Source organism: Plasmodium malariae (genome assembly GCF_900090045.1).
Source record: "Plasmodium malariae genome assembly, contig: PmUG01_00_21, whole genome shotgun sequence".
NCBI lineage: Eukaryota > Apicomplexa > Aconoidasida > Haemosporida > Plasmodiidae > Plasmodium > Plasmodium malariae.
In genome coordinates, this window is record NW_021638293.1 from 1 (window position 1) to 134,984 (window position 134,984).

General features: G+C 18.6%; 18 protein-coding genes and 5 pseudogenes across 23 annotated transcripts; 4 read left to right on the forward strand and 19 right to left on the reverse strand.

The window, feature by feature from the left end:
• Positions 1-1,913: 1,913 nt before the first annotated feature.
• On the reverse strand, positions 1,914-2,807 carry PmUG01_00040100 (fam-m protein; the record flags this gene model as incomplete). The annotated part of the gene is made up of 3 exons (XM_029003178.1): positions 1,914-2,158; positions 2,269-2,593; positions 2,721-2,807. 3 exons carry the CDS (start codon positions 2,805-2,807, stop codon positions 1,914-1,916), a joined length of 657 nt encoding a protein of 218 aa, XP_028858954.1.
• A 3,494-nt stretch (positions 2,808-6,301) lies between these two features.
• PmUG01_00040200 (fam-l protein) lies at positions 6,302-7,289 on the reverse strand (the record flags this gene model as incomplete). The annotated part of the gene is made up of 2 exons (XM_029003189.1): positions 6,302-7,075; positions 7,203-7,289. 2 exons carry the CDS (start codon positions 7,287-7,289, stop codon positions 6,302-6,304), a joined length of 861 nt encoding a protein of 286 aa, XP_028858955.1.
• A 10,379-nt stretch (positions 7,290-17,668) lies between these two features.
• PmUG01_00040300 (fam-l protein) lies at positions 17,669-18,695 on the reverse strand (the record flags this gene model as incomplete). Its single annotated transcript, XM_029003200.1, has 2 exons — positions 17,669-18,484; positions 18,609-18,695. The coding sequence occupies 2 exons, from the start codon at positions 18,693-18,695 to the stop codon at positions 17,669-17,671; spliced, it is 903 nt and encodes a 300-aa protein (XP_028858956.1).
• A 2,527-nt stretch (positions 18,696-21,222) lies between these two features.
• PmUG01_00040400 (fam-m protein) lies at positions 21,223-22,122 on the reverse strand (the record flags this gene model as incomplete). Its single annotated transcript, XM_029003211.1, has 2 exons — positions 21,223-21,906; positions 22,039-22,122. 2 exons carry the CDS (start codon positions 22,120-22,122, stop codon positions 21,223-21,225), a joined length of 768 nt encoding a protein of 255 aa, XP_028858957.1.
• Positions 22,123-29,004: 6,882 nt separating this feature from the next.
• PmUG01_00040500 lies at positions 29,005-29,685 on the reverse strand (annotated as a pseudogene). The gene has a single exon. A coding segment is annotated over exon 1 (681 nt).
• A 7,985-nt stretch (positions 29,686-37,670) lies between these two features.
• On the forward strand, positions 37,671-38,833 carry PmUG01_00040600 (PIR protein; the record flags this gene model as incomplete). The annotated part of the gene is made up of 3 exons (XM_029003222.1): positions 37,671-37,697; positions 37,855-38,538; positions 38,669-38,833. The coding sequence occupies 3 exons, from the start codon at positions 37,671-37,673 to the stop codon at positions 38,831-38,833; spliced, it is 876 nt and encodes a 291-aa protein (XP_028858958.1).
• A 2,723-nt stretch (positions 38,834-41,556) lies between these two features.
• On the reverse strand, positions 41,557-42,437 carry PmUG01_00040700 (Plasmodium exported protein, unknown function; the record flags this gene model as incomplete). The annotated part of the gene is made up of 2 exons (XM_029003233.1): positions 41,557-42,228; positions 42,351-42,437. 2 exons carry the CDS (start codon positions 42,435-42,437, stop codon positions 41,557-41,559), a joined length of 759 nt encoding a protein of 252 aa, XP_028858959.1.
• Positions 42,438-45,989: 3,552 nt separating this feature from the next.
• PmUG01_00040800 (PIR protein) lies at positions 45,990-47,938 on the reverse strand (the record flags this gene model as incomplete). Its single annotated transcript, XM_029003245.1, has 3 exons — positions 45,990-46,154; positions 46,286-47,776; positions 47,921-47,938. The coding sequence occupies 3 exons, from the start codon at positions 47,936-47,938 to the stop codon at positions 45,990-45,992; spliced, it is 1,674 nt and encodes a 557-aa protein (XP_028858960.1).
• A 7,262-nt stretch (positions 47,939-55,200) lies between these two features.
• PmUG01_00040900 lies at positions 55,201-56,207 on the forward strand (annotated as a pseudogene). The gene is given in 3 exon segments: positions 55,201-55,701; positions 55,716-55,910; positions 56,034-56,207. Coding segments are annotated over 3 exon segments (870 nt in total).
• A 2,718-nt stretch (positions 56,208-58,925) lies between these two features.
• PmUG01_00041000 (fam-m protein) lies at positions 58,926-59,816 on the reverse strand (the record flags this gene model as incomplete). Its single annotated transcript, XM_029003256.1, has 2 exons — positions 58,926-59,603; positions 59,730-59,816. 2 exons carry the CDS (start codon positions 59,814-59,816, stop codon positions 58,926-58,928), a joined length of 765 nt encoding a protein of 254 aa, XP_028858961.1.
• A 2,669-nt stretch (positions 59,817-62,485) lies between these two features.
• On the reverse strand, positions 62,486-63,440 carry PmUG01_00041100 (fam-l protein; the record flags this gene model as incomplete). The annotated part of the gene is made up of 2 exons (XM_029003267.1): positions 62,486-63,229; positions 63,354-63,440. The coding sequence occupies 2 exons, from the start codon at positions 63,438-63,440 to the stop codon at positions 62,486-62,488; spliced, it is 831 nt and encodes a 276-aa protein (XP_028858962.1).
• A 9,665-nt stretch (positions 63,441-73,105) lies between these two features.
• Positions 73,106-73,903, reverse strand: PmUG01_00041200 (fam-l protein; the record flags this gene model as incomplete). The annotated part of the gene is made up of 2 exons (XM_029003278.1): positions 73,106-73,690; positions 73,817-73,903. 2 exons carry the CDS (start codon positions 73,901-73,903, stop codon positions 73,106-73,108), a joined length of 672 nt encoding a protein of 223 aa, XP_028858963.1.
• A 2,680-nt stretch (positions 73,904-76,583) lies between these two features.
• PmUG01_00041300 (fam-m protein) lies at positions 76,584-77,339 on the reverse strand (the record flags this gene model as incomplete). Its single annotated transcript, XM_029003289.1, has 2 exons — positions 76,584-77,120; positions 77,253-77,339. 2 exons carry the CDS (start codon positions 77,337-77,339, stop codon positions 76,584-76,586), a joined length of 624 nt encoding a protein of 207 aa, XP_028858964.1.
• Positions 77,340-81,902: 4,563 nt separating this feature from the next.
• On the forward strand, positions 81,903-82,749 carry PmUG01_00041400 (Plasmodium exported protein, unknown function; the record flags this gene model as incomplete). The annotated part of the gene is made up of 2 exons (XM_029003300.1): positions 81,903-81,968; positions 82,102-82,749. 2 exons carry the CDS (start codon positions 81,903-81,905, stop codon positions 82,747-82,749), a joined length of 714 nt encoding a protein of 237 aa, XP_028858965.1.
• A 1,969-nt stretch (positions 82,750-84,718) lies between these two features.
• Positions 84,719-85,372, reverse strand: PmUG01_00041500 (annotated as a pseudogene). Its single transcript is given in 4 exon segments — positions 84,719-84,985; positions 85,000-85,035; positions 85,050-85,190; positions 85,205-85,372. Coding segments are annotated over 4 exon segments (612 nt in total).
• A 2,254-nt stretch (positions 85,373-87,626) lies between these two features.
• On the reverse strand, positions 87,627-88,606 carry PmUG01_00041600 (fam-l protein; the record flags this gene model as incomplete). Its single annotated transcript, XM_029003311.1, has 2 exons — positions 87,627-88,412; positions 88,532-88,606. 2 exons carry the CDS (start codon positions 88,604-88,606, stop codon positions 87,627-87,629), a joined length of 861 nt encoding a protein of 286 aa, XP_028858966.1.
• Positions 88,607-90,511: 1,905 nt separating this feature from the next.
• Positions 90,512-91,071, reverse strand: PmUG01_00041700 (annotated as a pseudogene). The gene is given in 2 exon segments: positions 90,512-90,760; positions 90,775-91,071. Coding segments are annotated over 2 exon segments (546 nt in total).
• Positions 91,072-94,080: 3,009 nt separating this feature from the next.
• On the reverse strand, positions 94,081-95,041 carry PmUG01_00041800 (fam-l protein; the record flags this gene model as incomplete). Its single annotated transcript, XM_029003322.1, has 2 exons — positions 94,081-94,833; positions 94,955-95,041. The coding sequence occupies 2 exons, from the start codon at positions 95,039-95,041 to the stop codon at positions 94,081-94,083; spliced, it is 840 nt and encodes a 279-aa protein (XP_028858967.1).
• Positions 95,042-102,546: 7,505 nt separating this feature from the next.
• Positions 102,547-103,028, reverse strand: PmUG01_00041900 (annotated as a pseudogene). Its single transcript is given in 2 exon segments — positions 102,547-102,793; positions 102,808-103,028. Coding segments are annotated over 2 exon segments (468 nt in total).
• A 4,053-nt stretch (positions 103,029-107,081) lies between these two features.
• Positions 107,082-107,883, reverse strand: PmUG01_00042000 (Plasmodium exported protein, unknown function; the record flags this gene model as incomplete). The annotated part of the gene is made up of 2 exons (XM_029003333.1): positions 107,082-107,762; positions 107,857-107,883. The coding sequence occupies 2 exons, from the start codon at positions 107,881-107,883 to the stop codon at positions 107,082-107,084; spliced, it is 708 nt and encodes a 235-aa protein (XP_028858968.1).
• A 6,314-nt stretch (positions 107,884-114,197) lies between these two features.
• PmUG01_00042100 (STP1 protein) lies at positions 114,198-116,773 on the forward strand (the record flags this gene model as incomplete). The annotated part of the gene is made up of 3 exons (XM_029003344.1): positions 114,198-114,218; positions 114,346-115,420; positions 115,797-116,773. The coding sequence occupies 3 exons, from the start codon at positions 114,198-114,200 to the stop codon at positions 116,771-116,773; spliced, it is 2,073 nt and encodes a 690-aa protein (XP_028858969.1).
• Positions 116,774-124,503: 7,730 nt separating this feature from the next.
• PmUG01_00042200 (fam-m protein) lies at positions 124,504-125,100 on the reverse strand (the record flags this gene model as incomplete). Its single annotated transcript, XM_029003356.1, has 1 exon — positions 124,504-125,100. The coding sequence occupies one exon, from the start codon at positions 125,098-125,100 to the stop codon at positions 124,504-124,506; it is 597 nt and encodes a 198-aa protein (XP_028858970.1).
• A 2,708-nt stretch (positions 125,101-127,808) lies between these two features.
• On the reverse strand, positions 127,809-128,822 carry PmUG01_00042300 (fam-l protein; the record flags this gene model as incomplete). Its single annotated transcript, XM_029003367.1, has 2 exons — positions 127,809-128,612; positions 128,736-128,822. 2 exons carry the CDS (start codon positions 128,820-128,822, stop codon positions 127,809-127,811), a joined length of 891 nt encoding a protein of 296 aa, XP_028858971.1.
• Positions 128,823-134,984: the final 6,162 nt, after the last annotated feature.

Sequence of the window (134,984 nt, forward strand, 5' to 3'; positions counted from 1 at the left end):
CACATAGTAATATTCATTGTTGTAAACATATTTATGAGACTTTTTCTTAAAAAATAATTATTTATATGTATGAATTATTTATGTTATTCTTAAATTAAAAAAATAGTACACAAATACTCTAACTTCCTAGTAATACCTTAAATTTTCTTATTAATCATACATTCTAATAGACAATTGTACTCTTATATATATATATATATGCATAATATAAGTCAATAAATTACACATATATTTACCATTATAACTTCTTTATATTTAATAAAAAATTTTATTGCATAATATAAAACAAGTTTAATATAAAGCAATAATAAATTTCAATTTTAAAAATATTATTTTCATTTTTATACTAGATATACCCTATTAAAGATAAAAAATATTAATTTAAATATTAAATTTTTATTTAATGTAATATATTTTATATTTTCAATATAATTCATATTGTGAAACATAAGCTTTTTTCTTCTACAATAAAACAAAAAATACTTAAAATGACCTCCTGTTATATAATTTGTCATATATAGTATATGCTTCACAATTTCGAAAAAGTTGCATTAATACATTTTATACATAATATCTTCTAATCTATGATGAAACATGCTATTGTTTATAAAATAATCATATATATATATGTATAGTCCAAAATGGCAATAATTTTTTTATTCAAATACAAAATATTAAAATTGAATATGTTACTTATAAAATACTTATGACTAAGTGCAAAAGTATATCATATTAACAATTTTTTAATGATGAACATGAGGCTCTTAAATCAAAATAAATCCAAGTTCCTGTTAGAAATTCGTTAGTAATCACAATCATGAGAAAAAGAACTACTCATGTTAAAAGACATGAAATTATTTATAAATTTTCAATAATTATATTAACAACTATTACAGCATTTTTCTTATTTTTTGTTTTGCTAACATTATAAATTATTCCAATTAAAATAATAATCGAACTTTCATAATCTCTCTAATTTATTAGGACATAAAACTGTTATTTCAGTAGTTTTGCATTTACGAATATGTAATTTTGTTTAAGCTACTTTACCTCATCTGAACACTTATATTGTATTCATTACGAAGAATAGTAAATTCATGGGAATGCTTAGATGAACAAAATGAACATATAACGTCAAGTAGTTTAGAAGAAGGTTAGATATATTACTAAGGCAGAAGGTATTATATAACATATCATACGCAGAATTTTATACAGAAAAACTATTATTTTATTATATATTTATAATTCCTCACTTATACCGTAAAAAAAAAAGAGACATTTGTTAAAAAGTCTTAAGTAATAAATATATTTTATAATATTTTTCTAATAAACATTATTCTATATAAAAAAAATTATCTTTTTTCTTCTGAGTAAAATATATATAATGTAACATAATACATTCACTTCGATTAAATAAAGATAAGAATATTTTTATTTTTAAAATATAACCAAACATGTACTAGTCTTAATACTTCTACCAATAGGCACTTTATAATTGAAGAACGTAAAAAATAGAACACAGTTATTTTTAATCTAATATATATATTATAATATAAAATTAACAAAATTATATTAATTTTAATATTATATGTTCCTTTTGATTAAATACATACATTTTCAATAGAAATAAAATTTAACGCACAAATATATATATTAAGCAATAATATTTAATTATACTGCAACAATAATTTATAATACAAAATGAAAATCATTAAAACATTCAAATCTTCAAAAAGCGAAAAAACATAATTTATTAACTTTCGTATAAAAATAAAAACTTATACTCATGTATATTTACAAAATTATATCAATAATAGGTATGACTATAAAGTATATAACAATAAACATATTACATATAATAATTCTTATTAATCATTAATTTATCTGAAAATACAAATTCCTTGTTGTTCATGTTACTCTCTCATCAACTTAAGTTTTTGATATTTTTCATTATTTCTTAAGATCTTATAAGTAGCTATTATAATTAAAACTACTAATATAATGAAAGCTACTGTATATAATAATATAAAAACATGTAATTCATTTTTTGTACCTAGTAAATCACTGATATATTTTATTATCTGTAGATCTATGCTATTACTTCTAGTATCTGTTGTACCTGCTCTTACCATCTCACACTTGCATGACATGGGTAATCCTATGCCCAAAAAGAAAAAAAAAAAAACATACCAACTATATAACCGTAATTTTTAAATTTTATTTTTTTTAAAGCTACGTCACATATTCTCCTTTTTTTCTCAAGAAAACTATCATAATCTTTTTTTTTTATCCATTTCTTTTGAAAATGAAAATTTTTTCCATAAAACATTCCATTATTATAATCTATAACGTCTACATAGTATTGGGCCTTATTTAATAAATTTCTGCTTGATTGTTTATTTTTTTCTTTTATCCTCCTTTCATTATTAGACAAATCTCTTTGTTTATTTGCTTCATTATCCTCAAGTTTTTTTTTTAAACATACATTATATGAATGATTATTCAGTTTATATTTTGCCAGTAATCGATAATTTCTTGTATCTAATTTTTTACTAAGGTTATAGTTTTTATCGATAATTTTGTTAAAAGTACTCTAAAATAACAAATTACACATATTTGTTGTTTAAACGATACATAGTTCGCTTTAGAAATAATTATTAATAAAAATAAAACATTAAAAATATAAATAGTGCAAATATCTTTAAATTATATTATCATACCTGCTCACTGTAAAAATCGTATATCCATGTTAAAAGTATAAATGTAGAAATCTTTATAAAAAGGAACAACATAATTTTTTGATTCATTATATAGATATTTAATATTTAAATATATTATAAAAGAAGCAAATTGATAATAATGGAACATGCATCTGAAAAAAAAAATTCTATATTTAAGGAAAAATTTATATTTGATATTCTTTCATAAATACATTACAAACTCTATATAGCTATAATTAATTTTATCACGCATACAAAGTAAAATGACTTTAAAAACAAATTATATAATTTTTATCCTAATATTATTTAAATAAAAAAATAAATTTCATTAAAAAAAAATGACATAAATTTATCCACAAATGTTTAAAATATATAATTTACTTATTGTAGAGTACTAACTAAATAATAATTTTATTAATAAATTTATGAATAAACTAAGAAATAAATATGTTATGCCTTCTTTATTCAAATATCGAGTTTATCCACTATCCACAATGTAGAGAATATATATATAATATATCCCTCTGTATACTAAAATAATTATTGCAAATTTTAAGGATGTAATCCTATGAATTATTTTAATTTTGGAAACAATAATTTTTAGAAAAAAATGTTTTTTTAAATAAAATATTATAATATAATAATAATAATATTATATGAAAGAAACAATATATCGTATTACCATGATTATAACATATGCTTTAGTTCCATATTAATCTCAATATTCTACTGGATATAAGGTTTTTAAAATGAAGAACATATTATATACTGCCTAATATTTTAAGAAATACGTCTCTAAAAGCAAATACGAACTAATTTTTTATTTTTGTACCATAACTTTATAAAATTACAATATTTAATTAAGATTAATATGTATAATTATTTCTAAATTTAAAAAATATATGTTAATCTACTAAATTTTATAATTTTGTTTTAATTATACATATAATTAGAGGAAATAGTAATACAGTAAAAAAAAAAAAAAAATTCTTAAATATAAAATTGTTACAACAATGTTATTTGCATAAACATTAGTTTAGTGATACTTATATTGAAATAAATTTATAAATATATGTAATTTATATAACGTATAACATTTACATGTCAAATGAGAATGAATAACATTATATATTACTTAAATGCATGAATTAGTAGTTTTTATATTGTTATTTTTTTAAGGATAGTGCTTTTTTTTTTTTATTACTTTGGAAATACATAAAGTCAAGAACAAATTTTAAATTTTTAGTATAATAAATTGACATATGTGTATTAACAATATATAGTGCACTAAAAATATATTTAGAAGTAAAATTATATTATAACTAAATATTTATATTCCTTATGAATTGTAACCTGAACAATGATAATTATGAAAACCAGGCAAACGCGGAGAATTATTTTAATCACCTGAAATATAACATTTTGTTATTGTTCACTTCAATAAGTATTATTTATCTAAGTAAATAATTAAATAATAAAAAAAATTGAAAGCATTACATATAATATTAGTATGATATTTTTATAGTTTTTCATTATTTATGCACTTGTCACTACATTTATTAAAACTCCTGTTTATGTACCAACATCTACTATGATGATTCCTCGTTTAACGTTTATTCTTATAGCTAATACTTATATATTAAATATAAGGCATCAATGTTTTAAAATGTAAAATAATACATATATATAATATAAAATTAATTAGTAAAAACTAGAAAGCTTCAACATATACACTCTCATAACAATTAATTATAAATAGCTATTCTTTGTTTTAATTAAATTTATGATTTAAAAATATTTTTTTAACCTTTTTTTTTAAATATTCCAGTTTTTTATAAATTAAGAAATAGTATAGAAAAATATATAAATTTTCTTAAAAAGTATTTATTTTTCTACTTCTTTAATATGTAAAACAAAGGTGAATTGTTATCTTATATACATATTCTTATTAACGTCGTAACATTATTACATTTATCTATAGATACAGAATTATTTTCTGCACGCCTATATTATAAATATGTTATTTATACTTATATATTGTATTTTTACTTGATAATGTTTTCTATTATATAGGAATTTAGAATATTTCAATTTTTTTCCTTCATTATTATAGTATAAAATTAATTAGCATACTTTTACATTTATAACTAAATTTTACTGTATTTTTTTATTTATTAACACTTAAAAATTCCTCCATATACTTAACATAAAATTATTACACAAAAAATTTATACAAAAAAATGCAGAAATATTTTTAATAGATATAATTAAAACCCAAGTCATCAAAAAGAACAAAGTAATATATTTATGAATTGTTTATAGATAAATAATTTTTTTTTTTTAATTTCATTTAAAAAAGAAATATTATTGATATAAATTAATTAGCAATTTTCAATATAAACTACATACATTTTTATACATCTTCAAAATAATATTAATTTTTTACATAACATATTAATATACATATAAAATTGGGAAGTATACAAAATAAAAATAATTTCACGTTACTATATAAATGTAGAAAAATTATATATTTTTTTATTATTTTTAAAGATAATTTATATTTTTACTTATATAAAAATATATTTAATATTTTACCATTATGAATGAAATAGTATTTTTGTGCATATTATACATTAAGAATTCATTGCTTTTAACTAATTAATTTAATTTTTTAGTAATATAAAAAATTAAAAATATATATAATATATTTATTTATATGTATTCTATATAGCGTATATATAATTAATTTTTCCCATACTGAATTAACACCACAGTTCAAAAAAATACTAAAATTATAAAACAGAGTAACTATCCATTTAATTGTAAATATTTAGAATTGCTAAAATATTGAACTATTATAAATACCATAAATTTAATAAAGATATTTTATTATATATTTTTATTTTATTTTTTATATTATGAAAAAAAAAATTATAAATACTTTGAAAAGCGCTTTACAATAAAATTGCTTTATAATATATATCTCAAAAAACGTATTTTATATAATAAATTTTATGTTTTCTTTTACGTAATATATATATTTACATCAATACAACAAAATAAATTTGTTCCATGTCACTTAAAATAAATCAAGATACATATTTTTTTTAATTTAATTATTATCAAACGTTTTCCAAAATAAGTAAACAAATATTCATTTTAGACCAGTAAAAGATAGAATAATATGAAAAATTATTATTTATAGTTAAAATATAAATTTACACAAGACATATAACATAATAAATAAATTGTCCTAATATTAATTAATTACAACAAAGAAGCACATATCTTCCATAGGAATATATGGAAATACACAAGCGTATATATTAAGTCAAAAATAATCAATTAAGCTTAAGCAATAAATACAAATTAAAAAAATTAAAACATTAAAATTAACAAAAAAATAAGAAAAATTCTTTTTATTAATGTGTATTAATGAGACCATTTAGATGTACAACCTTTTATAAGATATATGCAATTATGAACATACATATCACATGTGTCATTCAAGATAATGCACATATTAGCTCATATTGAAGTTTTCATTGCAAAAAGATAAATATTTTTTATAATTCATTTTATCTTTTCGTAAACTTAATTTTTTCATATTTTTTAACTTTCTTATGGTAATAAACAACCCTTAAAATAAGTATGATACCTAATATAATAAAAGGTACAAAATATATAAAAAATCCACAAAAACTCTCTGCAACCATATTTCCATTTATATAGAGTGTACTTCGCGTACCACTTGATTTACTAAGCGCATTTGGACCTACAAATAACCATCTAAAATGGGAATTCCACAACTTTGAAGTAAATCCTCTCATCCACTCAGGTCCTGAGTATGTTATTATTAATCTAAACAAACCATCAAACATCCCATATCCCCAAAAATTGTCTAACACGAATGATATTGATAAGACCAATAATAGAAATATAGGTAAAGCAAATCGCAATCCGTATTTTTTATATATTATTTTTTTATAAGTATTATTACTTATTGTTCTGTTGTTTTTAAGAAAATCTATATAATCTAGTTCTTTGAATATTTTTTTTTCCATATGAGAATATTGTTTAGTTTCAAATATCCAAGATTTATTTTTAATATTTTTTTTATGGCCTCTTACATTTATTGGGAAACTTCCATTTGACTGTTTCTTTTCTCCTGAGACCAATTTTTCACTATTAGATATATTTTTTTTATCGTTTACTCTATTTGGTATTTCTTCCTCTAAACATACAATAATTGAATCATTATCCTGCTTATATTTCGCCAGTAAACGATAGTTTCTTGCATATATTTTTCTATGATGATTGTAGCACTCAACCAAATATTTGTTTTGCTTACTCTGAAAAAGCAAAAAAAAATTTATTATTTAATCAAATAAATAAATTCACTCTAAGATAAAATCTTGAAAAAAATAAAACTCGAAAAATATAAATAATATATACACATTTAAATAAAACTATCATAACCATATAAATGTAAAAATGACATATCCAACTTAAAAACACAAAAGCATAAATTTTAAAAAATAACAGTGTCTTAATTTTTCGTTCCATAATGTAAATCGTTAATACGGTAATATACTGATCAAGTATATAATTAAACATAATATAATATTCCTTTAATTATAAAAAACGCTATTATCATTTATTTAATTAGTTTTTTATTATTTCTTCTTAAAATTAAATTAAAAATATGTAACTACAATTTCTTTTTCTACAGAGATAGAAAAAATTAATTTCAAACATAAACTCTAAAGATTTTATCACAATAATATTTATAAAAAAATAGATTTAATTAAAATATATAAACTGAGTTCATTAATAAATATTCAACATACAAAATTTATTTAATATAGTAAATAATTTTTGTATTAATTCTTTTCAAAATAAAATAAAAAAGCAGATATATGATTTCATAATGTTTTGAATATGGTGTATATATAGAATATAGATAGTAGAGAATATAGATAATACATTGTTCTAACTCCTAGTAAAAGTATTACCGATTTCAGTGATGTTTTCCTATTAATAATTCTAAATTTTTTAAAATTATATTCTAGAAAATATAATTATTTTTAAAAAAATTTTTAATTATTATAACAATAAAATAAAGATAATTATAAAGAAAACTACACTTTTATAACTTTCCATTTTATTTATAAATTTTAAACTGATAACTAGATAAACATATGAGTAATATTTTGGTCTTTAGTACAAGTAAGAAATCAAATTAACAGCGAATCCCCTAATAAGCCGTAAAAGTATAAATTTCGAAGATATATAGAGACTGATTTTTCATACTCCCCAAATTATTTTTGGTGGATATAGCTCTTAATTGGATAAAAATAAAATTATTATTTGTTAAATGAAACATTCGTAGTTTTATGTACGTATTTGTTCGTTTTAAGTTAATATATTTATTTAGAAAAAGTATAATAAACATATAATGTATGAATATATCATCTGCACGAACACATAAATAATCGTATTAGAAGAAAGTAGTTTTTTAATTATGCGAATTGTAAAAATGAATATAATTTTTTGTTATCATTATATTTATAGTATATATTTAAGCAATTTTTATAAAAAAGAATTAATTCTAACAATTACATAAGATAAAATATAAATTTCGAAATGTTATATAAGCTACTAATATAATTTTAAAGATTTAAGAATTCTAATATTGCTAATACTCTATTAATAATTCAATTTTTAAAGGAGAATATCATTATATTTTACTTATAATTTCATATTTGAACTATAAAAAATAAATCTAAAAATCTATCAAAGTATTCTTCAAATAATCTATTAAATACTCATGTTTCATAATAATTTTTTTAAAAACTAAAATTGTTATGATTACTTTTAAATAAAAAATATATGTAACAGCAAAAAAACAAACAGTTTTGTTTTTATTAAATGGAAAATAACGTAAATATTAGAAGTAATATATAATTAACTTTTAAAAAAAGTCATTTATATGATCACATGTAACCATTAAAAAAAATAATAATTGTTAAAAATATAAATTATCTCATTAGATTAGTAAAGTTACATTAATTGTGATTTTATATATTAAATTAAACAATCATTGTTTATAGTAAAAATCTATGAGGAACATTTTCGAGTATAATATATAAGTAGAAAGCACATATTTTTTAGTGAATATATAGCAATGCTAATATCACATTTATTTGAATCATGAAGAATATATTATATATATATGTAATATCAAAAAACTAAATTATTTTAAAATAAATTACAATATTAAATCAAATATAGAACATAGTAACTGTTAAAAATATTTAGTACATGATGTTTCCTTTAAAATATCAACATATCTTTGTATAATACATATTCTGTATAAGGAAAAATTTTTAATAGAGAACAATATTTTTTAAGCATAGCTTCATTAAGTATATTGCAAATGTTTCTTAAATAAATGAAAAAATTGTATATGATTACAAAATATTAATTATAACTGGATTTTGATATTATTTTCTTCTATTTCTTTGGCTTATTTTGAGATTTTTTTAACTATATAAATAAAAAATAAAATACATAATTAAATAACTTACCATAATGAAGTTGCATCTCCCACTTCAGAATTTAATAACAGTCTTAGTATTCATTACATATATTATAGTAAATTTCGTAATGTAATAAGAAGTAAAAAGAGTAATGTAATTACTCTTAAAGGAAGTATTCCTACGGATTAATTGCTGAAGTAGCACTCGTAAATATGTAATACGTTAGAATTTTTTTTAGGAAGTATCAGTACATTAATTTTACGCATCCATATAATTGAGATTCATATAGAACAGTTTTTTTAAAAAGAACAAAATATATTTATCACATAAAATGTTTTATATATCAGATATGTCCATTTTCTAATCAATTTTTTGATTACAGTTTTTGAATTATATTTATCTTTAGACTTAAAATTCCCATCGTATATTCAATATTGTAATCCTCACTGTCTTAAGTATCATGTCCATTTTCAAATAATATATCATTAATCCTATATTATATGTTTCCTTATTATTTCTGACAACAGTATAACAAATCTTGCGTCTAATATCCCATGCGCACAATATTAACTAACTATAGATTCATTAAAGGTCCATTACAATGAAAAAAAAATGTTTTTATTATTTAAATATATATTAAGTATACTTACTCATTAGAAATTTCCATATAAGTATATTCACATATTTATATGGCATGAAGCAGCAAGAAATATAAGGCAAATTTTCTACTATTTTATTTCAACGTATCAGTGAATTATGTGCATATCTATATAAAAGAACAAATATACTTTAACAAAAATAAAAGAATTAATTTTTTCATTTGTACTAGAATTAGTGAATTTTATAATTTATATAAATGTAACTAAAAAAGTTATTGTTTATTCACAACGTAGTAACATAAGGGTATTATTATTTTCAGTGCTATTTTATTCTTCAAAAAAGTATTAATTAGGATAAATAAAATAAAAATATAAATTATAAAAAATAAAAGATACTTTTAATAGTAATTTTGTAAATAATTTTAATAAAGTTATATATCAAAAACGCAAAATCAAAAGAATTTATTTTAATACAAATTATTTCAGTAAACCCTCAATATATATATATATATATATAGTAGTATATAAAAGAACAATTCTAAATTTTAGTTATGAATGCTTTTAAGAAAAATAATAAAACAAAATACATTTTTCTTTTTTATAAAAATTTTATTTGACAATCAGAACAAAAACAATATATATGTGATGAGAACAGGTACATAAACATATATGACTAATATAGTTATTGATATTTTTGTCATTTTCCTAATAATAAGCTTAGTTATTTGTACATTCTAAACTTTTAAATACTATTTTATAATAGAAAAACATATATAATTGTATAGCATATTATATTATTAACATGATAAAAAAAAAAAGAAAAACTAAAAAAGACATTTTTTTTTATAACACAAAATATAACGTTACATGTTCCGTATACCTACGACATGTATAACTTCTATTTAAGAATAATTTGAAAATTACATTCCAGGAATTATTTTATGTACAGAATATTTATATTTCAAAATGTACTATCGAATTTAACACTTTTTTATATTTCCATTACATTTTTAAGTATGCAATACTTCATATATGTTAATATAATTCATTACGTGTAATATGAATAAAAAAAAAATATTTTAATTTAAGTATTGAGCAATTTATATCTTATATATTTTTTTCTTTTGATTGTTTAAAATATAAATTTGCAAGTTTTAAAGAAATTATGATATTAAAAAAAGGAAAAAAATCTAAAAGTATATGAAATAGTAAAAATACTTTTAATAATTATTTAATTAAAAATAAAATTACAGCAAAAATATAATATCTTTAGGAAATACAGTATGATTATATATAACGTAACACGCAAAAGAAATTAGAAAATTCATTAATGCATTATTTTTCTTTTTAACGTTTCTATTTAGGATATAACTGTGTATATTTGTTATTGATTTATAAGTAAATAATACCAAAATCATGTTTTAATTCACAGCATTTATACAACTTAATAAAATGATTAAATATATTATTTATACACCAAAAAAAAAAAAATAGAAATATTTATATTACAACTTTCTGTTGAACATAGTGAATAAAAATGAATATGGAAATATAATATATTAACCATATGATAATGAATTAATAGTAATATATGTAAGAAAAATACTTATCTACGAAATAATTAATTAAAAAAATATATATATAGCCTTTAAAATTTTAATGTGTTATATGATGCATATTACCTTACAAATTACTACAAAAATAAGATAATCACTTTTTTATATTATTTTTTCATGTGTATATATATTTATATAATTATATATATACATATATATAAGCGCGTTTAAAATATTCTTTGTTATGGATACTTAAATGATTCTTTCATTTGGATATGCTTAATTCTTCTAAAAATTATAAATTCTTCTTTATATAAAAAAGAACAGGAGCACAACTTAATTAATATTTATATCTACTATGAATAATCTATAATGATAAAAATTACATAAATTTATAAGCTTCATTTTTATAATTATTTTCTAAATGTTAATGTAACTATTACAGTTGATAATTTTTAGAGTATTAAAATTTTGTTATATTATTTTATGTATGTCGTATTTATTAAATGCATTAACACAAATCTAAATTAATTAATAATGCATATGAAGCAAAATGAAAATACGTTCTATAGGTAATTTTCATTTTTTTTGAATCATTTTAGTTCTTAATAAACTCATATGACATGCAAGATAAGAATTATTAAATATGTATATACTAATGCATATATATTCACATTAATCCCCTAATATTTTTTAAATTATTGTAAATATAATGTCAATTTCAATAATCATTTCACATAAATATAACTTTTGCTATAATAGATTAGGTTTCTTTTAATTTGAAACATCCTTAATGTTATAATAATAAGGTCCATGACATTTTTTATTTTAATATATTTTTTAAAAATTAATTAGTGCACGCTACACATATGTTCAGTGAAATTATTATTTTCATAGTGTTTCATTAAGTAATATTTTTATGGTCATCCTTATTAAACAACTACTAAATCCTTTTACAATACTATTACTACAATTATATCTATTGAAGTATATCCACACAAACGCATTCATTTTAAATATATAGCTAAATTTTGTATCATTATGAAATTTAATTTCATGCCTTTCATTCTACTCTACAGCCTTGCTGGTATTTGTTTTTTCTTAACATTTTTAACACTTTTATATTGCATATAAGTTTACATGGTTATATCTAATCTAATTATTTAAAAAAAAAAAAAAAATTCAGGCATAATGTTTTTCTTTTTCTATGTTCCAAATGAATTAATTTATCACAAGAAAACTTGCAAATGTAATTTACTTGTGCATATTATTTTTTGTTATACGTGTATATTTACTTAGATACTATCTTAACTTTCGTGGAAATTATGAACATATGCATCAACATATAATATCAGTTCATGTGTACGTACGCTCATTTACTTATATAAAATATTTTCTTTTATTCTTCAACGAATTAATAACTATTGATTTTTCGCTTATATTTTTACTCCTTATGTTTTTGTATTTTTTATATCCTTTTATTTTTTCTTTCTGCATTTATATGATGAATGTATCAGTTAAACTCCAAATAATGATCATTAATCGAGGTAATCAAAAGTACATTATCAATTTTTACTTAAAATAAAATTGACTTCTGTTAAACAAATTTCTTATCTAACTAATTTATTTGAACAGCTCACTATTCAGGTTACATATATATTTATATTTATCCCATATTTTTATTAACATCCATAAGAATAGTAAATGTTTCAACGGACTTCATGCATTATTGTTATTCTCCTTTGTCATTTATCTGAATTTTATTATACGTTCCATTTTCTTTTATGCACATGAACTTATTCTAAATTGTTCAAATCTATAGCGGATGAACATAAGTTTGTAATGACAGTAATACCATGTAAATAAATTTTCAATACGCAAAAATTTGTATACATATATATATATTCGCATGTTTTCTCCTTTGTGACTTTCCAATATAAATGATCTAACGAATACAAAGAAATATGGTACAGAAAACATATATATATGTGTGTGTGTAGTATTCATAGATAAGTATCTAAACATTAATAATGCTATCCTATTAACGTCAATAGGTATGAACTCAATTTTGCCCTCAAATTTTTTCAGTTATTGACATAAAATTCTACTCCTATGATAAATTTCATATTCTATTTATTTTGATTTAAATGGATTAGATGAGCATTAGTGTCTTTATAAAAGTATTCTTCATATGCGTTCCTTTATTCGTTTCACATATAATGGGTACAGTAACATAAAAAAAATTTACATATATTGAACCTCAGTCATAATATGAAATTTCTGTAATGATTTCATAAAGTGAAATAGATAAATCAAGCTGTAAAAAATGTATCTTATTTGTTTCATTAATTATTATTATTTTTATGTATCCCGTGTTTATGCAGTAAAACATGCTTGTACAAATTCTGTTAAAAATATACGTAAATAACTCAATGTAATTCTTCAAGTTAAAAAATAAATATTCGTTTTTTGGAATATATGAAGATATATGTACTGAAAGATGTAAATGGATACATTACATTATGTAAGTATACACATGTGCACATACACACGAGCCTATACGCATTTACATACATACATTTCATATGAACATGTACATATACACATATGTATGCACACATATATGTGCACAGTATATTAGCATTGTTCACACATATAAATTCTTTGAAAACAATTGTATTCAACTCTTATATCTCTAATTTCCAAGAAATTATATAATTAGAGGTTTAATTTTTCGATTTTTCAAGCATGCACAGGAAAGAAAAAATAAATTAAAAAAATGTTGTAAACAGATACATAACCATATATTTCAATCACTTTTCATTAAAACATTTATATGAATATTCATCTTCCTTTATAGAAAAACATCTTTGTAATTGCAATCTTAATATAAAAAAAGGTGAAAAAAAAATTTATGTTAAAATTTCTAATTGTACATAAGCATTTGCATCAATATTAATCACATATTATGTTAATTTACGTTTTTTTATTTTTTTGGAATCACATTTTCATAGTCATATAAGATAATGTTTATCTTCTCCATTTTCTCCTTTTTCAGCATATCATTCTTTCTACAAGAATAGGACGTCTTCAAAAAGATACAAGTAACCTAACAAAAGAAACAGCATTGTTCGTGAACATAATACTGAGAATTTTTACATATACTTATTCTTAATGCACGTAGTTCTCTTATTTTATATTTATTAAAGTTTCTGCATATATACTACTTTAAAACTCATGTACACAATGAAGATTGATAATCTAAGTAACGAAAATAAAATAATTTTTGCACTTTTAATTAAGCATATCACAACAATAATTGTCGTTCTAGTGTTGTGTGCTGAATTCAGTGTCTTGTTCACAACTGTCAAATTCAAATTTTGCTTTTTGTTATTTCTAAAAGCATGTATACTAATACCTTTAAAGTTTAATAAGTTCCTTTTTTTTCATTTTAATTGTACAAAAACTAATTATAAAAAAGTAAAGAAGAAAAATGAGGTAAAATGGAGAATTAAAAAAGTTAGATAAATAAGAGATGTACATAGGAGAACTAAAAAACTTTTAGAAAATATATGTAAACATGTAATGCATGATTTTCCCACATATATGCATGCAAGTAATTAAAAACAATTAAAAATAATGTTACACAAGAATTAAAAATATGCAAAAAATTCAAAAAAAAAATTTTTTTTTTTATTTTTTTGGTGAATAATTTAACTTTTTCACGGTTTTAATGTTATGCCTGCTCAATATATTTAATTTACTTTTTCGTTGGTAGCTACTAGTAAAGAATAATTGTTTTTACATGTATTTATCTTCATGCATACTATAAAAACACAAATAAATGTAAAGCTAATACTATTAAATGATAAGAATAAATCCTTGAAAACAAGTTTTTTTAATTGCATTAAAATTTTATTATCATAATTTTTCCTTTTATTTATATAGTTTTTTTTTTAAATTAAGTTTTTATGCACTATACAAAGAATATTTTCGTAATATTTTCTATGTTATATCCTATAGGAATGTTTTTACATCAATTTAACTCTATCTTGTAATTCTATATACAATATGCATTATATATATTAAAATATTTAAATATTTACATATAAATGAAAAATATATAAGACTAAGTAATTTCCATATAATTTCATTCATAAACATAATATAATTATCTATAAATTCTAAAAAAAAGATAAAAAGAGTTAAAATATGTTTACTTTTTGAACATTTAAATTCCAACAAATATGTAATGATTAATATAAAGCTATTGATATATAGTATCTAATAATATACTTTAAATTATAAATTAAATTTTACTTAATTAATTTTTTCATATACCAAATATATAATAATATGACCTAAGGAAATTTACCATTTTTTAATTTTTATGACCATGTTCTCTTCTATTTCTTAATTATTTAACTAAATGTAAATATAAGTTTATTTCTCCCCATCACAAAAAAAAAAAATTATCGTAATATTATTTTTTAAATACATATATATATTATATATATAGAAGAAAATGTTTTAGTAAAATACACAAATAGTTAATATTAACAAAAAAACAAATATGTACATTCTATTAAAATTCTAATTATCATTGTTTCCATTCTCTTCATTCAAAAAATTTCACATTTACTAGATTCATTTTCACCAGTTCCTAAGTGTATTTTTACAAGGAATAAAGTATTCATGTGTTCTTTGAGTAAATGATACGTTTTAGAGTTTATTTAAAAGAGATAATTAAAAAATTTATTAATATGAAATTATGATTTTCATGTAAATATATAAAAAATCAAAATTAATAAAAGGATATTATTTGCAAGAGCTTGAATGAAGAAACTTAACTATTAAACTTATTTAATAGCTCATCGTAAAAAAATAAATATAGTAACATTTCAGTGCATCTTCTTATAAATTATAGGACAAAAAAAATGATAAATATTTACAAAACTATTTTTAAAAATACAATATATTTTCTTTTAGCTTCATTTTATATTAAATATTATCAATATTAATTTGAAGAAATTACAAATTTTTAATTTAAACTATTGTATTATTATATATGAACAAAATAATACTAGCTTATTCTTTAACAAAATTACAAATACAAAAATAGGGAATACCAAAAAAAAAATACATATACATTATCATATGATAATAGAAATTATTTATTTTCTTTATATCTTTTGTTAATTATTCTTCTTGTTATTATATTCACGTTTTTATAAATTAAAATATTGTAAAAAAAACATAAAAATAGAATTTATATATATCATTCATTATTATATGTTTACTTTTAATTAGTCAATTCAATTTTTTAGTAATATAGAAAATAAAAAAAAATATGTAGTTCATTTATTTATAAACTGTTAATATAATATATATATATGTATAATACCGTTATTGCAAAAATGAATAAATATTTCAAATAAACGAAATATTAAATTAATTAATGTTTTTAACACTTCATTCGGTTGTAAGTACATACAATATATATGAGTTTTTGAACTAATATAAATAATCAAAATTTAATAAAATTTTATTTTAATTATATGCATATAACTTCAAAGATATCATGAAAAATAAAATAAAGGTACATTAAGAAGTTTTTTACAACAATTTTTTTCTATTAAATACTTCTCATAAATCTATTTTATATAATAAATATTAAATTATTTCCAAGGTATAAAAAATATATATATACACATAAATAAGACGAAATACATTCACTTCCTTTTATGTGTACAAAACAAAACCAATTTATTCCTAATATAAAGGTCATGATAAATTTTCTTAATAACTTGAAAAAAAATAGTTTTAGATCAGAACAAGATAAAAAACACAGATGACAATTTTTAGGTAAAATATAAATTAAATTTATTGATAGAATTACATAAATTGCACTATTATATATTCAATTTAATCCATATATATACATATATTTATTTATTTTTAACGAAAATATTTTTAAAAACATAAATGCAAAAATGAATCCATAAAAATTAGTCAATCTCAAACAATACTTTATACTACGTTTTCATAAATATTAGAAATAAAAAATAGAAAAAAGTATGTTCATTTATTGTGCAGTTGTATATCAAAAAGTACTTTTATATATAACGGCATTTAAAAAATAAAAGAAATTATGTATATTCTTGATTAAAATTGAACTAAACAAATTACCCTTAATACCTAATATTAAATAGATCTTCATAGAATGAAACATATAACTTACTCATCCTTTACTTTTTTCTGAACTTAATTTTTTCGTATTTTTTTACTTTTTTATGGTAATAAAAAATCGCAGATATAAAAGTGCTACATAATATAATGAATGGTACGAAATATATTATATATCCAAATAATTGTCCTAATATACATTTTATAGAAAGGTCATATTGTCCCGCTGCACTGCACAACGAACATACGTAGGACGAATCGAAAATTGTGTTGTGCTTCCATAACCCTGGTGTATTACTCTTCAACCAGTTTAATAATTTTGATAACCATTCCCCATCACTAATTTGCAACTCTTTTAAATAGTGAGAAAACCCTAGTAAACCCCATTTCCATGAATTACCAAGTGCCAAACCTGCTGAGAAATCTACTACGAGTGGTATCAATAACAGCAATAATAATAATATAGGTAAAATTATTCTTAAACCATATTTTTTGCATATTACTTTTTTGTAAGTCTCATTGCTGATTGTTTTGTTGCTTTTAAGATAATCCATATAATCAAGCTCTTTGAATATTTTTTTCTCTAAATGAGAATATTTTTTCGTTTCAAATATACAAGATCTACTTTTCTTAGCTTCCCTATTTTGACTAGCATGATTTATTAAATTTCTATTTGACTGATTGTTTTTTTTTGTGGCTCCTTTTTTATTGTTAGATATATCTTTTTTTTCGTACGATCCGTTATATGGTAGATCTTCTATTAAATCTCTAATATTTGAATCATTATATTGCTTGCATTTTGCTAATAATCTACAACTTCTTATACCTAATTTTCTAATAAGGATGTATTTCGCACCTAGATATTTATAATACTTGCTCTAAAAAAACGAAGATAATATATGTTATTTAAAGATAAATAATATCGTTCTCAAAAATATATTAATAAAAATAAAACGACAAATACAGGAATATGTTAAATATGATTATATAGTATTATCACACCGTATCGTTGTTAAAATTGTATATCCGCGGCGAAAGGATAAAAACAGCAATTTTAATAAATAAAAGTAACTTAATATTTTGTTTCATTTTGTATAATATTAATAGTGTAATATATTCACCATAGAATCAATTAGCAATAATATAATACACATTTAATGATAAAGAACAATATAATTATTTAATTAATTTTCATCTATTGTAATTAAAACGCAATAATATATGTATAACTATTATTTTTTTACAACGGAGTGAATGAAAATTAACTTTAGATATATAACGTAAAATTTTTATCTTAACGCAATATATAAAAAAATAAAATTTACTAGTATAATATAAATCGAATTATTAATAAATGTTCAAAATATATAAATTATTTATTTAATATGGTAATTTAATTTAATATTTTTTTTATTAATTGCTGTCAAAATAAAATAAAAAAAAATATATAAGCCATTTTTTAATTTTTCAAAATATTCACCTTTTATAGAATATAGAATATAGAGAATATAGGTAATACATCGTTTTATTTATTAGGGAAATAATAACTAATTTAAAAGATGTGTTCCTACGAATATTTATAATATTTTATGCATTATGTTTGGAATATATTTTATAGTTAATAAAATATTGATTATTATTACAGTATGTTAATAGTAATAATAAATATAGATAATAATATTATTCATGATATTCAATGTAATAATTTTTATAGCACTTACATTAGTTACTACATGTATATATTCAATCTTATACGGCATATAATATATTTAAAGAAGTACATTAGTAATGTATTACATATCATACTTAAAAATATACATTATTTATCTATAGAAACAGTTATTTTTTATTTTTCTATAATTATTCTTGATATTTATAATTTTTGAGAAAGTTTAGTTTATAGAATTATTTATAAATTAATTGATTCTAAATGAATTGATATAATTATAACTCTTTTTAATTAAACATAAATATATATATATATAACCATTATAAAAAAAAAAAACATTAATAAAGAAAAATTTGTATAAAATATAAAAATATAATAATCTAAATTAGAAAAAAGATTTACATAATTTTATCATAAATAAAAATAAAAAAAATTTATGTTTCATTCTTTTATTTCAGTATATATATTTTAGTAATATTTATAAAAACCGATTAAATCAAAATTATGCATGTAAAAAAGTAAATTAATTAATAAATTTATCCATTTATTTATTACAACAACAGAATAATAGGAAAAATTAATGACAGTCTACTCACATTTACTAATAAATCAGAAATTACATTGATGCGTCTTAGCTATTTCTTATAAATTAGCTACACCTGTAACCTAATATCTAAAACTTTAGTTATGAATTATATATAAAAAAATTCGTATTTTATTAGTTTTATTTAAAAAATTAGCGTTATAAATACGAAAAAATTATTAATAGTCGATATATACACTACATATTTGTATATATTCCTAAAATAAGATGAAAACATTACTTAGCATATTTATAGACAACAATTAAATATATCTCATATACAAAAATAAATACCTATGCAAGATGACATTATTATAAAAAATATATATTTACTTTAATTATTACTGAGTTCAATTTAAGTTTTTAGAGTGATATATCACATTTTTAGAAATTCATTATTATACGTAGGTAAGAAAAAAGTTTACATATTATCTATAAATATGTGATTAAAACAAATGCATTATATTTATTTTCCGTTGAAAAAAAAAATAAAAATAATGTATTTATTTATTTATTATCTATTTAACATATATTTAATTTTTTCGAAATTGAATTAAAAATATTTTTAAGTACAATAATAAAATGATAAATGTTTTTAATTATTCATTTAATTGTAATACCTTACAAAGTCAATGTTATTATATAATTATAAATAATAGATATTTAAAAAAATAATTTTCAACTGTATATTTATAATATCACATTTATGCGAAGCAAACGAAACCAATATTCTGTTTTTTGCAGTTAATACATTCTATAAAATATTCTACATAAAATACATTATATAAAATGAATATAACATTTTTTCTTAAATTAAAAATATTAATATATACATGTCAATAAAACTAAATATATACAATTCCTTTCATAAAATATCAAAAGAGACACATTAATTCTTAACGTAAAAATAATAATTGATTTTCTTAATAAGTACAACATATAAAAATTTTAGACGTGTAGAATGAATAAGATAGAAAGAAACAGTTATTAGTTAAAATATAACTTATTACAACATTTCAATAAAATATACATATTCTGATATAACGTATTCATTTAATAAAACAAATATATATTTTTCACGAAAATATATATAAATCCACAAATAAGTATTTTATTTCAAATATAAGTAATAAAGACTAATTAACACTTCAATATGACTATCATAAAACATTAAAATATTGTATTTCACACAAAATTGAAAATCATACATTTTTACTTTGGTTCATCGAAAATTCCAAGTAGACACATTTGTGTTTATAAAATTATGTTAATTATAGTTATTTGTATTAATAATTTATCACTAAAAATATTGCATATATAACATCATATTAATAACATGATTAAAGAAAAATACATACTTAATATTATTCATATCCCTTATTCATTAAATTAATTTTGTGATATTTTTCATTATTCTTTAAGATCTTAGGTATCGCTATTATAAGTATTATGGAAAATATAACGATAAATATGCAAAATAATATAAGATAAATATGTCCATCTTGTAATTCTATTAGACTATTTATACCTGTTTTAATTTTCGTATATAGGTCATCTATTATTGTTTTGAAAGAAACTCCTGGCAGCTCAAATCCACATAATATGGGTAATCCTATTCCCAAAAGGAAAAAAAGAAAAAGCATAGGAAATCCATATCTGTATTTTCTAAATTTTATTTTTTTTAAACTTATATCACGAATTCTTCTGTTTTTTTCAAGAAAATTATCATAATCTTTTTTTTTTATCCATTTTTTTTCAAAATGAAAATGTTTTCCATCAAACATTCCATTATTGTAATCTATAAATTCTGTGTAGTATTGTGCCTTATTTAATAAACTTCTATTAGACTCTTTGTTCTTTCCCTTCCCCCATTTCTTATTATTATATATATTTTTTTCTTGGTGCTCCCGCTTATTTTGTATATTATTTTTTAAACCTACATCGTTGTAATTCTTATCCTGTTTATATTTTGCTAGCAATCGACAATTTATTGTATGTAATTTTTTATTAAGATCGATGTTATCATTCAAATTTTTGTTAAATATTCTCTAAAAAATAAAAGAAATGTAAATATACCTTATATAATAGAATACAAAATATAATGGTAAAAAAAAAAATATATATATACAAAAAACTTAGAATATAAAAAATAGAAATATCCTTAAATAATAATGTCATACATCTTTGTTTAAATAATATATCCACGTTAAAAGGATAAACACAATAATTTTAACTGGCAATATTAGCTTAATATTTTGTTCCATGATAGTGATCATTCATATTCATTAAAGAAAAAACTAATATATTATAATTCACTTATAATAATAAATGAAGCTATGTTTATTTAAAAAATATATTTTTTTATTATTCCTTTGTAAATATTTAATAATATGTATATAAATATAAAAAAAATTATATCTACAAAAAAATATTATACAAAAATATAAAATTTTATCTTAAAATTATTACAAAAAAATGAAACTTCAACTAAAAAAAATAATTTGAATACATTCCTAAATATACAAAATAAATAATTTTTATATTTAATGTTATGCACCTATTAAATAATTTTCTTTATTATGCTTATTTAGAATAAAGCAAAAATAAAAATATATGTTTTTTAAATATTCAGAAATATTCAGCTCATATAGAATGTATAGAATGTATACATTATACATTTCCCCACATGTTACAATAATAACTGTTAATTTTAGTATGATACCCTATTAATAATTATAATTTTTCTAACATATTTTATAAGAACATGTTATTATTCTTAAATATATTAGTTATAATGAAAATAGTAACAATTAGTCATAAAAACAATATTATATATTACGTTCATTATAACAGGTAATTATGGTGCTGTTTAATCCTATACAATATTTTACAGAATATAATGTATTTAGAAAGTGAAACTAATTATATACAAACTAACCTATAAAAAAATATATTTTCTATAGGAAAATAACAAATGATTTTTTATTTTCGTATAATAGTATTTTAAAATTACTGTTTTTACTTAAGTTCAGTTTATAACATAAATTTTAAATGAAGGATTTTTAAATTCATTGGCATCATTATTTTTTCACTTTATATAAATATATTTATTTAGAAGAAATGTAATAAAAAAAAAAAAGGATTAATACTTGTATAGAATATATCAATATCTGAGTAATCTCGATTCAATAATGTATTTGTTTAACACTATAATGAATAAAAATAAATAACTTTTTTATTGTCAATTTATTTTATCATGGATATTTAAATAATAATTATAAAATAAAATAAAATTAAATTAAATTAACAATAATGTAATTAAACTAATGTTATCATAACTTCTAATATCATTTAATTCATTTCTGATATATTTTATTATTGAAAATTAATAATACTATATGCAGTATTAATAAAAATAAAAATTATGCTACTATATCTATTATTATCCTAACATTAATATAAACTAAAACGGGATACAGTTAAATATAAATTCATAAATTATATAGATTGAAATATAATATTATAAAGTATTATAATATTTAATATTAAAACGGAATAAAAAACATTAAAAATTATACTAAAATACTTTTTAACACAATGGTTAATATTTTTATTTTTCGTATTAATAATATTAATCTCATATCTAGCTCGAACTATATTTTTTCAAAGAATATATAATACTTAATATATTTCATCGGATATAAAACATAAGTCAAGTAAATATATTGTGGGGATAATAAATTAAAAATTAATTTAAATTTCGGTGTTCAAATTGGATTTTTAGGAAGTAATTATAAAAATAGTTGGTACTTAATAATGCTAAAACCTCATAAATAAATCTCAAGAAAAATCATGTAATTTATCCTTATATAATTAAAAACTGTTACATAAAATATAGCTCATTAATTTAGTTTAAATATTTTAGAGTTTAAATCATTGATAAAATCTGAATAATAATTTCATGAAATTATATATATAACATATATTTTCCTTTATTTGTATCTATTATATTAAGAGGCTTATTACAATAAGAAAAATATTTGTAGTCCTTACTAAAAATTATTTATATTTATTATACTTAATATATTATTACTATTCCCGTAAATAAATGTGTAAAATAAAAATATAGAAGGACACAAAGGTATAAAAAATTATCACTATATAGTGATGTTATTAAAGAATATATATTTATTTTAAAAATTTACTTATATATCATTCAGTAGTTAATTTAATTCGATAGTAAGTATATTATTAACTTTCGTTAATCTATGATTTTTTTTGACAAACTTAAATGATTAAATGTTGTACTATACGATATAATGTTAGACTAAATCTGCATGAAATAATGTATTCTCAGAATTCCTACCAAAATATTTATAAATTTTCTTTTATTTATATACTTAAGTAATATATATATAATAAATTTATATCAAAAAATATTCTAAATTAAAGGATATAATTAACAATGTATTATTAATGATACTTCATTAAAATTAAACATATTATATATTTATTGTCTCATAATTAAACTATACCCAAAAATATGAAAAAATATATTCTTATATAACATATGTAATGAAACATATATTTCTGAAAAAATATTTTTTTCAAATATTACTTTAACTATACATTTAAGTAAAAAATACTTGCAGATAACAATTAACAGCTGTATATAGTATTATTAAGAGAATAACAATTATATATATGGAAATAATAGTATAAAATATAATGTTTTTATGATTTATTCAAGTAAACACATCCATAAAAAAGTAAAAAATCCAAAAAAAATTATTGTTGATATGTATAAAAAATGTCTAATTACTTGATTGAAACTACAATATATGTAACATTTTATATATTAAATTTAAATATCACACATTTATTATTGTACGAATATACTTAAACGTTTACATATATGATTTTTTCATTGTAAAACACATTTTATTGGGTATTTTGAAAAATATAAATTCCAAATTTTTATTTATAAGAAATTATATATAAATATAGTAAATGACCTCAATGTAATTTATTATAATACTAAAACAAATAAACAAAACAAGCATAATCTTATATTTATATATTACATTTTCGTTTTTACTTTGGCTATTTAGTATATATTTGTATATTACACATTTTAAATAATAAATTTACCAATATAAAACAAAAAAAAATTTTATCAAAGCGTCTCATTAAGCTAAATGAAGATATTCATTAGTATCGAGAAACATTTTCTTCTGAAAAAACTATAATCATTAGAACTAAGATTTAACTTCATTTTCTCCTTTATGATTTACGTAACTTATAAAAACTATCATTATATAAATATCTAGAGAAATATATAAAAAAGTTAACTATAGCAACATTACCTTTCCATCATAATATATAAACATGGTAAAATAATACAACTTATCTATGTAATGTTCATTAAGTTAATCAGAATTATAATTTCCTGAAATAAATAAAGAAAAACCTATTAAGAAAGTATTACTTGTAAAGAAAATATCAATGATATTCTTATAATTCTTAGCGTTCTTAACCTTTTTTTTCGATATAATCTGTATATTTTCAGTATTTATATATATGACTAAATCTCATATATATAATTTTTTCAAATAAATTGTATGTTGGGGCAGTTGGTTAACATATAATCGATGTGCATTTCCTAGCTAATTTTATTGCTACAGATCATGAATTATCTTATTATTAGATTCATATTATCCATTATATTCTAATTTACGAGTGCCTTCATTTTCGAAAATAATAGCATATATTTGTAGGTAATTTATCTTTTAATCCTATAATTCTGTATCCCATCAAATCTCCTGAAAATAAACAATTATTATTTTAATACAGTATGTTATTTATATTATTATTGTTAAACATTTATCAAAAATGCACTAAGAAGGAAAAAAAATGCTTTAATAACTTCTAATGCAATAAATTTATATAGTCATAAACAAATTAGTACAATTATATAAATATATGGATAACAAGGAATGGAAAAATTCATTAGGAAAATTTTCTGGAATGTTATAATTTTAATACTGTATTGGTAAATATCATGCCCAAATAAAGAGAACAAATATAATAGTTTTAATTGAAATAAAATACATTTTATTTTCATTTATTTTACAAATATTTTTTGTTATAATAATATTGATTAGATGAAAAGTTCACTTAATATTTATGAAGTTCCAGTAAAAGAGTACTGTTACATATATTATTATTTTTTTGTTTGCTTCTTTAAAACAAAAATTGAATTCCTTATATAAAATACTAATATAAATTATATTATATAATAGATAATTATAAAAGCTTTCTAGTTAATATATCTTATATTATTTTATTTATAAAAAAATTAGAAATATGATAATATTTGCCAGAACTTTTTTTGTTAAATAAATGTTCAGAACGTATGTATATTTTAATTTTTCTCACAAAAGAATTTAAAATATTTGTTAATATTTTTGAGGATGAAAAAATCATAAAATTACTTCTTCCTATTTTATGCTTTTTTATTCATACTTAAAAAAAAATATATATCTTGTATAGGAATATAAACATATTTTAGGAATAAAAGCACTGGTTTATTTTCTATGTTTCCTATAAATAAACACAATTTTTTACACATATTATAATTTTTAAACATTAAGTTATAATTAAAAAACATAAAATATTATACTGCGTATAATATAACTGATAAGCAAAAAAGAAAAAAAACATGAAAAAAAATATATTGAACATATTTTACGATAACATGAGAAATATAACCACCATATATGGAATATTTATACACTTTTATTTCAAAAGGTCCATTCTTGGATTAAATACTCCTAATAATTTGTTTTAACTTAAAAATTAAAATTCGAAATTACAGATCTATTAATTAGTAGCAAAATATCATCAATACGACATTATAATTATTATATAATTTAAATATATATATGTTTTTTCTTATAACTAAAAGCAAAATTTTTAATTTTATGAATTCACTTATTTTCCCTTTTTTTTTTTTTTCCTAAAAATAAAAACAATTTATATATTCTTCAAAAATATAAATAATACAAAAAATATATAAAAATAAAAAGGTAAATTTAGTAGAAAATCATTTTTTGCAGTTATGAGAACTTAAAAAAAAATAAGATCAAATAAATTTTTAAGGTTATATGGAAGAATAAATTAAGATTGTAGATAGAATTTTATATTAAATACTTTTTGAAATTATTATAAAGGAGAGAACATGATATAAATTTTCTATATATATAAGAATATATATAACTGGAGATCATATAATAAAAAATAAATTATATTCAGCTAATGCAAAAGAAATAATTTAGATGTTCTATTAATTTATAATTATAAAATGAAAAATATTTATATATCAATATTTTTATTAATATTTGTTTCTTTTACATAGGGACTGGAGATATTTATAAACATATTATTTATTAAATAGATTATATTTCGTATGTAAATAATAAATACTTTCTCTTTTAACTAAACTTTTTACATTTTTTAAAAATATTTAATTAAAGGAAATTGAAAAAAAAAAAAAAAAAAATTAGTAATTCTAAAAAACATATTAATAACAAAATAATCTTAATCCGATAATGAATATGTTTCATTCTTTCGAGAGTTAAAATACATATCCTTATTTATTATCATTTTATTCTACAATATATATTTAAATAAATATTATAAAACGGAATTGAGTAAATAATTATGTAATTATGATAACAAAAGTAGCTATTTATTCACATACTGATAATTATAGTTATATTCAAAAATAATATTCTGTCATGTATACTGCAAACTAAAGATTAAAAGTAAATGAAATTATCTTGTACTTTTTGTAGTAAAAAAAATGAACCATAAACAGAAATGATAACACTTCATTCTTTATTTATCTAATAATAAAGAATTTATTGTTTTACTTATATTTTATATAAAAAATAAATGTTTTAAATATGAAAGTAATTAGTAATTATCAATAAGAACTGTATATTTTTATTCATTTCTAAAATAGTATTAATAGTTTGGTTAATATATTTATAGTTAAGAAAACAAAGTAGAACAAATGTATAATTATTAATTTAAACATAATATCATGATTATAGAAAAGTATATATTAATTTTCATTATTACTAAAGAAAATTTTTATTTTTACAAAAATATAACAAATTTTCTTAAAACTAAAATTATCAAAAAACCTAAAAAAAAAAAGAATTTCAACTTACTATATAATAATAACAAATTAAAAATAATTACTTATATCGGTTCTTCATTATTATAAGCTCTAAAAATAATTTATAGTATTATTATTTTAAAATATGCGATATTATATATATTTCAGTAATTTTGAAAATAGGAAATAGAGACACTCCTAGGAACAATAATAGAATAATGTATCAATTTAACTCTTAATTTAATTCTGAAGTTACAGAAATCCTAAATAATTAAAGAATTACATATAACTAATATTTAATAAAGATAGTATTTTACAATATATTTATATTTTCCTTTTAAAACATGAAAAAGTACAAATTATTTTATACAATATTTAAAAAAATCGTTCTTATTTCATGTTTGTCATAAAATCTATATTATAGACGAAATGTCATTCTTATTCATAAGAAATACACAAATATATATTAATACAATTAAATATTTGCTCTTTGTTATATTAAATAAAAAACAGGGCACATTTATCCTTATTTCAAAATTAATAATAGTCTTATTAAAATTATATCAGGAGATAATTATTATGTACTTGATCAATATAAAATATTCAAACAAGCATGCTCTATTTACAAATACAAATTAACACATATCCACAAAATTATATAAAATAAGCTATTGCACATTAATTTTAACTCCCAAATATACACTACCCATAAGAACCTATATAAATAAATAAATATAAGTATCAGTTAATAATATTTAATATAACTGAAGCAATACTCTAATATATATATTCAGAATCACTAAAATGCTAAAATTCACAAAAATTCAAATAGAACATTAATTTACACTTGCGTATCAAAAATTCTAGCAACAAATACATGAATTTACGTAATTTAAGAAATTACGCATATGTTTATTAAATATGAACTAATCATACTACATATATTGAATAATGCTAATTACTACTCCATAGAAAAATAAATATTCCTTTTATCCATTTTAACATTCCATTTTTTAATTCTTTTATGTCTTCTAAATTTCGTATATGTAAATGCAGACCATATCATCAATATAACAAATAATATACCCAATAATACAAGAAAAAATATTTGAACCTCATAAATTTGTACACTTTGTACAGCTGGTACACCTCCCGTACTTGATGCATTTTGATGGAAAAAACTATAAACTGTGGCTCCTAATGATACCAATATCACCCATGAAAGTACTAAAGTAGGTAAATATATTGTTAATCCAAACTTTTTAATTACTAGTCTTTGGTATATCTTATTACTAATTAACGGATTTTTTTGTATAAAATCTATGTAATCAAGTTTCTTGAAAAAATTTCTTTCAAATTTGGATAATGTTATTTTTCCATAAATTAATTTTTTTTGTATATTATATTGTGTATCGAATTCTTCATATAATGAATTTCTCCTTGGTTTTATCTTTATTCTTTTGTTCTCTTTACTACTGATGTATATATCCTTTTACTTGTTCTCTTTATAGTTATGTATATCTTGTTCTGACACTACAACATTTGAAACATTTTAATCTTCACATGCTGCTAATAATCAACAATTTCCTAAATCTAATTTTATATCATTTTTACGTTTTCCCTTAGAAATGATAAATTAATTCTAATAAAAAAAATTAAAATATCAATTAATTTAAAATATAAAAAATTTTATTTTTAAAATCAGAATTCATAAATGTAAGAATTCAATATATAAAAAATACAAATTTCTTTAAATAATATTATCATACTTCTTCAATGTATAAATTATATATCCATGTTAAAAGAATAAACATACCAATTTTAATAAAACTAATTGAATTATTTTCTTGTTCCACGTTATATATTTTTAAAATTTTAATATATCCATTAAAAAAACAACAAATAATACTATAATATTTTTTTAAATGTAAATGATACTATATTTATTTAATTAATTTTTATTTATTTATAATAACATAATAAAATATGTATAACTAAAATACTTTTTAAAAAAGGCACCAAGAATAGAATACCTAAAAGTGCTTTATACAATTTTTATCTTAATATTATTTATGAAAAATTATTTTTAATAAAAATAATACAATTTGTATTTATTCATAAATATTAAAATTATACAATCTAATTATTTAATACATTATAGAAATTAAATAATTTTATTTTTAATACATTTCATAGTATAAAAGATATATGGAATTTCTTAACATTTATAAATATTCAAATAATACAAAGTTTAGAATATATAGAATATAGACTACACATTATTCTATATATTAAAAGTGTTATGTCTAATTTTAATGGTGTTTTTTAATAATAATTATAATTTTATGAACATATTTTCAAAAAACTTATTCTTAAGAATATATTATTACAACAATATAATAATAGTGGTAATAAATAAAAATAATAATACTTTGGACAACTTTTCGTGCTATAATAAATATGATACTCCATTAGTTTTGACGTATACAATATGTTTTATTTTATGGTCCATAAAATATTTAAATAATCTAATGTATAAATTTTTACTCAATCTTTAAATTAATATGTATTTTAATAGTCGGTAATGACAAATTTAATAATCTTGTATAATAGTTTCTAAAAATTATAATTATAATTAGTTTGATATATAATATTATTTCTAAATAAAATTTTTTAAATTCATTGAATTTTATTTGTTTTAAATTTATTATACATATATAGAGGAAATACGAATATAATAAGAAGAAAAAAAGGAGTTATACATCATTAATCTGTTAATCTGAAATTTATTATTCATATAAAATTAAAAAGAGAATTTTATTTTTCAAAGTTTTAAAATGTAATATACATTATAATCTACTATAACAATCTAATCGTTATTATGTTAAAAATATATAAACTATTTTTTTTTTTAAAACTTATCATTCTATTAAATTGTTTCTTATAAATACATATAAATATTAAGATTTAAATAACTAATTTAAATTTCCCTTAACTAGTAATTGTATTTTATATTAGAAAAAATATAATAAATTTCTTATACTTAACATATATTCACAATAATTCCTATTAAGAACAGAAGTAAAATTATAAATGTATAGGACTAGTATAAATATTTTGAGATAATTAAATAACGCCTATTTAAACAACTCAAATGATTTATCCATGTATAATTAATATACATAATATTTACAAATTATTGAAAAGATATATTAATTAAGCATCTATCTCATATTTATATTAACATTCATGTGCAATTCTAAAAATATTAATTCTTTTATAAACATACCATAACGAAACACGAAATTGTTCTAAAAGTTAATTATAATATCATAGAGCTCCAATATCTGCAAAACATCACGCATATATCAAAATAAAGACAAATTAGCTATTATTAATTCGAAATTTTTCATTTATCTTCAATAAAAAATATAAAAATCAAAAAGAAAAATGAAAACGAAAAATACTTAATATATATATAATAATTTTATAAAAATAATTATAGTTCTCTCGCAACTGTTAATTTTTATGTTGTAGTTCTACTTTTTTTTCCCAATAACTTCATTTCTGCTACATTGTGAATTAGTTGTTAGTAATTAAACATAATTTATTTTATGAAAACATAATTGTATAACAGATGAACCAGTATACAAACTAAATTAATAAACGCTTATTTTCCCGTATTATAAGATATTTTTTAATACTCATAAGATTATTACATATAGTATTTATTGATATTTTACCATTCATAATATATATCGATTGTTTTATTAGTAAAATTAAATCTAGCTAATAAAAAGACCTCTAGGAATATCATTTCATAATATAATCATAAAATATTATTCATAATGATTAATTCCTCATATAATCAGAAACTGTAACTTTTATAAAATTCAAAAATATATTTAATAAAAAACATGTTTCAAATATAATAATTTATTAAATGAAAAATTACAAAAATAAAACAAAATATATAAAAAAAAATATAAAAACAAACTTAAAAAAATGCATACAACAAAAAGTAATAGAATTTATTTACTACTTTGAAAATTCGAAAAAGCATGTGAAAATCATATAAATTAAACAAAATTACATTTTTATATTATATAATAATATTTAACAATATTTTTTTATAAATCATTGACAAAAAGAAATCTATTTTCCATTACTTTTTGATTTGTAATTATCTTTTTATTACAATTTTTGTAGGTTTATGTTGAATTACTTTATAAGCATTTTTTTTTTATTTTATTGGAATATTTATATAATCAGAAAATTAAAATCTTTTTATTTTTAATATTCAAAGTTTAATTAATAAAAAATTATTTATTTAATAATTTTAATAGAATTTCAATTAAAATTATATAAGTATAAAAATTAGCAAAGGTAAAATATAATTTTTTATAGACTATTGACATGGTTCTTTTATACGATATTTACCTTTTCATGATTCGCTTTTTTTGATACGGATATTTGTATTAAAATTTTTAGTTATGATTTATTATTAATTTGTTTTTTACAATCATCATATATTACTTCAATAATTATCATATTATAATAATAAAATATTTGAATATTATTTTTAATATGTAACTTTTCGTATGTGTTTATTTAATAAATGTATTATATTATACAGTAATTAGACTATTCATATACAATGTTTACTATTTAAGAGTTACAAGAATGAGATATTATTTTATATAAAAAATTAATGTAAAATAATTAACGTATATTTTATTCGAAATTCACAATGTTTTTTTACGAATGATGATAATATTTTTAGGTATTTTTTGATATTTATAAATATTTTTTTTAGAAAAATGAATTCATCTGTGAATTTTTATGTTATGTGTTTTATCAATTTTATGTTTATACATTTGCAGGAATTTTATATATTAGATTACTTGTTCCATATGAAATATGTAAATTGAAAACTTCATATTTATTTTTATGCTAATTATAAGTATAATATTTCTCTTATATTTGAAGTTTTGACAAAGCATAAAATTGAATCATCGAGCTATTTCACAAGTATAATTTATATAAATAAATATAACTTATACGTATATTACAGAAACTTATGATATATTACATCTTTAAATTATTTTTAAACATCGAAATAAAATTTAATTTTTTACATATAAAATCTGGAAATATTGTCTTTTAAAATATGGTTATTTTAAAAATAAAGGAAAGTATTACATGATAAATTTATGTTGTAATATTATTAAAAAAAAAATACGAATACATAAATGCAAATAAGCGTGAAAATTTCAAAAACAAAATATATATTTTTTAATTACGTAGTTTTATTTTTTTTTCTTTCAACTTTTTCATTAAATGCAAAAAATTATATAATATATTTCTGTGTACTTATTTAAATATTTAATATAAATCAGCTCATATATTGCGTAACACTAAAAGTAGCTCATGCTACTTGAATTCCTACGTTAAATCTACTTTTATACAAATTCATATAAGTAGGTTTTGAGGAATTCACTGATAGTCCTTGTTTTCATAATTCACGGAAATTACACTTGTATCTTCTTTTCCTTTTTTTTATTTTTACGTATATATGATTCTTAGAGTATAAATTATTAAACAAGCGAAATAAATAAATCATATATATGTATTTTAGTATTATATTATTTAACAAAAATGCATTATAAATGCTAAGTTTTAATGTATTCAATATGCAAAATAGGGTTTGGTATCTACTTTAAAATAAAAAAAAAAGCAAAAATAATTCCTATGATTAAAAGAATGACATCACAAATACAAACAGCAGTATTCTGTAATATATTAGATTCGTCATCTTTTTTAGAATGTGCTTATCTAATTAAATTTTCCATATTAGAAACTATTGCTCTTTGAGGATTTATAACTTGTGCACATTCTGAATCTATTAATACTAATAATTTGTTTTTTTTTGATTCTATAACACTTTTTTTTTAAGGATTCTTTACTTTATCTTTCTTATTTCCACTTTCTCTTTCTCTTACTTTTTCTTATTATTCTTTTTTTCTAAGTAATTCTTATAGATTTTTAGCCTTCCATATCACGCCCTTGTTCAATTATTAAATTAGGTATCCCTTTTATTTTCAGTATAACCATATTAATGCAATATTTTCATATATTTGAAAAATATTCTTTTATCAACATTCATCATTTTAAACTGACAAGAAAATTCTTATTTGACAGATTTCCATCTAATTTTTTTACATATGTTTTCATAGAGAGATAATATTGTAGCTATTTACTTCGAAATTTTACAATTCTTTTGATTCTTATTTTTTACCATTGAGATCCATCCCATGAACCTACATATAATATTGGCATTTTAATTCGTGTAGAATCTAGCCCAGTATTCCATTCTTCTACACTGCTTCTAGATGGAATATCATTACTATGTTTTTTGACTTAAATTTGGAACAATCTACATGCAGTGCTGCTGAAATTTTCCAAGGAGGGCTTACCATTATATACATTATAATATCTACAATAACGGACCTTAAAAATTCTTGTACAAAAGGCTTAATATAATACACATTTCAGTTTTTTCATTCTCAGAAACACTTCCTAGCCTATTACAAACTTCACTACATTTAGAAGTAAAAGTAAAAAACTGTTTATATGAATTAATTTCTTCACCACAATTCATAGCAGAGTACTGGCAAAATTTTATTTCATATCCAAAATACGCATCTTTCCTGTTCCTTATAAATTTTTGATAATATTACGATATTCATTCTTTTTATCATTTTCAACATCCTTGAAAAATCTTATTACTATTAACATGCTAATATTTTTTAAAATAATCATAATGATATTTATTATATATATATACGCTTTATTTCACAATATCCTTATAAAGTAAATTAAAACAAAAACCATGCCCAACTGTTATTTTATTAATATTAGGTTCTATATTAGTAAATTATCTAAGAATATTATTTACATCTTATTTAAGGTTTTTCATATTTTATATTTCATAATACACCCAGTACAATAATGTGACCAATGTTCATATTATTCAACACCTCTCATATTATTCTCTTTTTCTAAATTTATTATAATTTTATTATAAAGTGTTTTACTTTCCTCTATGATATTCTCTTCAGGATTTGGATATATTAAAGATAAAATTATAATTTTTCTCGCTATCATCGAAATTCAAAATCTTATATATATTACATTAACGTGATATATTTAGAATATTACTCTGAAAATTTAACAAAAATATGAATTCTGTTTTGTTTTTAGTACATCAACTTTTTTGAGATTATTATGGACATAAATATTTACATGTTATTAAACAAACAATTATTTCAACAAATTTGAAAACACTTATAATACTGTTCTCCCATTTATTAATGTTATGTTCACTTTCATAATGTTAACTGTATTAAATAATATATAGTACATTTAAGAAATCGATAATTAAAGCATTGTGTATTTGAATATATTTTCTTCAGTTTTATATTAAATACTTAAATTATATAATATTATTTGTACTAAATTTACACTTAATCTTAGTTTTACAATAATTCAACATAGAACAATTTTAATATAAAATTAATATTTTAATATATGAAAGTAAAAATCTGCTCATAAGGTAACATTACATTACATAAAAGAAAAGATCGAAAAATATTTATAATTATTAATTTTTTTATATATTGAATTTTTCTTACTGCAGTTACTTTTGTACGAAATTATATAATTTATATGTATAAATATAAAAACCTTAATAAATAACAAAATATTTAATTAACTGTGTTTGCTCCTTTATTAACGCTTTTTATATTATTAAATGTAATTTTATTTAAAATATTATAAATAATTTTTAATCATGTATATTTTCATAACATTTAATAATAAAACTATAATTCAATAATAATTACATTTGCATTCTCTTTATAAATTATGCAAAATATAAGTTTACTTATATCAGCGATTATATATATATAACGAATCATAATAATATGCAAATAAATCAATATAAATTAGTATAAAATATTAAATATATTGATTTAAAAATAACTTTGATATAATATGTATTTATTATGGCAAATTATATTTTAATTTCAATAGATTTATTTAAAAAATTATCCACATCAAAAAAATTGGATTAAAAGATATTTTATTTTTCCTTTTTTATATCTATTTTCATATTAAATTTTTCTTTTTCATAAAATCTCAAACTTTTTATAAAATATGTTTAATTATACAGTAACTATATTAATAGAACTAAAATGTAATTATAGCTCATAATTTATATATAATATTAAATATATCTAGGAGTAATATATTTTATAAAAATATAATAACTGAAAAAACTAAAAAATAATTTAATATATTTCGGATGTCTAGAATTATATGTTATTATGCAGTGTAACTACTATGACGTAGGATAAATATAAATATGATATGAATAAATGTATACGAAATTTAAAAATATAATAATACTATATTTCACAATTATTTTACTATATATGTAAAGTAGAACACATATCTTAAATATATATTCCATTATTAAGTATAATATTTAAATTATAATTATAAATTTTAGTTGATATATTAATCTATATTATTATTATCCTACAAATAAAAAATTGTTTCAAGAATATATTTTATTAAAGGAATTAGGATTTTAATCAATGATTTTTTTTTTTTTTTTGTTTAATTTATTATTATATTCAATTTACAGTATAATAAAATGTAATTTTTGTCTATATATTTATATTGTAAATATAAATATATTATGATACTGATATAAATGTGATAAAGAATAAAATGAATTTATAACTTCCCTCTGTAATGGAATAGATGGTATTAATGGATTACTTTATAATTATACGATATGGTGAATTTCTTGAATAATACAATTATAAATAAAAGTACTTTTTTAAGAATAATATATTTAATTTAACAGAATATTACTTATTCTCGTATATACATTTATATTATTGTTAAATTTCTTTTTCGATTACTAAAATTATTATTTCATTAATAATCATTAAGTTGAGTTTTTCAACGAACATATATATTATTGTAACGTATTCTAAACATTAAATGAAATAATTTGAGAGTTATTATTTTAACCTTATAAAAAAAAAAATAATACTAAAAAAAAAAAGAAAATAATGTATGTTTTAAATAGATAGTATTTATCCATTCATATTATTTTAAAAGGTCTAAATATATTTCTATATAGATATTTCAATATAATGAGCAATTTATATGAGAATAAACTAAATGTAATTTATATTTCCATATGTCAAATCAGTACAATTCTATAATATTCATATTAATAATAATATTACTAAAGCTTTTTTTACTCTATAAAAGTTGTTTTTTATTACGATAAAATAATCACATTTTCCATGTTATTATATTTACAATTAATAGTGTTTATTTTACACTGTACGAACTATACTATCTTATTTTAATATAAAGAAAAAATTAAATAAGGCATTTGGATAACAAATTTTATTTTTAAATTATATGAATAAAAAAAGGAATATACCACATATAAACATAATATATATTATATTTTAATTTGTATGAATATAAATATGATGCCACTTTAATTCTTTTTATTTAATTCACGTATATACATATGCAATGGAACCCTCAAGTTCAGATAATAACGTACAATTTATCTTTTCGTTATAATATTTATATACATTATTGTATGTCAAGAACCCACAGTTATATAAATGAAATATATATTTTAATTCGTTAAAATAAGATTGTTCGAATATATGTATTATTATTTATATTTTTTTTTATTTTTTTTTATATTTAGAATAACTGTGTCCAATTATATCTTAAATATAAAAAGGAATTTGATAAAGTTATTTTAAATGTTACAAATGGTAGTATAAATCCTGGAAAGTATTGTGGTGACATTAAATATAATAATTTAAATACTCCTGGTAGTAATTTTATTACAGCATGTCAAGAGATTGGTAGATATTTAATTGAAATAAAGGATAAATATTATTCTGATAGATTCAAACGTTGTAAATACTTGAAGTACCGGATAAATTCAGATAATAATTATAAGGATCATCGTTGGTTTGATGCATATAAAGAGGTTTCATCCATTAAAGAAAATATATGTGCTCAAGAATTAAAGGTAATTGATTCTAATGTTTTAGCAAAACTTACAGAGTTGTATAATTTATATGAAAATTTTAACAATTTTAATATTGAAAAAGATCAAATTACCATGAATTGTGAAAGTGCTAGAAAATGCTATGAATTTTATAATAAACATTACAAAGATTGTGATGAAAGTAATAATGATGATTTTTGCGAAGAGTTGAAAAATTTTAAGGAAGTATATGAAGACACAATGAGTAATGTAACATCTTGTCCTGATGTACCACAACAGTTACCACCTAAAAAAAGAGATTTTGTAATTCTTTCCAGTTTAACAACTGCTGTAGTATTACTAGCATCTTTTACTTTATTCTTTTTATATAAAGTTAATAAAAATTATAATTAATAATATGAATAATGTATCACAATACTTATAATTCATTTTCTCACAAAGATATCAAAAAAAAAAAAAAATAATACATTTAAGTATATATATAATATCTTTTTTCATATAGTTCACTCCAATTAAATCATTTCTACGTAATCGTCTACAAAAGAAAAAAATAAGTGAACTTAGAGAAGTTGAAGAAAAAACAATAGAATCTATTAAAAACACATATAATGAAGCGAATATAAATTATGAAGGAAGTTATCATAACATAGCCTATCAGCCTCAATGAGACACTTGATACAAAAGTAGATTTTATATTATCTTCATTAGAAAGTCTAACATTTATTCGTGTATATGTTACATATAAAAGGAAATTCATTAATACATAAGACAAAATAAAAATAAATAAATGAATACATGTGTGTAAAAATTACAAAAATAATGATGTAAATATATTTCAAAAAAAAGCATGACATAAATTCAACTCTATGGTAAAAGTCAGAAGCAGAAAAATTAACATTTGTATGAAATTTTTTTAAGAATGGAAAACAAATATTTTTAAAACATAAATATACAGCACGAGATTAATAAGAATATGCTGATTTTCATATACAATTATATGAAGTAATGTTTATTACATAAGTATTAAAAAGGGGGAGAAAACGAAACAAAACAAAAGAATCAAATATAACAACAATAGTTTTATTACATAATAAAAAAACAATAACCTAAGCTAAAAACATTAATCAAAAAGAAAAATAATAGATATTATTCAATTATAACTAACATTATTTTAAGCTTCTATCATTATTTATTTTCTTACAATTAAGTTGAATTAAAAATTCAACCCAGAATACAACAATATTAATATTGCAATCTTGATTTTGTAAATGTTCTATGTAAGAATGTATTAAGAATCATTATACAATATGATAGGATAGGCTAATTTTAGTACTTCTCAAATATAAATGAAAAGATTCATGTCCATTAATTAATAATTGATAAATATATTCCTTTTAAGCACAATTCTTAATTCTTTTTCTTTTTTAATACCATTTTATATATTTAACATCCAAGTAAGTTAAACAGATTGATACATGATAAATAAGAAATATATATAAATTTACCCTATAATTATCTATTTTTCTATAAATCATATTATAGTAACAAAATACATTATTCATGTTCCTATATATTGTTTTTATTTACTTCATACAAAAAGAAAAATAAGATAAATATTCCAATAAATGTCATAGAAAGTAACATGAAATTATGTAAAGGATCAGGAAAATTGAATTATAATTCTATATTACTAAATGTTCCTCATACAATTCTACTTTATAGTCTCCATAGAAATTATTATATAATATTACTAAACGTATGATATGTTATTAATGGAACGCTCTTTCTCAATTATGTGTATTTTTTAGGTATTGTTCTAATTTGTACATTAAAATTTTCAGAATACTCACTCGTTTTTATTATTTAACATAACAATGTATTACCTCGGATTTTATTTTATATCCGTATTTTATTTACTAACATACATATGACACTTTTCTAATTGTAATAAATACCACATCCAAAAAAATAAATAAGAAAATATATATTAAAGAAATTATGTCACTTCATGGAAATATTGGAATATTCTTATAAAAAGTATAAACCCAAATAATTTTTTAATAAGGAAGTAGTCGATTTTATTATACTTGATCATTTCTTTATAGCAATCATAAATTTAGTAGAGAAAAAGTGTTCAGCATATGGTCATACTTTAAATAAATATAAAAACACTATTTGAATTGTTATATTTTTTTAATCATTGTCTTTAATTTTAATGTAAATATTTATAATAATATATATATATATATATATTCTAACAGTGTAATAATGCTCATAACAAAGAAAATTATAAAAATAATAAATTAACTCTTTATTATACATTTATTTATGCAGTATAAACTTATGTTATTTATAAAAAAATTAATATATAAAAATTATTTTTTTTATTTCTCATCAGAATTCAATATATTTTAATCTATTATTTATAAAACAATTATATCAGTGAAAAAAACCTTGATTTCATATATATTTTAAATGTATATTATTAAAAGAAAAAAAGATTTTTGCAGATTAAAAGATGCTTTTAATATTTAAATTGTTCTTTAAACTTTTTTTCCTTTTTTTAGGTATATAAATAAAAAAAATATTTCAATTTCTTAGAATCTTGAAGTATATACTCTTCATTTTAAAAAAGAATTATATATTTAATTATGTAGATACAATTATCATATAAAGAAAGAAAGTAACAAGAATAAAATTAAAATATTAACCATACTCAACTAGACTATGGATTCTACATAAAAGGATATTACATTATTATATATTTATAACCTAATAATTATAATATTAAAAAAAAATAATATGTTTTTTAAAAATATATTTTAAAATAAATATATATAATATTATATGTATGATAAATATTATTTCCTAAAATAAACAATGAATTTCATTTTATTATAAATATATATATTTATACAACAAAGTACGTTCAATTCAATTCATAATTCCCTAAAAAAGGCATATTTAGTTTTAAATTTAAACGTATAATTACTTTTTTTATTTACACAGGGTTTAATAATTTAAGTCTTGAAAAAAACGTAAAATAATAATTAGTATTATTTTTTATAGTAGCAAATGTAATTTGGCACAATACATCAATAGATTTATACGGATCGGACTTCTATATATTAACTTTAAAAAACATATTTATATTTTTTTAAAAATAATGTAAAATATATAAATATATATATCACAACATGCTATTATAATTAAAAAAAACGTTAAAATATAGTGCAATCATTAAAAAATTCAAATTAATAAAACAATTAAAGGAATATATTTTTACTTTTGCTGGTTAACAAAGATATTAAGTGCATTTGGATATATGTAATCTAAGTAATTTATTGTTATGTGTGCTATTTGTGTACATTATTTATGGTATTACAGATCTTATTTATTATATTTAACTACCTTACGTAAAGAAGGATATGCCGTATTATTAATATCATACTTTTTTTCTAAAGCCTTTAAATGTTTTACAACTCTTCTTTGTATAAACAACATTGCTATTGCAACTACAAATGTTAATATATAGAATAACACAACAAATAGACCTATTTTATTAAATAAACTTATAACATTATTAACATCATATAAGTACCCCAATTGTCCTAAGACTATTAACGTGATACCAACTAGTACATGGGAGCTCCCTAAAATAAAAATCCCAAGTAATTTTAATTTTATATCTTCCTTTAAAGATATAAAATCTTTAATCCATGAATTTCTAACTATATTTTTATAATATATTTTGTCAAATATTCTTTTTTTACAATATAAATTTCCTCGAATGTACATAGATGATTCATTTCTTTTAGGTAGCTTATAGTTTTCTGCACTTTTTAATGAAACTTTATCTGCCAATATATTTTTTTCTTCATTTATTTTTTCATTATTATATATATCTTTTTTTATGTACCTTCCATTATTTGGTATCACATCATTTATCCATATAGTATATGGACGTTTCATCTGTTTACGTTTTGCTAGTAAACGATAAGTTATTTGACCTAATTTTCTAATATTGTCATACTTCTCATCTAAATATTTATTAAAGCTACTCTGACAAAACAAGTAATACATGCATAATTTAAAAGAACAAATAATTTCATACTAACAAAATTATTAATATAAATAAAATGAGTATAATATTTATAATACATATATCCATATTATTATCATACCATGTTATTGTTAAAATGATTTATCCATGTCAAAAGGATAAAAGAAAAAATTTTGATAAAAAATGGTAACTTAAATTTTTCTTCCATGATTCAAAATTCTAATAATGTAATATATTCAGTGAGGAAATATTTAATAATAAAATAGTATTCTTCTAATTACAAAGAACATCATTTATATTTTTTTAATATTATTTCATAAACATTTAATTATAGTATGTAATTATAATGCATTTTACAATAAATAAAAAGGAATATAACTCTAAAAATATATTGTAAAATTATTATCTTAGTGTTAATTATAAATAAAATTACCTTTTGTATACATAATATAATACGCGCTAATTAATAATTATCCAAAGTATATATATTAGTTATTTAAAATATAAGTATATTTAAATAATTGTTTTTTATATTTTAAAAAAAAAAAAAAAAAAATATATAAATATATCTAAATATTAAGTTTATATAGAATATACAATTTACAGAATATAGATAATTTGTTTCTCTATTTATGAAGAGAATCATAAATAATCTTAACAATATTTTCCTTCTATTAATTATAATTTTATAAACATTATATTATGGAAAAATTACTTATTATTAATAAAACATTAATTAATGTAAAAATATAATAATAATAAACGTTTTAACAAAAAAAAAATATAATATGTGCTAATTTTTGTGTTATATATTTCATCCATTTATTTACTATGTAAATCTATGATTCTACTCATATTTTATAATATATTGAAAAAGCAAAATTTCTAATTACTACTTAATAAGAAAAATATACATTTTAAAGGAAAATAATAAATGCTTCTTCTTTATTTTTGTAATGTACATTTTGAAGTTCATAACTTTTTAATGTAATTAATTTATTCAATTACTTCTAAATGAAAAATTTTGAATGCGCTTAAATTTTTTTTTTCTAGTTCATTATGTATTTAGAAGAAATATTTGTATAATAAATAAGAAAAAAAAAAAAAGTAATATATTATTAATCTATTTATATAAAATTTTTTATTTATATAAAATGAAATGGGAATTCTCTATTTTTCTTTTTTTATAATGCAGCATATTTTGACCTAATGGTGTAGTTTAATTGTTATTATATAAAAAATAAATAAGCATTCTTTTTTTTATCTTATTAGTTTAATAACTTTTTGCTTATAAATACTCATAATTCATAGAAAATAAAAATAATTAATTAAATTACACTTTTACTAAATAAAATTTCACTTTTTATTAAAAAAAATTACATTAATAATTTAATAATTAAAATAAATACACAATAAAGTAAATTATTCCTAAAAATAAAAATAGGAAGATGTAATATGTGTATAAATAATTTTAAATAATTTACTAACATATACTTATAGAAAAAGTATAAATGATTAATCTGTATATAATTTATATATATTACATCCACTAATTATTAAATATGTGTATTAATGATTTAACGAATCTACAATTATAATAAGAATTATGTATAATTCTAAAAATAATTATTATTACTGCTATATTTTATATAGCAACAATAAAACATAAGAAAATATTATAATAATATAGTGATTATATATAAACAACAAAAATTAAAGCAAACATTTTCTTATGAATTATAGTATTTTTAGATTATCATTAATTCAAAGAGATAAAAGTTAAAAGAAAAATTCAAACGAATAATACGTAGGAATATATAAATAATAACTTTGCAAAAACAATTATAGTTCTCATGCAACACTTTACAGCAGCATTGTAGTGCTAGGTTTATCCCTCATAATTTCATTTCCTATACTTTGTGAATTAGATTTCAAATAGTATACATAATTTATTTTATGAAACCATAATAGTAAAACAAGTATATGAGAGTAAGAATTATCTATTTAACATATTTTGTTTTCTCTATTATTTAATGTGTTTTAATACTTATAGGTTTATTTTATATGGTATTTATTCGTATTTTTGGAATAATAAAATATAAAATAATTATTAATAAATTTTAATCTAATTAATAGAAAAAATTCATATCAATAATATTATTGACTAAATTTAAATAATGTTTTTTATAATGATTAATTAATCTTATAAACTAACAATGAAACATTGCAAAAATAAATAAAAACCCTCTTATATAAATGTAATAAATAAATTAATGATAAATTACCAAAAAAATAAAAAATAAAAATAATATAAAAAATGTGAAAAAAATTAAAATAATAGTTTTTAGTTAATGTTTTTAAAATACTAAAAAGTAAGTGTATAACATATAAGTTAAACAGTAATATAATTCTTACATTAGGTAATAAGATCTATTAAAATATTTATATATATCACTGACACAAAAATTTTTATTTTCTGGTAGTTTTTGATACTTTATTTTATGTATATTATATCTTCTAAAGGCTCATATTAAAGTTTTTTTGTAATCGTTATTTTTTTTAGTTTGTATGTATTTATTCTATAAATATATAATTAAATGTTTTTTTTTTTCTAATATTGAATAATGGATATATTTTTATATAACTGCTAATGGAACTTCACTAAAATTTTACATATAATTATGTCAGAGAACAATAGTAATATAATATAATTTACGTATACTTAATATGGTTACCTTGTATAATACTTATTATTTCATAATTCTTTTTTTTGACACAAATAAATGCATAAACTTTTTTAATTATGATATTTTTTTAATTAATTTTTTCATGTATATTTATAATATATTCCTCTGACAAATAATATAAATTGTGTTAATTAAACATATCGAGTATATCTTTAATATTGAACTTTAATTAATTATATATTTAATAAAAGTCATATCTGGTATAGCGTTTAGAATATTAATAAATATTATCGTATATATAAAGATGCAAGGTTCGTCAGATGTAATATCATTTTATCCAAAAAATAATATAAAATAAGACTATATAAATATTGTTAGAAATTTAAAACTTTGTTACATGAATGATAACATAATCTTTAATCTTAATTTTCTATTTATCCTTTTTTATTAGAATACACTACGTATTATTGTTTTATGAGTTACATTATGTTTACATTTTTTGAAGTTGGTAGAGCTACAATTTTATTTGCTAATTTACTAGTTTTAAACTTATTCTTTATACATGTAAATTTAAATTAATTTTTACATTAATTATAACTATAATACACTTCTTATATTAGAAGATTTAACAAGACATTAAATGAACTTTGTATATAATGAGTAAAATTAAAATAAATAAAAATATTCTACCAATATATTACAGAAACTCAAGATTTATTAGACCCTTAAATTATTACTAAACAATATAATCATTTATATTTTTTTATATATAAGTAATAATAATAGTGTCTGCTAAAATAATAGTAATTTTAAAAATAAAATTTTAATAAAAAATCAGTATTATATAAAAATTCAATTAATAATATTATTAAAGTATATACAAAAAAACACATACAAATAAATATAAAAAGTTAAAAGCAAGAAGGAATATATTTTAACTGTAGCTCTTTATTTAATGCTTTTTTAAATTATGGATAATTAATAGAAATGTACATTTATCTCAATTTTGTATGCTTTTTAATATCTTTAAACTTAATCATTTTATAATATGTATAACACCAAGAAAATTATGTTCATTCTTCTATATTTACTACACTAAATCTCCTTCTGTTAGAATGCCTATAAGTTCGTTTTATGAATCTCTTTGATAATCCTTGAGTATGTAAAACTGCTAAATTATGTCTATGTCTATTTTTCCTTTTTTTAATTTTACCTACATATGATCCAAAGGGAGTAAACTAATAAACAAAATAAAAGATGTAACACATATTATGTGTGATTATATTACAGTTAAAACATTTTAAAATAAATCTGTTATTAATAGAAACTCATAATTTAATTATAGCACAAAATGGATTTTGGTATTTACTTTAAAATAAAGGAAAAACGCAAAAATTATTCCCATTACTAAAGAACCTACAATAGACACACGCACAAAAGCATTCTGTAATATATTAGATTCTGAGTAATTTCTAGGAAGTTCTTGGTAATTTGGATTTTTAATATTACTAATCAGTCCTTGATGAGCCTTTAAAGCTTGCAGATGTTTAGGATTTCTTAATCCCTGTGAGTTAATTATCGCTAACTGTCCTATCCTATCACTTTTAAGAGCTATTTTTAATGATTTTGTTGGCCATTTCTTTCCCTTATTTAAACGATAACCACCATATTCCTCTAATCTAACAAGTATATCTTGGTTAACCAATTTTTCCATGTACATACAAAGTCCTGTTTTATCTTCCCCTGGTTTGTCACTAGGACAGCGTAGATTTCCTTTTTCATCTAATTTCCATCTTAAATCAACATTTTTTCCATTTTTTTCTTGAAAAACATTAATTTTTTTTTCAGAATTACTACTAAACCCTTCATTCCTTCTCCTTCCACTATCATTATTTGCTAAATCTCCACCTAATGGTGATATATGTCCTCTAGAAGAATGATCCACAGATTGTTTTAATTTTTTCTGGCCTATATCTGCATTCACAGTAATAGAGGGCTTGATATTTGCTCCTAATAAACTACATGAATGCGTTTTAATATTACTCTCTGAAGATATACCATCACCTGAAGTAGATATTCTAGTAGATGTTGAAGGCTCGTCACTAACTAGACCAGGACATGAAGTAAAATTAATTGACTTCAAAAATTCCTCGAATTCCCTAGAATCCAATTTTTCTTTTTCTGTTTCAGTATTAGATATATTGTCTAGTTTTCTACAATCAGCACTCGTAGATTCTAATGCATATATGAGTTTACTTGGATCCAGATTATCACTACAATTCAAGAAATAACTTTGACACAAAGAAATTCCATGAAAACAACAATTCTTCTTCTCTCTTTCATAAATATCTGTGACAGCTTTAAGGTACTTTTTATAATCATCAATTCCAACACTTTTACAGTTAGCACTACTTTTAATACTACTATAATTTTTAAAATAATCATGTAAATATTTCTCTTCTCTTTTGTTATCCAATTCTGACAAGTCATTATAAAGAAAATAATAGTTACAATTAAATACTGCGTATTTAGTAATAAAAGAAGTATTTAATATATTAAAATTTTTAATAATAGTTGCAACATCATCAGTTGATGCTTCTTTCTTAAACAACTTCCTGATTTCGTCATAAACCCAGTACACATAATGGGAACAACTATCGTACTTGTTCCCTGATGTACTTATTTTAGATAAATTTTCTAAATTTCTTGCAAATTTTTTACAAAGATCAATAGTTTTATTTTTGTAATCATCTTTTACAGAATTAAATATATTACAAAGGCTGTTATATTGAGTATCAGTGACCTCTTTATTGAAAGCATCATATATCTCATGTGAAGGTAACTTTTGTAAAATTGTATCCTAAAAATAAATTATAAAATATGAATAGTTTAAATACTTAAATATTTCTTATAACAAGTGAATATTCTTATGTTTTTTGATGTAAAATATTTTATTTTAATAAAGAAGTATAAATTATTGTTTGTAAGAAAAATGAAAATATACATAAGCGCTTTCTTCCATTTCTATAATTTCCTTTAAATTTGATGATAAATATATACTAAATGATAGAGAGCTACATATATATATATATATATATATATTTATTCATTTATTTATGCTTAAATAATGATAACATATATTCAAACAGTTTTCTCCGATGTTTTTTTCTTCATTAATCTTTACACGCATATGTATATATTACTTAGTTAAAATATCATCTAACTTATTTTGTACAAAAAATTATAATTGTATTTTTCTACTATATTGATAATTTTAATAAAAACACTAATACTTTTAATATGTTTAATGCGATATAATAACAAATAAATAAAACAAATGTACACAACATAGCACACGTTATTATATATATATATATATATATATATAATGAATTACAATTAGAGTATTTTCATAAAAAGAAATAACATCTTTTACATAAAAATTTTAAAATTGTAATGAATTGTTATTTTTAATTTTTTTAACACTATTGTAATTTTAAATATTTGCATATATCCTATTATAAATATCTAATAAAATTAAAAAATTACAGTTTTTTTGATGAATCTTTTCCATTTATATTCATACAAATTTATCTATATATTTATGGCATCATAAGAAATACAATGAAATATACACTCATTAACAAAATTAACAAAAATAATATTATAAATATTAAAAATAGGTAATTGAAGAAGGAATATTACAAAAACATACGCAACATAAAATATACATGGTTTTTTAAATGATAAAATATATGGGTTATAATATATTGTTTATTTTATTTCTTATGATTTCTTAAATAATCCTTATAACGTAACTAAATATTGTTTTCTTCTTTCAATGAAAACTTTATGTTTTAGGTTAATATTTAATTTTTTTTTCAACAATACAGTCCTCTCAGTATGAATTTTTCTATGCATCAAACTATTTATATATAAATTAAACAAGCACATATATTATATATTATATAATATAAAAGCGTTTTAAAAAAAAAATTAAAAATTATTTTTCTTAAAATCAGTATAAAGCACTATTAAAATTTGTAGCATAATAAATATATTACACTAAATACAGCTGAAAAGGAGTTAATGCAGTCTAAATATATATGCATATTTTGGATAATGTAATTAAAATAACTTTTTAATTTTTTGTGGATAATAAATCTTGATTGATAACATTATTATATTCAGAATTTTGTAGATATTCTTCAATATTTCTTATATATTTTCTCTTTTCTAATTATAAATTAACTGCAGTATTATTTATCACATCAATATTTTAATAAAATATTAACGTATATTTTATGTTTCATGTTTCTGTAAATATGTATTTCTCATAAAAATTTATTTTAAAAAATAACATATAATAAATTATAAATTAGGCATAAAGAGATTATCATGTTATTATAAGAATATTACACATAAAGTATTATTATAGCTTATACATATATATTCCTCGGATTTTACTCTTCATTTTTTATTACGCCTAAAAAAAAATATATTGTTTTATTATTACATTTATGCTTTTCTCCTTATTTTGTTAATTAATATTGATTTCTATTTTTATTCATAATTATAATGTTTTATTTTGGTTTTATTTTTATATTTTCATACAAATAATTTTTACGTTCTAGTAAATCAATGCTTTCTTAATAACGCTGCAAAAAGAAATAAAAAAATATTTAATATTTAGTTTTTCTATGAAAAAAAAAAAAATAATATTAGAATTTTTTTTTTTTTTAATGAATATTATATGCTTTTTTTCATTTATATATTTTTTTTTACTTTATATGTTTTATTTAATTAAAGGCCTTAACAATAATTTTAATTAAGTTTATTATTTTTTCCGTTTATGAATCATGAAGAAACAACTAACGATATAAAGATGAGCAGCACGTAATTACAATAAAATGCTTAATTTTTTTTGATACTTTTATACTTTTTTAAAAATATTCTTAATAATTTTTCTTTTTATATAAATTTATTTATTTTATTTTACGAGAATACTTGTACTTTCTATTTCATAAATTACCATTTTAGTAATTTAAAATCATAGTCATTCTATAATAATTATAAAATATATAATTATTTTTATAATATTTAATTGTTTTTATGTATTACATTAAATACATTATACTTCTATGAATTATTCTGACTAAATTAATTAACTATATAATTAATATATTTAATATAAAAAAATTTTCTTTTTTATTGAAGTTATAAGAGGAAAAAATAAAAATATTTTATTTTTTTATCATTTTTGTAATATTTCAATTTTATTCATAAAAATATTTGCGTATCTTTAGTAATAGTAATATATTTTTCATAAACTATAGAATAAAGTATCATATTAATAAATCAATATATTTAGAATCCCCCAATATTATACATAATCAAAAACTACTTTATCTCTTGATTATAGATTGTATATTATAACTCATTATAATTTTTTATGTAGAATAACGTATTAAAAGAAGAAAGATCTATTTTTAATATCTATAGTTTATCTTTATACTATGATTTTGTACGTATATTGAGATATACATTAGATGGTAATGGTTATTATGCATTTTTTGATGAGAGCTAAAATAGCAATTAGCTTTACAGATGATTAATTATGTTTTTATTTATAAGGAATGATATGGATTATTCTGTAAATATAATTTGAAGAAATATAAAAGATATATATTTTTTAAACGTAATGAAATATTTTAAATTATACGAAAATTACATATTAACAGATTTTAATGTATACTTCATTATTAAGAATTATTAAAATGTAAATAAAATTCTTATCTTATGAGATTATTTCTCAATTTATATTGTACGTCCTAATGGTTAAATTCTTATGATTATACTTTTATATATTACATTTATAAAGTTTTATAAACACCAAAATGTCTCATTAGTTACTTATCACAAATACAAAATAATAAATGCACACATAGTAAACGTGGTTTAATGAATTATATGTTTTTATTAGTAAAATAAATAAATAATACATGATAAAAAGAATGTATTAGTTTAATGAAAAAAAGTGTTTCATTTAAAAATTACATAAATGAATTAATAGTAATTTATTAAATGAATATATATACCACATAAATCAGTTCCATTCTCATTTCTAAACAATATATATGTTTGTATAATTTTCTTTTATATATACATCGATATGTTGAAAATAAACAAATACAATATTTACGGATAAATTTATATTACATAATTCAATAGAAGTGTATATAAAATTATGATCATATGCTTTTAATCTGTTGAATAGATAAGCAAATAAATTAATATTTCAACTAAGGTATATAACACTTTCTAATAAATATATTATATTCATATATTTACTCTAATTATATATCATTAAATATATTTCATACCATATTTAGTTACATATGGCGTAAATTTGAGTTCCTCATTAGATATTTAATGTATATTTTTTCATAATTTAATGCGAATAATAAAACGTCCATATTATAATTATTAGTTCTATGGTAATAAAATAATTTATATAGATTTATTATTTTTATACATAAGGCATAAATTTTATTAATTTTTCATTTTCTAGAATGTCTTAATATAACATAGTTTTATTCCAATTATATACAAGTAATATGTGGCTAATAATATACATCCATAAATATTTCATTAAATATTTATGCAAGTACTAGTTACATTTAAAATATATTAATATATTATTATATCAAGTTTCATATTAAATATATTATAAAATAAACAAAAGTAAAATTAACCGAAGGAAATTATTTCAAGATACTTATTTTTTAACTAATTTATTTAATATATGGTATTAGTAAAAATACAAATTTAGTATATTTATAAAAATTAATAATATATTAAAACGTTTTAAGAATAGCTACACCCATAATAAGACTTAAATAATTCCTGTAATATATATTACCTAATATCTTTGTTTAGTACATAATAAAGTCAGTGTCCTAAAACATATATATATGGTTATAAATTAATAGAACCAAAAAACATATTAAAAAAATAGAGAATAATCATACTAAAAAACAAAACAAGTAATATATGTTATTAGTAAAGTAAGGCTTTCACTGTTTACAATTCGGTAATTATGTCAAAACCCATTAATTAAATTATTTATTATATCTAATGTAATTACTAGCAATATACATGAATAATAGTACATATCATATTTAGAAATGATATATGAACTTTCCATTATTTAATCCTCAATAAATGTTATTTATAAAGAAATCCAACAAATTATGTATTAATATTTTCTTAATTATTGTCCAATAACTTAATCTTTTAATCATATAAAAAATAAATAAAATATAAAGATTATTATATATATATTTTAGATATAATATATATTCAATTAATTTGTGAAAAATTCAGTTATCACTACAATTATGTAAAAAAATAATATAAACATTGGTTTAATTGAACACCCTAAGGAATAATTCATATTGTATATACATGATAATATTACTATTGTTACTTTAATAATGCCTTCATATGTAATTAATAATTACAGGTTCTTCGATAATATATTGTAGTGTTAATTATTATTACATCGATATAAGTCTTCATTTTTACTGTTATAGTAAAGCGTAAGAAATGAAATATACAGGTGTTGCATTTTTTTTTATTTATATATTTACTAATTCTCAAAGTGATATTAGTTAAATCAGAGAAGATACATTTTAAACATATATATTTATAATGAGATATAGATTACACTTTTAAAATAATTCTTTCTTGGTATTTTATCTTAAGACTGTCTTCCAGTGTGTTTAAATGTATTTTATATGATATAAAATAAATTTATAAAAAGTGAATGCATTTTCATTCTATATCATGAATTTTCTTATTTGTCATATTAACCCCGCTCATTCATAAATTATGTACCATTAATTTATTTATGATTTCCTGAAATAGAAGAGGAATAATATATTTAAAAAAACAAAAACAAAAACATATATCTATAATATATGTATAGTTATTATTATTATTTCTTACAAATGAATATTAAAAAAATTGGAATTTCATTATAAAAGAAACTTTATTTGGAATGTTTCTGAAGTAACATAATTTTTTCTAAAATAAAAAAAAAATACTAAAAAACTATGCAAAAACTAATGCACATAAATAAAATGAAAAATATATTTTAAACTAACAATTATAATAATATAAATATTGAGAGTACACTATAAAATATTCATAAGTATAAGAAAATAAAAAATGCTCTGTACATAATTAACTGATTCACAGGTATTCTTATAATTCTTGAAAATATTTATAATACTTTAAAAAATGTATGCATATACACGAAAGTCTTACAGTGAAATTTCACGATGTAGAAATAATAAAGTATCAAATAATTCCATTATAATCATTATAAAAATGGATACATCATCTTGTTGCTTTTATATTTGGTTAAAATTATATTTAATAATAAGTTAGTATATTATTAAATTCAAACAGGTCTATTTAATTAAATGCATTAATAGAAATTAAAAAAAGTCATTTTATTTTTATAAACAATCCAATATGATAATACATAAAGAAAAATAAATAATATTATGAAAAATAAAGTAATAAAATAAGAAACAAAGAATATCTATTATAAAATAACATTAAAAAATACTTAACAATTATAATAATTATGCTACTCTTTTAACTTAATCATTATTCGTGATTAAAAAAACTCTTCATTCCATATATAAATTAATAATAAAAAAACAAATTTCTTATTCTTTTCTTATTCTTTTAAAAATATATTTAATTATATGATGAATAAATTGACAGAATTATAATATTGTATATTGTGATTTATAAATTATATTAAATCTATATAAGAGTAAAATATTTTTAAATAATATGATATATAAAAAAAAAGTAGAAATAATTATTATTTTCTAAGTACCTTGAATTAAATTTCATTATGCTATTGAACTCATCTGAGATATAATATCTATAAATAAAATAGTAGTAACATATACAAAATTTGAAAATATAATGATATTAATGTTCGCAACTATTTTATTATATATGCATATAAAAACACTTATCATAAACATGATTACTAATATAGTGTATTCTCTAGAGATAATAATAATACATTTTTATTGACATATGAATATAAGATTTTGTTATTTTCCAAGTACAAACTATTTTAATAGTAAATTTTATTAAAAAAGTTAGGATAATTATTAAACTTTTCTATTTTTTGTATATAATTATAATCAATTATATTATAGAAATATTTACTTTTTTGTATACATTTATATATCCAGTATAAAAATATACAATATTCAATGTTGAAGGTGATAAAGAAAAAAGAAAAATTTTAACATTCAAATACAATAGAATGGAGAGAATAAACAGATTATTTAATAATTCATCATATATTCAATTTATGGAATCTTACATTTATAACAAAAACAAAATTTTTGAAGAAACATATTTTTTATTAAAAAACATAATTAGTTATTTTAATATACTACATTTCCTTTTAGTTAAATTTATTTTTAATTTAATTTGATTTTAATTTTAGTAATATTTGTGAATTTGAGATTTTTGTCCATTATACTTTTGATATTAAAACTTCCTATAAATATGAATTGAAATACTATGAAAGGCATCACCTTAATAAAAAAAATATAATAAAAGAAAAAAAAAATTATGTACCTTTTATGTTTTTAATATTTATCTGTTTATAATAATTTAGAAGACCAAAATGGATTCTATATAGATATTTAAATATAATGAAAAGTGTATATAATAATGAACTAAAATTAATTTATTTCTTTGTACAATATATCAGAATAATTATATAAGCCCCATACAAATAAAAAAATAGTAAAACATATTTTCCTCTATACTTTTTTTATTTACATTAAAGTAATCTTGTTCTTCAAATTATTTTATCAATTAAAAGAGTTTATTTTATATTTTACTAACTATTATACCTTTTTTTAATATTAACAAAAAGTAAAAATGGCTTTTCTTAAGCATTTTTTTTTAATTATATGTATTAAAAAAGGAATACACCACATAAAATTATATTATATTTTTTTTTTCATTTATATAAATATTAATATGATACAAATTTAATTTTTATTATTTAATTTACGTACACTTATATACAATGTTTTATGGAAGTACAGAAGAAAAGGTTTAATTTATTTTTATTTTATAATAATTATATATATAATTGTATTTAGAATTCAATATTCTAGTAATGGTATATATATAAACTTAGTGAGAATATGATTTTTCATATTTATATATGATCATTATATATTTTTTTATTTTCAGGAGAATACTGATACATTATACTTTAAATATAAAAAGAAATTTGAAGACACTATCTCAAAATTTTAGAGTGATAATGACAGGAACAATGATGAAACACCTGGAAAGAAATGCATGAAAATTGGAGATAATTTTACCTCTAAACTTCAAGAGATAGGTAGATATTTAATTTAAATAAAGGAACTATATAAATCGGATAGAATCAGACGTTGCAAATACATAAATTATAGGATAAATTCAGATGAAAAATATAATAAGAATCCTAATTGGTTTTAAGAATATAAAATATTTTCGTCCGAAACAGAAAATATATGCATTCAAGAATTAAAAATTATACCGAAGGAAGTTTTAAATAAGATTAAAGAACTATATACGTATTATAGAGATTTTCTCAAATATAATGGCATAAGCAGTGTATATAATACAAGTTATTGTGATAATATCAGAAAATGTTATAAACTTTATAAGGAAAATTACGAAATATATCAAAAAAAATATATGAAAACGCTTTTTGTGAAGAGTTAATGAATTTTAAGAAGGCATATGATGATAAAATGAACAAATTGACTCCATGCAATAGTTTACCACAAATATTAGCACCTACAAATGCAGATTATATATTTGTTCCCAATTTAATAGCAGCTATTGTATTACTAATATCTTTCACTTTATTTTTTTTATATAATGTTATTAAATATTACAATTAAAATTAATAAAATTTTATCACAAATTGTATAAGTTATTTTCACAAAAATTATGATCACATAACAATTATATTTTTAAGTATATATACATATATTTTCATATAGTTTACTCCATTGAAATCATAGATACATAGTCATTTACGAATGAAAAAAATAATTCAACTTAACAAATTTCAAGAAGAAACAAGAGAATCGTTACAAAACCTACATGATGAAGTAAATAGAAATTATGAAGGAAGTTTTCATAATATGGCTTATCATCCTCAAGGAGACACTTGATACAAGTGTCACAGTTTATATTGTTTTAAATAGAAAATAGATACTTAGTAATATATTTGTTATACATATGCAGAAATTTATTAATAAATAATTTTATCTATCATAAATGTATATATGTCTACGAAAATTATCCAACGTAAAGGATAACATAAATACATTATTATTTTAAGCATCATTATTCAAAATATGCCTATATGCAAGAGATTTTCCTTGGAATATTATATAAATAATTTTAACACTTAAATATATAACACAAGAAGTTAAATTAAACGTGCATAACATTAAAAAATAATATGATGTAACATTTATTATTTAAGTATTAAAGCAGAACAAAGAAAAGAATATAAAAGAACATTAAAAACTACATCAATAATATTATTATATAAATCAAAAATGTGAAATCTTGAAACGAAAACATTAATCAAAATATAGAAATATATATATTATTTCTTTATAACTTTATTTAAAATCTTTATTATTTTTTCTATTTCAGTTTATAAAATTGAAGATTTAACCAATTATATAACAATTTTAACATTTTTTTCTTCTATTGACATAACTTTTATTTGACATTGTTGAAAGCTTATTTACGATTGACGCTAACGAAGATGCATTAGAATTTTGCTTGAATTTAGTTGGGAAAACTTCTTACCATTAGTTAATAATTCACAAATATGTTCTTCTCGAGTACTACTATAAATATTTTTTTACTACCTTAATATCCTATTTTATATATAACATCCACGAGATTAAAAAAAATCGATACATGATAAATAATATGCATATTTAACATTATATTATAATTATTAAATTTTCTATAAATTAAATTATAATGGTAACAAGTGATATTTATTTTTCTATATTTCGCTTTTTTTTATTTTATATAAATGGAAAAATACTAAACATATTCCTAATAATATAATGGGAAGTAACATGTTAATATTTATAAGATCTAATAAGTAGAAAGATAATTCTTATTTTCTTGCGTTTTCAGATAGAATTTATTATTATAGTATCCATGCATCTTATTATTTATATATTCATATAACAATGATATTTTAAAAAAGGGGTATTACATTTCTCATTACATAAAATTTTCAGTTATAATTGTAATTTGTTAACTGGAAACGTCACAATACTCACTCATATTTTTTCATTGTACATAACTATGTATATCTTTGGATTTTACTATAAATATGAATTTTAGCTATTAAGTAGATATTATACATTTTGCATTATATTTAATATGACTCATAAAATAATAATACAAAATATATATAATATTTAAACTATAGAAAATTATTGAAACATTGGCATATTTATATAATAAGAATAAATACAATAGTACTAATGGCGATCGATCTTTTAGTTATATTTTCCACGGACATTTCTTTATAGTAATCATAAATTTAGTAAAACAAAAGTTTGAACACATGATTCATACATCTAATAAATATAAAAACACAATTTATTCTGTTATATTTTTTAATCGTTCTTTTTTTTTCTACATTAATAATTTATTTAAATATATATTATATATATAATAAAACGGCATTATAAGACACATAACAAAAATAAATTATAAAAATAATATAGTAATAAGTTACTAATTTATTTATGTAACACAAACTTAAAATATTTTAAGTAGAATTAATCTATAAACATTATTTACTCAGATCTCCTACAAATTCAATATATACATAATTTAATTTTCATAAAGATATAATTGTCGTACTAAAAAAATTCCATTCATTTATATATTAAAAATATAAAATGTAAATAAAAAAAACACTACGGTTTAAAAATTTTCTCTTTAAAATTCAAAATCTATTAATTTAATTTTTTTTTCTATATATATGAAAAAAATAATATTTTTTTTTTTAAATACTTGAGGAATATTGTTTTCTTCTTAAAAAATAATTGATTCTATATTTAATAATATTTGTAAATTAATAAAATAAAATAATAGTAGTAATAAAATTAAAATATTTTCGATAAATCCTAAATTAAGGATCCTAATTAAAGGGATATTACTTTATAATATATCTATAATTTTACTTTTATACTATGAAAGAGAGTCTAAAAGTTTATTACAATAATTGTTACAAACAATATATTTTATAACATATTTTACTTATAGCATATTATTTATAATATATATTAAGTTGTTTATTAACTAAAACAAAACACATATATATATATCAATGCAACGAAATATCATCACAATCTTTTAGTACAATATAGGAGACATTTCCTGCTAATTTTAAAATAATACATTTTCTTATTTACTTAATAAATAATAATTTTAGTTTACATTTTATAATATAGAAAGAAAAACATTTTATAGCAAATATAAGTTTCTAGAATTCTAAATAATTATCTGTATTGTACTATAATATATTATTTTTCAAGCACAATCACATATTTTTCATATAAATATATATAATTATATAAATAAATACATTATTCCATAATATGTATTAAGATAAAATCATATTCTCTGCTTAGATACAAAATCATTAAAACATTTAAATTCAAAAAAAAACGAAGAAATATATTTCTCATGTTATGTTTCTAAAACACTGTTTATATACGTTTGTATTTATATTATTTCAGAAATTATATGAATTCTAATTAAGAACATCACAAAAATTATTACATTTATTATTCATATTAAATGTTTCATTACATAAACATATGTATTCCTTATTATTCATTTTACTCATTTATTAACTTAATTTTATTATATTTTTCATTATTTCTTAAGATCTTGTAAGTACTTATTATAATCATAATAGATAACATAATCATAAGTACGCTAAATAATGCTATAAAAATATAGTATTCTTTTCCCTTTATCAATGATTCTATAAATGTTTTTAAAGGATTCCATGGTGAACCATCGCTAATATTGTTCCATGCATTTTTCAAAGACTCCAGTCCTGACAATATGGGTATTCCTATTCCCAGAAAAACAAAAATAAGAAACAGTGTAATTCCAATTCCATATTTTCTAAATTTTATTTTTTTTAAAGATATATCACAAATTCTCCTGTTTCTTTCAAGAAAATTGTCATAATCTTTTTTTTTAATCCATTTTTTTTCAAAATGGAAATGTTTTCCATCAAACATTCCTTTATTATAATCGGTAACTTCTGTATAATATTGTGCCTTATTTAATAAACTTCTATTTAATTGTTTCTTTTTTTTTTCGTCCACTTTTTCATTTTTAGACATATCTTTTTTTTCGTATTCTGTATTTTTTGGCATATTCTTTTTTAACCCGAAAGTATATGAATCGCTGTTCTGTATACATTTTGCTAGTATTCTATAATTTTTTGTATCTAATCTTCTATCATGTTTGTAACTTTCATCCATAGATCTATTAAATACTCTCTAAAAAATCATAGTAAAAAATAATTATTTAAAGGCATAAATCATTTCACTCTAGAAATTAATATTTATAAAAATGAAACATGTAAATTATTAATAAGTATATATGCTTAAATAGTATTATCATACCTCATTCATGTTAAAATGATATATCAAATTAAAGATGATTAACACAAAAATTTTAATGAACGTGGTTGACTTAATTTTACGTTCCATTATATAGATACTTAATATTTTAATATATTAAATAAAAAAAATGTTAATAACAATTGAATATACTATGAGTGATATAAGATTTTGTATTTATTTTAAAATTTACTTTTATTCTTTCATAAATATTTAGTAAATTACGAGTAACAATATTAGATTATACTTTATATACGAAGCAAAATAACATTAAAAATATATATTTAATTTTTATTATAATATTACCTAAAATAAAAACTAATCCTCTTTATTATAAAATAATTTCAATTTATTCATAAGCATTAAAAATACATAATCTAAGTTTTTATATTGGTACACTAATTAAATAATGTTTTAATTATTTCATACCAAAACAAAATAGAAAAAAAAAATACACCATTTCATTATATTTCGAAATATTGCGTTTATATAGAATAGAGAACTTAGAGAATATATATAATACATTCTTATATGTATAAGTTAATAATAACTAATTGCTATGACTTTTTCCTATTAAATTTAGAATTGTTAACATTATATTTTGGAAATAATCGTTATTCCTAATATAATATATATTTTTATAACAATATAATAGTAATAATATATTAAAGAAATAACATTTTACGTTATGTTAATCATAACAGATACTTCATTTATTCCATAGGAATATATAATATTTTATGTTCTATAAAATATTTAAAAAATTTAAAAATATATTCTACTAAGTGATCAATGAAGGAATATATATTCTATATAAAATAAATTATTTTTTATATTTGTATCATAATTTATAAATTTTACAACTTTTAATTGTTTTATATATATTATTTTTTTAAATGAAAAATATTTATATGCATCTACCTAATTATTTTTTTTTTTTTTAATTAATTATATATTTATATATAGGAGATGGTAATATTAGAAAAAAAAACTTTTTCTAAATAAAATTATTCCATATATTATAAAGAATATATATAATTTTAATGCACAAAATAATTTTTACATACTATAATAATATATAATATTAAAAAAGAATTTATACATATATTTTTTATTAATATTTTGATATTCAATATTTTCAATTTCAACATACCGTAATTCCTTATACTGAAGTCTCATTTTCAGCCGGTTCTAAGGACACTTTAAAAAAAAATAAATATTCGTAGGTTATTTCATATAATACATAGTATTTTTTTAATTGACTGTGATAGAACTAAAACAGTATTGATATTATATTATGATTTTCATTTGAATCTATAAAAAATTAAATGTTATAAAAGAAAATTACTTAAAAAATGATTTTATAGGTTATGATGTACAACATATATGTTTACATAAACATTAGGAAAAGAAATAAAACGGAGTATCTCTTTCAGTATAAATTATTCATAGTTATCAAACAAAAAAAAAAAAGGATACGTAGTTATCATCTATAAAAATAATAGTTCTTTCTCTTATTTTTAATTTTTTTTTTTTAAATGATTATTATTAATTTGAAAAAGTTACTAATACATACTATATACAAAATATAATTTTATGAATGTTAAAAATAACATTAAACATTTACTTAGTATTTTTATAGATAATCATACAAAATATAACATATATATATATATATATATGTGAACATAGAAAAAATTATATTATTTCAAAAATAAATATATATACGTTCATTACATTTAGTGAATTATTTTATTTTTATAAATATAAAACACATTTTTAGTAGACTATAATTATGAAAAACCCGTGGTAGGAAATTAAAAAGATTAACATATTATTTATTAATATATAATTATAATTAATTCATTAAGTGAATTCTGTAATTATATTAAATATTTCAATAAATATATATTTAACAAAAATTCCAGAATTTCACTCACAAATAAGTACAACTATAAAATAATTATTGCTTTCTTTTTTGTTGAGTTCAATATAATTAAAATACCAACGTTAGTAAATAATTATAAATAGTATATATTAAGAAAACAATTATCATTTTATTATACGTTCCTATGTAAAAATTTGTAGAATGCATAAAAAAAAGACGTTTACTAAATTGATATTTACCGTAAATGTTCTAAAAAACATTTATCACAATTTATTTTATATAGCAATTACTATTTTTTTTTAAGAAAAATATATATATATATATATATATATATGAAGACATCATAGTACATTCCCTTCTTTTTATTATTTCATAACAAGACACTTTTGTTTATGATTTAAAAATAATAAGACTTTTTTTTAATTGCTTCAACAAAAAATAATTTATACTGGAGAAAGATAAAAAATATAAAGCACCATTTCTTATAAAATATGTATAATTTAACATATAATTTTAATAAAATTATATAAAATATTCTTTTATGTAGTAGTTTTAACATACAAACGTATACTTTTCATAATAATTTATTAAAATATGTATATACACATATATATATGAAGTCATAATATTTATCATGATGAAAATATATCTTAATGTACAAAATGAAAAACACGAAAAATTAAAATCCACAATAAAACTAAGAAATATTTTTTTACACTGACTTATTAAAATGTCCTTCTGTATGCACATTTATGTATATTGTTTTTGCAATTATAGATATATTTATTTTACATATGATTAAATATACTACATATATTAGTTCTTATTGAATATTTATTTACGGAAAAAATCATTATCTCTTTGGTATATTTTACCTTTGCTTGAACTTAATTCTTTCATATTTTTTAACTTTTTTATGGTAATATACAATTCGTAATATAATTGTAACTCCCAATATAAAGAGAGGTAGAAAATAAATTAGACTACGAAAAAATGGAATAACAATATAAGAATAATTCTTTCTATTATGTTGTAATATTCTACCCAACCACCAGAAAGGGGATGCGCATAACCACTCTTTTAAATTAGTTGTCCAACCTCCACCAAGATAGTTTCCCAATGTCTTGTATAACTCATCTACAAGTGCAAAACTTTCAGATATATCTAATATAATGGGTATTAATAATAATGAAAAGAATAATACAGGTAAAATAAGCCGTAATCCGTACTTTTTAAGTATTATTTTTTTGTAAACTTTATTGCTAATTGTTCTGTTATTTCTGAGAAAATCTTCATAATCAAGTTCTTTGAATATTTTTTTTTCTAAATGGGAATATTTTTTTGTTTCAAATATACAGGTTTTATTTTTCATAGATTGTTTATGACCTTTAACATTATATAATGGATTTTCATTTGATTGTTTCATGGTTTCTGGGTTCCTTTTTTCATTACTATATATATATTTTTTATCGTCATTCCCATTTGGTATATCTTCTTTTAAACATACAATACTTGAATCCTTAATGTGCTTATATTTTGCCAATAAACGATAATATCTTGTATATAATTTTCTACGATTATTGTAGCATTCATTCAAAGATTTCTCGTGCGTACTCTAAAAAAACAAAAATAAAATTATAATATGATCAAATAAATAATAACCTACTAAAAAAAAATTATTAATATAAAACTCTAAAAATATAAATAATACATATATATCTATATAAAATTATTATAACCACATAAGTGTGAAAATGAAATATCCAACTTAAAAGGACAAACGTAACAAATTTAATAAATGACAGTGATTTAATTTTTTGCTCCATTATATAGATCATTAATATTTAAATATACCAAACATTGATTCATTTGACTACAATAAAATATTCTTTTAATAATAAAGAACACTATTATTTATTATTTAATTCTTTTTTATTTTATTTTCCCGTAAAAAATAAAAATTTTATAATTACAATTACTTATACAACAGAAACAAAAAATAATGACTTCGAAAATGAACTATAAATGTTTTATAAAAATGCTATTTTTAAAACATTATCTTTAATTAAAATAATATAAATTTAATTCATTAAGATATATGAAAAATACATGAATTTTTTTATTTAATGCAGTGAAGTAATTAAATAATTTCTTTATCAGCTTTTATCAAAAACCTTATATATATTCTTTCATAATATTTATATGTATTGAGTATATAGAAATTATAGAATGTAGAGAATATAGATGATTATTACTTCTAGATATTAGGAGAAGTATCTCTTATTTAAATGACGTTTTCCTTATAATTATAACATATTGAAAATCATATTTTGTACCAATTTTTTTCTTATTTGTGGCAGTGGCACCATGTACTTCATAAACATATGCATTTATTTATGCTATACAACATATTTAAAATATTAAATATATGACGTATCACTTAATATAGTAAAAAACAATAAATTGAAAAGGTAAATAAATACCGATCTTTTATTTTTGTAATATCATTTTTCAAGTGTATAGTATTTAATTAGTTATATTTTGTAATAATATTTATAAATGTAAAATTGTTAAATTTGTGGATTAAATAATAGATATATTCTTTTAGCTAATATATACATTCAGAAGAAATATATTAAATAAAAATTGAGTAATAGTTGTATAAAGAATGTTCACATAAGCAAAATGCTTATAGAATAATACACTTGTTTAATTATGTCAAATGTATTCATGAACATAATATTTTCTTATTAATATATTATATCATAGTTATTTAAGAAATTCTTATACAAAAGTATTATATCCCTTATTTATATAGGATAAAAAGTAAATCACAATTTTTAATAGAAATCCTAATTTAATTATAAAACTTCATATATTCTCAAATTCATAATGTTATATTAATATTTAATTTTTAAATGAGAATTATATCATTATTTAGTTATAATTTAATACTTGAACTATAAATAAATTTAGAAATTTATTAATACATTCTTATTTCATATAACTTATTAAATATATAATTTTCAAAATAAGTTTTTTATGAAGATGTTTTGTTATGTTTGCATTTAAATAAAAATTAAAACTTAACACAAAAAATAAAATAATTCTGATTTTACTAAACAAAAAAGTAATCATATATTAAAATTAAAAGAAATATAACATGTATTTATTAATAGGATGAAAAATGAAAACATACAACCTTTAAAAAAATATGATGAATAGAAATGGTTAAATATATAAATTACTTTATTTGATGAGTTAAAATACATTGATTACGATATAATATAAAAGCTTAGATGTCACATATATATTATAATAAAAACCTCAATGAAACAATTACATATGTAATTTTTGCAAGTTAGGTATATATCTTATTCTGATAATTGAACAATTTGAATTTCACATTTTAATGAATCAAGAAAGAATTATTATATATATATATATGTAAAGAATAATTAATTGTAATACAAAAAAATATATAGAAACATGAAGACCCTTAATATTATTTAACATATATCTTATTACTTTTTTGTGTAAACATGTACCTGTACAATATCAACGTTTCATAAAAAAAAATTTATATTTATACGACAGTTAATTTTTGTTTACATATTTTCATTAATCATAAAAGAAAAATCTATTAGATACAAGGAAAAAGGTATATTTTAAAACTATTTATCAATTGTAAATATGCTTTAATTATATCTTTTTTTACATCAGCGATAAATATTAGAATTATAAGAGTATATAAAGAATTAAAATGAATAAAAAATAACTAACAACCATACAATTGTAACACTTTATTGAGAATTAAATGATCTCGTTAGTACAGGTCACCCTAATATATATTACAAATTTACTAATGAAATAAGAAATAAAAATATAATAAAAATACTATAGAAAATGTATTCAATATAGTATTCTAAAATATTACTCATATATTCTGAAAGTTTTAAATTTTTTTTCTTGGTAATACAGACATATTTTGTGTTATAATATATGTGAATAAATGCTCTGTATAGTTTTGTTTTAAAGATATATATCTCACTATATATTCCTTGAATATAATAGATATGCATTTCATGAATAATTTTATGGATGCAGTTCTCGAAATATCATTATCTTTACATTAATACTTTCCATGATCTTTTAATTCAACATTACCTCTTTGTATTAAGAATTATCATATGCTTTATCTTGTAACATACCTTTAATTATATATTATATCTTCCTTTCTAATTTTCTGGAAATATTATAACAGTTATTGAAACTAATAATCCATTTCCGCTGTTCTAATTATGTAAAAGATTATAAAAGATTTATTACAATGAAAGGAAAATATTTTTATTATTTATAAGGTGATAAAGTTCTTTACTCATAATAATAATTATATTATAGGTGTATATTTGAGCATACAATATGCAGAAGCAAAAATATAAGACAAATTTTATGTTAGCTTATTATACTGCACCAATGAAATTCGGATATCTACTTCTAAAAGGAATAGATCTAAGTGATTTTGCTAATATAAAACATTAATTTTTTCCATTAAATAAGGATTTACTTATTTTTAAAATATATCAATTTTGTTAAAAATACTACATTATATTCACAAGTTAGTAACATAAGCGTATAGTAATTTCCATAGTTATTTTATTTTTTAAAAAATTAGAAAATTCCATGAATAGTGTACAAGATATAAAAAACTAAGATAATTTAAAAAATATTTTTTTATATATTTCCAATAAATTTATTATTAAAAAAAGAAGCAATAAAATGATATTTCAGAAAACTAATTTTCTTAATGAATGATCAAAAAACATACATATTTTAATAATATGACAGAATAGATCTAAATTTTTGTTATTAATACTTTTCAGAAAATTTATAAAATGGAATTTCTGATACACAAAAATTTTATTTTATAATTATCATAAAAAAATTACATATTCGTTGAGAAAGAGAATATTAGCAGATATTAGGAATATAGTTATTATTTTTTTAAAGGAATTCCATATAATGAGCTTAATTATTTATGCATATCGTACTTTTTAAACACTATTTTACAAACTAAAAATACAAATTATTGTATAAGATAAAAGAGTATCCATAAAATGGAAAGGAAATATAAAAAATGTTTTTTTTTATAGCTAAGATTATAATCTAATATGTACCATATATATACGACATGTAAAATATTTGTAGTAGAATAATTTTAAAAGTATATTCTAGAATTTAATTCAAATAAAAAACTATAATATCTTAAAGAACTTTATCCAATTTAGCAATTTTATACAATTTTTATATTATTATTATAAATAGAATACAATAATTTCTATATAATTAAAAAACAAGTATTTTATTTATTATAAGTAAAATAAAATTTATTAAATTTATTAATTAATTAATATTATTTTTTTTATTTTTGGTTAAAATATATGTTATTTTATAATATATAGAGAAATAGTAATATTAAAAAAACATAAGAATGATGTACAATTATATGTAATAAGAAATATGTTTTAGTAATTATGATTAATAAAGGGAAAATTATAATAAACAAATTATATCGAATAAAATAATTTACAACGGAAAATAATATAATCAAGAAATAGAAAAAGATAATATATAGTATTACATATAATAAAATTTAAAAAAACTGTCGACGCATTATATTCCCTTTTAACACTTTTGTGGTCGATATGGTAATGTACATAATTTTTGTTGGCATATAAATAAATATTACTTAAAATATCATATTATATTAAAACTACTATGTGACATACTCAAATAAATTAAATTGGGCTTTTAATGAAATATATCTATAAAAGCAGAACTATTTATATTTCTTCCTGTTTGTTTAATATAATAAACGTAGATAATTATAAAAATGTAATATCAAAAATATATTATGTTTATTATATAATACTAGATGTTAATTTGTGTATGTAAACAAGTTAAACATAATTAATTAAAAATAAATATAAAATATCCTTGAATTTATATATGCTACATAGTATACATTACCCTGGAGCATTATAGAAAAATGACATAATTATTATTTTATTTCGTGTTCATGTAAATATATGCACTATATAAATTTATATATTTAGATATATATATATTTGTCAAAATACTTGGTTAAAGACATTTATATGATACTTTCATTTGGATAACAACTTGTCAAAATTTACAAATTTGTATTGATGTAAAAAAGTATAACTCAACTTAATAATTAAAACTGCCTATTATGAAGATTATAGAATTATAATAATTACATGAATATACTAAGCATTTTTTTAATTATTATTTTCTATGCTTTCATGTAACTAATTCAGTTGATATTTTTTAGCAGCTTTCGTATTTTATTTTTTAATTACTTTATGCATGTTATATTAATTAATTATATTAACGTCCAATTAAATTAAATAATTAGGTGCATTCATAAAAATGAAAAAATTATCAATAAATAACTTCCTTTTTATTTGAAATATCTAATTAGTTACTTAGTAATTGCATACGACATTAATCAATGGTATTATTAAATATATATATTCATTTTATAAATGTACATATATGAGTTCTCATATATATGTATTAATATTAATATTTAATATTAGTCCCTTAATTTTTATTGACTTTTTGTAGATTTAGTGTAATTTGTAATAATAATTTTTCACAAATATTTCTTTTATATAAATAATTTATGTTTCTTCTAATTAGAGATATTACTAATGATGTAATAATAATGACAAATATGACTTTTTTAATTTCAATATTTTATATAGATATAAATTAATGTAATTTATATATATTTCCAGTGAAATTATTAATCTCTCATTGTTTCATTCAGTAATAATTTTTATTGTAGAATATACCTCTCCTACAATACTATTACAACTATAAATTCTATGAGATATGTTCGCGCAAACGTATATTTGATAATGTGATCACTGAAATAAGGGTAATTCTAATTTATATGTATATGTATTTCATTATGCTCAAGAGCGTTCTGACATCAATTTATTTTAATTAATTTTTTTGTTTCAAAACATACTTAATCTTTTCTTATTACCAATAAATTTATTTATATTAAACTAATGAGATGTTTAAAAAAAAAAAAAAAAAAAACAATAACTATAGTTAAAATTTTTTTTCTTTTAGTATCAATTGAATAAATTCATTATATGCATAAATGTATTAGTAATTTGCTTGTACAATATTTTTTATTATTACTTCTGTGTCCATCCTTATATACATGTTTATATGTGATGCATATTATAAGCACGTGCATCCACTCGTAAGACCAACCTATGAATTTGTGCATATGTAAATTGTTTTCATAGAACTGTAACAAAATAATAACTTGTACCTTTCCATTTTTTACTTTTTAATTCATTCTTTCTGAATGCTTATAACATTTATGCTAATTAAAAAGCTTTATAAGAATCTTTAATAAAAGTAATCACATGTAAATTTACAAATGTGACTTAATATAAAATAGAGCTATTGTTAAACGAATTATCTATACAACTAATTAATTTAATCAACAACACGTTTATTTTGCCTTAACATCTATATAATTTATTCTTCCTTTTGTTAACGACATTAAGAGAAATATACTTTTTAATGAATTTCATACAGTGGTGATATTACCTTGTCATATATTAGAGTACTATCATTCGTCTCATTCTATCTTATATGCATGAACACTTACATGAGTCCATGTACATCAGGAGAGCATAAGGGGTAATGTGGGAAAAAATACGTAAATAAATTTCCAGCATACAAATGTTTATATGTACATATATAAGTATATGCATACGTTTACAACTTAAAAATGTAAACAAGCTAAAACATCCAAAGAAAGATAGTACAAAAAAAAATATACATATTCATAAGTGCTATATGTATAAATAAGCATTCAGTCATGAATAATGCAATCTTATGTACCCACACAATTATGCACACAACTGTATACACAAACCATTTCATTTATTTATGTACATAATATTACCTTTCGATGAAAACTGTATTATTAGTTATATTTTTTTTTTAAAAGTTTAAGTACACATTAGAGCCTCTATAAATATATTTTACAGATGGAGTGAACATATAAAAAATGTACGTATATATAAGCAAAACTTTGTCGCAAAAAGAAATTCCTCAAAAAATATCATAAGGCTGAATATATAAAACATGCAATATAAAATGCATTTTATTTTTTCTATTTTAATTTTTTCATATACACTCTGTGGAAGAGAAAGTGATTAAGTAAACTTTTTTAATTATGCGGAAGAATAATTCAAAGTACTTAACTACGTATAAAAGTATATATGCATTTATTAAACATAAAACGGTACATATGATGAAATATGTAAATTGATACATCACATTATGAGATACACGTATGTTCAAGTGGATGTAGATATACTTATACATATGCATGTATATATGTATTAGCTTTAGAAACATGTGTAACAAATATAAATTCTTTAATATATATGATTTAATTTTTTATATTCCCAATTTCCAAATACATAATTAGAAGCTAATTTTCTCAGTTTTTCTCCTTTTTATGAGAATAAAGGGAAAAACAAATATTTTGGTAAAATATTTTATTTAAATTATCTTCCTTTTTTTTCTGACTCATTCATTAAACACATACGTTTATATCCATCTTCGTTTTTAGAAAAATCTCTTTGTAACTGTTGTCTTAACGTATAAATAAAAGGAAAATATAATGGTTTTAAAATTAGCAGTTATAAATTCATATTTTGTTTCATAAGAAATAACATTTTATATGATTTACTGTTCTTTTTTTTCTTATTTTTGTTTTTTTGGAATTTCTCCTGTCTATCCTTTCTATGTTTGGTTTCTCTTCTTCTTCATCCTCTCTTTTTCATTTGTAACTTTCTCGATGAATAAATGATCTTCATAGAGATATATATAATCGAAAATGGAGTTTGTATTATTCATATCTATCATATAATTAATGCTTACATACATATAATGTTTATTCGCGAAATTCTACTTTATTATTTTTATTAATATTTATGAACATACACTCCATGAATACTTATCGATAAAATGAAATAAAGCATGCACTGTTTGCAAAATAAAAGAAAATTTACAATTGTTACTACATATATCACAACAGTTATTATATCAGTTTATATTATATCCACGATTCATTGACTTCGTCACAATAGTAGAACACCAATTCTACTTTTTCTTAAATATAATAATTTTTATACCTTGTAATTCCATTAAAATTTAATAAGATTTTATTTTCTAATTTTAATTTTTCAAGTATTAAATGCAAAAAAAGTTGAAACAAAAAAATGAGATAAAAGTTAGAAGCATAAATCTGCGATAAAAACAAAAAATCGAGAATATGAAGAACTTATTACAAGTATATGTGCATATGTAATTTATATTCAATATTCATATACACATATAAATATTTTAAAATTATTCAAAAATTACTAAAAAACAAAAAACAAAAAAAAATATATGCATATATATATATCGTAATATACTTATTTTACATGCATATATATATAATACCACAGAAGAAAATATTTTAATAATATATAGTAATACTTCATATTATATAACAAAAAACACATAAATATTTTATATTAAATTCTTATTAGCATTTTTTTCACTTTCATTACTCATTAATGTTTGTATATATAGGTCTCAAAATTCATATCACTTTAGTATATTTTTCCAAAGAAAAAAATATCTACATGTTATATCATTAACTAAATAATTCTTCTTAATTTTTTTTTTGTAAATATAATAACTATAATATATATTAACATTATCTCATATTTTTCATTAGAAACTCTAAAAAAGTATATTTAATATATTAATATTAGTTACCAATATTACGAGAAAAACATTATTATTCTAAAATAAAATACATTATACTTAATTAACTCTTATACAAAAAATATACAATATTTTACTAATAGAACTAACTAAAACTTACATGACTAAAAAAACAAGGTTATGTACCAAAAATTATCTAAAATAAAATTAAAAGAAAATTTTAATTATATTTTATTCAGAAAAGTAGATTTATAAATATAAAGGAATTATTAGTTATCAATATAAATTATGCGTATTTATATACAACTCAAAATGCATATAAACACTTTATTTAATATATTTGTATATATGGAAAATAGGAAATATATTTATAAATATATATACGCATTATTATATTAATTCAGAAAAACATATATTGTTTCAATATTTTTAAAGACTACATAGATTTTTACCTATATATATATATATATATATATATATATATACTTAAAATTTTACAATTAAAAAAAAAAAAAAATTGTACATACTGTCTATTTATATATGTAAACATTTAATTTATTAATATAATATTTTGATAATGTAAAAAATAAAAAATATATATCTTTATTTATTTATAAATTTTGAATATAATATTTATTTAATTCGCTTTTATAAATTTAGTTAACACCAAATTTAAATTTTATAATGAATGATACTAAATATTCATTTTAATTATAACCTTACACACTGTATTACCTGGATGATATATATAAATAATCAACATTTAATAAAGATATTTTTTCATCATATATATTTATATCCTCAAATTTATATCATGTAAAAAGTACTAAAATTAAATTAAAATGGTTTCTACAATAATTATACCTTATGATATATTTTTCATGAAGCATATTTTATAGGATTAATATTACATTTTGTAATTAGTAATAGATATATATATATACATATCTTCACAATAAAATATATTTATATTCTTCTGTTATATATAAAACAATACACATATATTGCTAATTTAAATCTAAAAATAAAAATTCTTTGTAACATGATAAAATAACCATTTTGGACTAGAATAACATATAAAATAAAAAGCAACGCATTTTATATGAAATGTAAATTATTACAAGAATTCTATAAAATAATAATAGTTGTTGAATTATATATTAATTTTAATGTACATGTATATTATTTTTATAAAAATATGTTTAAATAAAAAATAAATATAATTGTGACATATGCATTTTATTAATATGAACAAATTCTTTATAATACGAATTGAAAAATAATAAAAATTTAAAATATACTAATAAACGAAAAACGTATTTTACTTATGTATAATGAAGGCCGCGTATGTGAATATTTATAAAATTTATGCAGTTGTAGTTATTTTTATTAGGAAATCACTAAAGATATTATAGATAATATTTATTATTAAAGACCTATTTTGAAAGGAAGCATATTCCTTACTATCTATTTTACATTTTTCTATATTTAATTTTTTCATATTTTTTAACCTTTTTATGATAAAAAATAATCCATGATATAATTGTGACACCCATTATAATGAAAGGTACGAAATAAATTACAGTACCAAATAAATTAAATACATTGAGTTTCGTTTTGTCTCCAAATGCAGGTTTAAAAAATGGTTCTAAGAATCTAAACCAAGAACTCCTATAAGATTACTAAAATTTTGTCCAAGCTTTTTCATCCAATCATTAGCTCCCGAAATATTTAATACCTTACGCAACATATTTTGAAGTCCAAATTCTCCAGATAAATCTAAAATGAGCGATAAGAATAATAACAAAAACAACAATAAAGGCAGTGCAAGTCGTAATCCATATTTTTTAAGTATAATTTTTTTGTACAATTTATCACTAATTGTCCTGTTTTTTTTAAGAAAATCCTCATAGTCAAGTTCTTTGAATATTTTTTTTTCAAAACGGGAATAATTTTTAGTTTCGAAAATACATGAATTATAGTTCTTATCTTGTTTATGATTTCCCGCTTTATTTAATGAACTTCCCTTTGTTGATTTCGTTCTTACTTTTTTGTCATTTTCATTACTATACACACTTTTTTTTTTATTTTCTTCATTATACGGTAAATCATCCTTTATTCCTAAAATATTTGAATATATATCCTGTTTATATTTTGAGAGTAATCGACGAACTCTTGTATCTAATTTTCTATGAAAACTATACATCTCATTCAGAGAGTTGTTGAACAAACTCTAAAAAAACAAAGTAAGCATTTGTTATTTAAAGAATATAAAATTTTATTACAAGATGTCTTATCAATAAAAACAAAACTTGAAAAATAGCAATAAACCAAATATTTCCTAATAGAATTTTCATACCATATCATTGTTAAAATATGATCTCCAAGGTAAAAAGATAAAGGCAAAAATTTTAACAAGTAAGAGTATTATAATTTTAATTTCCATGATATAGAATTTTAATGCTGTAACTTAATTAGGAAATAATAAATTTACAATAGTATACTATTATTTTAATAATAAAAAATTATTCATTATTTATTTAATATGATTTTCTATTATCCTTTATTGCTTCTTAAAATCATAAAATAAAAAAGGTATATATAATATCTTTAACAGTAGACACAAAGAAAAGTAAGATTAAGAATATATAATAGAATTCCTATGTTTATATAACGTTTAAAAAACTAATTTTTATTAAAAAAAAATAATAATAATTCATATATAAATATTTAAAATATATAATATATTTATTTAATATGGTAGGGTAATTAAATAATTTTTTATTATTCCGTTATGAATAAATTAAAATAAGAATAAAAGTTTGCTGATTATATCCGAATACATAGTTTAAGTAGAATATAGAATGTAGGGAATATAGGTAATAAATTTTCCCTGTATTGAGATAATAACTAATTTTAGCAATATTTTTATAATAATAATTCTAATTTAATGAACGTTCTGTTTTTGAAAAGTTGAAATTAATGTTTTTGTAATATTAATTATCATAATAATCTAATAAGAACAATGCTAAATGAAGCATAAATCATATAATATTTTATATTATATTAATTACACCACTTTAATTTTTTAATGAGCAGTAATATATTTAAAAAAATCTAGTTTTCTGGATTATACAAAATCTATAATGTAATATATATTTATAAGTTAAATAAATGATAATTTATTATTTTTTTTATAACAATCTTTGTAAAATACAATTTTAAATTACGTTTAATTCATATTGCTTGTAAACGAATTGTTATTATATCCTTGCACTTAATTTATTATATATTCCTTTTTATTAATAAATAATTATATATTTTTTTAGAAGAAATATTAATGATATTTAATAAAGTAAAAAAAAAGTATATATATTAATACTTATACTTACTATTATTGCGATATCCATGGTTCAATATTTTATTTTTTTCATGTGTTCATAAATAAAAACGCATATATTTTTTTGTTATTGCTTTATTATATTATGCAAACGAAAGTAATATATATAAAATAAAATTAAATAAAAAATACAAAAGTGTAATAAAAAAATAATAAAAGTATTTGTCACCTTATATGCTATAACACCAATGAAATACTCAATATTAATAATTACATATATACAATTTATACTAAATCTAAAAATTCCCTTATAAGATTTTACTAATCCTTATAAATAACCTTACTATTATCTCTCGAACTCTGAATTAAAACCTATATTTGTATTTATAAATTGTGTATAAAAAAAAATTCTTATTTTTTTAGTTTTATTTTATTTAACAAATTAGCAGTATAAATAAGAAAGCGTTGTTATTGGTCAATATATATAATATTAATTAATATATATTCTTATATTAATATTAAATAATTACTAATATATTTATATACACTTTAATATAGCATAAATATATAAATAAATTCATATATGTGAAGAAATTATTATACGAAATATATATTTGCTTTGATTACTTTTTATGATAATTTAGATTTTTACAGATATATAATAAATTTTTAGAAATACAATTCTATCACAGGTAGACAAAAGTATTTGTACATATTATAAATTAATATATGATTAAATTTTACTAATTAATTAAATTATTGTATTGCATAAAAAATAAAAACAACATAATGCCTTTATTTATGGATTTTCAATTTAATATACATTCAATTAATATCTGCAAAATTTTATTAACACTAGAATTAAGCACAATAATAAAATGACAATTTTTTTTAAAACTTTATTTAATATGATATGGAATCACAGTTTTACTAGACAATTATAAATAATCGAAATTTATCAAGAATATTTTTTCATTATATATTTATTATTTCACGTTTATGTGGTTCAAATAATATTAATATATACTGTGAGAGAGAAATTTACAAGTTGTACTTTATATAAAATATTTTACATAAAATATATCATATAAAATAAATAATAATTTTTTCTGTAAAATAAAAAAAAATATATATATACATATCAGTATCAATAAATACATATCATTCATTTCATAAAATATAAAAAAAGTAAAATTTGTACTAACTAAAGATTATACCACTTTTTGTTAATAACCAGAACAATTGACAATTTTAGACGAGAATGGGTTATAAGATATATAGTAGCACTTATTATTTAAAATATAGTTATCACAAGAATTCAATAAAAATATTTATATTTCGATAATACTTATTTATTTTAAAGCATATATATGTATTTTTCATGAAAATTAATATAAATACACAAATATATATATTATGTCATATGTATTTATTATAAATTAATTAATTCACTAAGAACTATACTATAAAACAATTGTACATCTTAGTTCACAACAAAATTAAGAACATAATTTTTTACTATGGTGCATAAAATATTCTATGTGTACACACGAGTATTTATCATTTTATAAAGTTTAAAATTACATTTATTATGAATATACCACTAAAAATATCACAGAAATTACATCGTATTTATAAGCGGCTTGCAGAAAACTATATAGTCAAAATTATTCATTTCACTCTGTCATATACTTAATTTTTTTATATTTTTCATTATTTCTTAAGATTTTAGGAATTGATACTATAACTAAAACAGATAATATAATGATAACTATGTCAAATAGTATTAAAAAGAGTACTTTTTTGCCCCTCCAGCTGATTGTAGAAGATTATCCAAAGGTGATAACACTTCTTTCAAATAATCTAATCCTTTTAATATGGGTAATCCTATTCCAAACAAGAAAAAAAGAAAAAATATGAAAACTCCAAATCCGTAACTTCTAAATTTGATTTTTTTTAATTTTATATCTCTCATTCTCCTTTTTTTTTCAAGAAAAGAATCATAATCTTTTTTCTTAATCCATTTCTTTTCAAAATGAAAATATTTTCCATCAAAAATTCCATTATTATAATCCACAAATTCTGTGTAGTATTGCGCCTTATTTAATGGGCATCTATTAGATTGTTTCTTTTCTTTTGTGAACACATTTTCATTATTATATATTGCTTTTTTCTCGCACTCTCTGTTGTCTGCTATATCTTCCTTTAACGATACAATATTTAAATCCTTTTTCTTTTTATATTTTGCTAGTAATCGGTAATTTCTTATTTCTAATTTTCTAATAAGATTTAAATTATCTTCCAAAATATTGTTAAAGGAGCTCTAAAAAAATAAAAAAATGTTAATATTATATTTTTAATAGAATAAAAATATAATTTAAAAAAATATATATTATTATATTCAAAACCGAGAAAATATGTATAAGCGAAATGTACTATAATAATTCTATCGTACTATATCATTGTAAAAATGACATATCCATATTAAAAGCATAAACTTTGAAAACTTAATAAAAAAAAGTAACTTAATTCTTTGTTCCATGATTTAAATTTTTAATAATCTGATATGTTATATACAAAAAAAACTGTAAAGATAAAATATACTTCTAGTGATAAAAAAAAGCTATATTTATTTTAAAATTTAATTTTTAATATTTTTTATTTTTTCATAATAATTTTATGTATTATATTTAACTATATTATATTTCATAACATTAACAGAGAAAGATAACATTATAAATACATTACATAATTTATATCTTAATCTTTTTTAAAGAAAAAACTAATTATTATTAAAATAAAGTAAATTGAAATCATTCATATATATTAAAAATATACATTTTAATATATTACACTATATATATTACATATTTTTTTAACCTTTATAAAAATAAAAAACAATATATTACTTCATAATATTCAATTTATTACAGAATCTAGAATTCAGCGTATATATCCTATAGAATATAGATAATATATTGTCCTATATATAAAGTTGATAATAACTAATTTTAATGAATTTACCTATTAATAATTATAATATTTAAAACATTTTTTTTTTTTTTAAATAATTATTATTTATAAATTATGTTAATTATATAACACTATAATAAGTGTTATTATAAATGAAAAAAGCAATATCTTGCACAAGTACTTTTATATTTTTTATATGATGTGCAATATTCCACCATATATTAAATATTTTTAAAACTTCATATATAAAATACTACATAATCTACAAGTACATATTTATTTTATATGTAAATAAAGCATAATCCTTTATTCTTGTGATATATATTTTGAACGTTGTAATTTATAAGTATTATATATAATATTATTTTCAAATAAAATGTTTTTAAATTTATTTATTATATTTTATTTTTAAATAAATATAAATTATAAAAAGGAATGTAATAAAAAACGAATAGTATATAGTGCAGTTATTGTTAAAATATATAAAAATAAAAATAATTTTTATTGTATAATGTTTTTTTATAAATAGATAAAGAATAAGAATGCTTATATTTGTTTATTAGTTTACCTTTTTATAGATATTTAAGTAATTTTTAAACAATATAATTAAATTAACATTTATGTAAGTGTTATAATAAAACAATCAATGTACGTGTTCACATGATTTTTGGAGAAGTTTACTAGTTCATAATATTAGTAATATTATACATACAATTTCTACTAAAACTAAAATTATACTAATAAATATGCACTATTCTCTATAAATAGGTTGTAACGTAAGTATAAATCGTGAGCCTAAATTTATGAATTATATATTAAACAAAAATTTTTTAATTAACAATATAAACTATATTAATTGTTTTTTTGCTTAAAATAATGTTAAAATTATTTTTAATATATTTATAGAAAACAATCATAAATAGTGAAAATACATAAATAAATACATATTGTTATAAGACTTCAGAAAAAATATATTTATTTTTATTATCCCTAAAGATTATTTAGTATTTTGAAGAAATATAAATACTTTTAGATGATGGTTATAACGAAAAAACAAAAATAACATTTTTGTATACTATCCATTAATATACCACTAGATTTAATTCATTAATTTAATATATCATTGACATATAAACGCAAGAACTATATATATCGTATTCATCTATAAATTTTTAATACCATATATATTTAACTAATAATAGAAAAATTGAATTAACTCCATAGTTTTGCACAATAATAATATATCTAATAACTTTTTCTTAGTTATCTTTTTGTTAAAATTTAAAATTCTGAAGTTATTAAACATTTATTAATATCCTTTTATGAATATATTATTTTATTATATATATATATATATATACGTTCTTGTTTATACCATGAAAAAGAAGTTAAAAAAATTTTTACTATACACATATATTTTATAACCCATAACTGATAAAACTAATTTTGTACAATAAATATTAATTCCACTATAAAGCAAAAATATAAATATATATATATATATATGTACGTATCGAACCAACATAATATGCTAGGGTATTTATATTAAAATTAAAAAAAGACACATTCATTATTAATTTAAAACTAATAATACATTTTGTTTTTTATTAACTTAACAAACAATCTTTTTAGACTAACATATAACACAAAATAGAGAATAAAAGTTATTAGTTAAAATGTAAGTTATTTGAGTTCTATAAAATTATGCGAACTATTCTATCATTTATTCATTTTATAGCCCAAATATATATTATTCATACACACCTACTTATGTGTAAAAATACATATATATGTAATACTAAATGTTTTTAATTAATACTAAATAACACACTAAAATACAAAGTCTAAAATGTTAAAACGTTCAAATCCACGAAAAAATGAACACAAATTTTTATTATTGTTTATCAAAGTAACCTGGTATAAGCATGTACATTTACAATACTCTAGGGATTATGTGTATTTTTAGCAAGTATAACACTAAAAATGTTATAGATATTATTTCATATTATACACTTCTTTATAAAAAGATATTCATTACACATTGTTCATTTTACTGATACACTAACATAATTTTTTTATATTTTTCATTATTTCATAGGATCTTATAAAATTCCGTTATAATTATAACAGACAATATAAAAGTAAGTTATATATTATTACATGAAAAGAGGGTACTAATATATGCTGCACCATTCATTTAGCATTGTGAAAAAATATTAGTATGCTATATTCTGTACACAATATATTATCCAAAAACTTTTATTCTGATAATAAGGCTATATCTTTTCTCAACAACAACAAAAAAAAAAAATATAGCGAGTCAAAATCCGTAATTTATAAATTTTTTTCTTATAAAAAAATAGAAATTCTTTATTCATATACAAATATACTGACTATTTATAGGAAAGTACACAAAAACCCATAAAATTTCAAACTGAAATATTATGAAGTTATTTGTAATTGAATTTTAAATATAAATATCCCCATGAAAATTTTAGATAAACATCTTCACATTTTATCCCATGTTTTTTACACAAAAAAAGTACATTACAATACTTATAAATTTATTATATTTATAACAAATATAAATAATATTATGAAATAAGAAAATATTTTAAAAGTGCGGTTTTAAATATTATACATGATTAATCATCTAAATGTATAAAGAAAATACTTTTTTATCCACTATTTCTTATATACTTATATGTAAGTATAAGCAAAATAAATAAATGTCCCAATATTTGATTATTATAAATCTAATTAATATAAAAAATAGGAATATAATTATACATTATTGGTTCTTTATATAGCAGAATTAATATATACGTAAGAAATATATTTATATTGTTTAGAGTAACATAGTTGATTCATATTATATGAATAATCGTCTAAAATAATTTAATAACATTTTAAATTAATATTGTAAGAGAGATGTAAATAATGTTAGCTAATAATTTCTTTATTAATATTAAGAATAGTTCATTTTGTTTAATACATATTGTTCATATAATTGTTCTAAAATATATTTATGTGAACCGTTTTTGTATGTTATAATTATTTTCTTATTGTATAATGAAAAATAGATAATAACCCGACATTAAAACATCATTTAAATGTCAGTTAATTATATATATATAATTCTTCATTATATTCATAACATATATAAATTTATTACTTTTAATTAATTTTTTTTTTTTTTTTTAATTACATTTTCTTATTTTAATCGTAAGAATTTAAAAAAAATTTCTATTTCAAATTTTTATTTTTAATATTATTTCATATATTTAATATTCTTGTATATTCAGTAATATTAAAGGTCATTAATATACCATAAATTTAATTAAATTATGTTTTATATTGTTAAAAAAAATAAAACTTTAATTTAAATAATATAATATTTTAATTAAATTAACTCATTGAGATATAATATTTTTTATTGTCAACATTTTATTAAGCATTTTTAATTAAAATATATAAGTTGTTAATAGTGTGTAATATTTATTTCAAATTAAATTTTATTAAATCATTATTATCATAATATATTTTGTTGTTACAATTATTACGTATATATCAATTATTTTAAAAAAAAATTCATATAAAATGCTCTGGTAGACTCCTAATTTTTTTTTCATTATTTTAATCAACATAAAATTTTAAAATTATATTTTTTTAAAGAATAATATGTATACTACATTCCATTTTTATTTATTTTTATTCATATTCATAGCTAAACTACGAAAGCAGGTTTATATTTAACGTAGAGAATATATAAATATAAACAAAATTTTCAAAATAAATTATTTACATATGCTTAGTTGCAATTATTATGTAATAATTGTTTATATATTTTTTAATGTTTTTTTTTAAATCTATTTTATCTATATTACTTAATAATATTATATTATAGAAAAATTAGTATAATATTTCTATTTAATGCATTTTTTCCTTTTTTAACTTTAAACATATTTTTTAATTAATATTAATTTAAGAAAGCCATAAATTTTCATATTTTAAAGTAACAAAAAACCATAAAGAAAAATTATTACTGTTATATTGAATGTTATCAAAAAACACATATTCCTGAAAATTCTATCATTACATAAGTTTTAATATTCTAAATACATTCAACACGATGAAACAAAAAAATAAATTCTTCTTCCTTACCCTTTTAATATGGATATTTAATTATTCCTATGAAGTAAGATAATTATTATATTCAATAATTTCTATGCATTTTTTGTAATCCTACATATTTATTTTAAATTGAATATTTTAATAATACGAACGTACATGTATTTTTTTATATGTTATATATTTACCTTAATTTACAGCGAACTAACTTTGACAAATCATGCAATAAAAAAATCAGCTTTAATAATACATCAAAAATAAGACCAAACAGATTATTATATGGGGAATCAAATGCAGATTCTCAAGAGGCCGTCTTTAATTTAAAAAAATATTTTAAAGATGATTTTGAGAACTCAAGTAATTCATTAATATTTAAGGATAATTCTGAAAATACCTATGATTCATTATCATCTATTGATTACCTTAATGAAGTTAATGAAGAACTAAAGAAAAAACCAATTCAACGAAAAAAATATAAGTCAACAGAAAATAATATATCACCATTAACAAGTCCACATTCAAACAGATTAGATTCACAATTTGAAATAGAACTACCAAAACAATTACATAATGAACATAAAAGGTCAAATATGTTTACTCGTAAATCTAAAGAAATTATTACTAGAAAAATGCTTAAAGATTTTACGCCATATATATTAAGCTCTGTCATTTTGATAATGTCCACTATATCTAAATCGAGTTCAGGTATATATATATCATATGTATTATTGTTATTATCAGTGTTATATTTAGTCTATAGAATATTTAATAATTTTAATAAGGGTTTTGATAATATATCAATTATACGTAAGAACTTGTTAAACACTCCTAAGCATAATTCTATATAATAATTCTTAGAAATCTACAACATATGTCCATTTATTTAAATATATTTTAAATCTTATATTATTAACAATATATACATGCCCCCAATACTTAATTAATACATGAATTATACAGAACTTTTAACTAAAAAACTTCTTTTAATATTGTTCTTGTTTCTAGAACTACAATATATAATTTATGTTTTTGATGTTTTTCTATGTAATTAGTTCTTTATAAATTTTATAAGATAATATAAATTTAAAATTTTTCTTTTTTTTTATTATTCTTTATATATATACGCAAGAATATACTCTGTATATCTATGATTTTGTTATTTTCCCAAAGTTTCCTTTGACTATTATTTTTAATGAGTTATCATTTTATTACATATATATTTGCTTTATAGTGGTAAATAAATATACATGCAAATTTTTAAGCATATAACTTTATTAATTTTTAGATATTCCTTCGTATATTTGTTGCTTGAAAAAACCTATGTACATGTGTATAATGCGTTAATTCGTATAATATTTGCTGAGAAATGGAGCATAGTGTACTTGAAGTGTTTTAATTAAATATAAAAATTAATTTCATTATAATTTTTACTTAATAGTAATATTTTATACTTGTAAATTTTAATATTATTAGATAATACATTTTGATTGTATGGAAAAGAAATATAGTATAAAATTACTTCATTTATTTTATAAACAATAATATATTATTTCAAATTCACTTATTAACCATTTGGAAATGTCCCTATGTGTTATTGCTATTTTTTCTCTTTTCTTTTATATTATAATAATTTTTCATTTTACATATTTTTTAAACCTGATTAACTATGTTCCATTCTTTAACTATTTTCCAAACAAATATACGATAATATTGTACAAAAAAATTAATTGTAAGATATATTAAATATATGCGTATCATATTTTTTTTACATATATATCAGTTTCCTTTCATTAAATTTCATCCTCACAAGTGTATAAATATAGATTTATTATTAATAATACCAAAATTTTTATTTTTATTCTTTTTGTTAAAGCTTTATATATATATATTTATATACAATTTGTACATACGCAAAAATGGTATATTTTTTTTTCATTCTATATATTTTCAATAAGATATTTACCTAAAATAATGTCGGATGTTCGCTTTATTAATCATATTTCTATAAGTAGATCGTATTAACTTTAACTTTGTAAAATCGTATTACAAATAAAGAACTTCAATAATTTGCAAATAAAATATTTAATAAGTTGTAGCAAAAAAAAATTTAAGAATAAAAAAAGTAATAAGAAAAATTTTAAAACATATGAAAAAGTAATGATAACCTTGGCATAATTTATAAACAGAAATTTCTACATACTTAATGAAAATATCTCAAACTATCACACGTAATTAGATGTTCTCAGACATACAATGCTCATTTAATACGAAATTACTACCTCTTATTTATTAGTTATATCCTTGGTTTTATATAATTATTTATCCTTTCACAAAATTAAGGAATCACTGAAATTTTTTATTTCTTATAGAATTATATAATTTTATTCACAACCTGTACAAAATTATCAAAAATTAAACACATTTTCATATATATATATGTATTAATAGCACTAATGCATTTTATTTATTATTTATTCATTTTAAAGCACAAACACATATTTTTTATAGAAATATATATGAATGAAAAAGTATATATATCAAATCAAATATATTTATTTACTTCTATATGATACTTTAAAATACAAATTGCAAATCACAAATATATTCATTTTCACATGAAAATTAAGAAAATAGCTTTTTATTCCTGTGTATCAAAAAGAACAGCTATTCACACATTTTTTTATAATATTTAACTAATAGATATATTTATTAAGGGTACATCTCTATATATATTATATGTATTTCTTCATATTAATAACGTTTTTACAAAAAAATATATATTTCTAATTATTAATTTTATACATTCAACAACTTGATTTATTTATTTTGAGAATTTCGTAATATCTTAGGAAACACTATTATGAATATGGCTGCTAATACAATAGTAGGTATTACAAATGACAGTACAAAAAAGTATTCTAATTCTGCGTTACTTAATACACCTTTAAATATTACTCTTATAAAATTCCAGAAACCCTTAAATGGCATAAATTTACTACTTTTTATTGACAACTCAAGTGCACGTAATGTAGGTAACCCTATTCCTATAACGACAAGTATAACCTATATACTAACTCCAAAATCATAATTTAAAATTTTATTTTTTTTAAATTCATATCTAGAATTCTCCTGTTTCTTTCAAAAAGATATCAAAATCCGTTTTTTAGATGCTTTTCTTTGCAAAATGGAAATTTTTTCCATCAAACATTCCATTATTATGATTTACTAATTCTGTATAATATTGCACAGTATTTAATAATCTTTTGTCTTATAGTTTTTTTTTCCTTTGTTCCCTATTTCAATATTAAATATATCCCTTCCTTCGTATTTTATATCTTATAATATTCATTCGATTAAACATACAGCATTTGAGTATATAACCTGTTTACATTCTGCTAGTAGTCCACAATTTGTTTTATCTATTTTTTAATGAAAATTACCGTTATAGCACATGTATTTGATGAATGTACTCAAAAAAAAAACAAAATACATATTTGCTATTTAATTAAATAAATATTTTAATGTTAAATAACAGTATTATTAAAAACGAAACATTAAAAATATAAATAATACAAAATAATCTTATATTATATTGTCATACCACATCATTATTGAATTGACAAGTGCATGTTAAAAGGATAAAAGTATAAATTTTTATAAAGATAAGTAACTTCATTTTTCGATATATTATATAGATCTATAAAAAAATAATTTATTCATAAAGAGAAAATATTAATAATAATGTAAAACTGTTTTATGATAAATCACACTATAGTTATTTATTTAATTTCATTTTATTATTATTTTTTATTTCTTTGTAAAAACTTAATAATATATGTATAACCATAATATACTTTACAATACCTACAGAGAAAAATAAATTTTAAAATGTATATATATATACATAGATAAAATATTAATAATGTAAAAAAAAAAAAAACATAGAGTCATAGTAAAATTATTTTTTGTATATATACATATACATATTTATTACTTAAAACCAAATATTTTAACAAATTGCGGTAATACACAATATTATCAAAAAATTAATAATATAGATGATTAATTTTTATGTTAAAATCCTGATTATCGGTATTTTCATTTTCCATACCCATAACCTTTTGCATATACTAATGATATATTCTACTGTTTTTAATAATATTTTTTACCAAAAATAAAAGTTGCATGAATTACTACATTAAGTAAACGATACTTTATAAAGTGTACATAAACATTATTACTATAACATTTATGTATATTTTATTATAAATTTCATTAGAATATATGAAAAGTGAAAATTACTAAATGAGTTCATTTAATAAATTTACTCACAAAATAGCCTCATGTAGGAATTATGCATTATACATATTTAATTAAAAATTTCAGGAGAAATATAGTAACGCTTAAGTGCACCTTATTAAAATATAACTAATAAATAAGAACAATGTTAATTATTAATAAATTATATATAAAAAATAACTTTTTTATTTTATTTTTTTTTTAATTTAAAAAAATATCGTCATTAATTTTATTAATTCACAAATTTCTAATATAAATGTTTTACATTTTTATATATCTTTAATACATTATTAATGCTTCACATAATAAATTTACAAGAATTAAATATAGCAAAGAAAAATAGACAAATAAATATACATTATTGTTTAATTGTGGAGAACATGTATTTATTTTCAGTAAATGATAATTTTTATTTATATAAATGTATATCACATTTTTGGAGAACTATTATTATTAAAAAAAAAAGTATAAAAAAAGATAACAATTCCAATATACAATCCATTAATGTAAAATTCATTTTAATTAAGTTTATCAATATATAATGAAGAAAATAAATTATAATTTATTTGTATAAAAATATTTGAATAAATATATTATTTAATTAGATTATCCAAAATATAATTAATACCACCATAAAACACAATAATAATAAATTATACTCTTTTGACCCTTGTATTAATTGAAAACATTTATGATTCACTATTTAGTAAATAATTACAAACATCTAACATTTAATAAATATGTTATTTAATTATAAATTTATATTTTTGCCTTTAAAAACGTGAAAAACCAACAAAATGTAATTTATTATTAATTTTAGTAAAAAATATATTACTCATAAGATATAAAACTTTACGGTATAAATGCTAGATTTTTAAGTAAAAAGTACATATATCTGTTCAACAAATTATCTTAACTTGTTTTCATTAAATATAAAACAAGACACATAAATTATTAATATAAAATCCATAACACAATTTTTGGTTGAATTAACAAATAATCATATAAGGCTGCAATTATTTAAAAAATAATAAATTACCATTCACTATAATTCTGATGTAAATTAACAAAGAACTTGAAGTATATTTTAGAACTTTTCTATTACATATTACTTTAACATACAAAGTATATTTTTTATAAGTATCTATTTATATACAAAAACAAATATATTAAGGCATAATATGTAAGTATATTGAATAAATATATTAAAATACAAATTTAATAATCTTAAAACTTTTAAATTTTAAAAAAAGTAACAACTTTAATTTTATTGTTCCATATCAAGAAAGATAGTTATAAATTATATTATTTATAAAAATTAAATAATTTTTCACGTGTTTATTAAACATAGTACTAGAGATCTTATATATATTACCTTATATTAAAAACTTCATTATACAAAGAAACACATTACAAATCATACTTTTTATCTTTTTCTGAACTTAATTTTTTGATATTTTTTAACTTTTTTATGGTAGTAAACAACCTTTAATATGAGGGTTATACCTAATATAATAAAAGGTAAGAAATACACTACAATGCCAAATAAATTATTTAAGGTACATAAATATTTACATTTACTTTCTCCGGTAGATGGATGGTGACTGGAGTTCCATGATGCGCATTTAGTCAGCCATGATGGTAAATACTCCTTCAACGTTTTTACAATACTCGATAACGAGGAGTTTATATGGTCCCACAAACCTATATGAGACCACAATCCCCCTGTGTTACCAGATATTAAACCCATTGTTAAATCTATCATGAGTACAGCTATAAAAAATAGGATCAATAATATAGGTAAAGCAAATCGTAGTCCATATTTTTTACATATTACTTTTTTATAAGTCTTATCGCCAATTGTCCTATTATTTTTAAGAAAATCTAAATAATCTAGTTCTTTGAAAATTTTTGATTCAAAACGAGAATATTTTTTTGTTTCAAATATACATGATTTATTTTTATTAGCTTGTTTATATCCTTCTGTATTATTTAATAAACTTCCATTTAATTCTGTTATTTTTGTTGTGGCCCCCTTTTCATTATTTGATATATCATATTTCTTAAGCATTCCAATATTTTCTTTATTTTCTTTTAACTCTAGAGCACTTAAATTCTTAAGCTGCCTACATTTTCCTAATGATCGATGAGTTTTTGTGTTTAATTTACTGTCAAATATGCAATTGCCATTTGAGGAGTTGTCGAACGTAATCTAAAAAAATAAAGTAATTATTAGTTATATAAAATTAAATAATTTAATACAAATAAACTATATAAATAGAACACTAAAATTATGAATGACATGAATATTATATAATAATACTTTCTTACTTTATCTTTGTTAAAATAGTACATCCACGTTACAAACATAAAGATAGAAAATTTAAAGAAAATAACTATTTTCATTTTTTTTTCAATATATATTTTTAATGCTGTTTTATATTAACTAACAAATTAACAATAATATAATATTTTTTTAATGATAGGGACATTATGTTTATTTATTTAATTTTTTTTTTTATATTTTTCAATAAAAATAGAATAAAACGAATGTTATTATATAAAATTTTTTATAAGGAAATCAATGAAAAGTAATTATAAAAATATGTTATGCATATTTTATCATAATTATATTTATAAAATAAAAATGTTCATTAGAATAATATAATTCGATTACTTTAATAAATATTCAAAATACATAAATTAATTATATAAAATAATAAATTATTTAAATGTTTTATTTATTAATCTTTTTATTATTTAAGTAAAAGAATATATAATTTTTTATTATACCTAAATATTGAGTTTATATAGAAGATAGAATATATAGAACATAGAGTATATGGAATATAGAGATTACATGTTTTTTTATATTTTTGGATAATAGTAACTAATTTTAATACTGTTTCAAAAATAATTTTAATTTTATAAAATGTTTAATTTGAAAAAGTAAGATGTGGTAGTTAAAAAATATTAATTATTATAATAATGTAATAAATGTAATGAAGAACGAAAAGATAAATATTGTGTATACCATTTAAAAATGTATTAAATATTACTCGTTCACTCCTTAATTTCCTATAATATATATAAAAGGCCCAATTAATATAATACTATCAAATCCATAAAACAGTATACATATAAGTATTAAAAAAAATAATAATTGTTTATTTTTTTTAAAAAATTTTTTAAAGAAAAAAAATCCAATAAAGTTTTATTTATGCTATTATATGTAAATGAAATATTTCAAAATTCTTCAATTATATTTTATTTTTTTTTTTATATAAATATATATCAACAGAAGAAAATTTAGTTTAATAAAAATATATATATATATATATATGTTACAAATGAACTAGTAATAACTCATTAAATTTATCTAATTAATTTAAAATTTTAATTATATGAAAAATTTTCTAAAATGTATAGCTTATTTATATGGTAATTATTAACATAATATACATTTATGTAATTTTTGCATAACTTAATTGTATTATTATACTCAATAACATATCAATAAATAGTTAGAACTCTTCTTTTAATTGTAACTGTTTGAAAACCTTAGGTTAGTATTTATAAATAATACGTAATTAAAAGGGTATGTTCTTTTATTATATATAATATCATAGTTATAAAAAGCGAAAAATTTAAATGTCCGTTAAAAATATTTTTATAATAGATATGTTTTTTTACAAATATTTACGAATTATATTTCACATAATAAATACTAAGTCTTCCTTTTAGAATTATATATACATATGTATGTGTCCATATATCAAAATACATGCATTTCTTCTCATAGAATACAAAACAAGACACATTTATCTTTAATTTAACATTAATAATAGATATTCTTAAAAAAATGCGCATATTATAATGTTAGATTACAACAGAATATAAAACAAAAATAAAAATGATCTAGTACAAATATTAATTATTGCATTTCTATAAAATTATACGAATTGTACTACTAAGGACTAATTTTGAAGAACAAAAATATATATACATAGAAATATATTTAAATGGACAAATATATAAATTATGCCATAAGGTTTAATCAATATACAATTTTAATTTAAAACACATTCAAAAATATTAAAACAATCAAATTCTAAAAAAAACAAAGAAAATATATATTCGTGTTTGTGTATTAAATAGATTGCACATACTCTTGTGCATTTAATATATTTTAGATATAATATATATCCTTATTAATATATTACTATAATTTCTATAGTTATTACTTCGTATTAAAGACATCTTTACAGAAGGATATACATTACTTATTAGTTATTATACTCATTAATTATCTTAATTTTTTCTATATTTTTCATTATTCCTTAAGATTATATAAATCCCTATTATAAGCATAACAGATAATATTACAATAAGTATGCTAAAATATACTACATAAGAATAGGTATCCATAATATTTGTCATCTTTTCTATAGCATCATAGAAAAAATTCCCTACTGTATTATTTTTAATCTCCGTCCATTTAATATTATTCAAAAATGTTAATCCTGGTAATAGTGGAATGCCTACACCTACCAAGAAAAAAAAAAAAACATAGTAACTCCAAATCTGTATTTTCTAAATTTTATTTTTTTTAAAGTTATATCACAAATTCTTCTGTTTTTTTCGAGAAAATCATCGTGATCTTTTTTTTCAATCCATTTTTTTTCAAAATGAAAATGTTTTCCATCAAACATTCCATTATTATAATCTATAATTTCTGTATAGAATTTCACTTTATTTAATGAACTTCTATTATAATTTTTGTTTTTATTTTTATTCCTCTTTCTACTATTATATGTATCTTTTCCGTCGTACCTTCCATTATATGATATCCTTTCTTTTAACCCTAACATATTTGAGTATTTATCCTGTTTACATTTTTCTAAAGATTAGTTAATACTCGTAGCTAATTTTCTATGAAGATTACAACTCTCATCCAAGAATTTACTAATTGTACTCTAAAAGAACAAAATTAATATTTATTATTTAAATTAATAATTAATATTATTTTAAAAATTAATATTAATTAAATAAAAAAATAAACATAAAAAGCATTAAATATATAAATATATTTAAATATTATTATAAAACCAGATCATTGTTAAAATAGCATGTCCATTTTAAAAAAATAAAACTATGAATTTTAATAAACAAGAATATCTTAATTTTTTGTTCCATTATTTAGTTTTAAATATTGAAGTTCATTCAGTAGGAAAAGAAATTAACAATAGCATAATACACAATTAACAAAAAAAAATGATACTTTTATTTTAAAATTTATTTTTAATATTTCTTCGTATATTCATATTGATATATATATAACTATGTTAGATTTTACTACATATACAAAGTAAAATTATATTAAATATATATTCTATAATTTTTATTATAATATCATTTAAAATTAAAACTAACTTTCACTAAAATAAAATAATTTGTACTTATTTATAAATATTCAAAACGCACCAGTTAGATATTTAACCGTAGTACCCATATTATATAAGTTTTCTATAAATGCTTATCAAAATAATATTGAAAACAAATATATTTGATTTTATATTATTTTGAAATATTTGATTTATGTAGAATATAGAACATAAAAAATATAGATAATAATATGTTCTATATATTAATATAGTAAGTACAAATCATAAATATAATATTGCATTAATAATTCTAAATGTATAAACATTATACTTTTAAATCTCTTATTATTTATAAATATTAATTATTATAGCAATGTAATAAAAGTATTAATATATAAAAGAAATAATACTTTGTGTTAATCATAACATTTGCTATAAATAATACCTAATCACACACAATATTTAATAGTCTATAATATATTTAAAAAAATTGACTTTATATGATACTACTCATTTTGTACAATAATACATTTATTAATGAAAATGACTGAATTTTTATTTTTGTACCACGATTTTTAAAATATATAATTTCTAATTATGTTTAACTTATGCCATATTTTCTAGATTAATAATATTTAAATTCTCTATTTTTTTTTTAATTAATTATAAATTTTTCTAAAAAAATTTAATATAAGAAAAAACTAAATATATATATAAAATAGTCCATGCAGAATTTTTTCATATATAAATATACATATTATATAAATGATTTAAACTATTTTAACATATTATAATAAAATTTATATTTAAAAATAAGATATATATATTCATTCAATTGATATTAATAATATCAATATTGTCAGTTTCGCAATACAGTATTCCCATGTATTTCAGTCAAATTATCTATAGATCTTATTTATAATTATACAAAAAAAAAGTACGAATGGGTAGTTTCATTTTCTATACCATACTTTTTAAAATTTATGTAAAGGTATTAATTAAAATATATAATAATATTTTATTATTATTTACATTTGAATATATAAACAATTATATTTATTATATGAAATTTAAGTATTACAAGTAGCTCTTAAGCCTTTGCATGAACAATGTTATTTTTTATATTTATTTAATTAAATCATTCTCAAAAAATACAATAATTTTTAAAATATAACTTATTAATACTCATTAACATAACAAAAAATCTTACTATTTGTAAATCATCTATAAAAATTTAATTATTTTTTTTATTTTATGTTTTTTTTTTAAATCCTCATTGTTATTTTGAAGAAGTTACTAAATGCAAATATAAACTATACATATTACATATTTTTAAAATAATATTGATTGATTACTTAATATATTTATATAAACTTTTAAAAAATAGTATATATAAAAATGATTATTTACTTAGAATTATATTAATACAGAAAAGAATATATTTTTTATCACTGCACTTGACGAAGGCACTTATGGATATAAATGACATATTTTTATGTATAATATTATAAAATAAGTAGAGAAGATTATAAAAAAGAATTTCAGCATATTATCTATCAATATATGATTATATTTAATCCATTAATTTTCTCCTCTATTTCATGGAAAAATATATATAATAGTATATTTATTTATAAATTTTCAGTACAGTATATATTTAAGTAACTTTTCAAATATAAATTAACAAAAAACTCGATTATAATCTTAAATAATAAATTCTTCTAAATCTTTATTTAACGAGGAATTGTGTATAGTTCCTATATTATTAAACAATTATAAATATCTCATATTTTATAAAGGTAATATTTTATTGTATATCAATATTTAATTTTTTAAACCATATAATGAAAACTATACTATTTGTAAAAAATTATTTACAGTGAATATATTTTATAGCACATTCCTAAAAATAAATATTTATTAAGTAAAAACTTATCTTTTTTTATAATAAATATATATATAAGTATGCAACAAAAGAAATTCACTTTATTTTATTAAGCACAAATCAATACATATTAATCTTTTATTTAGACCTAATCCCTCATTTCTTTACTTCTATAAACATATAATAATTTTGGAATCTAAAAACTTAATATATTCCATTATTAAATAGAGTTCAAATGTATATCTATACATAATTAAAATAAAAATACATTATTTTTCTTATGCAATATATATTTTAACTTACAAAAATATATTTTAGTTAACAAACAAGTGAAATAATAACATATATAAATATACATTAAGTCTTACTATTTAATTATGTTGAAAACATATGGTAAATTCTAATAAAAAAACTTAAAAACATTTAAATTAACCAAAAAGCACAGAACATATTTTTATACTATAGAATATCAAAAAAGAGAAGATGTATATAATTGTAATTATAATATTGTGTATATTCATATCAATCGTATGACTAAATATATTACTTCATAATAATGATTTCCTTAAACTTACCGTATATTATATATTACATATTATATATTACATATATTACTTTCGTCTGAACTTAATTTTATCATATTTTTTAACTTTTTTATGATAATAAACAACTCCTAATATAACTGAAATGCCAAATATAAAGAAAATTGAGAAATACACTAGGAAACCCAAAAAATTTCTAATAAGAGCAGACTTCTTCACATGATTATCAGTAGTTTCAACAACCCTATAGAATAGTTTCCCTAAAAAGGTATCGTACAACTTCTTATTTAAAGATATCATTCCTTCTTTATCTAGGCACGTCGACAATAAACGATATATCTCATTTACAATTCCATAACCCCCAAAAAATTCTACTAAGAATGCTACTGATAACAACAAGAACAATATTACAGTAAACGATAGTCTTAATGAGTATTTTTTAAGTATTATTCTTTTGTAAAGCTTATCACTAAGTGTCCTGTTGTTTTCAAGAAAATTTACATAATCAAGTTCTCTGAATATCTTTTTTTCTAAATGGGAATATTTTTTCGTTTCAAACATACAAGATATATTTTTTATAACTTTTTTACAGCCTCTTGTATTTCTTGAGGAACTTCCATTTGACTGTATCTTTTTTCTTGCATATGAATTCTCATTATTCGATATATTTTTTTTATCGTGTACTTCATCTGGTATGTTTTCCTTTAAATATACTATATTCGAATCCTTATCCTGATTATATTTTGTTAATAATCGATAATTTTTTGTATTTAATTTTTTACGAAGTTTGTAGTATTTATTCAAAGATTTGTTATGCGTACTCTGAAAAATCAAAAATTTATCATTTAATCAAATGAATAATTTCACACTAAATAAAGTACTAATAAAAATAATATACGAAAAATATGAATAATACAAATATCATTTAATAATATTATCACACCGTATGAATATATATATGACATATCCAACTTAATAGGATTAACTTAGTAATTTTAATAAATAACAGCGACTTAATTTTTTCTTGCATGATATATATCTTTAATACACTAATATAATGAGAAATGATATAATTGATAATAATAAAATACTATTGTGATGATAAAGGACACTTTTATTGTTTATTTGAATTTATAATTATTAGTGTTACATATATTTTTTTTTGAAAAAAACATATTAAAAAGTATATAACTACAATTTTGTTTACAATTGATTAAAGGAAAATTAACCTTAAATATATTTATAAAATTTTTATAACAATATTATCCATAAAAAAGAAAATTAAAATAATATAAATTGTTATCATTAATTAATGTTAATAACATCTAAATTATTTATTTAATGTAATACAATAATTAAATAATTTTTTTATTTTTTCGTTAAAAAATAAAACAAAAATAAAAGTACGATTTATCGATATTTCAAAATATTGAGCATACATAGAATATAGAATGTAGAGAATATAGATAATTCAGTGTTCTATATATATAAAGAATTATAAATGATTCCATTGTTTTTATATTAATAATTTTAATTTTACAAAAATTATATATTTTTATAATCGATTTATTATAGTTAAATAGTATTATTATCATAATATCGTAATGGTAATAATAAATAAATAAAGTAGAGTGTAGTTGTATAAAATGTATTAGCATAAGCATAATCTTTGTACAATATTGTAGTTTTTTTAATTATTTCATTTGCTTAAATGAATATAATATTTCATTCTATATATTTTATCATTTATATTTAAGTAATTTTTATAGATAAGAATTATCTATAACAATTAGTTTTAATAAATAATAAAAAAAGTAATATATCTTTAAGTCTCCCAATTAAATATAAATTTACATGGATTCAAATATTGATTATTTTGTGTTAATAATTAATTTTTTAAAGGAAAACTATATGATTATTTATGTGTAATTTCATATTTTAACTATAAAATAAATCTAAAAATCTATTAAAAATATTATTACATCACATAAGTTACTAAGCTTATATTACTTGAAATATTTTTTTCATAATGATAATCTGTTATGTTCACTTAAAAATAAGTAACACATATTACTATAATGAAACAAGGGTTTTTGTTTTTATTAAATAACGAAGAACGTAATATATGAAAATTAAAGGCAATATATTATAAAATTTTTAAAAAAATCATTCAAATATTTTTTTACAACTATAAAATATAAGGAAGTATTGTTAAAAATATAAATTACTTCACTAAAAAATTGTAGTTATATGAATTCTTAATTTACATATTAATATATACTATTACATATATATTATAATACATATTTACATTAAACATGTACTATAGTTTTTACATATAAAGAACATATTTGTATTGTAAATATTGAGCAATATAGATTTCAATTTTTATGTAAAAATAAATTATATATATATGTTAAGTTAGAACATTAAATTACTTTAAAAAAATAAATTATAATATGAAAACAAATATAAAAACATGAAAATTGTAAAAAATATTAAATATATATCTTATTACTTTTCTGTACTAATGCGTATTTGTATATTATCAAGGTTAAATAATAAAATATTTATAAGTATACAACAATTATTTTTTTAATGTAACTATAAAAACTTCATTAGTTGTGTGAAAAAATTTATTTCTAAAAACAATATATTAATTATAACTAGTTTTTAATTTCATTTACTTCCATTTCGATTGTTAATTTTATGAATTTTCTTATATATATAAATAAGAATTAAAATAAATGATAATGTAACTAACAAGAACACTTTTGTACATCTCCCCTCAAAAAAAAATAATAGTCCTAATATTTCTGAAATTAATATATAAAACAAATTTCCTGAAGAAAATAGAAATGAAAAATAAATAAAAATACTATAAAAGATTATTTCCCCCTACAGTAAATGCTAAATCAGTATTCATGTACAATGAAAATTTTTAACTTTTTTTCTAACGAGGATTAATGTTTTTCTATATTTATGTATATGATTAAATACCCCATAGGATTGTTCTTCAAACAGAAATATCACCCCCAAATGGATTACACATAACAGATATACATTTACTGATTAATTTTTTGGCTTAAACGCTTAAGTTATCATTTTACATATACCAAAACTGTCCGTCCTATTATTATTCAACGTTACAATATATATTATCTAAAATATTATATCCGTTTCCAAATAACATATCATCAATCTTATATTGTTGTTCCCTTATTATATTCTGATAATAGTATAACTGTTCTTCAGGATTATATTTCATCTACACCGTTACATTTATATAAAGTTTTATCAAATACATTACAAAGAAAAGAAAGTATATTTATAATTTGTAATATGATAAATTTACTTAAACTTACGGAAATTTACACAAAACCATATATACGCGTACATGTAAAACGTGGAATCTCCAAAAATGTAGGGTAAATATTCTTCCATGTGATCAAAATAATGCATTATATAAAAAGGAACATAAAAGATAAAAAATATGAATGTAAGTGATATAACTAAAATAAAATATATGAACTTATCACTTAAGATGGAATTATTTAATTTCGTAATATGTCTAAATAGCTAAAAAATTAAATCTATATTTACAAGACAGCAATAATGATGTATAGTTGTTTTCACTGTAATATTATTTTATTGTATTTTTTAAAAAAGTTTTAAATTTCATAAATAAAATACTAATATAAACTATAAAATGTAAAAGATTATAATGTTAATAAAATTTTGGTAAATATTTTCAATAAGGTTATTTATAAAAAAAGTAATGTCAAATCAACTATTTTCTGGTAAATATAATTTTATTAATGAATTCTTAAAAAATATATATATATTGATAGTTTAATAGAAGAGTTCTAAATGTTTATAATCAATAATTCCCATAACAAAATAAAAATAAAATGGCTTTTTTATAGAACAAATTATAATATAATATGTGCCATATACATAAAATATGTTGAAAATTTATACGTAATAAATTTAAAATTCCATTCTACTAATTAATTTACCCAGAAAAAATTGATGTTTTAAACGTTACTATCAAATTTAAATCTTTTATATATATGTAATTATTATTAACGGTATACTATAATTTAAAATAATGTAGTTTACATATTTTGACCAAAAAAGGATCTATTGAATTTAGAAATTTGGTAATTTATTAAATTTTTTTTTTTTTTTTCAAAAAAAATTATCATATTTTTTATATTTTAAAAGAATAATATTTAAAATAAGATAAATTAAAGAGGAAATATAGTAAAAAAAAATTTCTACTTAGATAATTAAAAAGAAATTATAATAATAAAATTATTTTAAATAAAATAAGTTAGAGCTTAAAATAATATCCATAATAAATATGAAAGATAATGTATTAAATGATATATAATGAAATTTATTAAAATTCGTATTCCATGCCCTTACTTTTGTGCTTTTTTATATGCGATATAATAGTGTACATATTTTTTATTGATTTATATATAAGTATTACCAAAATTCATATATTAAATTACAACTATTTTGCAACTTAAATAAATGTATGTTATGTTTTATGGAATGTACCTATAAAAGCATATATATCTATATTTCATAATATTTGTTGAATATATTGAATACAGATAATTATAAAAGCACTATATTCTAAAAGTATCATTTTCAACATATAATTACGTAATGATATCAATTTGTATAATTAGATTAATTTACTTAAATATATTTAAAATTATAAGGAATACTTAAATTGTTATTATGTTATAAAATATATATTATTTTACAGTTATACTCCTAAATAAGATAATTAATCATTTAATTCAGTGTGATCACATGTATATATTATATATATATAGATGAATAAAAAGATAGTTAAAAGGATTGTGATTTCAATATTATTAAATGTTTGTTTCATTTGGATACCTCTTCTTTTTTTAAAATTTGAAATTTATACTTATATAAGGAACTATAAAAGCATATCTTAATAATTAATACAATATATAATTAAGAATATATAATGTTGAAAATTATATGAAATTATTAGCTTCTATTTAATAAATTTTTTTTAATTCTGTTTTAATCAATTGATATGGTAATATTTACTAGCATTTAGTTATTATTAAATTGTTTTATGCACTTTATATTTATTAAAAATAATCATGTATATTTAAAATATTTAATTATGCATATTTAGCAAAAAGAAAGTTTCCCCCATAAATAATTTTCACTATTTCTTGAAATATTTAGTTAGTACCTGAATGAATGTATACAACATAAATGACTATAATAATTAAATATATATAATTATTTGGACATACGTATATCCATTAATTCATAAATATATATATATTAATGTCTTAATATTCTCTGAATTGTTGTAGATATAATATTACTTGTAATAATCATTTTTCATAACAGTGTCTTTTAATATATTATATCATATCCCTATTAATTAATTATTCTGTTAATCTTATAATAATAACGGGGTATATATATATGTTCATCTCATTATTTTGCTTAAAAAAAAATTAATGCATGTCATATATATTTTCAGTGAAATTATTATTTCTCTACTGTTTTAATAAGTAATAATTTTATATACATCCTTATTATGGAACTAATAAACATTTTCTAGACTATCATTACTTCTATGAATTCAAGTGAATATATCCATGCAAACATATATATGTTAAGATAAAATCTATAACGGGGACCACTACGACTTATATCTTCATGTATTTTACTTTACGCTAACAATTTATTAACATCATTTTATTATAATTTATTTATTTTTTTTGAGAATATATGGAATATACTCATATTAATAATATCTGTACATATGTTTATTTAATGTAATGTTTAGAAAATTACAAAACAAAAAAACAAAAACAAAAACTATAGTTAAGCTTTTTATTTTTTTTTTTTTAAATTGCGAATGAATAAAGTCCGTGTATGTAATATGCATAAATAACTTTTGTTTTCATATTTTTTATTATTACTTGTGTATACATCATTAAATTTTTGTTTATATATAATACACTTTAAAAATACCTACATCCACACGTAAGTCCATCTTACTCATACATACATATTTGTAAACTGAATTTCATGGCACTCTGACGAACTAATAATTTTAACGTTTCTGTTTTATACTTATACAACCTATACGTTTCCATTTTTTACGACTATTTTTGTGCTTTCTGAGAGCTTACAATGAATGCATAAATTAGAACCCTGCATAAAAATGTTTAATATAGATAATCAAAAGTCCATGTGCAAATTTGGGCATAGTATAAAATGGGGATAATGCTAAATGAATTTTCACCTCAACTACATAATTTATACAACATCCCATGAAAGTATCTTAATTTATATTTTTTTTCCTTAATCCCTTATTATCACCTTTAGAAAATATATATGTTTCAATATATTTCACATATTGGTGATATACTTCCTTGTCATATATCATAGTTTTATCATTCGTCTCATTCTATGTACAAAAACTTTTACATGTTCATATTTACAAAAGAACATGAGTTAGTAATATCGAAAATAACCCGTAAAAAAATTTCCAACAAGGAGCATATCATCATATACACATATATGTATATATTGTAAGCATGTATGCATATGCATCCATTTAACACATCTCAATATAAACAGATAAACGTATGCATGGAAAGCTAATTCACAAACAAAAAAAAAAAAATACACAAATGTACAAACTTATATGGATAAATGGATTTACTCCCGTGAATAACAGTATCCTATAAACAAACGTACACATTAGCTCAAATGTGTCTTCTAACTATTTCAGTTATATATATATATATATTACTTTATTCCTAGAAAACAATTCTAAAAATTTTTTTATTAATAATTTTTAGAAATTAAAATAAAGTAAAATGGATTCTTTATACCTAAGAAATTTTATTTTTATATTTAAAATATTAAAAGAAAGAGCTAACAATTTGTATATTAATGTATAATTTGTAGACAGATAATACAATTTTACCAAGTTTCTTAAAAATATAAATGATTTTGGGAAAGTTCAATGATTTTTAAACACTATTTTTCAATTACAGACATATGTTACTATAAAAATCATAAATGTTGCGGTCGGATGAAAAAAAAAAAAAAAATTTATTGTATAAACTGTAAAGTAATGTCTGGAATATGTTAGGGTATTTACAAAGTTCAAACACTAATAAAGATGAAATCTCATTCAGAGAATAAATAAGAACAATATATTTTTGCATTTTATATTGTTCATTAGAAATTATAGCCTTTATATATTTGTATCTCCTTTATAAGATTCATATTATAATGAATATATAAATTTAAACAAATGCACTTTATAAATTGTTACGAAAAAGAATTTATCTAATTTAAAAATTAAATTACATATATATATATATATATATATTTTTTTTAAATATTATATTTGTCATATTGAAAATGTAATAACAAAAGAAAAAAAATATAATACGAATGTAAAAGTATATTTTGTGATAAAATATTTCTAGAAATTATGAAAATTATAGAAAAATTTCTATAAAAAATAATTTTACATATAATAATTCACATGAAAATATAATATTTTTATATAATATGAAAGAATTATACATAATCTACTTTTAAGAAATCTTACATATATTAATTTTCATCCTTAAATTTTTAAAGCAAATGACTCGATATTTATTTCCTATCTATATATAAAAGAATCCTACCAATATAACATATTATATTATAACATTTATAAAACTAATGTATATTAAATAAAATATATATTTTACAAAGTTTACCTACGAAGGAAGTAATATTTTTGTTCCATTATTTTTCTTTCTTTCTTTTTGTTGTATTTAGTGATTGTAAAATTGTAAATGCATTGCATGTTAAATGCATTACATGTTAAATATATTACATTAATTATATAATACTTATTCATAATAATTCATCTAACCTAATTAATTTTCTATAAAATAATATGCTACATAAAAAAAAATATATAATATCCTAAAAAATTTTAATATGCTTATGTAATTAATATTTCCTTACGGAGGATATTATATAATAATAATATAATTATTTTTTAATTTATTGTTTTCATAAGTATATATTTATATCAAATAAGATTACTTAATAACTTCAAAAAATATATTATAAAGAGAAAAAATATATATGAAGGCTCAAGCTGTTATAAATATTTATTATATATTTTCTTGCTGTTGCGTATAAATGTATATTTTTATATTACCCTGTTTTATAACGAAATTATATATGTAAAAATTTTTTTTTTTAATATTTAATTTTATTAAGATAAAAGTAGATCTTTATTTGCTATTTTAACGACACTTTTTCTGAGAGCACTATACTCATTAAAATTGGATTTTGATTTCAATTCCTCTAAATTCTATTACATGTTTTAACAATTTTACCGGTTTATATATAATAATGGAAATAATTAAAATATATAAAAATAATAATATAGCATGACTATAATATTGAAGAATAAACATATAAAAAGAATCATTATGTTCGATATATTAATAGATTTAATGGACTACATAATAGAAAAAGTAATAAATATACTGCGAAAACAAATATTGACGGTACAGAAAATATTATAGAAGTATTCTTGCGTGCTGAATGTTCTAAACTTTTTTTCTGTATAGGATTAGCACATATGTTATAGTTATATATAGGACTAAATCCCCTATATAATAATTTTTCAAACATACTATCTATAACTGAAAACTGTTCACATAATACAGATATATATTTCTTGACTAATCTTTTTCTACAATTCTTGATTTATTTTTATTTTTAGTTATAACTCTTCCATAATATTCTGATTCACATATAACCTTGTTATTGTGTGAATAACCGTATCCATTTCTATGTAGCTTATGCGCAAATCCTGCTTCTATTTTGTCATTTTCAAGTACTAATAATAATCTATTAGTTCTTGAATACAATATAATCTGTTCACTCATTGCATCATCTAAATTATTATTACATTTATATTACAAACAAAATTAAATGTTTTTATTTTTTATAATGTTTTATATTCATCTGTTCATAAAATTTTTTATGTTATATATAACATGAAGAAGAATAAAGTATAAAGATAAGTTTTTCCTACCTTATAATATTACCACATTATTGAAATAGAAACTTGTCCAAACTAAAAGCATAAAAGTATGAATTTTAACTAAAGTAAATGACTACATTTTTCAATCAACAATAGATTTATTTAATGCTATAACAGCTTCAAGTACGTAAATATTCAACTTTATATTAACACACTACTGATAAAAGTATACATTAATTTCTTCTGCTATTTTGTTTTATTTTTTTTCAAAAAGTACTAAATTACATAAGTAAAAAAGAAATACAAAATATATAAAAACAAATTATTAAAAAATATTTTAGTAAATAATTCTGTAATGTTATGCAATAAAAAAGAAATATAAATTAAAATAATTTTTGGTAGAAATAATTTTACTAATAAATGATGAAAATGCATATATTTTTTAATTTCCTAACAGAGTAATACTGAAAATTTTTTATGAATATATTTCAAAGAAAAAAATATAATAAAATGAATTATTGATTTATTAGTTATTTCACTTTTTATTTAGAACAAAAAAATATTTATGTGCTAAGAATACATAAATTCGTATATATAAGGAATGTAGTTTTTAAATTTTTTATAAATACACTTTTAATAAAATAATTTTTTTGCATATATTTTTTTTTTTGTACATATATTTTTTTTAAAATGTTGTTTTATAATTAAAAAACATCAATTGTTTTATATAATATAATAGCGGTAAAGATAAAGAATCAAAAAATACAAATATTTTTTTTTATATAAATTATAAAATAACATGTGATATATGCCTTGGTACATGTGAAAAGTTTATATATCCTTTTTACAAATGTGTGATTGTAAGAATCAATTTATATATAAAAATTTTGTATTTAGAGAAGTACAATCCAAAATAGTGCCTTTAAATATCTGTATCGCATTAATATAAGTAGAATACTATAATTTTTATATAATTTAAAAAAAATGCTTTTTATTTATAACCACTTAAAAAATATATATTTAAACTGAAAATTCAATTATTCATATATATATATATATATATATAAGTTTTATTTCTTTTATTAAAATATTATATATTTAAAAAGTCTATGGAAATATTAAAATTAAAAATGAAAGATGTAATAGCATAATGAGGAAAATTTTTTTTTTAGTGTTTATTATAATTTTAAATAAAAGTACAGTTAAATTTAATTTAAAAAAAAAATAACTTACAATATAAATAAGATAGTTAAAATCTGCGAAAATTTAATATATAATATATTATACAAAAAAAAAATTATTTTTTTTACATATATATTAATTTTTTTATTGAAAATTATAAATAAGTTCAGAATTTGGTATATATTTTTTGTTAATTTATAAATAAGTACTATCCAAATTAATATATCAAATTATAAATTTTATTCTACTAGCATATATAAAAAAAAAAATAAATTGTTTCCTTTGGTGTACGTCTTTAAATGCAGATATATTTGTGTTTCAATATTTTTATTCTTTGTTCGTTGCAGTTACTTGAAAAACATAATTATAAAAATATTATATATTAAATATATTATTTTACGTTTATAAATAATAACTTGTTGTTAATTCTTTTAATCAAATTATTATTTTAAAATATAATTAATTAAATGAAAAATATAAAAAAGTCAATAAATAAAATATGCCATATTTAATTTTATTCTTAGGAAAAATATACAAAAATAAAATATTCTTTTATACATTTCACGATTTCGTAAGCAAATATATTTATAAATATATTATATGCATTTATATATATAGTTATAAGCATTTTTAGAATGATGTTATACTGTTCTAGATCATTGAATATTTCTTAGTTTGTTAAATATTACATACTCTAATTTAAATAAAAGATATAACGGCACAACTCAATAATTAATACCACACATTATAAGGATTGCTCTATGATATATATTCGAAAAATCTATAATTTTCTATTTAATAAATATTTTTAATTACGCATGCAGATAATTTAGAATGACATTTTTATGATTACTTATTTTTTCATAAATTATTTTTTTAATGATATATTTTTTATAAATATCTAAATCAGTATTAACTAATTGTACATATTTAGCCAAGTCAAAGTAACATCCATAAATGATATTCATTTGTTTTGTTAAATATACATTTTTTTCTTGAGTAAATATATATATCATATATTAGAAGTATTATTATATATGTATCTTCGTATGAATTCAATATATATACATATATAATGATTAATCCATATATATATTTATATAAACCCCTTAATAATTTGGGTGGTACTTAAACTACGGTATTAACTGTAATATTCATTTATTCTCATTATGTCCTTTAAACTAATAGTTTCTTTTTCTATTAAATAATAATAACATTACTTTTTTATATCGTTGGCTATATGTATTTTTTTATTTCGTCATTTTGTTTAAAATTAAATAATTGTAAACTACATATATTTTCAGTGAAAATATTATTATTCTATTGTTATATTAGGAATTCTACAATTATATTTAGTATAAATATACTACGAAATTTGACGTATGTTCTTTTTAATATCACGTCAACTAAAATGTATCAACACGAAATTATATGCCTTAATTAATTAAGAAAATAAGTGACATCTCTACTTCCATCTAATGTTTTTTCATGACATATTTATATTTTTTTACTTCACTCCTTTATTCATATTACTTTTTACTTTTTATTAAAATTCTATAATCAAAACATATTTAGCATGTTCGCATAGTAAATAACTTCTCATATATTTAACTAATTCATATTTAACACTAAAAAAAGGAAAAAATAAAAGATAAATAAATTAATGCTCCTACCATATAATTTATGATTCAATAAATATATTGAATGAAATGTAGAAAAAACATAAATAAAATAAGTAATTTTAATTACTAAATATTTATTTCTGTCGTGCAAACAAAATTTGGTAATAGTCTCAATGAAAGGCACTTAAAAAAAAAAAAAAACGTAACATTCTATATTACACTGTATAACAGAACCTAATATTAAATTAATGTACAAAGTATAAATATTTTTAACATAAAATAATATTAATAACTCATTTGATTCACAAATCATAACAAAATTATTAAAATAAACAAAAGAGTTTATTTTTTTTCATCTTCTAATATTTAAATTGTATATTTTGTGTATCCTCAATTTCCTTATATAACATTTTAATCATAGATTAAACAAATTATTTCATAAAAATAAATAGAAAAAAAGAACAAGAAATAAAAAGTAATTATAAATAAATTATTTGAAGTTATTCATACGAACTAACTTGATATTTTTATCAGATTTCTTCTTTAAAATGTATTCTTAGTTCTAATGCAACAAATTTAAACTTTAAGTAAAATTAAATGTGTTTTAATAGAGTAAATATAATCTATCACTTATTTCTTACATGTATTTAAAAAAAAACATAAAATAAAAATATAATATAAAATAATGATACACATATTTTAATTCGCTTTGTTTCCTTATATGCAAAATACGACAAAAAATATTTTCAATTTAAATCAAATAATGCATTAATTTTATTGCGGAAGGTATAATCATTTAAATGTAGAAAAGATAAAAAATAATTAAAAGTACATTTCACATTAGCGTATTCAAAATGACACATGATATAAATGAAAGTATATGAATTTTGATTTTATAAATATATTTGATTCCATAAATAAATATATATATATATATTTATATATTTAAAATATAATTAAATGAAGAAATGTATATATTAAACATAATATTATTTTAAGCTGCAGAAATAGTATAGAACACAATTTGGAATATATAAACATATCCAAATTAGAAATATAATTAAAACTGTATAATTTCTTTGTTATGAATCAAAAAGTCTGAGCACAGACAGGTGAATTTATTAAATCTATTCATTTATACGTATTTTCGTTATTTTAGTAAAACATATAATAAATTATAGATTTTTATTGCCATAAGATATTACTTTATGGGCGGAAGAATATGCTGTATTATGCAATTCATGTTTTTTATGTAATAATTTTACATTTTTTACAATTATTTTGAAAATGTAAATCATAACTATTATAAATATAAAAGAGAATATAGAAAATCCTATCATGGTTAGATCATACCAAAAGAATGAGATTTCATTGCTATAAGTATTTGGTATATACTTTAAAAATATTATAACTGCTAGTATTATTCCAACTATTATAGGAAAGAAAGGTAATGTATAAAGAACATTTTGTTTTAGTTTTATACTATTTCTTAAAAAAGAAAAATCAGAATTCGTAGTATTCCAAAGTTTATTTTTATAATATATTTTGTCGAGTATTCTTTTTTTAAAATGTTTTTGTCTCTCTGTGCAAGTAGAATATTTGCATTTTCTAGATTGTTCATGCCGTCCTGAATTTCTTAATAATCTTTTATTGGGGTACTTATTTTTATCTTTACATACTTTCTCATTATTAAATGTATATTTTTTCGGGTACTCTTCATGATTTGGTATCTTATCTTTCGTCCATATAATATTTGAATACTTTTTATGTTTATGTTTTACTAGTAATCGATAAGTCCTTTCAACTAATCCTTTGTTATCACTATTTTTCCTGTCAAAATATGCTTTAAAATTAATCTAAAAAAAGAAATAATATTATTATAAATTAATGAAATTAATAAGATCATGTCAACAAAAAGTATTAATAAAATAAAAATGAGTAAAATATGACACGTACATGTATACTGAATAATGTCATACATCATCATTGTTATAATGGCATTTCCAAGTTAAAAAAATAAACGTAGCAATTTTAATAAAAAGCAGCAACTTATTTTTCTACTCCATAATTGAGATTATTAATATTCTAATATATTCAGTTAAGAAAATATCAAAGGTAATATAATATATGTTAATTTATAAAAGATAATATATTTAATTAATTTTTTTTTAAATATTTTTTTTATAAAAACACAATGACACTATGTGACTATAATATCTTTTACGATAGATATAAAACAATATATATTTATAATATATTATTAAATTTTAATCTTATTCCTATATATAAGAAATAATATATTAACTATCTTATCAAAATATGAATTCATATATAAATGTACCATATGTATAATTTAATTATTTAATATAAGAACAGTAATTAAATAGTATTTCTTTTAGTATTTTTTAAAATAAAATAAAAATAAAAAATTATGTAATTTTGTAATATTGTGAAATACCAATTTTATTTATAATATAGAACATATATATTATAGATTAAAATATATATTAACAGAATAATTGCAATCTTGTGTTTATTGTTTTTTTAAATAACTCTAATTATATAAACATCGTATTTTGGAAAATGTGGTTATTTACATTAAAATTACTTATAATCATACTATAATAATAATAATTATTATAATAATATAAAATAAATATGAAATAGTTTCTCCATATTTTTGTCATATATTTTATTCTAACACTTTTATAAGTTATGACCTATTATATATTTATAAAATTATGTTTACACTATTCTAACTAATACATGAAAATATACATATCATAATGATTATTACAGGATATTTTTTATTTACGTATCACAGTATAAGATTAAAATTTTTTACTATGATTAATATATATTACTATTTATTAACTAAATATTTTATAATTTATTTACTTATATAATTTTTTTTCTTTTTGATAAAGAATATATATATTTACAGGATATATTAATTAAAAAAAAAATAAAGATTAAAATTAAATCTGGTATAAAAAGAACAAATAGTATATATTATTGCATCAATTTAAATGTATTTCAAATCAAATAAATTTACAAATAAGAATAATGTACAGCATATAATATTTACATAACAAATAAAATAGAATAACAATTTAATTCACAAAAATATAAGAATTACTAATTTATTTTCTGATTATTTTAGAATAAATATATTCTTATTTATTTAATTTTTAATAAATCCATAATCTAAAAAAGAGTTTTTTAGATTTAAAGCTTAAACAATAAACATAAATAAGTAATTGACTGTTAATAATCAGCCTTGCATAAAAAATACTGTATTCCATAATATGCCTGTTCCTATGTATATTAATAGTAATAGTGAAAATTATAAAAATATTTTGTTCATGTAAAATTATTGTAATCATCTTAAGTAAAAATTTAATTATTTTGTATTCGAAAAATATTATTTCTACAATTGAATATATAAATTATACAAAAGATAAAATTATAAACATTAATATTAATACATATTTAATGTTTTAATACTTATATATTATTCTCGCGACAGAATTTACTCTTTTTCTTGTTTACCTTCACTCTGGTTTTCGTCCATTTTTATCTTTTCATTTTTTTACTCAAAGTTAATATTTACATATAAAATAATGTTAAAACAATATAATCATATATAATAGTCCATATATATCTTAAATTCTTGAAAATAAACGAACCCTATAATATAATCCTAGTAAACATTTATTATGAAGGTGCCTTTTCAGTTTTACGAACATTCATTGTTTCCAAACTTTATCTTTATTCATTTTTTAAGTAAAACAAATTATATAATTGTACAAATTGTTTGTGTATCCTTTTTGTTTTTTTAAGTAATATACAAATACATTTATTCCTACTGAAGTAAATAATTTCCTTCATATTAATTAAAATCACATGCAAATCGTGTTCCTACATATATATATATATATATTAGATGCTTTTTGAATTATTTATTATATTTAATAAATAATACTATTAGTATTTAATACGTACAGATGGGAAAAAATAAATATAAAATAATATTTAATGTCCATTTCTAAAATATTATTTCATATTTATAATAATTATATAATTCCAAAATTATAAAAAATAATATATTCATTTAAATTTTCAATTTTATCTAATATATTATATTATTTATATGTCTATAAGTATTATTAACTTTGAAATATCTAATTTCAGTTTCTTAAGAAAGATATATTTTCCTAGAATTTCTCCTACTTTATATATTTAATACAATATATTTTTTTTCTAATTCTAGAAAATTCCCATATTTCAATTAATATATTTAGTATTCTTCTATATTGTGAAAACTATGACTTAATATATAGTAACCTTATAAATAGATGTGTTATATAAAATTTAAATATTTTATGTGTGCAACTGTTAAACATTAAAAATTAATAAGGAATTCGTAAGAATCATATGACTTTAAAATTGTAACTATAATAAAATATGTTAATAAACCACATAAATATACTGAAACACAGTGCCATTCAAATTCCATAAAATCCTCATTTCTTGCTTTAGCGTCATCAGTATAACCTTCTGATGATATTGTATATGAGTATATATTATTATATCTATTAATTATATTAACAATTATTGCAATATTTTCCTCACATTTTTCTGTGTAAAACTCTAAATTATTTTACGGGAAAATGTTAATACTACAAATTCACCAACATATTAAGACAGTAAATCATCATTTTAATAGTTTTTTATTTATAATAATATAACAATTTTTAATAATATTATATGTTATTTGAACTTTGTCATTGTCTTCAAAAAAAAAAAAAATATACATATGGACACAATAACCAATTAAGAAATCATGGCTCTTAAAATAACAACATTATTCAGGTGACAGTAAGTGTTATATAATATAAAGTAACGTAAAAAACTCTAATGTATAGATGTTCATAAATTTTAATTTAAATTAACGTAAAACAAGCGCTAGAATAATATATTTTAAGGGTAATGTTAAAAATACCAAAAAAAAAGATATTAATAATTGTATATAATAATAATATTTAGAATGTCATAGTATATAAGCAGAGTTAAATTTAAGGAAACAATAAAAACAACGTGGGAACTAATTTAAAAAGATAAAAAATATAATGAAATTAATATACAAATATTTTATTCAAAATTATAAATTATAAAGAAAGAACATACAAAATATAAAAAAGCCTTAATTTTAATTTGAACTCCCTTATACATGTAATGACTTATAATAAATGCAATTAGAATAAATAGTATTTCGTATAAACAGTAAATCTATATAATATACATAGACAGATATTTAAGAAGAATGACATATTAATGATTAAATTATGGTAACGTAAACAATAGATGAAATGAATAAAGAGAATTATGTTTAAAATAACTAAAAATTCGTAATAATAAAAATAGCTTTTAATGTATAATTAAGCATGCATATTAACATATGTCCTCTTATCATTAAATAATGTGAATGTAGTAAATTACTAATTCAAAATTTGAAATACCAGTTCTATAAACTCATAATTTAATATAAGCCAAATTATATGTATAACAATAATATGTTATCTATTATGATTAAACGATATTAATATAATCCTAATAATAATAGTAAATATTTCATACTTTGATTATGCAGAAAAATACAGTTTATTCAATTGCTAGTAAAAGTAGTTAAAAAAAAATTCCTTGTATGGAATACTGTGAGCCTACATTTATATACATAAATAAAAGGATATATATAATGTTACAATATATTTATCATAATATAAAATTTGGTAATCTATTTTACATTATGTTATTGCTTAAAAAGTCTTTCACTATTATAATACATCGATAATTATAAACTGCACTATAAAATAATATGAACTATAATTTTAATTACTCATCGGATTTTTGTAATAGTTTATGTCATATTTACTTCATTGTATATTTGTATTATATAAGAAATAATTATAATATATTATTTCAAGTTACTAAAGTATGTTATATATCATTAGTATTACGTTTATTTACAGCTATATGCTTTACTAGGTATATATATATTTCAATTTCATTAGCATTATTGATTTGAAAAGTATATTTATTCAAAACATCAATTTCATAGATAAATATTAAATTTTTTATATATAAATAAAATAACCATAGGTATAAGAAGAAACATTCAGTAAATTTTATGAATATTTATTAATATTTTATTATTTTAAATTAATTGTCATGAATTAACTATAGTAACATACAATAAATTATATTATATATTAAAAATAACAATGAGAAATACATCAACAAAAAAACAAAATTTTCATAAATTTTTAAAAATTAAAGAAAAAAAACAAAAAGAAAAAAAATAATATATATATATATATATATATGAATACAAATATTAAGCAGTTCTTCCAAAAAATTTTCAGATATTTGAGAAAATAATATTTACTTTTATATTACCATATAATCATCCACTATAACACGTTAATTATGTATTACTTTTACAACTTATGCGATATACTCAAGTACATAATTTGAATATATAATATCTTAACAAAATGATAAATTATTTTTATATTATTTTCTCTTATATTTTCATTATTCAAAATATTTTTAGAAGAAAAACGATCGAATTTAAGGTATTAGAAAAAAAAAGTAAGCATAGAATAAAAAATTTTGTAGAAACCCAAAAATAAAAATTAAACGTATATGAAAAAAAAAATTTTTTATTACTTTTGATTGATGTAACATAATTATAATAAATTAAATAATTATGTGAATTAACTACTTACCAAAAATTAGTACCAATTAATATATATATATTTTTATGTAAATATATATATTTTTTTTTTTCTAATAATTCTACATTCATTATAGACTTGTTTCAAACAAAGGATTAAAATTATAAATAATATATTTACATTATAAAAGAACAAGCTACGTTGTTCAATATACTTTTAAATAGTCCTGTAATTCCATTAATAAACTCAAATAATAAAAAGATTTATAAAATAATACATGATCTTTTTTAGTTTTAATACTAAATAAATATTCATCAGTTATACTAAAACGATACTTACATACAATTATCAAATTTATTAAAAACGAAAAAATAAATTGTATATTTTTAATATATTTATTCTAACATATGCATTAATTATTACAGAAATAAGGTTATAATACTTCAATACTTGTTGTATTATTTAATGTAATACATTATTTATTTACAATTAATTGTAATAATAATTTTTTTTATAGTAAAGTTTTAATTTTTTTTAATTATTTTTAATGATATAGCATAATTTTTTGGTACACGTATATCTAATAATTTTGCATATTTTAATTAAGTAGACAATCTTTTTTTCATTAGCTGATATTCTTAAATATACACTTTATTAAATAAAATATAATCCATATTTAATCAATCACATACAAAAGTGGTATTAGATATAAACATAAGAATATTATATGTATAGTAAATTATGTTATTTTAATAATATCCGTTGGTACAATACATATTATAAATAACTAATATATAGGTAAATGATATATATATATATATAATATTAATTGCCAAAACTACTTTTCAGTTGCTTGTACTTTATGCATCCATACAAATTATTTAGTATTATTTATTTATTATTGATTCTTTTCTATCTTCAGGGCATCCTAAATTTAAAAAAGTGCTAACAAAATAGTTATATCATTATAATGCTTAAGATCAAACATAAATAACAAAATAAAAAGAAAAATGCCATCAGTTCTATTAATGATTTGATATAAAGACTATTTATTTTCAGAAAAAAAGAACAAAAAGTATTATTTATAGTAACATTAATAATAGAATTTATATGTTTTGTATTTAAAAAAAAAGTGTATATATATATATATATATTAATCGTAAACCATAAAATTAATATTATTTATTAGTGTTACTTATATGTAATTTTTTATTTTGAACAATTTGGATTTTAGTACAAAAATAAAATATTAATTCTATGTACAGATATACACTTTTCTATATTATAATATTAAAATATGATTAATATATATCTTCAGTTATATATATATTTAATATGAAAGAAGAGAACAATCAAAAAAAATAAATACAAAGATTTTTAATTATTTTGTAATACTCATATAAATTTTAATAAAAAAACTAATTTTATAGTTTCTTATTATTACGATATATTAACTCAAAATTTCCCTACTGATAAATAAAATAATATAACTTTTTATTTTTCTTTTAGATTGTTATTTACAACCAACTAGTATCTTGACACATAGTTATTATGGAAAAATGTTTACCTAAGGTAATGCTCATTTTTTTTAATATTCTTAAATTTATTGATAAATTATTTATTTACGCTAAAAATGAGATTATACTACAAAAACAAAATTTTGTGCTTAAATAATTCTTAATAATTATCTTGAATTTAGAATTTGAGGATATTTGGCACTTCTTACTTCAGATACGCACGAGAAGCACGTTTTAGAGAAGTCGTAAATCATATTAAGGATAACATTACTAAACTTATTTCTAACAAAGATAAAGAAGCATTAAAGGATAAATGCCTATATTTGGCTAGATATCTAATTGACAATAAGACTCCACCAAATTATTACATATCAGAAAAAAAAATATGGGAAAGGGCATTAAATGAATGGTTACATCCTCATTATAAAAAGCTAGATAAACTAGGAGGATGCCCTTTGATTATGGAAGAAAAACATTTTGATATTTTAAAATTAAAATATGAAGTTGATAACTTCTGTAAAGAAAGAATAACCCATCTAAATGAATTAAGACAGTCGCAGAGAAACCCTAAGTCTGATAGTAGTTATTCAAGTAAATGTGACTCATATAATGTATGGATTGATCAAAAGGAAAAATATTTCACGACAAAAAAACACCTCATTGAATCGTGCTACGAAAGAAACCAAACAAAAAAAGATCCAAAAAGGATGTGCAACATAATGGATCTTGAAACATTTAAAAAACAGCCTAATTGCACGCTTTCGCATCCAGTATTATCTGGTAAAGATCTATCTACAGAAAAAAATAAAGCTACTTCAGAAGTAAGTGAAAGTAGAACTGAAAGTGTATCTACAACTAAAGATGCACAACAAGAAGTTGGACAAGATCTATCAGAATCTGAAGCTCAACCTCAAGTTCAAACTCAACCTCGACCCCAACATGAGGGGCTTAGTACTCCCGAAAGTGGTATTGAAAACGAATCTCAAACTCTACCCCTAGTAACACCTCCATCTGAAGCTTCATATAGAAAATCAGAAAATATTAATGCTCAAGGTGAACAATCTCTCGAAGCTGAAGAATCAGATCCTAATGGTTTTGTTTCTTTATATTCATATAAATCTCCTCAGTCTACGCCACTACAAACAAAACCTGATATCTCCACAGAGAAACAAGATTTTCAAATTGTTTCTTCGTCTTCTGAAAGATCAAATGATGCTACAAATTTTCCTTTGAACACTGTTCACTCTAAAATTCCAAGTACAACTTATACTAATTAATTTTCTATTTTAGAAGTAAATACATTTATTATACATTTAAAATACAATTATAGGTCAAGCACCAAGCCAAACTATTCGATACATATCAAATATTATAACAAGTCTTGTAATTATTATTATACTTTCTCTATTTACCAGAGTAAAATAAATATAAAAGTTTAAGATATGAAGAACATTCGATTACTGTAATAATTTATTTTATAAATCTATTTTTTTTTTTTTTTTATATTCTAGTACGCTTTAGTAGGTCTACTAACAAAAAAAAAAGATAAAAAGAAGACAAGTAAAGTTCATAAAATTATTAATACCTTCACTTATTGGAAAAAAAAGTAAGTTTTCAACACGTGATCATTTAGAAAACATAGTATATGATAACGAAGAAACTATAAAAAAAATAAAAATAAATGAACATAACATGAATAATAATATACACATGTCGAAGCAAAAAAAAGATAGGTACAAAACTATTATAGAATTACATATGCAAATACTCGAAGAATACAGAAATGAAGAATGGGAATACGTAAAAGGAGAATTTTTAGAAATATGCTTAGAATTCTTAACAAAAGGGGAACACGAAACATATTCTTATTTGACTAATGACGAACAAATAATTGGAAATACAAAAAGTATTAATCAAAAAGGAAAACAAAAAATATTATGGAATAAATGGATAGAAAAACATCAAAATCTTGCTGACAAATTGAAAAAGGAACATTGGTTTAATAATTTAAAAAACGATTGGAAAAGAGAACTAGCTAACTTAAAAAAAAAAGAAGAATTAAAAAATGACCCTGATGAAATTCAAAATATTCCATTTTCGCAAAGAGAAAAATATATATGGAGACAGTGGATATCGGAGAAGTGTATAATTATTAAGCAATATATTGAACAGGACTTATTTAACTATTTAACTGATGAACTCCAGATTATACCAGATGATTATGATAATGAAAAAATTAAAGATTCTTTGCCATTAATTAATATAGGTGAATTATCGAACAAAGAAGACTGCCAAGAATTATATAAATATATAAAAAAAAAATTATTAACAAAACTATGTATACTCGTTCTTATGTCAGTATTAGAAGAATGCAAAAAAGAGCAGGACATTGAAAAAAATGAATCACATTTGGATAATTACATAATTGAATTTAAGGAAAAAGAAAATTCAGATAGTAAAAAAGAATTTATAGAAAACATAAGTGAATTTAACCGTTATTTTTTGGAAAATACGGAAAATCATGATTATAAAACGGACGATATCTTTAAAAAAGAGTTAGAACGTTGGATAAGAGAAGATAATACATATGAATATTCTATGGAAAAATAAAAAACTGCAGACAAATACGATTGAAATATACAAAAATACATTTTTAAAATTTATAATATACATTCTGAATATATAAGAATAACATTTTTGCCTAAGCATGTAATCTATAAGAAACTTATTTAATAAATTTTATTATTCACTATGGGAACAATAAAAAGAATAATTTGAAAAAATACTTAATAAAAGAAAGAGAAGCGAACATGAAATATGAAGATTGAAATGAAAATGCATAAAATATATTTCAATTATATATACTATTTTTTATTTCTTTCTTTAAGATTATCAATATGAAATTTATATTAATACTTGATTAAATATAAGTAACAATGTATATATATATATATATAAAAATTAAAATTATATTAATGTATTCCAAGAATATTAAACATTTAGGAAAATAATTAATATGTCGGAAAATAAAAAAAAGCAAAAACATTAATATTGCAATACTTTTTTTTAATTTATATATCAGAATTACTTATAATTTTAGAATTCTATGTTATTTTATTATTTCTATATATATGGTTATTTGCATATTTATATAGATGCTTATTTGTATCCTTCAAAATATTCCTATCAATTAATCATTTAAGGATTTAATTAATATAAAAAAAATTTTAATAAAAAAAAACATATATACGTTAAAGCACACGAAAGCGTAGTGAAAACATATATATAATTTATATAATTTAATATATTATAAAAAACCATATGTTATATACATAAAGAAATACTTCTAGGTTATTATGATTTAATAGATAATCGCATTATAAACGTTTTAATTTATAGTAAGTTTGTAACCCTTTATTTGTTATATATCAATATATTTTATTTAATTATATATATCGTCTCACAAAGAAAAAATCATATTTAAATGTACTGTCCCTTAATAAAGAATTCAATTTTTTTATGCAACAAATAATGTAACTTAAAGGAAAAATCCTTATACATATTTATAGATTTTATGATATTAAAGTATCGTTTTTGATTGTATAACTTTTATTATTATAAATTTAAAAATTATTGAACTAATTAAAATGCCTAAAACATGATAATAATGAAATTATTCTGAATACATAGTTTTTTATATTAACTTGTAATTTATATTCGCTTTTAAAGAAAATGTAAACAATTAAATAAAAAATATTCTTACATTTTTTTTTACTTTAACATCTACATTATTATTTATTAATATTTTTAAAAATAAATGATATAAAAGTTAAATATAAAAAAATGTATAAATTAAACAGTACTATATGAATTTCAGCGCTTTTCTAAAACCAGAAAGATATGAAAAAAAATATAAATATGTTTTAGTAAATTTAAAAAATATGATATATTTTTACATTTTAAAAAGAATTTGTTAATTTCGACTTTTATATTTATATTTTTTTTTTTGATATTTTGCAATTACGCAATAATATTTTTCTTTTTCCTACTTAGCTAATAAGATTAATAGTTATTATTTTTTAAATCATCTCTCTATATATTAATATTTATAAATATAACTACTACTAGATTTATCTATGAAAATATAAAATCCATTTTATATGTAACAATTTTTAACTGCTATCATATACCAAAAAAATAGGCAGATTACAAATTATTATTTACTGTTTTATATTATGTAAATCCCATAATAATATCACTTAATTTATGAATTTTACAATATCATTAATTCATAAATAATATAATAAATAAAATGGCAAAAAATATATTAATCTGAATTAATTATAATTATTACCATAGGTTAGTACAATGCTATATGAAATAGATATATCTCTCTAATGTAATATCCTTATAATACATTAAGCAAATATATTATTACATATTAATAACATATTATAAGAAAATAATTATTTTTAAATAGTTATATTAGCATTGTCTTTGTTCCAACACTTTTGAATAAATTCAATAGAATTTATATTTTTTTTTTTGTTTTACAAGAAGTAAATATATAGTTCTTTTAAAGTATATTCTTTTAATTTATATAAGATCATTCCATTAGATATTTTTATACATTATCATAAAATATAAATATTACATGCATAATTTATTCATAAATTATACATTACCAGAATAATAAATATTTATGTTTTCTTTTATATTTTATTTTTTATATATGATATGGTACTTAATAAATTTTTAACATAACTTTAGTCTATTAAATCTATAGTGATTATACTAGAAATATATTGAATATTAATAATAATAATAGAATATTGGCACACACAAACCTACAAATGTAGTTATTAATTAATATTAATCTCATAACAGCACAACTGTAATTCTTTGGAATTATTGGGAATTTTGACAACAGTATTTATTAAATGAAACGCATATATGAGAATTGAAAAAAGATATATTATTGTTATAAATATAAAAATAAAATAACAGAGGATATCTTACGTAAAATAAATTTAAAAAATATTTATTTTAACCATTATAATAATAACTTTTCTATATTAATTACTACTTTGTTCATAAAGTAAAAGAGAAATCATTTTATATATACTAATAACAAAACAATTTTTGTTTTTATGTAATTACATATATTTTTTAAATATATTTAATTATATGTTAAATATATTAGTACAATTAAAATATAATAATATACGATTTATATATTTTACTAAATATATAATCTTAAGATATTTTACAATAATATGATATGTAAAAAAAAAAAAAATAATTTATTATTATTTCTGAGATCCTTAAATATACGTTATTATATAGTAGAATATATAACACATAATAGAGATAAATAAAATAGCAGTGAAATAACGGAAATTGAAAAATTTTATGATATTCTTTTATCAATTATTTTACTATATTGGAAATAGAACAAAAGCCATAAATTTATTTTTTAATTGGCTTGTCATATTTTGTCTGTAAATATAAATTTTAGTTGATATATTAATTTATATTTTTAATTAGTCACATGTATAAATAAAATTCACTAATATATTTTACTAAAAGCTTTAGGAATAAATTTTTTTTTTTTTTTTTTAATTTATAATTTTAAATAATCTACTTGTAATAATATCTAATTTTGTTTATATAATTGTTATATTTGAAATATAATCATATATATCATACTAAATCAAATGTTATAAAGATTAAACTGAAACTTTAGCTTCTTGTGTAATAGGATGAAAAAAAATAAGAGATTGTTTTAAATATATGACAATGTTATTCTAGAATAATATATTCATACTTAAAATATTAGTTTTAAGCGAGATATTTTTAATTTAACGAATAGTACTTATTTTGTATTATAACCGATTTAATTTAAATTTATTTTTCATTTATTGAAAAATATAATTTCATAAAATCACGAAATTGAGATTCCTAAAGAGCCCATATATTATTATACATATTTTTAATATTAACTGAAATAATTTGAAACGTGCCATTCTAACACTAAAATAAAAATAAAAGGAAAATTCTATACCTATAAAATAAATAATATTTATCTATTTATAGTATTTTAAAAGGTAAAAAAAAATTTTTAATTAGATACTCGAATATAATTGGCAATTTATATGAGAATACTAATGTTAATTATTTTTTTCTATAGCATATAAGTACATTTATATATTTTCACACGAACAAAAATTAAAGGAAGAATATTCATTACTATAATTGTATTCTAGATATAATAAAGAAATTATGTTTTTCAAATTATAATGTTTACAATAAAAGCTTTTATATTGTACTGTACAAACTATACAACCTTATATTAATTTTAACCAAAAATTAAAGTGGTGATTTTATTAAGAATTGTTTTTAAATTCTATATATGACAAAAAGGAATGTTCACATATAACATAAAGCGTAAAATTTTTCACTTAGATAAATATCAATAAATTAATTTAACTTTTGCTGTTTCATTCACGTATAATATACACAATGGCCAAACATTTTAGGGGGAAGCGTAAGATTTATTTTTTTGTTATAATATTTATATATATCATAATATTTCATTAATTTGTTGTTACATAAATGAAATATATATTTTTATTCATTAAAATATAATTTTACGAATATATATTATTATTAGTATAGTATATTATTATTATTTTTTTAAAATAATTCGTGTAATTACATCTTCAATAAAAGGAATAAGGGGGGTTAGTTAAAATGTTAAGAGTGATAGTATAAGTCCTGTATAATATTGTTCTAATACTAAATATAATTCTTTAGATATTCCTAATACTAATTTTATTACATTATGTCAACAGATTGGTATATATTTAATTGAAATTAAGGATAAATATTATTCTGATAATCTCAAACGTCGTAAATACTTGAATTACCAGATAAATTCAGAAAAAAAAAAATAAAAAGAATAATAGTTACATTTTTTTTAACCCCTTTAGAGATGTTTCGTCTAAATTAGATAATATATTCATACAAGAAATAAAAGAAATGATACTGAATCTTTAACAAAGCTTGAATAAATATACGGTTATTATGATATTTAGCAAATTTAATGTAAAAACAGGATTCTACTGATATAATTTGTGGTAATATTAATGTTATAACATTTACAAGAATAATTGAAAAACATCAAAAAAGTAGTTAAAATGCTTTTTGCGAGAGTTAATCAATTGTAAAAAGCATTTGATAATAATTCACATGGTAACTCCTTGTACTGGTTTACCACATATTTATCACTTATGCAAATAGAATATATATTTGCTGTCGGTTTATCCAAAGCTATCGTATTACTAGCATCATTCTCTTTATTTTTTCTATATAAAGTTAAAAAATTATAGTAAAAACGTGAATATTCTAATACAATGAGTATACCATTTTCACAAAAATTTACAGGCACAAAACATTAATATATTTAGGTATATATACATGTTTTGTTTCATATAGTTTACTTTATTGAAATCATGCTTATATAATAGCTTAGTTATGAAAAAAATAGTTGAATTTAAAGAAAAGAGAATCCTTACAAATATATATTAACTATTACATAGAAATTTAAAGGAAGTTCTTATAGTATAGGATATCAACCACAATGAGAACCTTGATAAAAATTACAGTTTATATTATTTGCAATACAAAATCTAATACTCAGTGGTGCAAAAGTTACATATATAGGATATTTCTTAAAAATGATATAAAAAAATTAGAAATGTATACAAGCGCATAAAAATTAAAAATAACACAGCAATTCAAACAAAGGGTTAACATAAATACAGTACTACTGTTTGAGTCAGTAGAAAAAGGTCCACTTATATATGAATTTTTCTTTAGAATGAAAACACATAATTTTAAAAACATAAATATATAGCACAAGATTGTAAAATAAATAATGATTTTATTACACTTAATATATAGAACTGTTTATTAAATTTGTATTAAAATAAGAAGAGATGAAACAGAAGCTTTAAAAAAACACCAGTAATAATATTATCCAAATTAAAAAATAAAATTCATAAAATAAAAACATTATTCAAAATTCAAAAAAATATATATATATTATTTATAACTTAAAGGTTTATTATCATTATGTGCTTGCCGATAAACAGAATTAAAAATTTAAAATATGTAAAAATTATAGTATTGTTGTTTTTGTATGGTATTTATTCTATGTAACATTGTAAAAATGTTATTTATATATGTAGTTAAGAGATATTTTTCTACTCACTCTCTAATTTATATAGAAAAACTCTTAATATTTAGTTTATAATTCATATATATGTTCTTCTAAAGCACTATAATTAATTGTCTTTTTCTTCTAATAGTTTTATACATATAACATCCGAAGTAGTAAGAAAATTTCTTATGAAAAATAACAAACATATATAAATTTATTACATAACTATAAATTTTATCTAATGTATATTATAAAATAACAAATCGTATATACATTTCTATATTGCATTTTTATTTGCTATATGCCAAGAAAAAAATACAACAGTTATTTCCATAAAAGTAATAGCAAGTAACATTATAATACCTAAATAATTAGAATAGTTGAAAAAAAATTCTTTTATTATTCAGGTTTCTAATATAATTCTACTATTTTGAACTCCATGGAACTCATATATACATTATTATACATATTACATTTTAAAAAATCAGACTCTTTTTTTGCTGCATGTAAAAACTTCAGATGCATTTCTAATAAACAAATTATATATTTCAGAATTGGAATTAATATTAATTATTCTGCATAACTATATGATATCTTGTATTTTACCATATATCTGTAATTTTGTTACTAATTTAGGTATGGAAATGATCAGATTACTCATAATATCACATTCAAAATAATAAAACAAAAATATTTTTCATTGAAATTATTTCATGTTATTTTAAACATTAGCACGTTCGTATTAAAAGGATAAACGAAAATATATTTGAAATAAGGAGATAATTAATTTTATGTTTCATAATAATAATTTTATAGTAATCATAAATTTAATTCGGAAAAAAGAATTTAGCATACGTTTCCAGATTATAATAAATATAAAAATACTATATAGTTTATAATATTTATTTAATCATAGATTTTAATTTTACTACATATATTATATATATATATATATATTATATATATATATATATATATATACATTTTGTACATCATTATGTATATAACTAAAAAAATTATAAAAATATTATTGTGACATTTTGTTCCTAATTTATTTATGTAATGTCATTTTGCAATGTTTTTAACATAATTAATCTATATAAACTATTTACTCAGCTCACTTACAAATTCAACATACTTTTAATAATTTATTTTCTATAAAAAAATAATTTCAGTAACAAACGAATTGCTTTCATTTAAATAATAAAATATAGGATTTATAAAATAAAAATTTTGTTAAAGATTAAAATTTTTTTTTCTTATAACATATATTTTTTTTAATATATTAATTAAAATATTTCATTTTCTTAAAATAATGAAGTTCATTTTTTTCTATTTATAAATTAATTATATACTTATAGCATACATAATCTTATTAAATAAAATAAAATAGTAACTTGGACAAAATTAAAATATTATTCCTCATTACCAAGAATATTACTTTATAAGAATATTATTTTATTATACAATTCTAATTCCCTACGTACACCGTTAAAGAAACAAAATCAAACTTCTTACAAAATTTATTAATAATTATTTTTATGTTATGCCATATTTCTAATAAAAATTATTTATATAACAAATTATGTTTATATTGGAGTAAAATATATAGAAATCATTGTAACATAATATATATATTACTTTACATTAAATACAAAAAAAAATATTAATTTTTAATGTAAAGTTCATCATATAATTTCTTAAGTATGTCTACAGATAATTATATTATTCTTCTAGAATATAAAATACAATACAATACTTTTCGTTAAAACGGAAATTCTAACACTTCTTCATTAATATTATATTAATTTTAACTCACATATATATGTTTCTTATAAGAATCTAATTATATACAGAAATGCATATATTACATGATGTTATTTATTTTGTTTCAACAATAATTTATAATAAAAAATCACAATCATTAATGCATTCAAATTTACCAACAAAGAACATAATTTGTGAGTATTAATTATAAGGATTACGTTCTAAACCCATGTACATTAATAAAATTATAGAAACAATATATATGTTTATTAAGTATATAAAATAAAGATATTACATATCGTTTCATATAAATAAGTCATATAAAAAAACATGTTTCATGTTATGCACTTTACTCATACATCGCCTTAATTCTGTTATATTTTTCATTATTTCTTAAAATTTTAGGAATTACTATTACAAGCATAACAACTAATATAATGATAATTGTGCTAAATGCTATTAAAAAAAAATGATATTTTGCCTGACCTAAACATGTTTCTACAGCTGACCACACATTACTTATAATTGATAAATCTTTAATCGCTTCTCCTGCTTTTTCTAATAGCTCAAATCCTTGTAATATGGGTAAACCTATTCCCAACAAGAAGAAAAGTAAAAATATGGCACTTCCAAATCTGTAACTTTTAAATTTTATTTTTTTTAAAGATATATCTCTAATTCTCCTCCTTTTTTCTAGAAAAGCATCATAATCTTTTTTTCTTATTAATTTTTTTTCAAAATGAAAATGTTTTCCATCAAATATTCCATTATTGTAATCTATAATTTCTGTATAGTACTGAGCTTTATTTAATAAACTTTTGTTGGATTTCGTGTTTTTTTCTTTATTCCATTTTTTATTATTAGTTATATATTTATTTTCTTCTTTATCATTATTTGGAAAAAATTCGTTTAAATATATGTTATTTGAATCTTTATCCTTTTGCATTTTGCTAGTAATCGATAATTCCTTTTGTCTAATATTCTACACTGCAAAAAATTCTCACCTACAAATTTGTTAAAAGTTAACTAAAAAACAACATTATTATTCAAATGAACAAATATTTTAATTGTAAAAAACTATATTAATAAAAAAAAAACACAAAATTATGTATAATACAATAACATAACTAATGTTATCATACCCCATCATGGTTAAAAGAGAAAATCCTCTTTGCAAAAGTAAAAGTAGTTATTATAATAAATAAGATTGGATTAATTTTTAGTTCCATATTATATATCTATAATATTATAAAATACAAACTAATGAATAAATAATAACATAATATTTTTCTTATTAATATCTTTTGCTTTTTAGTAAGATATTAATTAAATATATACAACTATAATTTACAATTAAACAACTACATATGAAAAGATATATAATAATGTATTATATATTTTTTACCTAAATGTTATATAAAAACAAATTGTATCATTAAAATAAAAGAATTTGAATTCATTCATAAATATACAATATATATATATTAACTTTTTATTTAATGCAGTTTTAAATATTTTTTATTATATGGAAATATTCAGTTTATAAGCAATAGAGAACGTATAGAATATATATATAATACGCTCCTCTATATATTAAAATGCTTATTAAGGATACTAAGGAATTTATCCTGTTTGTAATACTAATTTTACAAGTATCATATTTTAGAGCAACTATATTTTATTCTTAATAAATATTAATTATAAAAGCATAAAATAACAAATAAAGAAAATATTTGTGTTGTGTTAATTATAATCAATGCTTTAGTTTCCTCTTATTCATAAGCAGTTTTTTTGTTATTCTAAATATAATTAAAAAAATATAATTTATAATGTAATATCTAATTTACGAGGAAATATTCATAAAGAAATTCAAGAAATAATTTTTATGATTATGCATTTATTTTGTAAATTATAATTTTTATAATTAAGTCACTGTTTAATTGTAAATAAAAATTTTTTAAATTTATCCATTTTTTTTTTTCCTTATTTATATTTTGAATATTGTAATTCAATTAGAAAAAAAGAAAATCGTAAAATTACGATAGAATTATTCCTTACATATACGCGTATACGTATTTTTTTCATGTAATAACATATTTTAACGAATTATAATAATACTTTAAATTAAAAAAAAAAAATTAATATGCATTGATCATTTTAGTGAATAAAAGAAACACTTTTAAGTGTATGTAATTGTGAGAATTAAGCATATGTTAATATTATACTAATATTTTAATTTGAATTTATGAAAAATAAAATTTAATAAATAAAAATAAAAGAAAGACATTTGCATGCTAATACTTAGATATTATATTCGTTTACTTAATGTAAGAAAAATAGTGTAACATACAAAACAAGCTATATTAAAATCTATTTGGTAAAACAAATAATATTTTTTATATATTACGTATAATGAACAAAATTTTCATTTTATTTTTTATATTAATAATGACTACATAAATGTAAATGAACTATTAATTGTCTATAAATACTATAAATACTATATATATTTATGCACCTTTGAAAATTTATTAACTCTTAATACAAATATAGATATAAAAAAATGAAAATATATATAAAGAATATACAAATTATTACATTGTTGTAGAAAAAATAATTCTTTTCATTACCCTTTATGATAATTGGACTTTTTATACAAATAGGAAAATATTAAAATGATAATATTATGAAAAAGCAATGGAAAATAAAATTTATGTGTATTATCTGTTAGTATACGCTTAACTTTAATCCATTATATTATTCTTTTAATCATGTGAATATTAAAAAAAATAAATATTTAATTTACCTACAAATTTTCAATATAATATAATTTAATTTAAATTTCCAAAATGGAATTAACACAATAATTAACCAAAATAATAAATAATGAATTTAACTATTGATTTAAATGTAAAGATATGAAACATATAAACTCTTAAGGAGTGTAAAGTTATATTTATTTAATAATTATGTTTTTTTATTATATTTTAATGACCTAAAATGAATACCATAAAAAAATATAAAAATATAGTAAAAATATTTGTACTAAAATTATGTTACACAATACATTTCTGAAAAAACAAATATTAAAAAATAAATATTTTTTTTTAAGTAAATATATATATCATTACAAGAAAATATACTGACCTCCTATTGTTAAATTCTAAAGAAAACTTATTTATCGCTAATTTAAAACTAATCATGCATTTTCTTAATAACAAGAAAAAATAATCATTTTAAACTAGAACGATATAAAGAACACAAAAAAACCTTTTATATCAAATATATATTATCACAATTCAAATGATTTACATGAATTGTGATATAGTATATTTATTTTAACACACAAAGATAACCATTTTTCATAGATATCAATTTAAAAACAAAAATATATATACAAAATCAAAATATTTAATTATGCCAAAACAATAAATTAAAATGAAAATTACTAAATATTAAAATGTTCAAATTCAAAAAAAACTTCAGAAAATATGTTTATTCTATTATATACCTAAAATACAACATATATATGTTCAATTCTACTACAGAAGCAATTAAATGTATGCTTAATAAGTGTATGAAGTAAGATATTACAGACATAATTTTATATTAATGACTTCATTACATAAATAAACGTATTTACTAATATGCATATTATCTTTTTCTGTATTTAATTTTTTCATATTTGTTGACTTTTTTATGATAATAAATAATTCCTATTATTACAGTAATACTTAATATAATGAAAGGTACGAAATATATTAGAATACGGAAAAATTGTCCTAATATGCATGCATCACTAACACTATTTGCTGTATCACACATAATACATGTAGCTGTGCCCGCAGAATCAGATACACTGTGTTTTAAAAACCCTCCTAAATTTTTCAAAACTGATAAAAATGATTTCCATTCTCCTTCGCTTAAGGGTTTTAAAAATTCCTTGTTTAATCCTAATTCAGACAATAAAGTACTTTTGGGTTTTACAGAATTCAGTGATATTTCTAGTATAAATATTATTAATAAAAACAAGAAGATTAACACAGGTAAAAAAATTCGCAATCCGAATTTTTTAAGTATTATTTTGTTGTAAATCTTATCACTGATTGCCTTGTTATTTTTAAGAAAATCCGTATAATCAAGTTCTTTGAATATTTTTTTTTCGGTATGAGAATATTTTTTTGTTTCAAATGTACAAGATTTATTTTTCGTAGGTCTTTTATAACCTCCTGCACACTTTGAGGGACATTCATTTGATCTTTTTTTTTTCCCCAAATCATCCTTCTCATTATTAGTTATATCATTTATTTCATGCATACCATTAATTGACATTTCTTCTTTTAAACATAAAGTACTTGAATCATTATCCTTCTTGTATATTGCTAGTAAGCGATAAGTCCTTGCATGTAATATACTACGATTATTCTTTTTTTCATCCAAAGTTTTTTTAAGAGTACTCTAATAAATAAAATAATGCAAATATTAGTTATATAATAGAATAAAGTATCTAATGGTAAATATAAAGAACTAATAAAAATTAATCGAAAATAATATAACTATCACTAAATAATATTTTTATACTATATAAATACAAAAATGACATATCCAACATAAAAGGATAAACGTAGTAATTTTAATAAAAAGTGTAGTTTTAATATTTTGTTCCATGATATAGATCTTTAAAGCTGCAATATACTTATCAAGAATATAATTATGACATAATATTCCTTTAATTATAGAGGATACTGTTATAATTTATTTTATTTTTTAATTTTTTTTTCGTAAAAATATGTTAAAATATACATAACTTTAATTTATTTATAAAAGAATGAAAGAAAAATAAATTAAATTTTTGGTTCTAATATTTTTTATAGTGCAATAAATTTAATTAATATAATACAAAATGAATTCATTAATAATTTTTCAAAATATATAAATTATTTATTTTGTAATATAATTAAACATTTTACTTTTAGTTCTTTTCAATATAAAATAAAAAATAAATATATGATTTATTTATATTACGAAATATTGATTATATATAGAATCTAGAATGTACAGAATATAGATAATACATTTCTCTATATTTTAAAAAAAAAGTATTACTGATTTCAAGGATGTATTCCTATAAATAATACAAATTTTATGAAAATTATATTATCGAAAAAAAACGTTATTTCTAAAATAATATTAATTATTATACCTAAATAACAGCAGTAATAATAGAGAAAAAAATATTTTTTAATAGTTTTTGTATTATTTTATCTATATTTTCGGCAACAGTTACTAGCAAACGTATGCATTTTTATAAGCTATAATATATTTTTAAAAGAACATATTTATAAAAAGCCAAATAATATACTAAAAAGTATATGTTTCAATATAAATGAAGTATAATCTTTTGTTTTGTAATTTAATTTTTGAAGAATATAGTACTTCGTTATATATAATTTATGCTATTATTCATAAATTAACAGATTGTAAAATTATAGACTATTTTTTCTATTATTAACTTAATATATATATTTGAAATTTATATAATACAAATATAATAAAGAATGCATAAAGTACATTCATATAAAATGTATTAACATATGTACACTGTTGGTAAAATAATATACTTTAATTATTTCAAAGGTAAAAATGAATATAATTTGTTCTTATCCATTTATTTTATCAAAGATACTTAAGTCTTATTTACAAGAAGCATTGACTCCCAAAATTACGTAATATAAAAGGAAAAATAACAAATATCTTTAATCCACTCATTTAAAAAAAAAACTTTATGAATTATAAATTCATTATGTTAAATTAATATTTCATTCATGAAATCAGATTTATATTATTTCTATTAATAATTTCATACTTGTACAATAAAAACAAAACTAAAAATTTTTGAAAAATATTCTTATATCAGATAAGCCAAGGAACATGCAATTCTCATAATAAAACTTTTATAAAAAAATTTTGTTACATTTTCTTTTAAATAAAAAATACATATCAACCGAGAAAAAAATATGTTTCTCTTCTTACTAAATGAAAAGCAAAGTAATGCATTAAAATTAGAACTAAAATATAATAAATTTATTACAAAAGTTATACAAATATTCTTTTACAATCACATGAAAGAAAACAAAAGAATAATTGAAAATGTAATTTATTTCTACTAGTTAAGTTATATTAATTATAATTTTACATATTAAATTAAACTATCACATATGTTTTATAATACTGAGATATATTTAAGATTTACAGATATAATTTCTTCAATTATTTACATAATATTCTTAATATTGGGCAATATAAATTTCACATTTTTATGAATCATAAAAGATATATTATATACATATATATGCGCATTTAGGTAGTTGAATAACCTTATAAGTATAAATTAAAATACAAAAACAAATATACCGACACAAGAACTGTTCATATATATAATATATATTTCTTTACATTTATTTATAAAAATATTTATATATTAACTAAGGTACAAAACTAAATTAGTTACATAAAATTTTTTTTTATTTATAATTTAACATTACTAGACACCCTAAAAATATTATTTCTAGAAACAATATATTTGTTATAATTTTTTTTAATTCCATTTCTTCCTACATCAACGTATTATTAAGAATTTTACTACTATATAATTATCCATTAAAATAGTTAACAAAGTAACGAACGAAAATACATTTATATTTCTCATCTCAGAATTAATCAATATTCCTATTACTTCTGTTACAAATATTTATAACAAGTTCCCTAATGAAATATGCTATAAAAAAGGTAATATATATACTATAAAATTAAATGCTAATAACGTACTCATACATATTAAATATTTTTAATTTGTTTTCTGGGGACTAAAGTTATATTTCCTGTATTATAATTTTAGAACTAAATGTCATACATAAGAATTTTTCAAAAAAAAAATATATTTATCACTTCAAATGACCTACATAAACATTTAACCAACTGCTGTCTCTCTTTTTATCTTCAGCAGATAAATTATAATTATCAGTAAACTAATATTCACCATTATATTGTCATATAATATTACCATCCATATTGTCCCAATTATAATATCCATTCATAAATAACATATATAAAGTCCTATATTATTTGTATCTTTCTCATATTCTGATAATAATAAGTAATTTATTCGTAAATAATGTTCGTTTTTAAATTTTCTAATTATATAAAAACATATAAAGTCAATCTACAAAGAAAATAAAATATTTTATTATTTATAATTTGATAAATATAATTACTCATAGAGAATATTTTATTATAAGCATATATCTACACATAAGTGAAGCATAATAAAAAAAAAAAAATTAATACTATGTTATTATAGCGCATTAGAAAAATATGAACATATGCAAATAAAAAGGATAAATGTAAAAGTTTTAACTAAAATAAATTATTCTTTTGTGACCCTTGTTAGAATAATTTAATTTCGTAGCATATCTATATAAGTATAAAATTCTTTTACTTACAAAATTAGTGTTAAAAGGGTATAGTTATTTGTAATGTTATTTAAATAAATTTTGTTTTTTAAAAAGTAAAAAATTACATAAATAAATATAATACAATGTAAAAAAAGGAAAAGATAAATTTAAATATATTTTTTATATATATCATATAATGTTATTTATACAAAGAGCAAATACAGATAAAATATTTTCGGTAAAACTAATTTATTAATAAATGTTCCAAAAAAAAAAAATAATATATATGTATATATATAAATATACTAGTGCATTTACAGAACAATCCCAAATTTTTGTCAATAATACTTTTCATAAAAAATACAAAATAAAATAAAATTTTAGGGATATAAATGTTATTTTTTATAATTATAAAAAATATACAGTGAGAATAGGCATATTAGCCTATATAATAAATATATTTATTAAATTCTTGCTAATAATCCTAATAATAATCTTAGATATTTGTATATATACATTTTAAACATTTTTTTAATAATTAAAAAGACCATAAATTACTTCATACTGTGTAATAGTAATCATAGTATAGGAAAAAAAAAAAAAGTACAAAATTTTTTTTTATTACACAAATTATAATCTAACATGTGCCATATATGTACTATATATAAAACATTTGTACATTAAATAAAATTCTACTCTAAAGTATAATCCAATAATACTATTTTATATTTTAAAATTTTCTATCCACGTTAATTCTTTTATATAATTAGATTATACTATTACATATGAAACAGCAAAATTCATATATAATTTAAAAATATTTTTTATATAATACTAAAATATAATTTATTATATTCAAGTATCAAAAGACTTTTTCTTTTATATTTTGTAAAAAAATATAAATTTATAAGTTCTATAGAACTTATGATTTAAAAAAAAGAAAAAAAATTAAATGTACAAATAAAATCACTAATAGTAAATATGGTAATTAAAAAAAAAAAAAAAAAAAAAGAATATTTTAAATAGAGTAATTTAAAATATAACATGAAATGGAAAAGAAATAAGAACATATAATATATAAAATAACACATAACACAATTAATGAAAATTCTTAATGCTTTATATTACTTTTTATAACACTGTAGGTATAAAATAGCATACTTATATTCTATTAATCTATAAATAAATATTACCAAAATCATATATTAAATAATAGATTTTATGTAATTAAAAAATATATATAAAAACGTGAAATTTTTAATATTCTACATAATAGATATTATCCTACAATATTTCACAAAAATAAGATAATTATTTTTTAATTTATACTTTCATATATATGTAGGATATATATTTATATGCATTTTATATATAATTAAAAAGTATTTAGATGATTAATCATTAACAACCATAAACTATTCTATTACTTTCCCTTAGTTTGTCGTAAATTACTAATTTATACTTATATAAAGAATCCAAACACGTATCATAATATCTAATGCTATAAGTTTTGAGGACAAAATGATAAAGCAGTTGTAAACATATAAAATTTTAGTTAATAAATATATTCTATATTCGCATAGAACTAACTGAGGTGGTCATTTTTGGAGTATTTATTTTTCTCTAAATAATGTTTTTTGTATTTTATACCTAATAAAATATTCACGACATTGTAAATTAATTATTTATATTAATCTAAGAAAAGTATCATATATAAATAATTTATATTTATTATAGAAATATTTAACTTGTATTTAAGTAAATATATATATCATAAAAGTATAGTATTATTAAAATATACGTACGGATATATGTAATAAATAAGAACATTTAGACATTTTAAAAAAATACTATATATGATGGATAGGAAAAAATATATTCTAATACTAATGAAATTTAAAAATATATATTAATCTCCATATTACATATTAAAGTATGTAAGTATATCATTGTGAATTCACAAAGATTACATATTTCTTCAATATTTTTCCAAGATATATTTTTAGTAAGAATACAATAATTTTTTAAAACTCTTTAATAAATACATTTCTGAAGATAAATATTATTCTAATATATAGTGCTACGAACACTTTTTGATATCAGATAATATTTTAGAGTGTCTATGTAATGATAAGTAACATTACAACATATATAATAGCGAATATTAAAACTTCATACAATGGATTTATAAAACAAAGAAACAAGATTGATAACATCAAAATTGGTGAAAAAATTAATATTGTATATTGCATAAATTTATTTTATTATAAATATTTTAATTAAATTTCTGTCTTTTTTTTTTTATCTACATAGCACAGTATGTCCAGTATGCAATTTTCAAAATATGTTTCCTAATTTCTTTGAGATATTTTGATGTAGAACTTATTTTTTTACTAATAAATTTATTCCTATTGACATCCCTTAATTTATGTATTAAATGTTTTAATAATGATTTAAGTTTTTCGTTATACTTTAAATTTAATTAGTTTCTTGTTTTTTCTTTTGATAAATATTTCCTCTAATTTATACTAACTTACGGCTGTTTTTTTCTTTTCTTTATTTCATTATTTATTATTTGATGATTTCTTTTTTTTCAAAGTTACATTTCGTGCTTTAAGTTTTATTATATATTGTCTAATAATATAACAGTTTTCTAATATAAAGAAGATTCTCATTTGTTTCACCTGATTTATAGTTTTACTAATTAGGAAGGAAATATAAGATTAAACATATATTTTATGATTTCAGAATGTATTTTACTTTATAAAAAGTAAAGTTTTTTACAAAAAGGAAGACAAAAATATAGACAGTGTAATTATATCATATTATGTAAAGGTGACAAGTTCATATAAAAAAGACAAATTAATAAATTTTTATGATGAGAAGCTTAATTTTATTTTTCGAGACTTTTCTATAGCAATCATAAATTTACTACGGAATAAAGTGTTCAATATACTGTTCATACTTCTATTTAGATCGAAGTTTTTATTTATTCCCTTATAATATTTTACTCATCGTTTTTAATTCATCGAAATTATTTATTAAAATATATATATATACTTATATATGTACACATTGTGTATTGGACAATAAAATAAAGAAGTAAAATATAATATAAAGTAGTAACACGTACTTATATATTTACTTACGAAACGTCAACTTTACATATATTTAACTTAATTTATAGAAATTAGTTACTTAGAGAAGTTTCAAAAAAATTTTCTAATCAAATTATTTTTTTGTAGAAAATAATTTCAATAATAAAATATTTCCCTTCAGTTATATATAAAAGAAGTTATTTTTTTATAATTATAAGAAAAATATTTAAAAAATTTGGTTTTCGCCCTTTTTTTCCTAACTTTTTATTATTTATCCT